General features: G+C 40.7%; 1 protein-coding gene across 7 annotated transcripts; it reads right to left on the bottom strand.

The window, feature by feature from the left end:
* Window positions 1-23,178: 23,178 nt before the first annotated feature.
* Window positions 23,179-134,628, bottom strand: USP12 (ubiquitin specific peptidase 12). 7 transcript variants are annotated; one of them, XR_009213204.1, is made up of 11 exons: window positions 134,364-134,628; window positions 73,355-73,435; window positions 63,438-63,651; window positions 52,809-53,038; window positions 47,293-47,369; window positions 47,092-47,175; window positions 32,227-32,424; window positions 27,782-27,860; window positions 26,122-26,395; window positions 25,435-25,496; window positions 23,179-25,174 (listed from the first exon to the last, which is right to left on the bottom strand). XR_009213204.1 is itself a non-coding variant. In XM_032150598.3 (9 exons), the coding sequence occupies exons 1-9, from the start codon at window positions 134,409-134,411 to the stop codon at window positions 26,294-26,296; spliced, it is 1,113 nt and encodes a 370-aa protein (XP_032006489.1). In that variant the 5' UTR covers window positions 134,412-134,628; the 3' UTR covers window positions 23,179-26,293. The 7 variants fall into 7 exon arrangements, 3 of the variants coding, with proteins under 3 accessions (XP_032006489.1, XP_032006491.1, XP_032006490.1); XR_009213203.1 differs by having other exon boundaries at window positions 25,435-26,395; XR_009213202.1 differs by having other exon boundaries at window positions 23,179-25,496.
* Window positions 134,629-144,179: the final 9,551 nt, after the last annotated feature.

Below are 144,179 nucleotides of genomic sequence, written 5' to 3'. Positions count from 1 at the left end.
GCCTGATGATAGCAGCCTGCAAGGAGCAGAACCACAAAACCAAGAGTGAAGGGATCAGCGGAGAGCGTCAATCACTCTAAGGGGGAAAAGGTTTTCCAGGCTTGAGAGTTGTGGCTGACTTGAGTGAAGCTCCGGACATGACATAACGTGACTGTGGTGGGCAGAAAGAGGGATGGACAGGGAGACCCAGAGCACATGGAAAGGGTTGTCCTAGCAGCAAACCCTGGATCTGCCCATGTGGACTCCGTTCATGGGTGAGAAGGGGACCCCCGTGGGAGCAAAGGAGCACCCAGCCTGCCTGAAGGGCACATCCCCTTTACGGGCCATCAAACCAGATGCCAGATAACATGCAAACCATACAACCACTTCCTCTGCTCTGTCGTTGTGATCATCTGTCTTCCTTTGGAGTCTGCTTTAGGAGAGAATATGCTGTTCAGGCCAAAGCAAATACTTAGTCTGTGGGACAGCTATATTTTTCATGATAAATTACAAAGATGACATTCACTCTCAGCATGAATTACCTCGAGGGCTCTGATGAGATGCTTTCTGGACAGGAAGTGCAAAAGCCAGATCCCAGACCTTTGTAACCCCCACCCCCAGGGTAAATACCTCTGCGAGACTTCACGAAGGCTGGCCAGCTAGTCTCAGCTGAGGATCCGCGGCAGTGCTGCTCAGCCCTGGCTGTGCACAACATCTGTTCATAAGAGGATGTGGACACCCAGCCTCACCCCAGCCCAGTTAAAGTCAGAATCTTTAAGAAGTGAGCCGGAACAACAGCTTTTCTTAAAAGCTTGCCAGGAGATTCTAGTGAGCAGCAAAAGTCGAGAACCACGGGCTTAGTGTACCTAACTGATGGAGCCCTCAGATGCTGGAACCTATGTGAACAGTCTTCGGTTTTGTATTAGGCTAAGCACTTGTAACATTACTGGTTACCATATACTGAGGGCCTAATATGTGCTAAGCACTGTTATATACTTCCACATTCAGTATGTGAAGACATAAAAACAACCCTGTACAGTGGCTATTGTTACCCCATTTCAAAATGTTTTATTTTAAGAAAACAGGCTCAGAAAGATTAAGTAACTTGAAACAAAATTTGCACAGCTGATTAAGCAGAGAAACTAGTATCTAAATCCAGCCTCTGATTCCAAAAGTCTAAGCTTTTCGATTATGTGTGTTATCTTTTAGCCTTTAATAATTGCAGAAACTATGAGTGAGATGTTGGGATCAGTACTACATCTTCCTAAACTTTCATCTGTAGGAAATCCAGATTGGGAAGCCTGCTCCTCCAGAGGCTGTCAGCGCGCGGACACCTGCCTGTGCTCAAGAGGTCCAATCATTTATTATCGTAATCTAATTTTGTAGAACACCAAACTAGAGAATAATTTCGGGCTAAATAGCATTTGTGTTTTAATCAAGAGGCCAACGTTATTGATTATGTAATAACCCATTCTGTTTATTTTCGTCCTTAAGAAAACAATAACTTCTTCATTAAACTCACTCTGACCCTGATTTTGGAGACTTATTGCTGTGCCTGAATCCGACAAGACTCATGCATAGAAAAGCGGAATTAGATGCATAAAATACCGAGAAAGAGAGAGAGAACCTCTAATTGCAAAAGTAACTCCTGAGGTACAAAGAATCTATGGCTCACCCCAAAAGCATTTGTGGGGCGAAGCCTCCCTTCTCTCCTCACACCCCCAAGTGGATGTCCCTGTGACTGAGTCATTAGAGGGCTGGCCAAGCGAGCTCCTGATTCCATCACTGCTGGAGACTGAAGAGCTTGGCTGAATTATCCAGACACGCCTCGCGTGGAACCCTGTGAAAGTCCTACATTGCTTATGAAGTTACCATCCTGTTATAAACTGAAGAAGGAGCCCTCAGCAGTCAGTGGTGAACAGTGTTGAGGGAAGGTGTCATCCGTCATATCAGTGCAGTGAGAGTCCTCATAAAAACACAGCTGGACATTTTCCTCAGCTTTACAAATCATCCTTCCATTTTGGTGCTCTTGGGGTTCTCCTCGACTGAACCTTGAAATGCTATTCCCTAGGAGCAATTGAGAAATCCAATGTTCAGCACTGTTTTTCAAGCGTCATAGGAGGTTCATAAAGATGTGCTGAGTTAAAGAGATGGGGAAGGAAGTGCTATAACCCCAGCACCTCGGTAGGGACTTTTTATACCTTCAGTGCATTCATCTTACATAAATCTCACAATTCCCAAACGAGGAAATTGAGCTCCAGAGAGTACACAGCTAATAAGTGATGTGGCCGATTTTCAATTCAGCTCTAACCTCAGCCTCATATGATTTCTCTGTACCACTTAAGAGTATCCCAAGAGAGGGCCTCTTGTCTCTCCATAATGACAGGCCCAACCTTCGACCACTCCTCTCCCCGTGTAAGGTCTTGGGTTTGGCTGCTCCAGAGTCAATCTGACATTCAGCAAATATCTGTTCTGTTTTAGGGCACTGTGCCACATATCTCTGGGGCTGCCAGATCATGGGAGAGGGAAGAAAACAACAGCTGCATCTCTGGCATGCCAGAGAGGCCTCGAAGTATGCATAGAACCCTAATACATGGAAACGAGGGCAGGGAAATGGCACGCTCTAAGGCTCGGCAAGCAGAAGAGCTTGGGCAGTCTGTGCAGGCTCTACACTCCAAGCCTGGGTTCTCCTGGGTCCAGATCCTAGCTTCACCACTTTGTTAACAAGTAAGTTAACCCCTCCACACCGCTATGGCCTCACCCATAAAATAAGAACCGATTCTGTCTAACTGCAAGGTGCAGGCCCTTTCCTCTATACCACTTACGAAAGCCTGGAGTTAAGGTGTACCCGCAAGAGTGCGCACTGTTGTTGTGAGGGTAAGACGAGATCATTCATGTTCAGTGACAAGCCTGATTCCTGGCACTCAGAAAGCTCTCCATCAATATGCTATTATTTTGCGTATTTTGGGGTACATCAAGCAGTCCAATTTGACTGGAGGATAGAACATGTGTAGAAGTAACTGCCCAACTCCAGCACGTAGCATGTCACTTGGTACATGTTGGACACTCGCTGTAACACAGTCCCTTAACCTCTGGAGGAAGGGTTAAGTGAGATGATGCACTCGAAAGCATCTGGTATGATGCCTGGTACGTGGTGTGGTCAGTAAATGCTCTGTGAATCTGAGTTCCTCTAGGGTCAACCCCAGGCCTTCTAGTCTTTTGGAAGCAAGACGGTACAAGTTTAGTGTTTCCCAAACTGGAATCTAACAAACATGTATGTTCCCTGGGATGCTACTAGTGTTCCATAACAACAACAACAAAAATCAGTGCCTAAATATACTCCCTTCTGAAACATAATACCAGTAATCCAAGAAAACACTCAACATGGCTACATAGTCATCTTTATTACTTTTCAATAAGGTGTAGTTAAGCTGATTAGCAACTTCAGCAAAGTCTCAGGATACAAAATCAATGTACAAAAATCATAAGCATTCTTGTACACCAATCACAGACAAACAGAGAGCCAAATCATGAGTGAACTCCCATTCACAATTGCTTCAAAGAGAATAAAATACCTAGGAATCCAACTTACAAGGGATGTGAAGGACCTCTTCAAGGAGAACTACAAACCACTGCTCAATGAAATAAAAGAGGATACAAACAAACGGAAGAACATTCCATGCTCATGGGTTGGAAGAATCAATATCATGAAAATGGCCATACTGCCCAAGGTAATTTATAGATTCAATGCCATCCCCATCAAGCTACCAATGACTTTCTTCACAGAATTGGAAAAAACTACTTTAAAGTTCATATGGAACCAAAAAAGAGCCCGCATCGCCAAGTCAATCCTAAGCCAAAAGAACAAAGCTGGAGGCATCACGCTACCTGACTTCAAACTATACTACAAGGCTACAGTAACCAAAACAGCATGGTACTGGTACCACAACAGAGACATAGATCAATGGAACAGAACAGAGCCCTCAGAAATGATGCCACATATCTACAACTATCTGATCTTTGACAAACCTGACAAAAACAAGAAATGGGGAAAGGATTCCCTATTTAATAAATGGTGCTGGGAAAACTGGCTAGCCATATGTAGAAAGCTGCAACTGGATCCTTTCCTTACACCTTATACAAAAATTAATTCAAGATGGATTAAAGACTTAAATGTTAGACCTAAAACCATTAAAATCCTACAAGAAAACCTAGGCAATACCATTCAGGACATAGGCGTGGGCAAGGACTTCATGTCTAAAACACCAAAAGCAATGGCAATAAAAGCCAAAATTGACAAATGGGATCTAATTAAACTAAAGAGCTTCTGCAAAGCAAAAGAAACTACCATCAGAGTGAACAGGCAACCTACAGAATGGGAGAAAGTTTTTGCAACATACTCATCTGACAAAGGGCTAATATCCAGAATCTACAATGAACTCAAACAAATTTACAAGAAAAAAACAAACAACCCCATCAAAAAGTGGGCAAAGGACATGAACAGACACTTCTCAGAAGAAGACATTTATGCAGCCAAAAAACACATGAAAAAATGCTCATCATCACTGGCCATCAGAGAAATGCAAATCAAAACCACAGTGAGATACCATCTCACACCAGTTAGAATGGCCATCATTAAAAAGTCAGGAAACAACAGGTGCTGGAGAGGATGTGGAGAAATAGGAACACTTTTACACTGTTGGTGGGACTGTAAACTAGTTCAACCATTGTGGAAGTCAGTGTGGCGATTCCTCAGGGATCTAGAACTGGAAATACCATTTGACCCAGCCATCCCATTACTGGGTATATACCCAAAGGACTATAAATCATGCTGCTATAAAGACACATGCACACGTATGTTTATTGCGTCACTATTCACAATAGCAAAGAGTTGGAACCAACCAAATGTCCAACAACGATAGACTGGATTAAGAAAATGTGGCACATATACACCATGGAACACTATGCAGCCATAAAAAATGATGAGTTCATGTCCTTTGTAGGGACATGGCTGAAACTGGAAAACATCATTCTCAGTAAACTATCACAAGGACAAAAAACCAAACACCGCATGTTCTCACTCATAGGTGGGAATTGAACAATGAGAACTCGTGGACACAGGAAGGGGAACATCACACTCCGGGGACTGTTGTGGGGTGGGGGGAGGGGGGAGGGACAGCATTAGGAGATACACCTAATGCTAAATGACGAGTTAATGGGTGCAGCAAAACAACATGGCACATGGATACATATGTAACAAACCTGCACATTGGGCACATGTACCCTAAAACCTAAAGTATAATAATTTTAAAAAAAAAAAAAGACATGAAAGATCATAGTGGATAAAATAGTATGGTCCCAAGAACAGAATCGGACAGACCGATAAAACTGAAGAGAGGGCTGGGTGCGGTGGCTCACGCCTGTAATCCCCAGCACCTTGGGAGGCCGAGGTGGGCAGATCACCTAAGGTTGGGAGTTCGAGGCCAGCCTGACCAACATGGAGAAACCCTGTCTCTACTAAAAAAATACAAAATTAGCCGGGCGTGGTGGCACATGCCTGTAATCTCAGCTACTCAGGAGGCTGAGGCAGGAGAATCACTTGAACCCGGGAGGCAAAAGTTGCGGTGAGCTGAGATCACACCACTGCACTCCAGCCTGAGCAACAAGAGCGAAACTCCATCTAAAAAAAAACAAAAACAAACAAAACAAACAAACTGAAGAGAGAGCCCCGTTGTTACAAATCATATGGGATTTCAGTACATGACAGAGATGGCATTTCACACCAGTGGGGGAGAGGTTTTATTTGATGAATGACATTGGAACAACTGGCTAGCTGTTTGATTTCCTCTTTCACTCCTTTCATCAAATTTTCTGTGATGTGCACACAAAACAGATGTAATAATTTTTAAGTCACTTAAAAACCAAACCCAATGACTATTCAATTTTGCATTCAACAAAAAACTCGCGATGTTGAAGTCACAGAAATAAAGCGACTCGTGTTTTACGAATCGCAGCCACTGCCTGATTCTCCACCTCCAACTCATTCCCACTTCAGGGCTTCTCTACCTCCAACTCATTCCCACTTCAGGGCTTCTCCACCTCCAACTCATTCCCACTTCAGGGCTTGTGCATTTGTACCCCTGTGCCCAGGACAATCCCCGCCTAGCTCCTGCATGCTCACACTTTCTCATTTTGCAAGTCCCACCCAAGGGTTGCCTCTTCAGAGAGGCCTTCCCTGGTCACCCAGTCTATAGCAGGCCTCCCCAGCATGGCTATCCTAGCATGTGGCCTTGTTTGTTCCCTTCATACCTACCATGCCACCTAGTAAATTTGTCATTTGCCCCAGTAGGTCAGTTCCACGAGGGCAGGTGTCTCATTCCCTTCCTTATTGCCTGCAATAATGCTGAGCACAAATTAGGTGCCCAACAAATATTTATTCAATTAATCAATGAATGAATGGCCTTCTTATTTTAAATATCTGCCCTGAATATGACACTCTTTTTCAAGGAAGCTGACATTTTTTTCTTTTAACCACAATAGAAGGCTCACAGATAATTCTGTTTTATTTTCAAATATCTACCCACCTCTGCTTTGTTTCTCTCTTTTATATCTTTTTTTTTTTTTTTTTTTGAGACGAAGTCTATCTAGCTCTGTCTCCCAGGCTGGAGCGCAGTGGTGCAATCTTGGCTCACTGCAACCTCCGCCTCCCAGGTTCAAGCAATTCTCCTGCTTCAGCCTCCCGAGTAGCTGGGATTACAGGCACCTGCCACTACACCTGGCTAATTTTTGTATTTTTCATAGAGATGGGGTTTCACTGTGTTGTCCAGGCTGGTCTCAAACTCCTGACCTCGTGATCTGCCCACCTCAGCCTCCCAAAGTGCTGAGATTACAAGCGTGAGCCACCACACCCGGCCTTTTATATCTTAAGTTAAAAAAATTTTGCTGGAGCACTACATTCATGTCTCTCTGGTAATGCACTGATTTGTAACTTCAGCAACTAATATGTTGGCTGATTCTATTTAATACTTTGACACCAAAAGATGACAGAGGTTGCTTCCAAACCGCACTTTCTTTACTGACTCTCATGCATCCCTAACCTGCCGGTCCCACATTCAGGAGTTCATGGTGAAAGCCACAGGCAAGGGAGCCTCCCAACCAGTGTTCTGTCTAGAAAAGTTGCAGTGCTCATGTGTGCATGCGTGCACGTGTGTGTGTGTGTGTGTGTATTGCTTACTATATGCAAGGTAATGCACCCTCTCCCTGCTTCTATTTTCTGTGCCCATTGCAGCATCAGACCCAAAGACACTTACCTGCAGGTAGAATAATGGCATATGACTGTGAAGCATCCTTACACAATGTGACCAAGGCCAGCATCTAAACCTGCTCCCAACACCTTTGACTGGTGGCACCGCCACAGCCTGGAATCCCCTCCCCGGTCTTTACTTCTTTCCTCAGTGCATTCTGTCCTGGCCCTTTTTATAACAGATATGCCTGAAAAGCTTTTACTAAATAAATATCCTCATGTGCTCTTTAGATGACAGGTCTCCTCCATGAGGTCCACTAGAGAAGAAATGTGGCATTGAGTGTGGCAGCAGCAATCTTTCCAAAGATGGCAGCAGCAATCTTTCTTCCAGGCCACCTGTTCTTGCAGTGACCCTGACATCCCTTCCACCATGTCATGGCATACATGTCCACTTCCCTTGGGTCTGGGCAGACCTTTGGGGCTGCCTTGACCAACCTACTGTGACAGATGTGACTTTGGAGGGGAGATCATAAAAGTGCCTTGCACTTCTGCCTTGCTCATGCAGGATTCCAGCCGCCATACTGTGAGGAAGCCCAAGTTATCCCATGTGGACAGATCACATGGAGAGGTATGTGTGAGACCACAGGTATAGGTAGCCTAGCCAATAGCTCAGACAAGATCCCAGCTGACAACCCACATCAACCTTCAGATGACTTGGACCCTAGCTATCGGGCTGTTCCCAGCCTTTGAGTCTTCTTACTTGGGGCCGTGGATATTGAGGAGCAGAGACAAGCTGCTCCTGCTGTGTCCTGAATGAGAAAATTTATGAACATAGTAAAATGGTTATCATACACCATTAAATTTTAGTTTTTTAGGCAGCAATATTATGTGGAAAAATTATTTCAGTTCACAATCCCAGTTCCTAATTTCAAGATGCAGTCTAGATGTCCTATGAAACATCATGCTTTTTTCTTTTAAATATTTATTTTTATTTTTCATAAGTTATTGGGGTACAGGTGGTATTTGGTTATATAAGTCCTTCAGTGGTGATTTGTGAGATTTTGGTGTACCCATCACCCAAGCAGTATACACTGCATCATATTTGTAGTCTTTTATCCCTTGCCCCCTCCCACTCTTCCCCACAAGTCCGCAAAGTCCATTGTATCATCCTTATGCCTTTACGTCCTCATAGCTTAGCTCCCACATATCGGTGAGAACACAGGACATTTGGTTTTCCATTCCTGAGTTACTTCACTTAGAATAATAGTCTCCAATCTCACCCAGGTCACTGCAAATGCTGTTAATTCATTCCTTTTTATGGCTGAGTAATATTCCATCATATATATGGATATATACGGATGAGATTGGAGACTATTATTCTAAGTGAAGTAACTCAGGAATGGAAAACCAAATGACCTATATTCTCACCAATATGTGGGAGCTAAGCTATGAGGACATAAAGGCATAAGAATGATACAATGGACTTTGGGGACTTGTGGGGAAGAGTGAGAGGGAGCAAGGGATAAAAGACTACAAATATGGTGCAATGTATACTGCTTGGGTGATGGGCACACCAAAATATATATATATATATGATGGATATATATGTGTATATATATGATGGATTATATGTGTATATATATGATGGATTATATATGTATATATATGATGGATATATATATATGGAGATATATATACACACACATATATGGATGTATATATATACACACACATATATATATGGATATATATATGGAATAAACCATAGCCCATGGCTATGGTTTATACATTTTCCCCTCCAAAATTAAGGTTGCAAGTTAATCCCCAATGTGGTAGTATTGAGAGGTGGGGCATTTTAAGAGGTGATCAGATCATGAGAGCTCTGCCCTCATGAAAGGGTTAATCCATTCATAGGTTAATGGGTTATCACAGGAGTGGGACTGGTGGCTTAATAAGAAGAGGAAGAGCGACCTGAGCTAGCATGTGAACACCCACAGCCCCCCACAAAGTAAGTGCCTCTCACCAGGTGGTGCCCTTTGCCTCCTCAGGACCTCAGAGTCCCTGCCAGCAAGAAGGCTCTCACCAGAGGTACCCCCTTGACCTTGGACTTCCCAGCCTCCGGCCCCACAAGAAACAAATTTCATTTCTTACAAATTACCCCTTTCAGGTATTCTATTATAAGGAATAGAAAATGGACTCATATGTTCACCAAATAACCAATGTATGGAAAATTTTACACCCATTAAGATGGATTCTAATGACATGGGGATGTAGTCCTGCATTTACTTAATGTATTTTCCCCGAGCAACCCTCCATGTATGAGGAGAAAAAGCACAGTGGCTTTGGGAGTCAGAGGGCTTCCTGGGGCTGATTAAGAGGGAGCGGCTCACTGCTACGTGGCTGGAACACACAGGACAGATGGAGGGAACGCAAATAAGAAGGCTCGCGTTTCCTCCACCCACAAAGTGATTTTTAAAAGGCAGCAAATTTAGAACATCTGAAAAAGAAAAAAAAAAAAGTGATTAGGAGGAAACCTCATCACCTCCCCAACCAGCAAGAATCCCCAGAGATAATGTGTGTGGAAGAAAGAGGTGCTGGCAGTGGGGCCAGACTTCCCACCTGAGTGGGATGGGTGTGAGCCCTTTCTACGCGTATGTCACAGGCCTGGTGCTTTCATCAGGACGGAGGGCTGGGGACACCTGGACACACACACTCGAGGGAAATTTACCAACATGTCAGCACTGGCTGTCTGAGTTAATTCGGTTGCATTTTTTTTCTTTACATCTTGTGTGTTCTAAATTATCTCTAATGAGATGTTTCTACCACACCAGGGAGAAAAAGCAATGAGAGGCACTGTAAAATAAAATTTAAATACCAGACCCTACAAACATGGAATGTGCAAAGGGCTGCAACTCCCTGCCTTCCCTCCCTTCACTTGCTCCCTGCTCCCCTTCCCAGGCAGCTCCTGGAAGGAGTGGTCAGCCCAGCCCTCCATTTCCGCTTGCCCACGCAGTCACATCTCTGCAATCTAGCTTGCGCTTTGCACCCCCACCCCCAGATCAACTGTGACCTCATTGTCAAATCCAAGGGACATGTTTTTATCATTATCCTGCATGGCTGTCCAGCATCTGACCCTGTGGGCTGCCCTCTCTTCCGGGTCTCTCCCTGCTGCCTTTTCTGTCTGCCTTGTGGGTTTCCTACTTGCACCTCCTCCGTGTTCCCCAGGACACCATCAGGGCCCGCTGTACACCTTAATCTACACACACTTCCTCTTCTAAATTAATGGTTTCAAATAGCAATGCCAGACTAATGACTCCCAAGCCCATGGTTAGCGCTGCCCTCCCTGAACTCTTGTTCCACGTGTCTAACCACCTGCTGGGCATCTCCAGCAGGAGATAAGCTGAAGCTTGAGACATAAGCTGAAACCTGAAGGATGGCTGGGTTTTGAAACTAAGAAGTTGGGGTGGGGTAGGAGTGCTCCAGGCAGGAGAAATGACACGTGCACATGTTTAGTGGGGAGAGGGCTCATGCACATTGCCTTCCAGGGACTCGATCCAGCAGGAGCTCACCAAGTTCAAGATCGAACGTTACCATTCCCCAATAGGAATTCATCCTCCCCTGTTCTCTAGGTGTAGGTGCTATTAACTAGTCACCCAAGCCAGAAATGAGGAAGTCCAGTTACCCACTCGTTCATGTATTCATTTGCTATTCCTTAGGCACATGCAGACAAGATGCACACATTGCTCACAGCCCTGCCCTCACAATGGGGAATGCACTGAGGTAGGGAGGCTGTCTGCTGGTGGTGGTGTGGGGTCATGAGCTGGCAGCTGGGTCAACAGGCAGTCACATCTCAGTGTGGAGGTGCTGTGACGGAGGAAGTGCTGGGGCTGTGGAAACACTCAGGAGGGAATCAGGAAAGACTTCCTGAGGTGGCGACGTAAGCTGAAACCTGAAGGATGGCTGGGTTTTCAAAGTAAGAAGTTGGGGTGGGGTGGGAGCGTTTCAGGCAGGAGAAATGACACGTGCACATGGTTTAGCAGGGAGAGGACTCACGCACAAGGCATTCCAGGGATTGAGTCAGTATGGCAGATGCCCAGATTGTGGAGAGGGTGAGGGTGTGTGTGCGTGAGAGAGACTGAGAGACAGAGAGACTGAGAGACAGAGCGACAGAGGTGTTTAGGAGCTGAGCTCTCAGGGACCTGGTTAAAGAAAATGGATTTTGTTCAGAGGAACATGGAGTCACCGTAGTGTCTTAAGCCAGAGAGTTCTTTCAGCATCTATTCAATAAATGTGTACACTTTAAAAGAGCCCTCAAATTTCACTGTGAGAATGTGTTTGCACAGGCTAAGCCTGCAGGCAGAAAGGCTGAGCAGGAGGCCCAGGTGACTAGCCTCACCAGGGCAATGGACGAGAGGTAAGACAGGTTCAGTAGTTTGCAGAGCCAGTCCTACTAACAGAACGTGCTGAATGTCTGAATGTCTGTGGAGGAAGATGAAGGACTGGAGGAAGCTTTCCAGCCAATGACAGGTGCACATGGGTGGATGATGGTACCGTGCAGGGTGAGGGAAGCTGCAGGAAGGTCAGTGTTGGGCAGGAAGTGGGTAGAGCTTCTGGGGTGTCTGTGTCATAACTGGGTAAAACTGCACAGGGGACACAGCTGGAGACACAGGCCTGGGACCTGGGAGATCTGGGCTAGAGATAAATGTTTGGTAGGCACTGTCATCCGATGATAACTGAAGCCATGGGAGTGGATATGGTTGTTTCAGAAGACTCTAAGGAAAGCAAACTGCCTAGAACAGAGCCCTGCAGAACATCAACTTTTGTGGTTAAGAGCAGACTCCCTCCTGCTTACTTCCATGGCAAACTCTCCACCATGCCCTAGATTGCCCTCAGTACCTGGAGTCCGGAGCCCCCACCTCCATCCCCAGTGCCTTCACCTTGTCTAGGCTCCTGTCCCTTCTCAGTGGGATTCCTACTACCTTCTCAGGGGTCTTTCTCTTCCAGTCAGGCTCTCCTCTCCAATCTACCTCCTCCGCTGCCACTGAAATGACCTTACCAAAATGTCATTCTGAGAAATCAGTCATTAACATTCCTCAAAAGTCCCCTATGTCCATTTTAGGAAAATCCAGACTCCTTACCTGGATGAAAAGGGCCCTTGGGGATTAGAATCCTCCTTTTCTCGCCGCATATTGCCAAGTGTACTGTGGCCACATGAAACCTGTACTTCCCAGACGTGTGATGCTTGTGTGTGCCACCATGCCTTCTCATGGACTGTTTTCTTGAAACCCAGAATGCCGCCCGCCTCCACCCTCTCTTTGATCTAAATAACCCTGACTTCTTGGAAGCTCAGTTCATATGCTATTTCCCTTGAGGCTTTTCTGCTCAGCAATCTGATTTAGATGCCTTTTCCCGGTGTTCCTGCATCATCTTATTTATGCTCCCATTATGGCTCTCAACACTTTGTATCCCTGCAACCCATTACTGATTTGTGTTTCCTTCACCAAACTGCACATACAAAATCTCACTCAACTTGCTGTTCTTGGTAACTGAATGCAGTAGGCACTCAATAAATATGTGCTGAATAAACAGATAATTACTAACATTTATGGAGCACTTTCAATTAAATGCTCACTCCTGGAATCCTCCTAACACTGAGCTAAGCAGACATCCATAACGCTGTTTCACAGATAAGGACACTGAGGTGTGGATGCTCAGGGTAACACCCGGAGTGGGGCTGGGGCGTGAAAGTAGTCTGCCTCTAGAACCTGCACTCCTAAACACAGCAGGCTTCCTCTGGTAACTCCTTTCTCTGCACCCAAAGGACATTTTACATAGATTTTGTCTAGCCTTTAACAACAAAAACTCCTCTTCTACATTGGAAGGCTCTATGAGAATGGAAATTGCCTTAGGCAGCTTTACATTCCTTGCAACAACTGATATTCACATAACACATGTTCAATAAATATCTGGGAAATTAGCATTGAGCTTTGGCATGTTTCTAGATGACACTATTTGGGGAATTATTGCCACGAACTGTGTGAGGTTAAGTTTCTCAGTTGAGTTTCACATCTTACAAGATGGTATTACTTTAGCCATTTTACAAATGGGAAATGCGGGCTTAGGAGGGCTATACAACTTGTTCAAGGTCATGAGGCTGTGAAGAGCTGGCTCACTGCCTACTTAAAGTGTGTATGCTTAGCTCAACATACAAAGGGGAAGGCACGGCCCGGCACAGTGGCTCACACCTGTAATCCCAGCGCTTTGGGAGGCTGAGGCCGAAGGATCACTTGAGGCCAGGAGTTTGAGACCCGTCTGGGCAACATAGCAAGACCTCATCTCTACGAAAAATTTAAAAATTAGCTGGGCATCGTGGCATGTCTGTAGTTCCAGCTACTCAGGAGGCTGAGAGGCAGGACGATCACATGAGCTTAGGAATTTGAGGTTGCAGTGAACCATGATCACACCACTGCACTGCAGCCTGGGCGACAGAGCAAGTCCCTGTCTCTAAGGAAAAAATAAAAAAATTAAAAATTAAATCAAATATAACAAAAGGAATGGCAATAAACATGATCAACCAGGTGCAGCAGCTCAATGCCTGTAATCCCAGCACTTTGGGAGGCGAAGGCAGGCAAATCGCTTGAGCCCAGGAGTTCAAGACCAGCCTGGGCAACAAAGTGAGACCCCGTCTCTACAAAAAAATAAAATAATTAGCCAGGTATGGTGGCAGTTGCCTGTAGTCCTAGCTACTCAGGAGGCTAAGGTGGGAGAATTGCTTAAGCCCCGAAGGTCAAGGCTGCAGTAAGCCATGATTGCACCACTGCAGTCCAGCCTGGGTGACAGAGTGAGACTCTGCCTCAAAAACAGTAATAATAATAATAATAATAATAATAAAAATAATAATAATAATAATAAACACCTTATGGTCAACAAGTGATTACCAGTCCAGATCTAGATTGGTGCTGGGAAGGATGCCAATAGACCTGTGTCAGAGAAAGTGACACTGCCACAGATAACTCTGACGACAGAATTTCCTTAGAGAGCCTGGTAGCAAACCTAACCCCAAGGGGCTATTGCACCAGATGAGGCTGAAAGGCTGCACTCAAGTCATCTTACCTCCTGTTTGCCTGAAACATATGCATCTATCACAGATAGCAACATCCAGGTCAATTCCATTTGCTATTAGGCTGGCTTTAACCTATCTAGCAGTCAGTTCACTTCACAAAACTCTCCAAACATGTGCAAATTGCCCAGCAAATGAATTTTTTTTCTTGTCCTAAACCCTTTCAAGGGTTTTTAAGATGTGTCTTTCCATAGGTGAAAAGGAAATGTTTTATGCTAGATCAAATGATACAGATGCAATTAGTTTCTGGCAGAAATTTTCAATAGCCACTCACCAGCACTCTTCAACGTGAGGCTGTTAGTTTGGTTTTACCAGTGTGTCCTCAATTGTCAAATGCCTCAGAATCACTGCAGACTTTATAACACAGTTTGTGAGCACACCAAAAACAGAGTCTAATTAAGAATCCTAATAGCCATTTCAACTCTACCTAATCTCAAATCCTAATAACTAAGTTTTGCACATGTGGGATGTGGGATAGACTAATAGGTATACCCTGGGCATGTGAATTCCAATTATTCTCATTCCATTACAGCTCCCAAAACTGCTGAGCAAGGTCAGTTTATTAAAAGAGAATGCTGGTAAACTGTGATACATCCATACCATGAAACACTGATGCCCCCAAAGCTGGCTCTCTTCCTAGATTCTCAGCAACAGCCTTCTCCATCTATCTAGCTGTGCAAGCTAGGGAAGTGCAGGCATCCTCCCCTAGGATTCCCTCCCATGGCTAAGGCTTGTCACCTTCTAAACCCTGCTCCACACCCAGGAGTATCTTCTACGAGGACACATCTCCCAACCCCTGCACACTGTGGCACAGGATCCTAAACCTCATCTCAATTTGCAACTTCACATGCGGTAAGGTAAATTAATGGAATTTCAAATCAGTTCTAATCAATAGTTTAACAGGTAGTAAAATACAGAGTACAAATAATGTGTAGAAATCCAGACACTTCGATGCCCCTACTTTGTGTTCATCATAGGAATTTGTTTTTTGCAGAAAATTTAAAAATACATGTGTTCAACAAACCAATTTAATCAAAATGCAACAACTGATGATTTAGGGAATGATAAACATATGTAATATTGGGAAAATAAGTTAGATACTTACCTGCAGCTGTTTTCTGAGGTTTCCATTACATCTAATGGAATAATCTATTATATCTAATGGAATAAGTCTATTCCATTGACATGAAATTTTGTGTCTACTTTCCTCATCATTCTATCATTTTTCCTTCTTAAATGTAAAACTTCAATAGGTTATAGGTAACTAGCATCCAGTAAAAGTCCACCCACAAAAACATTCATTTTTGTAGCCTAAGAATATTGTTTAGAAAATGGTTTCTAACTGAAGGAAAAAGCTACCAGAAAAAAAAAAAAAAGGTTCCAGCAACTAGTTTAAAAACAACACAATCACTGCATTTATCATCTCAAAATGTGCAGACAGTATATTACTGTCTTGTTTCTGGGCCTGACAGTGGATAAAGACTTTGTAATGACACGGCGAATACAGTGGTATCAAAATTCTATTTTATTCTCTGTAATCTTGCTTACGAATGACCCGGTGTGCACTTCGGGGATTGATGATTAAAGATAGCACAGTCATGCAAGGTGAATAGACCATCTCTCAGTTACTTTTTAATGTAAGTCTTCTATCAAGCTAGTCACGATTCAGAGGTTCCTCAATCTGAAGAACCTGAATCTTCAAAGGAAGGTGTTTTGAGAGATGGTGGGAAGTGTTTTATTAATGCAACATAGACTTACCCAACACCAGTAATGTCACTTTGATACCACCCTGCCTGCTCAAACTGAAGGTGATATAAACTTGACTGCCACTCTAAAACCTTCAGACTGGTGTTTTGTTCAACCCACCTCTGTTCTAGTCGGGAACTGGTGATGGGATAGTTCCCATCCTAATGACCAGTGGCAATGTAAATTCTCCCTATGGTGTGTTACAGCACTCTAGGTCCAGCTATTTTAAAGGACAAAGGACAGCATGATGCAGAACTAAATATGAGCCCTGGAATAGAAAATATGGGCCCAGGCCGGGCACGGTGGCTCACGCCAGCGTTTTGGGAGGCCCAGGCAGGTGGATCACGTGGTCAGGAGTCTGAGACCAGCCTGGCCAACATGGTGAAACCCTGTCTCTACTAAAAATACAAAAATGAGCCAGGCGCCTGTAATCCCAGCTACTTGGGAGGCTGAGACAGAATTTCTTGAACCCGGGAGGCAGAGGTTGCAGTAAGCCAAGATCATGCCACTGTAGTCCAATCTGGGTGACACAGAGCAAGACTCCATCTCGAAAAAAAAAAAAAATATATGGGCTCAGGCACTAGCTTGGCCATTTACCAGTGACCATGGGTAAGTTCCCCAGTCTTAGCTGCCTCACCTGGGAAGAAGCTTAAGGTTATCCTGCACAACCTTCTAGCCCAGGGGTGTCCAGTATTTTGGCGTTCCTGGGCCACACTGGAAGGATTGTCTTGGGCCACACATAAAATACACTAACAATAGCTGATGAGCTAAATTTTTTTTTAAAAAAGGTTCATGTATAAATCTCACAATGTTTTCAGAAAGTTGATGAATTTGTGTTGGGCCACATGCAGCCTACAGTCCATGGGCTGCGGATTGCACAAGCTTGTTCCAGCCAGTGTTAAGAACCCCACCTACAAACAGCCTAATGACGTACGTTTGACAGTTTATTTCTTAATATGTCAGCTCCTCTCCCTGCTGAACAACCAGAAAGCTCTTCCTTGTATTCAGAATGTGGCTCTCTGTGCTTTTCAATGCAGTCCCAATTCAACCCTAGAAGCAAAACATCCCCTAGAGAGCAGCCCTTCAAACGCTGTATGAGAAGACAAGTGCTACATCCCATGTAAGTTTTCCCTGAGCCATCCTGAAATGATTTGGTTTTCTGACAGCTCTCCCCATGTCAGATCAACTCTGGCTTGGCAGAGACCTTACAGAAACACACTAGAGAACTCCAGACGAATTGCATCCCAGGGAATTCTAATCACCCAAACCCGGCTGATCAGAATCACCAGGGAACTTCTGAAAACTAATTTTCTCATCTGCAGTGGATCAAATCTTCAGGGATCGATCTCAGGAATCAAAACATTCTACTAATCATCCACATTTGATCAAATCAATATAGCAGGACTACTTAAGACAGTTTGGCTAATGGAAAACAAGCAGGAGGTATGAGCTTTCCTCAGTTATGTTTTATATCACAGTTTAATTATATGGCAAATTGCTGAGAACAGGTTTTTGTTTTTCTTTTTGGAAATAGGGTCTCACTCTGTCACCCAAGCTGGGTTGCAGTGGTGTGATAATAGCTCACTACAGTCTCAACCTCCTGGGCTCAAGCCTCCAAGTAGCTGAGACTACGGGCACACACCACCACACCTGGCTAATTTTTTGTATTTTTGTAGAGACAAGGTCTCCCTATGTTGCCCAGGCTGGTCTCGAACTCCTGGGCTTAAGCAATCCTCTTGCCTTGGCCTCCCAAAGTGCTGGGAATACAGGCATGGGCCACCACGCCTGGCCAGAACAGGTGATTTTTAAAGGATCCAGTTAGTTAGATGCATTATAACAAATGTATATGATACAAAATAGAGTAAAATCTTTTTCTCAGGAGTCAGGGAGTTTGATGCAGTCTTAGAAATTCTATTACCCAACAGTATCATAAGTTAATATTCTTAAATTCCTATTATACTTAGTATTTCCAGTCCCTTTGACTGCTGTTGATTTCCAGATTCCCATTTTGGGCTGGACAATCTGACTGCATCCCTGCGATTTCACCAATACTTTCCTACTCTGCATTCCTCCACCTACCCTGTAGAGTTGTATAAATGTCCATTTATACAGCTGATTTTCCTAGGTTTCCTTTGATTCATTCTCAGATGACAAATTCCTCAAGAGCAAAAACTAGGCCTTCAACTTTCTTAATAATGACTTACAGTAAGGATGGAAGTACTGGTTATTGCTAAAAAATCTTTTGATAGTCTCGAACTCTTTCAAAAAGTTGAAGAGGGTGGAACATTTCCTAACTCATTCTATGACAGCAGCATTACCGACACCAAAGCCGGACAAAGACACTACAAGAAATAAAAATTACAAACCAAAGTCTCTGATCAATATTGATGGAAAAACTGTCAACAAAATACTAGCAAGCTGAATTCAGCAGCATACTAAAAGTATGATGCACAATAACCGAGTGGATTTATCCCTGGAATACAAGGATAGTTTCACATATGAAAAACACTATATCACATTGATACAATAAAAAAAACATGTGATCTGCCGGGCGCAGTGGCTCTTACCTGTAATCCCAGCACTTTGGGAGGCTGAGGCGGGTGGATCACGAGGTCAGGAGATCGAGACCATCCTGGCTAACATGGTGAAACCCCATCTCTACTAAAAATACAAAAAATTAGCCAGGCATGGTGGCAGGCACCTATAGTCCCAGCTACTCAGGAGGCTGAGGCAGGAGAACGGCATGAACCCGGAAGGTGGAGCTTGCAGTGAACCAAGAGCGTGCCACTGCACTCCAGCCTGGGCGACAGAGCGAGACTCCGTCTCAAAACAAACAAACAAACAAACAAAAAAGTGATCAACCATCTCAATTGATACAGAAAATTTGACAAAATTCAATTCCCCTGATTTAAAAAAAAAGCCACACCCAAATTGAAATAGAAACATGATAAAGGCCATACATTAAATACCCACAGATAGTATCGTACTATGATAAAAGACTAAAAGCTTCTCCTCTAAAACATGAACAAGACAAGAATGCCTACTTCCACCACTTCTATTCAATGTAGTATTGAAAGTTCTAGCTAGAGCAATTAGGCAAAACAAGTAAATAAAAGTCATCCAAATTTTAAAACAGGCCAGGCGCGACGGCTCACATCTGTAATCCCAGCACTTTGGGAGGCTGAGGCGGGTGGATCACCTGAGGTCAGGAGTTTGAGACCAGCCTGGGCAACATGGTGAAACCCCATCTCTACCAAAAATACAAAAATTAGACGGGCGTGGTGGCGGGCATCTGTAGTCCCAGCTACTAGGGAGGCTGAGGCAGGAGAATCGCTTGAACCTGGGAGGTGGAGGTTGCAGTGAGCTGAGATCATGCCACTGCACTCCAGCCTGGGCAACAGAGTGAGGCTCCGTCTCAAAAAAAAAAAAAAAAAAATTAAAAAAAAATTTTTGAAAACAAAGAATTATCTGTTAGCAAATGGCATGATCTTATGTGTAGAAAACCTTAAAGATTCCATACCAAAAAAAAATTAATAAAGCTAATAATTCAGCGAAGTTGCAGGACACAAAACCAACAAGCATCAGTTGCATTTCTATATACAATGAACAATCCTAAGAGGAAATTAAGAAAATAATCCCATTTATAATAGATCAAAAATAAAATACTTAAAAAGACCTGTACGATAAAAACAACAAAACGTTGTTCAAAGAACTTAAAGACCTAAATAAATGGAAAGACATCAGTGTTCACAGATTAGACTTAAAATTGTTAAGTCAATTTAATCTTTGAAAATCTCATTGACAATTTTTGCATAAACAGAAAAACCTAAGATTCACATGAAACTTTGAGGGGCCTTAAGTAGCCAAAATGATCTTGAAAAAGAACAAAGCTGGAAGACTCATACTTCCTTACTTCAAAACTTACTACAAAGCTACATTAATCAAAACAGTGTGGTACTGACTAAGGTCAGATATACAGACAAATGGGACAAAAGAGAGTCCTAAAATAAACCCTAGCATACATGGCCAACTGATTTTGGCACCTCATTCAGTGGGAAAAGGACAGTCTTTTCAGTAAGTGCTGCTGGGAACACTGGGTATCTGCATGCAAAAGAATGAAGTTGACCCTTACATCACATACTAAAATTAACTCAAAATGGATCAAAGACCTAAATGTAAGAGCTAAAATAATACTCTTAGAAGAAAACACAGGGCGAAAGTTTCATGACATTGGATTTGGTGATGCTTTCTTAGATATACCAAAAGCAAAGACAACAAAAGAAAAATTAGGCCAGGTGAGGAGGCTCACACCTGTAATCCCAGCACTTTGGGAGGCCGAAATGGGAGGATTGCTTGAGCCCAGGAGGTGAGAGCAGCCTGGGTAACACAGTGAGACCCCCACCTCTACAAAATATTTAAAAATTAGCTAGGTGTGGTGGCCTGTAATCCCAGGTGCTTGAGAGGCTGAGGCAGGAGGAGCATCTGAGCCCAGAAATTTGAGATTGTAGTGAAGCACTGTGATTGTGCTACTGCACTCCAGCCTGGGTGGGAGTGGGACCCTGGGAGGAAGGGAGGGAGGAAGAGAGGAAGGGAGGAAGGGAGGAAGGGAGGGAGGAAGAGAGGAAGAGAGGAAGGGAGGAAGGGAAGGAGGGAAGGAGGAAGGAAGGAAGGGGGAGGGGAGGGAAGGGAGGAAGGGAGGGGAGGGAGGAAAGGGAGGGAGAGGAAAGAAGGAAGGAAGGAAGGAGGGGAGGGGAGGGGATGGAGGAAGGGAGTAAAGGAGAAAGGAAGGGAGGGTGAAAGAGAGAGGGAGGGAGAGAGGAAGGAGGGAGGGGAGGGAGGGAGGAAGGAGGGAGAGGAGGAAGGGAAGGAAGGGGAGGAAGGGAAGAAAGGGAAGGAAGGGAAGGAGAAAGTAAAAAGAGAGAGACCGGACTGCACCAAAATTTAAAATTTAAAACTGTGTATCAAAGGATACTACCTATAAGACAGTGAAGAAACAACCCACAGAAAGGGAGAAAATATTTGCAAACTGTACATATAAGGGGATATCCAGAATTTATAAAGAACTCCTACTACTCAACAGAAAAAAAAACAAACAACTGGACAAAGAACTTGAACAGCCATTTCCTCAAAGATACACAAATGGCCAATAAGCACATGAAAATATACTTAACATGACAAGGCATTAGGGAAATGCAAATCAAATCACAAAGAGATGCCACTTACATACTTATTAGCATAGCTATTATAAAAAAAACTCAGAAAATAATAAGCATTGGCAAGAATGTAAAAAAACTGGAACACTGGTACATTGCTAGTGGGAATGCGTAATGGTACAGCCACTGTGTAAAACAATATGGCTGTTCCTCAAAAAGTTCAACATAGAATTCCACATGATTCAGTAGTTCCTAGATCTATACCCAGAAAACCCGAAATCTGGGGCTCAAACAGATACTTGCACACCAATGTTCACAGCAGTGTTAGTCACAACTGCCAAAAGGTGGAAAAAACCCAAATGTCCGTTAATGGATGAATGTATAAACAAAATGTGGTATATACATAAATGAAGTCTTATTCAGCTTTACAAAGGAAATGATGGCACATGCCACAACATGGATGCACCTTGAAAATAAGTGAAATGACACAAGAGGACAAACAGTGATTATTCCACCTCTATGAGGCACCTAGAGCAAGTTCATCAAGATAAAAAGCAGAATGCAGGTTCACAGAGGCCGGGCGGAAGGGAAGTATGGGGAGTGACTATTTAATGGGTACAGAGTTCTTGTTTGGGACAATGAAAAGAATTCTGGGAATGGACGGCAGTGGTATTTGCACATTGCGAATGTACTCAGTGTCAACTGGACACTTAAAAATGGCTAAAATAGTAATTTTCAGGTTTTTTTTTGTTTGTTTTTTGTTTTTTGTTTTTTTACAACAACAACAAAAATCTTTTGGTAAGGATAGCCATGGTTAGGAGCTTGGACACTGGAGTTATACCTACTTGAAACCTGGACCTGCTACTTTCCAGCTGACTGGCTCTAAGAAAGTGACTTAACCTCTAAAGAACCTTAGATTCTTCTTTTATAAAATGAGGATGTCACTGTCTCACAGATGTGGTTAAGATTAACATTAAAAGAAGTAAAATATCGAGTACAGGGGCCATCACATAGCAGGTATCACCCAAAAGCGATGGGTTGTTACTTCAGTAGCTCTGCAGACAGAAAACAGACGCAGTTATTATAGAAAACACATGAATGAAGAGAGATGGGAAAAGCCTTGATACGTTAACAGGCACAGGTACCGCTAACAGGGAATCATGAAAAAAGGTGTGTGGCAAGGGACTCTCAGCTTTTCAATAGTTCACGAAAAACTTTTAGGTATAGAGGATTTCATTTACTACAAGTTCAATATCAAGTGTGTGATACAGATGCTTAGAAAAGAGAATGTGATCGTAGGTCCCAACTGACAGTATAGTTCACCTGTTACTGTGCTTGTTCTAGGAACACTGTTTCAGAGACATGAATGAAAAAGAGTTCTTCCAGAATAGGGCTCCCAGGAAGGATGAAGTCTCCGAAAACCATCTAATACAAAGATCAGCCTTGAGATCAGAAGCACACCGGGAGAATGAATGATGGACTGAAAATAATGGCAACATAAATAACAATTCAATTTACTCAATAATGGAACAGGCTTCCAGCACTCAAGTGCAGGTTGACTGACCACTTGTGAAACAGATTTTACAGGAGCAATTACTATACAGGAAAGGAGGAGGAGCAGGAGAAACAGTGACCTTTAAGGTATTTTACCTATTTTACCCTCTAAGATTCTATGACTCTCAATTTTCAAATTTAAACTTTGAACTTTTCAAAGACATGCTATCACAGAAAGGTGACACAAGCTACTATGTGCTAAATAAATGCAGGCACATGTAGAATGTTGTTTTACACACATGCAATTCTGTTCTAGGGAAAATCTCTTTGGATACAGAAGTAGGAGCTTGGGCAAAAGCAGTAACACAATTTCCAAAGTGTCTACTTCTAATCTGTAAATACATTTTAGGCAAAAAGGAAAAAACACACTTAAAACCCACAGGCACAAATAAACCAACTTTAATAGATATTATTTTGTATTTATATAGTGCCTTCTTCAAGAACCTTAAATGCTTTACAGACATTATCTCTAATTAATCCCCACAACAACCCTGTGAGGTAGGTATTACTCCCATTTTACAAGACAGGGAGACTGAAGCACAGAGAGGTTAAGTGACTTGCCCAACGTCACACAGTTAAATTCACTGAAGAGCCAGGACATGAGCGCTTTAGCCTCCCAGCTCCCAGCCAAACACCTCATGATAGAATCTTTAATAAAAAGTGTTTTTAAAGAAAGTATCAAGAGTAGTTATGTTATGAAAATGAGGTCTTTCTACTGCCATCAAGGAAAGAAAAAACCCTATACTGATGGTTAGAGGCCCCAAGACCCACATAATACAACATTTCCTTCTTTCCCTGTTCCCAAGCCTCCTGGTTCCTGTCTTAAATCTTTTAAAGGTAAAATTTCCAAGACAGAAGCCATGTGACTTAAGAAGTGGGACTTAATTTAGAATATTTACTTTTAGTTACAATAATTTATAGAAATTTTTATTCCAATATACAAAATATGGGACAGCCATCCCAACAATCATGTACATAGTTACACGGCAATCAGCCACCACTTACAACTTACACCAGCCCCGCATTTTAATCACAGTCAACCAACACACAACCTCACAATGCTTTCTTCATGGGTCACTTTTCTTACTTACTATACCTGTATCTTTCCCCCAACTCTGACCCTATGTTTTAAAAGTATATTGAGTTTCTGATAAACTTCAAAACATTTTACTTAGATCCAGCTGCATTAAGAAGAAAAAGTAAATGTAAAACTGTCATCCCACAGTCCCTCCCCTGACAAATCATACTATGAAGTATGGTGTAGATGTGAACAAGTATGTGATTACCAGGAACTCAACACATATACTAGAACTTGCTTTAATATGAAATTTAACTTGGCTTTTACTGCATTTTTTTAATGCAAAAATGTAAAAACAAACACAACATAGTATTTCAATGCTGTACCTTTATGCAAATGACTTCATCTATCTTTCTTAAACATGTTGTGATATAGCTAATGTTAAAACTGACACAGCTTCACTTTCCTCTTTTTCTCTGTACCGAAAGCTGCAGAAATACAGCTTTAATTCCAAGACAATTTGGTTTAAGCCTTCAAAATAAAAAGAGTGCATCACTTCCACTGCCCTGACTTTCCCCACACTGTTGATTGTGATTCTCTGTGGCATGTTGGTAGATCAGGCTGGCTATATATAATTTGTACAAAACATCTCTAGCCAGGGTAAGGCTTTAGGAACTATCTTAAAAAGAAACTTGTCAAAATACTTTTGATATTTTGTACAAATACTAAATATTGTAATTTTTTCCCAGAACATCTGTTTAAGCAGCCCAATTAAGTGACTCTGTTAAAGGTCTGCTTATGGAAAAAATAGGTGAAGTCATTTCCTGAGCCAAAAGATACAGATAATAAATGTTAATAATAGCAGCAGACTAAAAAATTCCTTTTTGTTGTTTTCCATAGTCAACAGTTTTAGCAAAAGAACTTTAGAAAATGACAATTTTTTTTTAAATTTACTGCCTGAAAAAGAGTTTAATAAAGAACATCCAAGGCCTGATTGCTATTCTTCTGAATATAATTTTCAGTAATTTTCTTCAAGTTACATTTGGCTACTGTCAGACAACTTACTGATGCATGGAAAAACGTCCAAAAAAACTGCAATGGTTTACATACATTTTATGTTACATATATTCCTTCTTAAAACCCCCAACAGAATGAAGTCTTAGCAAACACAGATTTTAATTTCTGAACACCCTTCCAGTAAGATTTGTAAAGGTGGGGGGAAGGGAAGGAAGGACTTGTTTTTTTGTATTCCCGGTCTACTTGATTAAAATTTAATCTTCAAAGGGTTTGTTTAGCTCGATATCCAGGCTGCTAGGATTATGATGAACATTATTACTTCTTTCCAGGGTAAAAAATGACATCTGAAAATAACATAAATGCTATGATATGATTTTCCCAAGCATGATCTCAACTTGAAACATTAGAATACTTAAGAATTCTAAAGATTGGTATACCACCACTGCACCAGAATTTTAAATTATTCCAACAACTACAGGAATTTTTTTAATAGTTTTTTAATTTTATGAAATTAAAGCTGAAGAAAATAACTGATTTAGAAACCATAATAAAAGGACAAATACTTAGCCAGAGATATCAGTTCCTCCTGAAAAAGGATATTTACCTCCTCTCACTGCAGTTTTTCTCAAGGTATCTTACTGATTTCAGATAGAACTTAAAATTCACCTTAAAAATAGAAACAAACAAAAGGACTACTTAAACTGACATTAATAAAAATATGTTCAAATTTACTGACAGAATCATGGGCACTTCATATAATACTTAGACTCTACCAGTTTTAAGTAAAATAAATAAGGAAAAAATTATAATTACAAAGCCAGTCTTTCCCCTTGGGGAAACAAAAAGCCACTTTTGACCAATTGCTCCCTACATATATATATACTGTATATTATTATAAGCTTCTTCAGAGAAGCAAAACATCTTTGTCTTCCCGACACTGGATTATCTAGCATGTTAGTTTTTACATCAGGAAGGCAACTGCAAGTGTTGGGCCCAAAAGTATTTCTGGTTTACTCTCGAAAAGACCACTGAATATGCTTCTATACATACTGAACCAGGCAAATTTATGCAGTGTGTTCAACATCATCTCCTTATCAATACAGCACAGATTCCTATTCTTTCTACTGCACCCCCAAGGAATTCAAAGCATTATTGGTGCAATTAATAAAGAGAAAATGCGTGCCAATGACTGGAAGGCTGTTTTACAAGAGGAGCTGGTATCTCTGATTTCACCTCCTTGTTGTATGGAACTGTACAGACAGCATGATACCTGAGCAAATAAATCAACTACCATGATCGGAAGGGCTTGTCAATCCATCGTCTTTGCTTTATCGTGTGCAAAGTATGCTACTGCCCCCTGAGCTTCCTGCATTTCTCTTTTCTTGAAAAATCAGTGCTTGATCCTTTCCAAAATAACCAGAGAAGAAATGAGGCAGAAAGTATCTCTTCATCACGGTTCCCCCTCAGTCCCGAGACTGATAGAAAAGGATGTAACCAGACTCAGAGTTCTTTGAGATATCTGATGTCAACCCGTAGAATTCTTCAATAGCTTGTGCATCTATTTTCTGTGAGGTAAAATGTAAACATTAGTACATAAATGAGCTCTGTACAGCCAGAATGGCTTAAATTTAATAGACTGACAATACCAAGTATTTGGTGAAAATGTGGGGAAAATGGAACTCTCATACATAGCTGGCAGGGCACACCGAAAAAATGTTTATAAATACCTATCTTCTAAAGCTGAACATACAACTACCCTTTGATCCAGCAATTCTACTTCTAGGTACAGGATGAATTATATGAAACCACTAGTAACTATTTTGGACTTACAAAATGGTAACTTCTAGGCCGGGCACAGTGACTCACGCCTGTAATCCCAGTACTGTGGGAGGCTAAGGCGGGCAGACCACCTGGGGTCAGGAGTTCGAGACCAACCCGACCAACATGGAGAAACCCCATCTCTATTAAAAATACAAAATTAGCTAGGCGTGGTGGCGCATGCCTGTAATCCCAGCTACTCGGGAGGCTGAGGCAGGAGAATCACTTGAACTGAGGAGGTGGAGGTGGCGGTGGCGGTGAGCCGAGATCGCACCCTTGCACTCCAGCCTAGGTAACAAGACTCTGTCTCCCAAAACAACAAAAAGGCAACTTCTGGTGGTCCAACCTAAAATATATCCAAGAAAAATGAGTGTATACATCCAGCAAAAGGCTTGTAAAAGATGACCAATGCATTTTAATTCACAATAGTCACTAACCGACAAAAAGTCAAATTTCTAACTTGGTATATTCGTACAGTAGAAAATGACAAAGCAGTGAAAAAGAACTGCTATTACCGCAGGCAACAAGAATGCATCTCACAAATATATTAATGAGTGAATAAAGTCTGACATAAAAGAAAGCATGCTGTTGTGAGTCCATTTATATTCAAGCCTAGGCAAAATTAATCATAATGATAGAAGTCCAAATAGCAGGCTCCAGGAGGGTAGAGGTGAGGAAAGCTGTAAGTTCTGACCAGAAGGAGGAACAAGGGGGCCTGCTGTGGTGTTGAAAATGAATTGTATCTTGACCTGGATGGTAGTTACAAATGTGTGTGTGTGTATGGCTGTGTGTGTGTGATATGGGGGGGACACATGTATAAAAATTCATCAAATTCAGATTTTTATACTTTACTGTATGTATGTTACATGGGTTAATTTTTTTTTTTTTTTTAAAGCCAGGTCTGTTGTTGAAAGCTTTCCCTTGTTTCACTCTACGTGTGTAAAGGTTAGATGACCACTCAACTGCTGGGCTTGGACGTTGCAGAGTAAGAAGTAGGAATTAGACTATAATTCTATAGACCCAGACATTTGTCTCATATTCATCACCAGTCATAAATAAGAAACTATGAGAAAAAAGTGAAAAGCAACAAATGCATACAACTTTCAAAAATAAGAGATTAAGAAACTACTTACTTCTACAATGTCGTCATCAAACAACAACCAAAAATCATGACTCTTAACTATTGCAATATAATGGCCTCGATTGGGACCACTAAAACAAACAAAAAAGAAGTTAATTTAATATATTTATTAATATTACTCTTTCATGCTCTAAATTTTATGTTTTATAAAGAAACTGAAACAGATAAATAGCAGTAAAAAAGAATTGCTTCTTTTTTATACCCCTTACCTAGTTTTGCCAAAAAAGATAAAGCTACACTGAGTTGAACTGGTAATCAATTTTAAAATCAAATAATGAGTACTCTAAGAGATATATCAGTATTCTTTTCACATACAGCTATATTATTGAAATTTTTTACTGTCTTTGTAATAATTTTCAATTTTGCTTCTATAATAAAAGACAAATTTTTCTATCATTTTTTATAAGGGAGGGGATCACAGCAGAACATGCTGAGTTGGACTATAAAACAATGTATACAGAATTATTTCTAAGTCTCACTCCCTTGGTAATGGTTTTTTTCTTGAGGAAAGATCCAACATGATGCTTGAAACAGGCAAGGATATCAAATCCTTGGTTCCAAAATCAAGCCTGAACTTCATAAAATGTCTTCAAAAGCAAATGACTTTTGCTCAACGGTAAGTCATTATTAAGTACCTAATTCTTAATACCATTATAACTATGACTATGATTGCCCCTGCATCTCATTTCAAACAAATCCGGAATACATAAATGTAGATATGCATAAAAACAAAGGAGGCATAATTCCTTTTAAAAGCAATTCTTTACTTTATAAAAGGATATGACAAAGGTTTTAACCTCTTCCAGTTTAAGTATGGTTCATTATAAAGGCTTATATAATTATATTTATTAAATTGTAATTTTATAATTAATATAGAAGTTAAAATCCTTTTCAACACAAATTATTGTTTATGGTGAACACTATTTTTTTTTTTTTTTTTTTTGAGACGGAGTCTCGCTCTTTCACCCAGGCTGGAGTGCAGTGGCGCAATCTCGGCTCACTGCAAGCTCTCCGCCTCCCGGGTTCACGCCATTCTCCTGCCTCAGCCTCTCCGAATAGCTGGGACTACAGGCGCCCGCCACTACGCCCGGCTAATTTTTTGTATTTTTAGTAGAGACGGGGTTTCACCGTGGTCTCGATCTCCTGACCTTGTGATCCGCCCGCCTCGGCCTCCCAAAGTGCTGGGATTACAAGCGTGAGCCACCGCGCCCGGCCTGTGAACACTATTTTAAAAGTAGTGACCAGATATTAGAATAAGCCACCTACTATAATATCTTATGTTTCTCAGATCATTTGATCCTGTAGGTGAGATAAATATCTTAGGTGACAGAATGACACCAACAAAAATTCTTTTTTTTAACTATGGAGGATGACACATCAAAACTTTTTCTTAAAAAAGCATTTAATGCTTTAAGTCTATTTCTGTATTTCTTTAGGACTCATCTAAAGGGTCTTGTGTGTTATGGGGAGAGAAATGAAAACAAAATTATAAAAGGTGAAATAAAGAAAAATCAAAGAAAGGTTGCAGAACACAGGGTGGAAGGAAAGGAGGTGGGTGGGGTGAGGACTAGTAAATTGAGAAAAGTTAGGCAGCTTTTTCCTTTGGCAAAGAACTAGTTTGAAGAACAGTAGACAAAAGTCAATTTCATAAACTAAAAATGAAATGAGAGATGAAGGGCTGAACTTCCACCTAAGGAAGTTGTTTCTTAGGCATCTGATTTCTGGACACTAAACACACTCAGTTGAGTAGATACAAATGCGTAAGGTATGCAAGTAACTATTGATTGCTGTGGAGGTTAAAGAGATATCAACAACTGCTTGCCCAAATACCCCTTCAGTACAATAGATAACTACTCCAAAAACATAATCCAAGGCAGAATATGATATAAAAGTAGAGCTACAGGAGAGACCTCATCCAGCAAGACAGGAGGTAGAAGGGAGAGAGGGATGGGAAATCAAGAAATGAAGCCCAGTTTTGACATGGGCTTGAAGGGTAATACTTAGTCAACAAACATTTGCTAGAAGTCTCTTCTAGGCTGGGCACTGGGGATAGAGAAGGAGCAAGCTGAATTGGAACTGACATGCTGATAATGAGGCTGCACACACCCTCCACACTTTCATATGAAGCAAATCTACAAATAAGTCTGATAAATAAGATACACAATGGAAAAAGATTCTAAAATATGATTAGTCTTTTATTAGTGAGCGAATTATTTCCTGTTTTAAAAAGCACCTGTTCTCATAAGGGAAGTAGACATACATCCTAAGAGAGTACATAAAGCACTAAGACAGGGCTAGCAATGCACGTCTACTATTTATGTGAAGACAACGGAGCAGCACCACATAGAGACTGAGGCTGGGCAGAAGAGCATCAAGGAAGACTTCCAGAGAGGAGGGGCAGGAAGGCATGAGGCAATGAGAGTGAGACAGGAGAAAGAGCGAGACAGGAGAAAGAGTAAGACCCTGGGGTAGGGGCGGGATCCCAAAGACCTGCTGTGCAGAATTCCACCAGGAGTGACTTCCCAGTGAAGGCAGACCACCAGGGCTGTGGGGAAAGTCAATAAACATCTCTCTGTAATTTTCTGCAACAATTCTGACAGTAGGGATTCAGAAAGCTGGCAAGAGGATTTTACAGTGCTTGTGAGAACATGCTTTAAATAACTGACTGTGGAGTTCAAGTTGGGAGAAGCAAGTGAGGCCAAAGAAAAGGTTAAAAAGGGAAAGGGTCAAGAGACTCAAGGATTTAAGGGTGGGGAAAGGGCTGGGTTAATTTTAAAAGGAGAGAGTGGGAGGGGACCCCTCCCCAATAAGTCAGACATCTCAGCTCAGTATATTGTGAGTAGAGCAATTCTAAAAATCTAGCATGATTTAAGTACAGTAGGACTGTCACTAAATTTGAAGAGGCTAATGGGTGTGAGAAAGTAAATATTATAAAGCTAAGATGTGATAAGGTAATATTATATTTTTGTTAATAAAACAGTAGCAGTAGCTAAGCGATTTACATCTCCCTTTGAATCCTAACAAAGCAATGTGGTAATTAGTATTATTTACATTTTCTAGAAGAGAAAACTGAAGCCTTTTCAGGAAGCTATGCATAACTTTACACTGCCCACAACTGGCAGAAATGGTACTGAGATCCAAGTTTCTCTCACTCTGAAAACGTGGTCTGAATCACTACACCAAGGTTCTTTAAGTAATCTTGACACTGCTTCACTCCTTTAAGATGTGATCGCTCTTAATTTAGAAGTAGAAGAAAGATTCTTGCTGAGGATAAAAGACGGGACCCAAGGCTGACCCAGACAATGGAGGTAGAAGACGATTATTAAAGAGCATTTGCTCCCTCCGGATTGTCTTTAAAAATTCTCATCAGAGGCCGGGCGCGGTGGCTCATGCCTGTAATCCCAGCACTTTGGGAGGCCGAGGCGGGCAGATCACGAGGTCAGGAGATTGAGACCAACCTGGCTAACACGGTGAAACCCGGTCTCTACTAAAAATACAAAAAATAAGCTGGGCGTGGTGGCGGGCACCTGTAGTCCCAGCTACTTGGGAGGCTGAGGCAGGAGTATGGCTTGAACTTGGGAGGCGGAGCTTGCAGTGAGCCGAGATGGCGCCACTGCACTCCAGCCTGAGCAACAGAGCAAGACTCCATCTCAAAAAGAAAAAAAAAAAATTCTAATCAGAGAGCTGGGAGGAGGGCTGAAGATGAGAAAGCTGGAACTTTTTTTATTTGGATAAAACATGCTGTTAGCACAAGTTTCCCAAAACCAAGGGGAAAATGATGAGTGCCTGCTTTAAAATTATTAAAGGAAATTCTAAGCAGTCAATGAAGACAGTTATATTCCAAATACAAGTTTTGATTATGTGATGCTCTTGCAGTTTGAGAATTTTCTGAGGTATTTAATAAGGTCAATTATAGCTATGTACGTTCATGCAGAGAAGATGTGTATACCATGTTGGAAAAGAAGACGAGAAGAAGACAGAAAGCAAAATTGGCTAATAGGAAATGATAAATACACACACAGGTAAAATCAAAAAATGAATCTTTGAAGATTATTTCCAGTGCCATTTTAAAATGCTTTTTACAACCATTGATATGCTGAACATATGCAATTAAACTCAGAGGTGATTTATTTTAACCAACAACCCTCTATACACACACCCCAAAAAAGGAAAACTAACAGATCTCAAAGTTCTAGGAAATCAGATATAGTACTTGTAGAGTAATAAATAATAAAAATAAAAACAATATATTTTAACGTATAAAATTTTTAAGAAATGATAAAACATAAAGCTAAAACTCTATTTTGAAATAAAATTATCTTGAGAGAATACAGAATTTCTAAAAGTTCTATATTTGAATAATTCATGAACATCTTGAATGTACACTGCTCTTCTAACCTAGAAATTCCACTACTATGTCCCCGGAGTTGCAGTTACCTTCCACAGTGAACCACAACAGCAACAAGGTCGTACATTCTGTCTGGATTGGTGGCATCACCTGAAGTGTTAAATAGGCGAAGTTCTAAAGGAAAAACCACCCGGTAAGAGAGTTTTGTATATCGATGAAGTTGATCCATATATTTAAATCTCTTCAGGTGTAGAGCTAGAATCATGGGCAGTTTCTTAACTTTCATCCTATTAAAAATAAAAATGAAAACAAAATTTCATAAAAGATATCCACCATGTCCTTGAATTATCAAACTTTACGATATCCAATGAACAGATAGTCAATGGTCAGTTTTAATAGCCCAGCAATGCCCAGTTTTGCACATTTCTACCAATTATTTTTATACTGACAAAACAATATTCTGAACATCTTAATACGACCCCACCCTACCCATCATCGTCACACCACATAATTTGACAAAGCACTCAATATGGCTCCAAAATAGATGGAATCGCATTAGTCCTTGGTTAAGGAATCTGTATTTTTCAAACACACATCTCTTATAAGGCTAAATGCACAGGGTGCTCAAGAGTGGTAGCGGGAAGGCCGGGCGTGGTGGCTCACGCCTGTAATCCCAGCACTTTGGGAGGTTGAGGCGGGTAGATCACCTGAGGTCATGAGTTCAAGACCAGCCTAGCTAACATGGTGAAACCCTGTCTCTACTAAAAATACAAAAAATAGCCAGGCGTGGTGGCGGGCGCCCATAGTCCCAGCTACTCGGGAGGCTGGGGCAGGAGAATCGCTTGAACCCAGGAGGCGGAGGTTGCAGTGAGCTGAGATCACGCCACTGCACTCCAGCCTGGGTGACAGAGCGAGGCGCCATCTCAAAAAAAAAAAAAAAAAAAGAGTGGTAGAGGGAAAACAAGTTTCTTGAAACTGACAATTCCTTTGGACTTGGGTAGACTGAAATCTATTTTTTCTATCAATCTATATGATGCAGGTACAGACTGACAATAGGAGACTAAAACAACATAAAAGCACTAAAGACCATTCAAGGTGCTTGTCAGAGACAAGAAATAACTCCATATTAAGAAAAATGACAATGTATATCCTAGAAAGGGAGTAAAGTAACCTGGAAACTTAGGAGTTAAGTTTTTAATTGTGAAACACAGGCTGTTCTTCATGTTCTAAATAATCTTTATTATGCCTTTAAATGCCATTTCTCCCTGAGAGTGCCTTTGTACTCCTATTTCACCTAAAAATCTATTCTCCTTTTAATGGCTCAGCTCAAATGTCACATCCTCTGGCACAAATACACCTGCTCTCTTCAATCCTCCATCAGCACCTTACAGGTTCACTTTATATATGTCAAGCTTATTACATGGTTACAATTTTAGGTGATTATGGTTCTTTTCTTCTAGGCCCTGAACTCTTGGCAGCTAGAAAGCATTCCCTTCATTTTTATTTCCCCACTATCTAGCAACATGCCTGACATATGATAGATGCCAAATGTTGCAGAACGGAATTTTAAATGGGTCTGGTGAAGCAAAATACTCCTCACAATTTAAAGAAGTGATATATGGTAAGCCACTGCCTCTAATAAGTGAAAAAAAAAATCATTTTATAACATTATACTAAATCTGCATTCTACACATCTTACATATGGTGGATAGCTTATTATTCCTAAATTACTTACTATTCAACAAACTTGACCTTTTGGAAACATTAGCCAAAGTAAAGGTAAACACCTAGTCACTCCTAGAAAGCAATCCAGCAATATGAATTAGGAGCCTTTATGGCCTTTGTCTCAGTAATCCTATTTCTGGAAATACAAATTAAATATATAATCTCAAAAATATCCCTTATGAGAATAATCTCCTATTAGAGTTCTTTCACATTGTAAAAAATCCCAACTATTCAGCAACAGGAAATGTGGAAATAAATTAGAATTCAAACATAACAGAGTGTTGTACAACTTAAATAAAACAATGCTGATGAAAGTTTCTGGGTGACATGAGAAAATACTTAAGAAGTCAGGATATAAAATTATACATAAAATATAATTCAACTATGAAACATCAGACCTTTGATTAAACCCATGTAGAGTTACTGAAACGAAATCTTTACAAAACAACAAGTTATCCTTTGAGAATTTCCAATGGATGGTAGATGCAAAAGAAGAATTTTCTCAGCATAAAATGAGTGTCAGTGCACTATTAATAAATGGCAGTCAGGTAAGATTAGGAAGAGGAAAGAGAATGAACATGGCCCAATGGTTAGGGAAAATGTGCTTTTAGAAATTACACAAGGGGAGGAGTCCAAATGCAGAAAAGAGAAAATATCTCAATAATAGCAGATACAATATGTTTAATAAGATAACACATGAAGAATATGAATCCTATTTGCCAAAGATCCTCCCAGAGGAGAAGTGCTGGCTACCACAAAGATACCAACTACCCACGGAATTGTCAAGCAAAAATACGTGTGGAGCCATATTTTAAAGATGATGAGAGACTGGCTTACAAAATTTCCCTCATATTGAAATGGCTCCAGAAAAAAAGCAGAAAACTGCTTGAACATACATGTAAGGAGTGTGAAACTCATTATGTAGATTTTGCAGCAGAAGGAAGAAAAAAGAAGTTGATTTCCTGCTCAAAATACTAAGATCACCAGAACACCGAAGAATTTATAGGATTCTGGCTTTCCTTCCATTCAAACTTGTGGGGAGGGAGGTTACATTAGGGAGGTCTTGATCACTGTCATTGTTTTTTAAAAAAAAAAGTGGGGTCTTATAATGTTTTCTACAAAAGACAAACATTTTCAAGGAAAAACAGGAGGACAGAGAACATTTTTTTCCTTTTAAGTTTGAATAAACACTGATTTTTAAAAATCTTCTGTAAACAGATATAAATGAATTTTCTATTTAAATTTATTTTTTTAATGACATTTACTGACCACATAACCAACTACTTAAAATTTGGATATCTATTATTCAGTTGGCCCTCCATACTGGGAGTTCCACATCCACAGATTCAACCAGCCATGAATTGAAAATATTCAAAAAATAAGTAAAAAAAAAAAAAAAAAAGACAAAAATAATACCATTTAAAAAAATACAGTGTAACAACTATTTGTATACCATTTACATTGTATTAGGTATCAAAGTACATAGGGGGATGTGCACAGGTTATATGCAAATGCTATGCCATTTTATATCAGGGACCTGAACAACCATGCATTTTGCTATATGTGAGGGCCCTGGAAACAACTGATACTGAGGCACAACTCTATGCATTTTCTTGCTTTTACATCTTTAAAATGACAAATTGCATCCATGTTGTATTCTAACATAACAGGGGGTTGCCTTTCTTGATAATGTCTAGTTATAATTTAAAACTATTCAAAAAAGAAAGTAGAAGGATGGGAAAAGACATACCATGTAAACGTTAATCCTAAGTAAGCTGGCTATACTAATGTCAGACAAAGCATACAAGATAAGGAATCTTACCAGAAATAAAGAATACTTCATAATAATGAAGGTCAATTAACTAAGAGAACATAACAATCTTAAAAGTAAAATTTGAAAGAATTATAGAAATAGACAAGTGCATAATCAGAATCAGAATCTTTAACAGACTTCTCTCACTAACAAAAAAAATCAGTAAGGATAGGAAAATATGAACACCCTAGCTTATGGACTTAATTGACATTTATGGAATACTCAACCTCAAACTGCACTATACACATTCTTCTCAAGTTCAACCAAAACATTCACTAATGTACTGGACAATAAAGAAGCCTCAATAAATTTCAAAGATGAAATCAGAGTATGTCCTCTGATAAAAAAAAATCTAGAAAATCCCCCCAGATATGGAAACTAAGCAATACATTTCTAAATAAGCCACAGGACAAACAGAACATCACAAGGGAAATTAGAATATTATTTTTAAATGGATGATTATTTTAAGACTACAACATCCTCTCATTTTAAGTCCTGTTCCCTAGAGCAGACCCTGAGACAGAAAGTCCCGGGCCTGTGATTTAATGTTGTGCTCCCTGTGTGTGGGGTGGGAGGGCGGGGGGAGAGGGAAGGAAACCAGGTAAGGATTCAATCTCAAGCAAAATCCCAGAAAGAGTGGCTTCAGCTCAGGGTCAGAGAAACACTGGAGTCTAAATTTCACCTCAGATTTCTCTTGACCACAAGGTAGCTGGGGTTTCATATGCTCTTTAGCACCCGTCAGGGACTGGTCGAAGACTTGGAATTTGAACCAAATTCCAGAAACTCCCTTCTCCAGTAGCCCAAGGGGGAGTCCTTCCCAGAGCCATCAGGTGCTAAGTATTCCAAAGGACTAGGGGAGGAGCTGCAGGAAGGACTGACATTGCCTGCAACCACCCTCAACCGGAATACCAACTACACTGCCGCAGGCAAGCAACACGACTACGGGATGGAATGCAGACCCTGGAATCGAGTGGAATCTGATCTTTGAGCTGTTTTTCTCAACAGTCAGAAACGCTTTTTAAAGTAAATTTCCTGTTTTTATAAATTGTGTGAGCCCAACAGAGTTCTATAGATGGAATCTGATCCAGAGGACACTATTTGCAAGCTCTGCCACAGATGAATGTAATACCCCACCCACAGGCACTTAAGAACTTACCAACATCCTGTCAGCAGAGAAGTCCTGACCACACAGAAAAGCTTAATAATTGTACAGACGTTCAGTTCCAAGGACTGAATTCCATGCCCTTTTAAAATGTACCATCACCAAGGATTAATTGTGACACATTACAATGAGGGGGTCAGGGTAAATAGAATGCTTTATGTGAGAAAGACACTAAGGTGACTCAGTGAGATATAAGCAATGAGAGGACATTTAGGCAGCAGAACCTAACTCCAGCATGTGTTAAAATGGGGGATGGGTCACGGGCACAAATGAGGCTCATGACATACCCCAACATGTATATAAAACATAGTATTGAGTGACAGACATCTGGAGATCCAGGTAGGCACGTAGGCAGGGAGCCAGCCAGGAAGCACCAACTTCTCAACAGATGGAAAGACCCACCCAACTCAGATTCCAGAAGACTTGCATGGGGGTGTGTGTGCCAACAGGTGGTTGCAGATGTTGACTACGGCAAAGCAAATCCCTACTGCTGATATGATTTTGACATGATACTACACAAGTTACCATTACTGGGACTGGCTACAGGGGAATAAGATATGGATCTAGTTAGGAAAATGAAGCAAAAGGTAGGGCCTTCATCTCACAAACAGGAAGCAATTCAATCATTAAATCTAGGGCAGATACTCAGAGATGGACTGTGGCCATGACACTGTGATGCTGAGTCACCTGGCCATGCATGGATCTTCTTCAATACCTGATAAGAACAGGACTGGTCCCAGAAGTGGGGTCAGGCACATACGGAATAAAGGGAGAGTAAAGAGACTTGAGAGAGGAAAGCTGAGAAGGCAAGGAGCTTAGCTCCCAGCACACTGTCACTAATCATTGGATCCCACAGAGTAGTGACAGAAATACAGGCATACCTTGGAAACACAGCAAGTTCAGTTCCAGGCCATCGCAATAAAGCGAGGACCGCAATAAAGCAAGTCATACACATTTTTGGTTTCCCAGTGCATATAAAGGCTATGCTTATACTATACTGTAGTGTATTATGTAATAGCATTATGTCTGAAAAAAGTCCATATCTTAATTTAAAAATAGTTTATTGCTTAAAAAATGATCATCTGAGCCTTCAGTGAATCATAATCTTTCGTGGAGGGTCTTGCCTCAAGGAAGATGAATGCTGACTGATCAGGATGGTGTGCTGAAGGTCGGGGTGGCTGAGGCAATTTCTTTTCTTTTTTTTTTTGAGACGGAGTCTTGCTCTGTCGCCCAGGCTGGGTGCAGTGGCGTGATCTTGGCTCACTGCAAGCTCCAGGCTGAGGCAATTTCTCAAAATAAGACAAGAATGTCTGCCACATCAACTGGCTTTTCCTTTCACAGATTTCTCTGTAGCATGTGATGCTGTCTGATAGCATTTTATCCACAGAACTTCTTTCAAAATTGGGTCAATCCTCTCAAACCCTGACGCTGCTATCAACTAAGGTTATGTAATATTCCAAATCCTTTGTTGCCATTTCAACAACGTTCACAGCATGTTAACCAGGAGTAGATTCCATCTCAACAAACCACATTCTTTGATCATACATAAGAAGCAACTTCTCATTCATTCAAGTTTGATCATGAGATTGCAGCAATTCAGTCAGATCTTCAGGATCCTCTTTTAATTCTTGTTCTCTTCCTGTTTTCACCACATCTACAGTGACTTCCTCCACTGAAGTTTGAATCCCTCAAAGTCATCAATGAGGGTTGGAATGAACTTCTTCCAAACTCCTGTTAATGTTAATATTTTGACCTCCTCCCATGAATCACAAATATTCTAATGGCACCTAGAATGGTGAATCCTTTCCAGAAGGGTTTCAATTTACTTTGCTCAGATCCATCAGAGGAATCCCAATCTATGGCAGTTATAGACTTAAAAAATATTAAATAATAAGAATTGAAAGTCAAAATAACTCATTGATTCATGGGCCGCAGAATGGATCTTATGTTAGCAGGCATGAAAACAACATTAATCTCTTTGTGCGTCTCCATCAGAGCTCTTGGGTGATCACATGTATTGTCAATAAGCAGTAATATTTTGAAAGAAATCTTTGTTTCTGAGTGATAGGTCTCAACAGTGAGCTTAAAATATTCAGTAAATTATGTTATAAACAGATGTGCTGTCATCCAGGCTTTGTTTTTTTTCTACAGCACAGGCAGGGTAGATTCAGCGTAATGCTTAAGAACTCAAGGATTTTAGGGATGGTAAATGAATACTGGCTTCAACTTAAAAGTCACCAGCTGCATTAACCGCTAACCAGAGAATCAGCCTGTCCTTTGAAGCTGGGCACTGACTTCTGTCTAGCTATGACAGTCCTAAACACCCTCTTTTTCCAATAGAAGACTGTTTACTCTATATTGAAAATCTGTTGTTTAGTGTAGCCACCTTCAGCAACTATTTTAGCTAGACAATCTAGATAACTTACTGCAGCTTCTAGATTAGCATTTGCTGCTTCATCTTGTACTTTTATCTCATGGAGACGGCTTCTTTCCTTAAAACCTCATGAACCCACCCCTGCTAGCTTCAAAATTTTCTTCTGCAGCTTCCTTACCTCTCTCAGCCTTCACAGAATTGAAGACAGGCCCTTATTTTGGATTAGGCTTTGGCTTAAGAGAATGTTGTGGCTAGTTTGATCTTCTAACCAGGCCACTCAAATTTCTCCATATTGGCAATAAGGCTGTTTTGCTTTCTTATCATTTGTGGGTTCACTAGAGTAGCTCTTTTAATTCTCTTCAAAAACTTTTTCTTTGCACTCATATCTTGGCTGTTTGGTGCAAGAGGCCTAGCTTTCAGCCTATCTTGGCTTTCAACGTGCCCTATTCATTAAGCTTAATCATTTCTAGCTTTTCACTTAAAGTGAGAGACATGCAAATATTTCTTTTCACTTGAACCCTTAGAAGTCACTGTAAGGTTATTAATTGGCCTAATTTCAACATTGTTGTGTCTCAGGGAATAAAGAGGCCCGAGAGAGAGGTAGGAGGGTGGAAAGCTCAGGTTGGTGGAGCAGTCAGAACGCACAACATTTAAGGTCATCATCTTTTTCTTTTTGAGACAGAGTTTCACTCTTGTTGCCCAGGCTGGAGTGCAATGGCGTGATCAAGGCTCACCGCAACCTCCACCTCCCAAGTTCAAGTGATCCTCCTGCCTCAGCCTCCCGAGTTGCTGGGATTATAGGCATGCGCCACCACGCCCAGCTAATTTTGTATTTTTAGTAGAGATGGAGTTTCACCATGTTGGTCAGGCTGGTCTCGAACTCCTGACCTCAGGTGATCTGCCCACCTTGGCCTCCCAAAGTGCTGGGATTACAGGTGTGAGCCACCGCACCTGGCTAAGTTCACCATCTTAAATGGGTGCAGTTCATGGTGCTCCCAAGACAATTACCATAGCAACATCAACGATAACTGATCATGTATCACCATAACAATATAATAATGAAAAAGTTTGAAATAGTGCAAGAATTACCAAAAATGTGACAGAGACAGGGAATGTGCACACATGCTGTTGGAAAAATGGCACTGATAGACTTGCTCAACACACGGTTGCCACAAACCTTCAATCTGTAAAAACCGCAGGATCTGCAAGATGCTGTAAAGTGAAATGCAATGTGCTGTTCTCTAAGACCTCAGCCTCAGCCTCCCCCTCACCCCCATGCCAGCAGCCAGGGACAGGAGAACAACACCTGAAACAGCCATCAATCCTTTCTCATTACAGTTCCCCAGGGCGATCACTCTCCTCTCACCTATATGCTTTAACCTCCCATGGGATAAACGTATATGACCATTAGAGTGACATTTCCCAAACTGCTATCTTTCCTGAACTGTGCTATTTACAGAGTTCAATAGGCATGCTATATAAACGGAGTCTATGTGCAAGTAAATTCTGGAAAAAGCTGGATAAAGTTTCCTTTATTTTGTGAGTCTTCAGAAGCATGAATATCTAAGATAAAATATTATACAGCAAATTCATTTGATCATAAAATACTAATTTTGTGGCACACCATTAACATTCCCAAAAATCATTCTTCAGTGTTCTCGGGATGAACCTTTTTGGAAGAATTTTTTTTTTTTTGAGATGAAGTCTCACTCTTGTCACCCAGGCTGGAGTGCAATGGCGCGATCTCGGCTCACTGCAACCTCTGCCTCCCAGGTTCAAGTGATTCTCCCGCCTCAGCCTCCCAAGTAGCTGGGATTACAGGCGCCTGCCACCATGCCTGGCTAAATTTTGTATTTTTAGTAGAGACGGGGTTTCACCATGTTGGCCAGGCTGGTCTCAAACTAGGTTATACATTTTGTTATCTTTTTAACTACAAAAAAAATATGCACTTGAAGTTTGTCACTCATAAATCCATGTTTGCATACACACACACACACACACACACACACACACACACACACATAAATTCTTGTCTGGGTGTGGTGGCTCATGCCTGTAATCCCAGCACTTTGGGAGGCCAAGGTGGGCAGATCACAAGGTCAAAAGATTGAGACCATCCTGGCCAACATGGTGTAACCCCGTCTCTACTAAAATTACAAAAATTAGCTGGGCTAAAAAGGTGTGGTGGCACACACCTGTGGTCCCAGCTACTCAGGAGGCTGAGGCAGGAGAATCGCTTGAACCTGGGAGGCAGAGGTTGCAGTGAGCCAAGATCATACCACTGCACTCCAGCCTGGAGACACAGTGAGATGGGGAAAAAAAAAAAAAAAAGAGTTCTATAGTTTTAGGTCTTAAATCCATTTTGAGCTAATTTTTTGTAGATGATATAAGGTAAGGCTTCAACTTTATTCTTTTTCATGTGGATATTCAGTTTTCCCAACACCATTTGCTGAAGACATTATCCTTCTCCCACTATGTATTCTTAGCACCCTTGTTGAAGATCAGTTGCCTGTATATGTATGGTTTTATTTCTGGGCCATTTTGTTCCACTGGTCTATATGTCTTTAGGCCAGTACCATACTATTTTAATTACTTTAGCTTTGTAATATATTTTGAAATCAGAAGTTTAATGCCTCCAGCTTTGTTCTTTTCTCTCAAGATTATTCAACTATTTAGGGTCTTCTGTGATTCCATGTGGATTTTTGGATGTTTTTTTCTATTTCTGCAGAAAATGCCATAGGAATTTTGATAGGGACTGCACTGAATCTGTAGGTTGCTTTGGGTAGTATGGACATTTTAACAATATTAAGTCTTCCATCCATGAATACGGGATGTGTTTCTATTTATTTGTATCTTAATTTCTTTCAGTAACATCTTACAATTTTCAATATACAAGTCTTCTGCCATGTAAGTTTATTCCTAAGTATTTTATTGTTTCTAATACTATTATAAATGGAATGTTTTCTTTTTCTTTCTTTTTTTTTGAGATGGAGTCTCACTCTGTTGCCCAGGCTGGAGTGCAGTGGCGCCATCTCGGCTCACTGCAACCTCTGCCTCTCAGGTTCAAGCAATTCTCTTGCCTCAGCCTCCAGAGTAGCTGGGAATACAGACGTGTGCCACCACGCCTGGCTAATTTTTGTATTTTCAGTAGAGACGGGGTTTTACCATATTGGCCAGGCTGGTCTTGAACTCCTGACCTCAGGAGATCCGCCCACCTTGGCCTCCCAAAGTGCTGAATTACAGGCATGAGCCACCGCGTCTGGCCGTCAAATTGATTTTTGGTTTTCTACTAAGAACTATGGTCTGTATACTCAACACAAGCTTATCCTATTATTCCAAGACTGAGAACTATAAACTTTCAGAAGTGAATTCATCCAAGTAAAGGTCAAAAATATTAAATGAATTGCTCAATGTCACACCATAAATTATCAGAAAGGTTTATACTAGATCCTAATGAGAAATATGTAACTTCTGTAAAGTTGTCTTTCCAGAAACTTATACATAATTTATGCTACAAAGTGTCCAAATATATGTGGGGAATATGTGTATATACACACAGAACTGTTCATCAAAGCACTGTTTATAACAGTGTAAAAAATCTAAATTGTTAGATTTAGACAACTGGTAGATACATGGTACTATGGTATGTTCATACAAAAAAAAGATACTATGCAGCAGGCATGGTATCTAGCTCCTGTAATTCCAGCTACACCAGAGGCTGAGGCAGGAGGATTACGTGAGGCCAGGAGATCAAGATGAGCCTAGGCGACATAGCAAGAGCCCGCCTATAAAAAATAAAATTCAATAAATTACTCAGGCATGGTGGCACACATCTGTAGTCCCAGCTACACAGAAGGCTGAGGTAGGAGGATCATTTAAGCCCAGGAGTCTAAAGTTACAGTGAGCTAAGATCGTACCACTGGACTCCAGCCTGGGTGACAGAGAAATCTTTTGTCTCTTAAAAAATATATATATTACATATATGCACATATATTATATATTTATATATGTGCACATATATATTTTATGTATGCACATATATATCATATATGCGCATATATATTTTATATATATGCACATATACATACACATACACACATATATATAAAATTACACACACACACACACACACACACAATGCAGCACCTCCTAAGAAGGATATGAAAATATTTTTTCATTAACATGGTTGCAATTTTTTAAGTGAAAAAGTTTCAAACTTATACATAAAGTTTGATAGCATTTTAGGGACTATGTGTGTATATACATACACACTTTAAAAATCTAAGATATACACAAAAATGTTAACATTTTATAGCTTTTACAGTGATTCTTGATTTACATTTATCTGTATTTTCTAATTTTTTTTTTGTATTTTCTAATTTATTTACAAAGAATATACATTCTTCATGTATTTTCTAATACATTAAAATTTCATGTCTTTAAAACAAAGAGCTCGATTTTACAGACAATTCTCAATTACTCACATGTGATTACTTGTATAACCATCATTGTAGGGAAAGGGTGTCTTTTGCTCAGAGATGGGCCTTCCTCCCTATGGTCAGTAAAGTCTGAAAGTTGTATTTCTCTTAGCTACATTTAGTCCCTGACTCTTACTTATCCAACAGTCTTAGGTACTTTCTAAGGCATTTTCAGGATGAATGTAATGCTTCAGCCCCTATCCCTCTGATTAAACTTCTTTGAGGTGCTCCCCATCATATGCACTAATGGACAGAAACAGTGAGTAATCTGTTTTGATTCTGTGGTCCATTACCAAAAACACTTTCCTTCCTAGGAAATGTCTGTGTCCAAAACAAAAACATAATCACTTAAAAATCTGAGATCTTCCCCTCCCTTAATGAACAACTCAGTTCAACTATTTGATGGGGCCAAATAACACAGACATCTGTACAGGCAGGAGAGGGGGAAGCCAAAGCAGAGGGGAAGAGTGCGTGTGTGTGGTGTGTGTGTGTGTGTGTGTGCGTGCGTGTGTGTTTATGCATGTGTGTGCATGCAGGGAGCGGGGGCAGGAAGGCAGAGAGAATAAGCTGGGTTACCTAAAGGTGCAATGACCAAATAAGTAAACCTAGTAAGGATAATAGCAGCCAACTGCACTGTCGAAGAAAGGAATTACAAATATTATGGTGGTGGCTACAAGATTATCACTGTGTATTCATGGTTTTCAATACAGATAAAGAGATCAATAGATGTAGAAGAGAAATAAATACAGATGTGAAAAGTGTGTGCATATTTATAAATACTCATCCATCCTCTAGCTCTGCTCACTAAGCGGGCTCAGGAACAATGACATCCCAATAGCAATGAGCACAACTATACAAGATCCTAGTTTATTGTTTTCCCCTAAGAGAAACCAGGGCTTGGAGAAATGGCTTGTTCCAGAGTAGGGGCAAAGAAAGAGCAAAATGAGCCTGAACAGCTTGAGTCAGAAAGGAAAGAAATACTGGAGAATGACTGGGCACATCAAGAAGAGAGGAGCCAGCTTGGAGGAGCTCCCCCTGGCCAGACTGGAGATAATGTGAGCACGGAAGTAAGAATGCTAATGGATAACAATCCACTGAATAAAACAGGAACCTTTGGGTCCACTGTAAGATTTTAAAAGTGAATAAAATGAAAGTTCAATGAAAAATGAAATATTGGCCGGGCGCAGTGGCTCACGCTTGTAATCCCAGCACTTTGGGAGGCCGAGGCAGGCGGATCATAAGGTCAGGAGATCGAGACCACGGTGAAACCCCGTCTCTACTAAAAAAAAAAAATACAAAAAAATTAGCTGGGAGTGGTGGCGGGCGCCCGTAGTCCCAGCTACTCGGAGAGGCTGAGGCAGGAGAATGGCGTGAACCCGGGAGGCGGAACTTGCAGTGAGCCGAGATTGCGCCACTGCACTCCAGCCTGGGCGACACAGCGAGACTCCGTCTCAAAAAAAAAAAAGAAAAATGAAATATTTACAATCTCAAAATACTTCTACATAAAATACTTCTAAATTACAATGAGAAAAAGTAAAGATTAACAGTGAAGAACTCTGTAAAACATCCGGGGAACATTCACTCAAACGTTCAATAACAGCCAAGAACAGTAATGGGAGGTTCAGAAAGGGATTCACATGGCCTCAAACTATCCTTAGAAAGGCCTGCTTGAGGCTGGACGCAGTGGCTCATGCCTGTAATCCCAGCACTTTGGGAGGCCGAAGTGGGCGGATCACGACGTCAGGAGATCAAGACCATCCTAACACAGTGAAACCCCGTCTCTACTAAAAATACAAAAAATTAGCCGGGCGTGGTAGCGGGCACCTGTAGTCCCAGCTACTCGAGAGGCTGAGGCAGGAGAATGGCGTGAACCCGGGGGGCGGAGCTTGCAGTGAGCCAAGATCACACCACTGCACTCCAGCCTGGGTGACAGAGCAAGACTCCATCTCCAAAAAAAAAAGGCCTGCTTGCATGGATGGTCCTTTTTAGCACCTGGAAACTTGGATTTCAGACATGTTCCCACCATTAGCCAAATAATAAGAGTGTCTCGCTGTGCCTAAATTGTTTGAACAAACAAGACAGTTTATGCTGAACTCTTGCTTTCTTTCTGGGAGTCTGGAATTTGGGGGCATGGTAGGCAGAGGGTACCTACATGACTAGCCCCAAATAAAAACTCAGGGCACTGAGTCTGTAGTGAGCTTCCTGTGTTGTCACAATTCAGTGTGGGAAGAATTAAGTGTCTTTTGTGACTCCACTGGGGCAGTGACTTCTGGGTGCTTTCCTGGCTTTCTCTTTGTTGACTGTGTTTTATATCCTGTCCCTGTAATAAATCTTAGCTGTGAGCATGCTTGGATGTTGAGCACTGTGAGTCCTTCTAGGAAACCACCTGTCCTAGAAGTGATCTTGGGGATACTCCAACACATGGCACAAATCAAGTCACATATGCTACCTAACAGGACATGATGAGAAAAACACAGTAAGATTCCTGTCCAAGATACATAACCTGTATCTAATCACAGGAAAACATGAGACAAACTCCACTGAGGGACATTCTACAAAATAACTAACTTATGATTATCAAAAGTCAGTATCATTAATGTCAAGAAAGGACTGAGAAACTGTTGCAAATTGAAACAGACTAAAGAGACCGAATGCTAAATGTAATGTGGGATTCTGGACAGAATCCTTCTTCTATAAAGGACATTACTGGTACATCCTGATACCAAAATAAGGTTTGCAGTAACAGTAGCATGTCAATGTTACTTTCTGGATTTGGATGGATGTGCGCACATAGGAAAACGTCCCTGTTGCTGGGAAATACCTATTAAAGTGCCAGGGGCCAGGAGGTACATATCAGTTAACTTACTTTCAAATGGCTTAGGGTAAAAAAGTTTTCTTGGTCTATTCATGCAACTTTTCTCTGAGTTTGAGACTATTTCAAAATAAGAAATGATGATGATGATGTTTATTATTCCATTTATTGATACCAAACCAGTCTTACAATAACATGTTAAGAGAATGTACAACATCCTATGTAGGAAAAGCAGAAACTGGGGGTGTGGGGGACAGGCAATGGGGAGTACTATCTCCCTCAACCCTCTTCACCAAGAAAAAAGTTTACATCATCAGGAAAGCCTCAAAGCCAAATATTTTAACTGTGCTGGTTTATGATGATTAAATAATCGCTAGACATAGGAAATCACTTCAGGGTACACAGTTTTTGTAAAAGAAACATCGAGTAGAATATCATTTACCTAGTAATACTTAATGAACATTAACTGTTAGTAATAGAATTAAGAATTTTTACTCAATGTAAATTTTCCTAGATTTTTTTCTAAGCCCACCGCCAACATCAATTACAAAAAAAAAAATCACTTAAAAATCCATAAAGCACTAAATTACCGTTTGTGTGCTTCCTGTTTGCTGCGACACTCTTCACAGTAATACTTGTATTCACTGCACAGAGTTTCTGTGTTGCTGAAACCCCTGTGTGAAATTCAAAACAAATTTATTTTGTAGATACCAGGAAATCATGTATCCATTAAAAAATATTCCAGACTAAAAATAATTATTAAATTTTAAACTAAATAATTCTACATATACCTTAAGCAGTGAGTAATTGATGTATTTTGTTCCACATCAACAGAAAGGTCTAAAAAATCTTCATCTTTGCTGCTTATCTGTAAAAATAGTGAATTGTCTTTGATTTTCAAATACTAGTAAACCACCATTCCCAATTAACAGAATTAAATGCATTCTATTATTATTAGTAAGTAAACAATTCTTTTCCCTCAAGTTCAAAAGAAAACTACTTAATTTGGATTATCCAAAAGGACACTGAATAAATAACCCCTACTAGATGTATAAATAAAACACCAAAGTACACTTTTGACTGACTCTCACTGGCAAAGGCTAGTATGATGTGAAAGTTCATGACTTTCCAAAGTCTTTGTTATTTTAAAGCATGAAATAAACTGTACCGTATACACTGATTCTTAAAAAAACATAGGCCAAGACTGAATAAAAATGCTTCACACAGGACAGGATATCTGTATTGTTTTGTCATTAAAAAAAAAATTTAGCCCAAAATGTTAAATTACATTCTTCATTTGTGACTGACTTTATTTCTCCTAAAAATTTAATATAAAGTTTTGTTTGATTTATGGGTAAATAATCTTATAAAGTTATCACTTGCTCATGTGAATTGGAACAGGACAGAACTTTAGACATAAATCTTCCTAGCTATTTCTTTCAGCAAGTCCATCCTGAAGGTACGTGTGCAACAGGAGATACGTCTGACTCAGCAACCTGTGCCTCTCCACTCAGTTAAGCAAACGCTTTCTCATTTTAATACTACATCAAGATTATTATTAGTACGTAGAGTTCTTCATAGAACAACTCAGTAAGTTGTCACAGAACGTGTGACTGTACAAAGTATGTATTTATGCAAATATAAATAAACCAGGGTACTGTGCATAGCGTATTTTATAGACAGTTGAAGGGAGTTCCAATGGTGATTGACTTTCCTTGACTTCAACATTAAGCTAACCGTAGGACCTAAACCCCTTCTCTAAGATGCCATTCCACTGTACAATGGAAGATACAGCAACACTACAAGATAACTGACCTGAGTCTCAAAAAGTCTGGTGAAAAAGAAGGGGGGAACACAGACAACTCAGAGAGAAAAAAAGAGGACATGCTACGTTTAAGGAAAACACATCAACTTTGTAGAAAAGTGGGTAGGGTGACAAGAGATAGTATGGCAGAGGTAGGCTAAAGCCAGATCAGGCCGGAATTTACATGTAAGCTATAGAGAAGTAAAAGTTACACAGTCTGGTGTTTCTCAAAATCAATTTTGTATTCCTCAAAATGAAGTCCTCAGACACTGCCTCAGGGGTCTTCATTTGAAATGTTCCTTTTATGATCATGTAAAAACCTAGACACAAGGATGCTCTAGATGACCTGGGTGCATGAGTTACTACGTTTATATTTGCGATTGAGTTGGTGCCAAGTGGTCACCAAGTAGGGCAGTATTTCACTTTTCAGAGTGGTTGAAAAGACATCTGGCTGCTATTGGACTAATGTGTCCTAATGTCATGTCATGCACAATATGGGGAGATCCCAGTCTAAAACTCAGGGAAGAAGTCTAGGGTGGAGATCTGGAGTTGAGACTCATCAGCACATGTGATAATAAAATGGAACATGATCATGATCCTCCCAATTCAAAGTGAGATGCAACCGACAATGAAACCCTGGGGAACACCCACATTTAAAGAATGGAAAAAGAGAAGCCAAGGAATGAGACTGAAAAGGAACCCTCATAGAGAACACCAGAAAAGGGTGTTATAGACACCAGCTTCCTACCACCTGAGACATTACCAATTGTATTTCTAAAATACAAGCATGAGCTCCTCTAGGAAGCCCGTCCCTCACCTGTCCAAATCCTTCCCACTCCCACCTGGATTAGGTCTACTATTCTCTGGCTGGCATGGCATCCTGTGCATACACATACGATAACACACTGTACTGGAATTGCCTGAACACTGGTTTGCCAGTCTTCATTACCATAGGAGTATCTTGTGATCAGAGGCTTATGTCTTACTCATCTTCTACCCAGCATAGTTGGTGCTAGCACCCCTAAAATGAATACTTAAATATAAATCTAACAAAACACGCATGGCATTGATATGAGGAAGAACTACCAAACTCCAATGAAAGATAGCAAAAAAAGTGGTAAATAAGTGGAGACAGTGCATGTACTTGGATAAGAAGACTCAACTTTGTCAAGACATCATTTTTTTCCCAACTTGATCTATAGGTTCAGCAAAATCCTTATCAAAATCCCAGCAAGTTATTTTGTGGGTATTGACAAATTTGATTCTAAAGTTTACATGGAGAGGCAAAAGACCCAGAATAGCCAACAAAATATTGAAGAAGAACAAAGTAAGAGGACTGAGACTACCTGACTTTAAGACTTACTCTAAAGCTACGGTAATCAACACAGCATGGTAGTGGGGAAAGAACAGATATACAGACCAACAGGACAGAAAAGAGCGACCAGAAACACACTCACACAAATAAAAGTCAACTCATCTTTGACAAAGGAGCAAAGACAATTCAATAGAGAAAGAACTGTCTTTTCAACAAATGACGCTGGAGCAGATGGACATCCACATGCAAAAAAATTAACCCAGAATAAACCTTATAATACCTTATACAGAAATTAACTCAAAAAGGATCACAGACTTAAATATAAAATGAAAAACTATATAATTCCTAGATAACATAGGAGAAATTCTAAGGGACCTTTAGTTTATTGATGACTTTTTAGATACAACACCAAAAGTATAATGCATGAAAGAAAAAGTTGGACTTTATTAAAATTAAAAACTGATAATTAAAACATTAAAAACTTCTGCTCTGCCAGCCAGGCCCGGTGGCTCACGCCTGTAATTCCAGCACTTTGGGAGGCCAAGGTGGGTGGATCACTTGAGGTTGGGAGTTCAAGACCAGCCTGACCAAAACAGAGAAACCCTGTCTCTACTAAAATTACAAAATTAGCCGGGCATGGTGGCGCATGCCTGTAATCCCAGCTACTAGGGAGGCTGATGCAAGAGAATCACTTGAACCCGGGAGGCAGAGGTTGCGGGGAGCCACTGCACTCCAGCCTGGGCAACAAGAGCGAAACTCCATCTCAAAAAAAAAAACTTCCGCTTTGCCAAAAACAGTGTTAAAAGAATGAAAAACAAGTCACGGACTGGGAGAAAATATTTGCCAAAGACCCGCCTGATTATGAACTAGTATCCAAAATTATACCCGAAAGAAAACCCCACTTAAAATTCGACAATACTCAAAGAAAAACAGCCTGATTAAAAAATGGACAAAAGATCTGGACACATCACTAAAGAGATATAGTTGATAAATAAGCAGACAAAAAGATGATCAACATCATATGTCATTAGGGCCTTGCACATTAACATGAGACAACACTACACGCTTATTAGAACGGCCAAAATCCAACTGACAACACCAAATGTCAGCAAGGATGTGGAGAAACAAGAACTCTCATTCACTGCTGGTAAGAAGGAAAAATGGTACAGCCACTGTGGAAGACAGAATGTTGGTTTCTTATCAAACTAAATATACTCTTACCATACAATCCAGTGATCATGCTCCTTGATATTTACACAAAGTAAAAACTCACATCCACACAAAAACCTGCACACAAATGTTTATAGCACCTTTATTCATAATTGGCAAAACCTGGAAGCAACCAAGACGTCCTTCAGTAAGTGAATGAACTTTAAAAACTGCAGCACATCCATACAGTGGAAATGTTGCTCAGCCAAAAATAAAGGAAATAAGTTATCAAGCCTTAAAAAGACATGGACGAACCTTAAATGCATATTGCTAAGTGGAAGAAGCTAATCCAAACAGGCTGTATACCATGCACCAACTACACAATATTCTGGAAAAGGCAAAACTATGGAGACTTTACAGGACTCTTAGCTTTCTTGCTTGTGGACCCTCTTTTCCAATGTTATTAAAAACTAGCAGCGCAACTGCCACAGTAAAGATGAGATCAGGCAAAATCATAAATGCATGCTAAATCTTAGGTGAGATTTTGATGAGGAGGGAGGTATTTGTCTCTCCCCACAGACTGCCTCCTAATTGCAAGGGGATTTTAAAAAAAAAAAAAAAAAAAAAAAGTCATCATAAAGTGGAGAAACTGGCCCAGCACGGTGGATCATGTCTGTAATCCCAACACTCTGGGAGGCTGAGGCAGATGGGTTACTTGAGGGCAGGAGTTCAAGACCAGCCTGGGTAACACAGCAAGACTCTCTCTACAAAAAGTTTAAAAACTAGCTGGGGGTGATGGCATGCACTGTAGTCCTAGTTACTCAGAAGGCTGAGGCAGGAGGATCACTTGAGCCCAGGAGTCTTGAGGCTATAATGATCTATAACAGTGTCACTGCACTAAAGCCTGGGTGACAGAGCAAGAACCTGTCTCCAAATAAATAAATCAAATGGAGAAACACCACCACCTTGACTGGGTGATCAAAAATTAACTTCACCACCGAGAGGCAGATGGATATTGTGTGCCTACAGACGTGATGCCCCGAGAAAGACACAACATGAATGATGTATTATTATTAGCCATGAATGCATAACCTGCATCTAATTAGGAAGAAACATCAGAGACACTAAATATGAGAACATCTGATTTTAAAAAGGTGAGGGAGGCATATTCTCAAAAAAAAAAAAAAAAAAAAGACCATGTAAATGTTTCAGGTTAAAGAAGCCTGAAGAAACAACTAAATGCAATGTCCCCCTCTAAACTGGATTCTGTACTGAATAGGGAAAATGCTATAAAGAACATGACTGGCTGGGCATAATGGCTCACACCTGTAATCCCAGAACTTTCAGAGGCCAAGGTGGAAAGGCTGCTTGAGCCCAGGAGTTCAAGACCAGCCTGAGCAACACAGTAAGACCCCTGTCTCTACAAAAAATAAAAATTTAAAAATTAGCTGGGCGTGGTGGCACGTGCTGGTGGTCCTTGCTACTTATGAGGCTTAGATGGAAGGACTGCTTGAGCCCAGGAAGTCGAGGCTACAGTGAGCTGAGATTGGGCCACTGCGCTCCAGCCTGGGTGTAACAATTTTCAAGCTTCATCTTTACAAAGTGTCCAGCAAGTGGGATATTTTCCCCTCCTTGAGGGTACACTGTATGCTTTAGTTTTTATCCCAACAATGGATACTAAAGGTAATCGTAGAAAAAGGAAAAACAAATTAATATGCCTCCCTGATCTGTATGATCCTATGAGATTATGTCCTAAGACATAATTTCCACAACATGGTTTTATGGCCTCCTAAACCGAGAGAAAATCAAACAGTTCAAGCTACAGTAAGTATCTTTCTATCACCTCAGGTATTCATTGTCAATAAGCAACATTACATTAAGAATACAGACAGATTCCTTTTAAATGAAAAATACACCTTTAACCCCTATACCTAAGAATTACAACTTTCAAGTTCATCTTCCATTCTGTCTTTCTCAAAGAACAACCTTTAACGTAGTAATTCAATTTTTCTCTATACAAAATCGTATGATATACTTACAGTTTCACAAGTAAGACATCTGGTTTCATTAGTTAATGTTCCCTGAAAAATCTCATGAACCCACGTTGGGTCTGGTGTGCTGTTATTATTTTCATTATCAATATTACCATTAGGTAAGCGACCATTTTGTTTTTCCTGCTTTCTCTCTTCTTGTAAAATATCAGCAATTGTATTTAGTAGGTAATTTAAGAATTCATGGGCATCTTGTTGCATGTAGTTGTCAAAAAGCTCTAAAAATAAAAACATAATATTAGAGAATTATTTCAGAATTCATAACTTCATAAAAAACCAATTTATAAAAGAATATCTAGTATTGGATCAGAACTAAAATATAAATGCACAATGTTTTTGTAATGTATAACAAATAACTTTCACATCTAAAACTTTTATCTGTATTTGGGGAAAATGTAAAATTAATTAAAATCTTGTTTAAAAATACTACTAATTGATCCTGAGAAAAGGGCAAAACCTATCCTTATACATTAGCATAACAGATACTGAGAATTTAAGAAATTGCTTATTAGCTTACCTAACTTATTATTCCACAAATATTTCAACATGGCAAGCTTTAAAGCAGAAGTTGGACAACCATTTGCCAATGCCAAGCCAATTGCTTTAGACCCACAAAGTTTATCAAAAATAAATTACTGAACCATACATCCCAGGGATTCTGATTTAGTTGATAAGGGTAAGGCCAGAACGTGGGGCTTTTCAAAGCTCCTCCAACTAACTCTGATGTACAGTCAGGTTTAAGAATCATGTTGTCAAGATTTATCTATATAATCCAGATAATCTCAAGTCCCTTCCAAATGTGAGACTTTATAATTCCACAAAACGTTCCCTGCAGTTACACAAATGAGTAAATATAATTGAAATATTGGTGGTGCTAACATCAAGCGTGCTTTGCCCTGTGCTTGGCAATATACAACTCTACCATAGAACAGTAAGGACTTTAGAGGCAGTATCTCATTTGATCACCAACAACCATGTAATATTAACTTTATTTGTAAACATGAAAATGGGACGAGAGAGAGTACAGTCACACTGCCAAGAAATGGCAGAGCCAGGATTCAAACTGGGCAGCCTGACTCCACCATGCCACACACAAAGTAATGCCCAGTGTGAGCCCACACACAAGAACATACATGAATTGGTCAATAAAATGCATTGAGAAAAATTACCTATTTAGGACATTTTATTTTTAGATCCTCAATATACATTTAATACGTTCCAGAAAGATTTTACATTTTAAAAATGAATGCACACAAATTTAGAAAAAAATTTAGGGAAAGTCTAAGATAAAAGGAATTAACAATTACATTTTAGGATACAGATATGACTACATAAAATTAAGTTCTATGTATTAGAAATCTTTAAAAAAGTTTTAAAAAAGTGAAACCTGAAAATTATTAACATTTTCAACATATAAAAGCAAATCTCATATAAAAGAAAACCAAAGTGGGCAATCTTATAAATGGCAATCAATTTATAAGAAAAAAATAATCAAAAGGCTAAGAAACATGAGAAAATGTTCAATCCCATGGTAAGTTTAAAAAAAAAAAAAAAAAAAAGCAGACCAAGCGCAGTGGCTCATGCCTATAATCCAGCACTCTGGGAGGCCAAGGCAGGTGGATCACCTGAGGTAAAGAGTTTGAGACCAGCCTGGCCAACACGGTGAAACTGCGTCTCTACTAAATACAAAAAATTCACCGGGCATGGTGGCACACGCCTGTAATCCCAGCTGCTTGGGAAGCTGAGGCAGAAGAATCGCTTGAACCCGGGAGGTGGAGGTTGCAGTGAGCCAAGATTGCACCACTGCACTCCAGCCTGGGCAACAAGAGCAAAATTCCGTCTCAAAAACAACAACAAAACAGAATACCATCTTTCTTTGCAAAGTTATTGTAAAAACAGAAAGGGAATGAGTGAAGCTATTTATGGGGGTTGGGGGGGGCACAGCTGCTAGAGCAAGGCTGTCTGGGTTGATGCTATGGTTCTACCTCTAACTGCACGTGTGGCATAGGCAACTTATTCAACCTCCCTGTTCCATAATTCCTCATCTGAAAAAGGGGGCTCACAGCAGTACCTATACCTCACAAGGCTGGTAGGAAGATTAAAAGTGCCTAGAATACAACAATAGGTTTTGTATTCTGTTCAACAACAACCACAGTAACAATACTGGCAATATCACTACATGTTGAATATCCTTTATCCAAAATGCTTGGGACCAGCAGTGGTTGGGACTTCAGACTGCTTCAGATTTGAGAATATTTTCATACACATAATGAGGTATTTTGGGGATGGGACTCAAATCTAAACATGAAATTCATTTGTTTCATATACACCTTATATCCTGGAGGTAACTTTATATATATAGTACTTTCTTTTTTTTTTTTTTGAGATGGAGTTTTGCTCTTGTTGCCCAAGATGGAGTGCAACTTCATATAGTATTTTTAAAAACTTTGTGCAGGGAACTAAATTTGTGTACACTGAACCATCAGAAAGTAAAGTTGTTACCACCTCAGCCACCCATGTGGCATCATGCAGCTCAAAAAGTTTCATATTTCTAGATTACGGATGCTCAACCTATATAATTGTTGCTGCTACTGAACAGAATACAAAACACATCAAAGACTATGTAAAAATTATGAACTTCTGTATGGCAAAGTCAACATAAATGAAGACAAGTGACAAACAAGGATAATTATTTGCATATTAATATCCAGACTATGTAAAGGTTTAATATACAGAATATTTTTTTTTAAAAACCCTTTACAAAACAAGAAAAAAAATTTTTTTAACTGGCAAAGGAAAATAATAGCCAATTCAGAGTAGAAATACAAATGCCTAAATAATACATGACAAGGGACTGGGAAATAACAATTAAAACAATGACAAAATATCATTTTGCCCATCACTTTGGCAAAATAAAAACTGACTTCGTGTCCATCCAGTGTTAGCTTGAGTATGGAGAAATGGACATTCTCAACTGTTGCTGCTGGGAGTATAAACTGGCATGGCACGTTGTAAAGGCAATTTTGGTAACAGATTTAAAATAATGCAACCTAGTTCTCCCAGGTATCAATGCCAGGTAAGTATCTGTGCATGTACCGAAACAAGCATAAATACGGCTGCTTATTTATAACAGCAGAAGTCTGAAAATATCCTAAATGTTTATCAACAGGAGAATGATTTATTTAAATTATGCTATAATTTTGTTAGGGAATGCTGGGCAACGGTTAAAATGGAAGCAGTTCCATTGAATTAACATGGCAAAATTTCCAAGACAGAAAGCCAAACAAGGATGCTGAACACATGTGGATCCCACTCATGAAAAACAAACAACCGGCTGGGAGCAGTGGCTCACGTCTGTAATCCCAGCACTTTGTGAGTCTGAGGTGGGCAGATCACCTGAGGTCAGGAGTTCGAGACCAGTCTGACCAACACGGTGAAACCCCATCTCTACTAAAAATACAAAAATTAGCCAGGCACGGTGGCAGGCGCCCATAATTCCAGCTACTCGGGAAGCTGAGGCACAAAAATCACTTCAGCCCGGGAGGCAGAGGTTGCAGTGAGCCGAGATCGCATCACTGCACTATAGCCTGGGCGACAGAGTGAGACTGTCTAACAAAAAAAAAAAAAAAGAAAAAAAGAAACCACCACTGTTTAAGTTCCCATAAAATGTAACTGTGGCTTCCTATTTGGACATATATATTTAAATGCATAGAAAAGGGTTTGGTAGGATCAAGGTATTTCAAAGGAAGACGAGATTGAGGAGCTGGGGAGGAAGCAGAACACTCAGGGAAACTTCTAGGTTTGTTTGGTACTAAAATGTTATTGTAAGAATCTATGCATATATTATTTGTACGCTTAAAAATAAAATAGAGCTTTCCATACAAAAAGTCCACTTCCTCGCTCCCCGTCACTGCGTGTTACACATTCCTTTTTTTTTAAGAGATAGGGGTCTCGCTATGTTGTCCAGGCTGATCTCGAACTCCTAGGCTCAAGCAATCTGCCTGTCTGTTGCATATTCTTCATATACAATTACTTCCCAAACCCTTTCAATTTTTAAAGTTCATTTCCTGCATGTCTAGTCTGTTCCATTTCCATTTAAATCTACCTAGTTCAAGTCAGCTCCCTTCACTTAACCCACTAAGTCTCCTTTCCTTCAGTTTCACACTGCAAATAGACAAGTTTAATTTATAGACCCTGAATCTTTCTCCCTAGGAATTTTCCCTGGCATCTCTTGCATTACATGGTAAAATTCACAATAATTTTTTTCATGTTATTATTTAATTATTTTCATATACCCAAATCCATTCGACAAATTTGGGTCTCAAATCAAATACAATAATATTAAGAATGCAACTGAAGCCACAGTTCACTTCTCTGCTGTAAGTTTAGCCTGAGGGACCCATTAGCCTTTAACAAAATCCCCATGTTATATTTAAAAACAATAAAAGTCATGAGTTCTAAGAGCTCCGTACTAGCCTACATGGACTTAACAACTAATCTTGAATTTGGTACACTGTGTGTGGGTTTTTGTCCACAAGAGATAGTAGATCTAAAGCACTGGGACACCATTCCCCTCTCCCTGCTCAGAGCAGAAGTCTATGCAACCTCTCCCAACACTGAGACAGCCTGCAACTCAAAAATCTTCTCAGCAGTCCACTCCATCCCTCCGAGGCCGGGCCAAGTCATGCATAGAACCTCGCGTGGTTCCACCAGTTGGAAAAGTCTAGACCACAGCTGAGCTAACTGAAGCAAATTATCTAACCTTGCCCCTCAATGCAATAATCCTCCGTCCCTGAAAATAATAAACACTTCCCCTCTCAACCTCAATCTCCTATCCTCTACTACTTTCATTTGCTTATTGTACCTTATTTCCTTTCTCATCCTTGGGATTTTCTTTGTTCCCAACCCTTTCTAAGTTGCTCCCTCTAGGTCCTGCATTCTGTTCTAAACAAACTCCCTCGCCTTATCAACCTTTGGCATTTTCTAGTTCTGCTACTTGCTCTCAATCACAAAAGTGTCCAAGATACAGCCACACTATGACCCTCAACCCTCCTCTCTCTGAGGTCATCTTCCAACCTCCCCCTCATCCACTGATGGCCTGATTCACAGTTTCTCTCTCCACTTTGCCTCCTGCACCAACCCTGACATGTCAGTGTCTAGGCAGCTTCCCGACGTGCATGCACCTCAATCCCTTACAATTCAAGAACCTTTATCTCTCACTCACTCACCCATTTCCGGGTCACAAATCTGGAACCACCCACCTCAAACAGGTCCACTAAGACAAGGATTGGAAGATAATTATGCTAAAGTTGAGCTGAGGGGCTTAAGAAAAGTTGGAAACCAACTGGAAAAGTCCTAGAGGAATCTAAAAAGAAGAATAATCAGGGAGAACTAGTGAAAAGATTTTATAAACACTGCTGAGGACCTAGTTAAGGTTAGAGATGATTAATTCCCTACAGTGGCTAACTACATATTGGCTTGATGCCACAATCTGAAGTAGCCTAATTTCTCCCTGTTGAAAAGAATTTTAGCATATACATGTTTTTCAAAATAATTATTTTTTAAGTAAAAATGTGCAAATGTTTTTGTTTTAAAATGTACATCTTTTTTTGGATGCTCTTTTAACATAGAGCAATGATTTCATATTCACAAAAATACCTCCAATGACTTGAATGCTCTGAAAACGAGATGCAAAGTAAACCAAAAAATAATCTTTAAACTTTTGTTGAAATATTTCTAAGATTATTTATAGTCCATTTTCCTTAGAGTATACTGAATATGCCAGAATTTTGCTGTACGTGAAAGCAGCCACTATAGTTTTAAAAGCATCAACCAGGACTGCATAAACATCAAAATAACACTGATGAATGACCTCAGGACAATCCCTGTGAACTGAATTATATTTAATTTTTAAAACCCTGGTTTTCTTATGGTTTGCTTTCTTCTTTGCTAAGTAGCATAATGGGAAAGGTGGACTTCAAACTTGCTTTGGAAGTTTAACAATTTCATTCATTCATTCACTCATTCAATAAATATTTAGTAAGCACCTACTATGTGCCAGGAACTGGATTATGTGCTGGGAATACAATGGTGAGCAAAAACAAATAGGTTCCCTCCGTCATGGAACTGACAGTCTAGTGGGAGAGACAGACAATTTCATTATTAAATAAATGTATGATTATAAACTACTATAGTCCTGATATAGATGCAACAATAATGCAAAAAAAAATGAAAAACACTGCTTAAAAATAGGTTATGTTCTCCTCATAATTCAGAAATAGCTATAAGCTCTCATTACACAAAATACCATTTATGCTCTTTTGGAGAAAAAGAATTGTTTGAAATAAACATAAGAAATTATTTACTCAAATATATTTAACAGGTATTATTTGTGAACAACTAAAATTTCCTCACTTGAGGGAGACCAAGACTTAAATTTATCTGTTTTTTTAATCTCTCCACGGCACATGAAACGCTGCTATGTCCATGCAGGTTCCTTAAGAACAAGGACCCTTTCTATCTCATCCCTAGGACTGACAACAGTGCCTGCCACATAATGAGATGTATTTCCCATTTTTTTAATGAATGAATGAATGAATGAATGAATGAATGAATGAATGAATGGACAATAGGGATTGAAACAACTAAGATGATGACAGAAAAGTAGATCTGCCCCCAAACAATAACTTAAATGACCGACACTGCTAAGGTTCAGTGAGTCAGAGCACACAGCTACAGATGCCAGCTGATGTGGCCTTCAGGCCCACCTAAAATGATCCCAGACAGTCCAGTCGAGGGTCAACTCTAGCTAACACAATCAGATCACCAACCTATGTTGTATTTCTTCCAAAATAATAGTAGATCACCCACAGGCAGTACTTGTAAAGAGATGACTCCATTTCCTACCTGGGTACTGCAACAGCCTCCAGGCTGGTCTCCTGCCTCTACTCTCATGCTGCCTAGGCCCACCCAGCAGCCAAAGGGTCTTCTCAAACAAATCAGAATGTATCACCCACCTGCTCAGAACCCTCTCGTGGCTTCCCATGGCTTTCCAAATAAAACCCAAGCTTTAGGCCCCTGCTCTTCTGACTTTATCTTCATCCTATTCCACTCTTGCCATGCTAATTTTCTTGCCATCCTTCAAGCACTCAGGCAACCTGCACTTTCTTCTTACTGATGGTAACATTTTTGCCTCAGATCTTCAAATGATGTCTTCAACTTTCTGATCTAACATTACCTAATCAAGGACATTCCCCAACGACTGACATATGAACTAGCAACTCCCTCATCCTCTGTCCCCTTTCCCAGTCTTCTTTTTTTCATGACAGTGACACATTGCATCACACAATTGATGACTGTCTGCTTCCCCACGAGGGTGTCAGGTACCTGAAGGCATATTTCTGTATCATCAGTTCCTAGACAGTGTCTGGCACACAACAGGAAATATATCTATCATAATTAGTCTACTCAAACACTCTGCTAGCATCCATCCCATCAGCAGGTAACATGCATGGAGCCAGTGTTGCTGTACTCTATGCAGGAGCACTGTGCAACAGTCCTCTTATGCTATGATTAGGTAACATGAGTTAAAACTGTAAAAACAAAAATTCATTAATAAATAGAAATTAAAATCAGTTCTTTCCAGGGACATCAAAAAGATTAGTAACATAAAGCAATGGTGGTTAAAACAATACGGGGCTAATATCTATTGAGAATAAAATTTTTAACATAGTATGGCAGGAAATTAATTTAGTGAGAACCATCTACCAGTGAAAATCAGTGGAAATACTGAAATGAGTAACATACTTTCCAAAGATTTAAAACAAACAAAATCTCAGAAGGAAAGATATGCAATGAATAATATATTAAATCCTCTTTGATTTGTATATTCTTCTCTACACAATTCTCAAGGGAAAATTCAAAAGCCAAAAATATATTTCAAAACATATTTGCAAATGTCAGCAACATCAAATAATAAAAATGCTTTTCTATTAAAAAATGGCTTTTCTATTAAGCATTATTTCTGAAGTTTAGAAAAATGAAGCAAAACTTTTGAGAAGATGGGCTTAGAATAAATATTTATTCTAGAATCAGTCTCTTTCAAAGAAGTATTTAAGAACTCTATTGTGTTACCAATTCAATCTGCCTAAATACAAAAAAATTAGTAACTATTGAACTATTAAAAAATAATAATAAATAATAATAATAAGGCCAGACACAGTGGCTCATGCCTGTAATCCAACACTTTGAGAGGCTGAGGTGGGTCATTTGAGGCCAGGATTTCAAGACCAGTCTGGGCAACATAATGAGACCCCATCTCTACCAAAAAAAAAAAAAAAAAAGAAAGAGAAAGAGAAGAAAAAAGAAAAAAAGCCCATTTGGAAAAAATAACGAACACTGTAAAAATACCCCAAGTTTGACAAACAAACATATAAAGCCATAAGTATGTAACTGTATTTTACCTCTATTCAGCATGAGGGTCAACCTAACTAAAATAAAATCATTGTATAAAGAGCCCATGTGATAGGTTAATAAGGCCAAGAGAAATGTACTATTAAATGAAAAGGGAAATAATGTATGCTCTGTATGAGCTGCATACTTTTGAACTTTTTTTTTTTTTTAGAGACAGGGTCTTGCTCTGTTACCCAAGCTGGAGAGTGGCACAATCAGGGATCACTGCAGCTTCAACCTCCTGGGCTCAAGCGATCCTCCCACCTCAGCCTTCCAAGTAGCTGGGACTACAGATGTGCACCACCACATCCGATTAATTTTTAAAATTTTTTGTGAGACAAGGTCTTGCTTTGCTGCCGAGGCTAGTCTCAAACTCTTGGGCTCAAGCAATCCTCCTACCTTGGCCTCCCAAAGTGCTGGGATTACAGGTGTGAGCCACCATGTCCAGGCACTGAACATTTAAAAAATACTAATAAAGTCACTGAGAAAGGGTGCCATGTTCAATTACCAAGTACATAAATTTTCCACAAGGACAAAACTTTTAAAGTTTCATACAGACACACACAAAAAGACTGAGAAGACTTAATTGCTCAATCCACATTTGAGCATTAAGGTTATATTTGATTTTCTAAAAAACAAGATAAACAGATCTGTAATCTAATAAAGTATATATGTTTAGCTTTCATTAGGGGAAACAAGATGTATTTTTGAGAGCAATTAATTATTCTACATGTGTATGGTGGGGAAAACGAACAAATCTTCAACAAATGTATCAAATTCAAGAATAACAGCCTATAGCCTATTTCTGGGTCATCTTATATTTCAGGGAACTAGATATGATCCAGGCTTACCTCAATTCACTGTGTACAGTGTCAACTGACTAATTTAAGGGCAGGATTACACATTAGGGTATTTAATAATCAATCTTAAAGACTTCTTAAATCCTGCCTGTGAGCCTCTATTTAATAGGTAACAAATCAACTAAAAATGCCATTCAATTTTGTTTCTACATGATTAAAATGCCTACATTAAACAAAAGCCAGAAGTCTACACGGTATCTAAATTCCATTTGAATTTTTGAGGCAGTGTCCCACATTAAATAGAACACTGGGCTGGGCTGCCGGGCGCGGTGGCTCATGCCTGTAATCCCAGCACTTTGGGAGGCCGAGGTGGGAGGATCACGAGGTCAGGAGATCGAGACCATCTTGGCCAACATGGTGAAAACCCCGTCTCTACTAAAAATGCAAAAAATTAGGTGGGCGTGGTGGTGGGCGCCTGTAGTCCCAGCTACTCGGGAGGCTGAGGCGGGAGAATGGTGTGAACCCGGGAGGCGGAGGAGCTTGCAGTGAGCCAAGATCGCACCACTGTACTCCAGCCTAGGAGACAGAGCGAGACTCCGTCTCAAAAAAAAAAAAAAAAAAAAAGAACACTGGGCTTACGTGTCAGGGAGAAGTAAATTTGTATACCAGCTCCACCACTTAGTAACTCTGTGGGACCTTGGACGAATTAACCTCTCTGAGCCTCAGTTATTTCATAGGGTGATAATGTCTAACTTACTGGCATGTGAAAATTAAATGAACAATTATTTCAAAAGAGAAAAGGGAGGTGGGGCTTACTCAGTAACTATTTTTAAAAGGGGATGGGGGATTAAAACTTATCTACCCTAAGCCAAAAGGTCTTTTCTAGCTCTTTCCCCGGAGTGTGGCTCCTGGCAAGCCTTTTTTAGGTTTTGATTTTTCATGGCTAAAATGGGGGAAATGACATGCTCTCTATCTAAGGCTACTGCAAGGATCCAATGAGTTAACACACACGAAAGCATTATGAAAACAACAAATGCATAAGCATGCAAAAAAAAAAAAATACCCTTCATTCTTGACAGAAAAGCTAAGCAAGCAAAAAGAGAAACTGTGATTTCTCATTTGCTGCCACACAGAATTTTATCACTGTATAACGCAATGCAAACATTAATTGTATCTTGTATTAATTACTGTGAGACTATCTCCTTCAGTAAATGAGTGCCTCCTTGAAGAAAGGAGTGTCGTCCTTGTTTCTTCAACAGCTAACATGTTATCAGGCATACAGATGATGCTCAGTAAGTGCTGGAATTATGGCACGCTATATTTAACCTTCCTAGTATGTCATTAATACAGTGGGAAGTAGAATTACCATTTTCTTTCCGTAATCTTGTGATGAACTTCTTAGGGGGTATTACTCCAACCTTTTTCTTCTGAGTGGCTATGCTATGGAAGAGATCTGCTAAGCATGTAAGAAGGCTCTCCTTTTTCCTAGGTTGACTCTTATATGCAAGAACTTTTTCCCGAAATGGACGACAAAAATAAAGTGCTTGAAGAACTGAATTGCAGTAGCAGGTATTCCCAAACTGCAACAGAAAAAAAAAGTTTTGTTAAATTTAGGGCAACACATTTTCAAGAGAGAAATTCCCGGTGTATGGTTGAGAGAACAGAAAGAGATGACAATCGCTTACTACTGTTACTATAACACTGACTGCATTTTATTATACATTTTAAAATACAACTCTCAAAAATTCTTTAGAAATCACAAAAGTAAAGTTTTCTATCAGGTTCTTAGGTACATCCAAATTAAAACACACAAAAACAAAAAATAAAAAAACAAGATCCCCTGAAATGTTACATGAAAAAGTCACCAGTATGACAGTCTAACAATCACTGAAATGCCAAGTCACAGTATTCATGATGTATTGGAAAGACATCAAATCCTTAACTATGAATTTCTCTCTTACCAGCCATGTCATTGGGAGCATGTCACTACATCTTACTGAACTCTACTTCTCTCCACTCTAGTAATTGGGGCGGGTCGGGGGGAATAACCCTACTTTATAAAGTAAATGACACACAGTTTGATAAATATGTATTGCCTTCCTTTTCCCTTCCATTAATAAACACTGGCTCTAAAAGCTAGCTAATAAAACACTTAAAAGTCAGTCATGAAGATTTGGGGAGCACTATGAAACTATAAAAAAGGAATGAGGATAATTCTCATATTTCTACTATGGGGTGAGATCAAGTATATACAGTATTAGGTTAAAAAGGCTAGGCAGAGAAAAATGTTTAAGATTGGGTGACATCAAATGTATGTCCATAGACCATTTGTTTATATTTTTTAAAAATCAATGAGGAAGGATAAACAAAAAGCTAACAAAAATGGTTATTTATAGAAGAGGGAAAATAATAGAGAGATGGATGAAAATGAGACTTCTCTGAAAGAATGTTGTTATAAAACATTACTTTGTACCCCCTATCTTTTCTAAAATAAAAAAAGAAATTTCTAAAATTAAAAACAAAAATAAAACCTAAATGTGTATGGATTCAATGGTAGAAATACAGAGAAATGAATTACTTCAGGTAACTTAAAGAATGTTTACCATACATGCCTAATGAGATATAGTCTAATCATTTTAAACAACAACAACAAAAATCTACTGGTCGGACGCAGTGGCTCACACCTATAATCCCAGCACTTTGGGAGGCCAAGGCAGGCAGATCACTTGAGGTTAGAAGTTCGAGACCAACTTGGTCAACATGGTGAAACCCCATCTCTACTAAAAATACAAAAATTAGCCAGGCATGATGACACATGCCTGTGATTCCAACTACTCAGGAGGCTGAGGTATGAGAATCGCTTGAACCCGGGAGGTGGAGGTTGCAGTGAGCCAAGATAGCACCACTGCATTCTGGCTTGGGTGACAAAGTAAGACTCTGTCTCAAAAACAAACAAAAAAACAAATTTATTGATATTGTTATTTTGAAACTATTGTAGCTATATCATAGGACAAAGCAAACAAGGAATTATGTTAATACTCTTAGGAACCAAAATTTTTAATGTAAAGAAAAAAAGATGCTATAATAAAAATAGAAAGCCTTGTAAACTTAAGTTGGAAATATCAATATAAACTTATGTCTTTTTATAACTCTGAAAGTGTTATGCCTGTGTGCATGCATGCATGTTTGTGTGTACGTGTTTTCAAACTCTGTCCACTGAAAAGGTGTGGCAGCAACAAGTTTCTCCTATACCCAGATTGTGTTCTCTAAACACCCTTTTCCCATCCAAAGAACTCGGACACCTTGAAGATATGGCTGATACAAGATCTGCGATAAGAAATGTACAATGTGCAAGATTAGCCTGGGATATCTTAAATATAAGTGTCAACTTTAATAGAAAAGGATTACTGCAAATTCATAAATTTAAAATGACATTTTAGGCCGGGCACAATGGCTCATGCCTATAATCCCAGCACTTTGGGAGGCCAAGGCAGGTGGATCAGTTGAGGTCAGGAGTTTGAGACTAGCCTGGCCAACATGGTGAAACCCCGTCTCTAACTAAAATTACAAAAATTAGCCGGGTGTGGTGGCACGCACCTGTAATCCCAGCTACTCAGGAAGCTGAGGCAGTAGAATCACTTGAACCTGGAGGCAGAGGTTGCAGTGAGCCAAGATGGTGCCACTGTACTCAGGCTTGGGTGACAGAATGAGACTTTCTCCACAAAAAAAGATACGTGTGTGTGTATGTGTGTGTGTGTGTATACATAATGACATTTTTTTAAAAAGCAGCCCTCATTAGTCTCCAATGACAGTTCAAACTAATATATAAAAGGAAAAACATCAAAGATTCATCTTGCCTTTCTTATAAGAACCATATTTCAGGGGCACTAAACAGCTGATGAAGGAAGTTTTTAAAGTCCAGTGAATAAAATCAGAAGAAATGGTTGTAAATAACGGATTAAGCAATAATTATCAATGGATGCTCAAAGCATTCGGTTAAAAGTTGATACGGATCTTTAAAACAGAGTGAACAGACCTAAACCCCCTAGCCATTTCAGCATTGCTGAAAGTGAACAACTGAATATTGTGTGTCTTTTAATATATCTTACCTCCTATGAAGTATTCTTGCCTTAAGCAAAACCACTAAACTTTAATCATGTCTCTACGTGTAACTACTAATTTACAAGACAGTCAACAGTCAGGCAATGAAAGAGACAATACCACAAAGAAGGAAAAGGCCAAGTTTGAAATGGGAATAGTCTCTAGACAGATGACCTAGTTTCTCCACAAATTGATGACTTGAACAAAGGTTTAAAAGGACTCAAGAGATACAACAATCAAACTGCAAATGTAAATGCTGGAGTTTACTTAGATCCTGATTTACAAACCAACTATAAAAAGTCATCTTTGGCTGGGCGCAGTGGCTCAAGCCTATAATCCCAGCACTTTGGGAAGCCGAGGTGGGTGGATTAAGGTCAGGAGTTTGCAACCAGCCCAGCCAACATGGTGAAACCCCGTCTCTACTAAAAATACAAAAACTAGCCGGGTGTTTTACTCCTGTAATCCTAGCTACTCGGGAGGCTGAGACAGGAGAATCGCTGGAACGTGGGAGGCTGAGGTTGCAGTGAGCCGAGATGGCGCCGCCACTGCACTCCAGCCTGGACGACAGAGTGAGATTCTGTCTCCAAAAAAAAAAATCATCTTTGAGACAAAAGAAGATACTTGAATGTATACCACAGTATTGGATGATATTAAGAAATTGTTGACTTTGTTAGGTGTGATCATTAGATGATCGTATTTTTAAAAACGTTCCTGCCACTTTGAGACATGTAATTAAATGTGTCCCATTTATGGCCAAAATGCCATGATGACTAGGATTTCCTTTTCCAGGAAAAAAAAAAAAAAGGGTAAGTGGAAGAGAAGGAAAATATTGCTAATTGTTCAAGCTAGGTTGATGGGTTCATAGTGATTCATTATATTTACCTCTCCTACTCTAGCTTTTCAAAGGAGGCGTGTTTTAATCTTTGAGGTAAATTGTATCATCATGTCATTATGTGTCAAAATCATTGCAAATAAAGGACCTAACCAGATAAATTCATAGGGAAGACAGACACTAGGCAGAGCCAATAATTTGAGGGGAAAAACTTAAAAGCTCTGCTATGTTCAATCTCCTAATTGTCTGAATACGTTTCTTTTTTTCCACAGAGATTAAACAAATAAGATCCCCCTGCCCCACTGAAACAGGAGTTACCAACTTTTTGAAGAGGCTTGGGAGATCCAAGCCCCTCTCCAGCTGAGGACCTGAGACCTAGTGAGGACAATGACTTCTCACATCTACACTGCTAGTAGGAGACAAGCCCCGGTTTCAGAAAAAGAGGTGCTTAAGCTTAAGAGGTATATGATTAAAGCGTACTGATATCAATGATCATAATGTAACTATAGATACACTTCAATGAACCCTACCCAGGGGTTAAGTACACCTGAATGTTACTAAGATTAATTTACACAGTATCCAGTATAAATTTGTCTTAAAAATACCTGTATTTGTACTACAATGTAATCAAGCTAACGACCAACAAATCTGGTTATATCAATTGAAGAGAAGATACAATCTCCATATTTTGGAATAGGCAACAGGGGAATTGAACAACTTCCACCGAATAGGGAGATGAAAGCAAAAGAGATCATCTCCGAGTATACCAGAAATATTATGATAATGAGGATTGACCTATCTATAAAAAAACACAAGAAGCAAATAGGATAGGCTAAAAAACTAGAGGGAGTCTCTATTTTGTAGACTACTGGAAGTCAGGCTCACACTTTTGTCCAACATGACTTGCTCATCTTCTGAATATAAAGCAACAGTAACATTATAATCAATTCTCTGAGGCCTGCTATTAGTCTTCTTTTATTTAGTTTCATCAATCCCATTAAAGAAAAATTAAAAGGTTGAAAATACTACTCTTTCTCCAGAATAAGCTGACTTTCAATCTTTTTAATAATTTTGAAACTTTTCCTTCAATTTTCTTGATTTTTAATATTAACTTTCATTCAAGGTCCTAAGACCTAAAAATTATCTTTCAAGAGTAGAGCCTTCATGCAAAAGGTTTTCTGGGACTCTATACTCTTGTTTGTGAATGCCAATTTCTTAAAAAACCAAAAAACATTTGCTTTAGTGCTGAAAGCTATGCTGTGTTATCTCAGCTGGTTTTGAAGATCAAAGGTAGGTTTAAATCAGGGAGAAGAAATTTTAAAAGTTGCCACCCTACTCGAGGTCTGATCATTGATTTTTTTATTGCTTAGTGAATACAATCTCATTCTTGCTTTCAAAGTGCTTTCTCTAATGCCTTTTTCTCCAAACCTTAACAAACATCCCACCGCAAATATTTTTTATATACTTAATACTAAGACCATTTTGAGCGCACATCCCTTACACATATTTATAAATTATATGTACTATATTATGTATGTTAAAAATGTAAAGGAACGCAATTAAGAAAATGCACATTTTAGATTTTTGTCTTATTACACACTATTATTTTCATGAAAAATTATTAGTCTTAAGTGAGAGCAGTAAGAATGAGTATATATTTTTGTGAGGGTTTTAGATTTTAAAACAGCAATTTGATAGTCTGTGATGTTCAGTTATTTGGATATGTGGTTTTAATGGCTATCAAAACTGAAAAAGATACGTTCGTAAAGATACATAGGTGCAAGGGAAGGAGAGTCTCACTACCTACCTTTAACTTTTTAAATCATGGCATCCAATTTGCAGTCCTATCTACCAAATTAGTTTGAATACATTTAGGAAATGCCTGCCTTGAGAGCCCCACAGCACAGTAACGAAGAACATAGGATCTGAGACCAAACTGTCTAGGTTCAAGTCTGGTTCCACTGTCTGACCTTGGGAAATTACTAAACTGTTCTGTTTATCAGTTTCTTCATCTGCAAAAGGGGGTAATACAGCACCTACCTCTTAGAATTTCTTAAAGAATTAAATGAATCATCACAAAAAACACTCAGAACAGTTCCTGGCCCTTCATCATTTCATAGCTACTTTTTTTTTTTTTTTTTTTTTTTTCCTGAGACAGGGTCTTACTGTCACCCAGGCTGGAGTGCAGTGGTATGATCATGGCTCACTGCAGCCTCAACCTCCTGGGCTCAAGATCCTCCCACCTCAGTCTGTGGAGCAACTGGGACCTCAGGCACTCAGGTATGCAAAATGCCCCCAGCATTTTTTTTTTTTTTTTTTTAAGAGACAGGGTCTCACACTGTTGCCCAGGCTGGTCTCAGATTTCTGGGTTCAAAGCGATCCTCTCGTCTTGCCCTCCCAAAGCGCTGGGATTAAAGGCATGAGCCACTGTGGCCAGCCAATAGTAACTTTTAAAACAACCTTTTAAGTTAACTAAAATTCAATCATAAAATTCTCTAAAACTACATTTAAATTATAATAGATCTGCCACAGCAGAAATAAATGAGAGAGATGATGCCATCAACCCTTTAATATCATGGAACTTGAAGTAACATACAATCATATCATATACAGATAGAGTATAGGCACCAGTCTTATCCATATGTTAGGAATAATGCTTAGTCTATCATTTTCAGATAAAAATAAACATCAGAAATGCTAATATTTTCTTCCTATTCTCAATGGATCATCTTACACACTTCATTTGGAGACTACTAGTTTTAACCACCATAATGTCAATAGCATTACTTTGCTTAAATACTGAGGCTGGGCACAATGGCTCATGCCTGTAATCCCAGCACTTTGGGAGGGTGAGGCAGGAGGATCGCTTGAGACCAGGGATTCAGCACCAGCATGGGCGATATAGTGAGACCCCGTCTCTACAAAAACCTTAAAAAATTAGCTGAGCATGGTGGTGTGCACCTGTAGTCCCAGCTACTCAGGAGGTAAACGCAGGAGGACAGCTTAAGCCAGGGAGGTGAAGCTGCAGTGAGCCAGGGAGGTGAAACTGCAGTGAGCCATGATCACTCACTGCACTCCAGCCTGGGTGACAGAGCAAGACCCTTTCTCAAAACAAAAACAAAAACAAACAAACAACCAAAAAAACCCAGATAAATAAAAAATAAAAATGTTGAAAAGGAACCATTTTTGAAGAAGCACAACTTCTTCCCTGTCCCCGATGCTGGGCCTGATTGATGGTGCCTGTTCTGTGAACATGCTAAGATGTCCTAAGCGAATGCTCTCTTCCACCAACCAGTTCTTGTTTAGGTGACCGTATTTTAGAACATTGTATTTCCACATCCCCCTACCCACCACTCTTCTTACTCCAGCAGAGTAGACCAGACGTTGAGTACCTAACCTAGAAGTCATCTTTTCATACTCCAATGGATGTCAGTTCCTCACCCTACGTTCTTACTCCACTGTCCCATGCTTCCTTGTAGGAACTGCTTTCTCTTCTCTATGCAAATTACTGTTGTGTTATCAATCAAAGCCCTTTTACAGCCCCTAAAACAGGGTTGGACACTTGGTACAGTCTAGCCAGACAACCTGGGCCAGAGCTCTTTTCCCAGGTTTGATATGGATATTTTCTGGACTCTCCAACAACGTAAACCTCAAGTAACCTATGGCCATCAGATGAGGAGAAACTGAATGAGAATGAAATCAATGCAAAAGAAAAGAGAACCAAGAGACATTTGCCTAATGAATTTTATAACCCAAAAATGGAAAGTTTCATTTTTATTTATTTCTATAATGGACCCTGCTCCAACTAATGACTAGTAGCAATTCAGGTTAAATAGCCTTTTATATGATAGACTAGAAATACAATCATAATTTTATAATAAAGATTCTGAAGGGAAAGCACATTTCTTTTTTTATTATTTTTAAAACAAACAACCTAAAACCTTAGAAGGCAGGAAAAGCATATTTCACAGTACCCTCACAACTGGACTTACTGAGGCCAGCCTACTTGTGTGTTGAGGCCTACCTGTATTAGAAAATTAATAAAGAACCATACAATAAAACGACGAAAAAAAAGCTATTCAAAAAAAATGCACAGACTATATTACAAGTAGGAAAGATACACTAAATTGTGGTTTAAATCACTCTCTATCAGCTCTACTAAAATAAGTACTAACCAGCTACAATATAAAAAGAAAAAAGGCAATTTATCAGGTTAAAACAACTTGTTTTCTAAGAATTTAGCTAACTATGTAAACAGCTGGCCTCTAAGTGGGATACTTTACAGCAAAAGAAAGCTTCCAAAGGCTCCTTTCCCCATCCAAAGGTCCTCAAGCCACACTAGTATTTCTCCTCTCTACTTCCAATAATATCAGGAATAGCATTGTATCTACAGGAGATAAGCTAAGAGGAAATCCTCATTCTATGTATTATACAAATTATAGTGACAGGTAATTAAGAGTAAGCTGCCATAAGAGATATTATCTGTGACAATATTATTCTGAGACAAAAATATCTGCAACTGAAAATAACAGAAAACAGGTTCTCATTAAAGCACTAAGAGCAACCACTCTGTTTAATTTTCTGCTAGGTTAATCTGTGGGTATTTTCCTTCTCTCCATTAAAAAAAAAAAGCTTGAGCAGTATAGCAAGACCCCATCTCTACAAATAATTGTTTAAAAAATTAGACAGGCATGGTGGTGTGTGCCTGTGGTCCCAGCTACTTGGGAGGCTAAGGTGGGATTGCCTGAGCCCAGGAGGTGGAGGCTGCAGTGAGCTGTGATCGCACCACCACACTCTAGCCTGCTGCATGGAATTAACCACTCTACTAGCTCTGCTGCATCTACTCTGACCACAGTTTTATTTCTGAGTATAATTCACAATGTTCACCAACCTTTAATAGTTGGAGCTGTGGCCCCTGTAGATATGTTAATTTTATATATAATAATGAGACACAGAGACCAGAAGCTTATATTTCTACTCATCAAATGAATCTCTCCAGGGGATAAAGACAAAGTGTCCTCTGATGGTCTCTTAGTAAGTTTATTCTCTCCTGCTTGTCTTAATTTTATTGTTAAGAATTCTAATTGAAATGCTGTTTTTTTCATTAGAATATAAGGCTAAATTCCAGAAAAAAATAAGTGAGAGGAGTAATGAGTAGCCTGTTCTGGACAGAGAGAAAGGTAGGGTGCTGATTCTTTGTTATAGGTTTTATGCATAGTGCACAGAGACAATTCCCAAAGCACAGGGAATCACACACATCACTTCAACTGCTTTCCTCAAATCCATGAGAAACCCATCTCATATGTCCTATGTATGGACTAATATTTAGAGTCCACCAATCTGTTCAATATAACTTACTCTGTTACCTATTTCATAAATATATGCATTTTAAAACACCTGCTATGGATTCACCTGATAGTACAGTACAACAGTATAAAATAAACTACCACAACAACTATATAACACAAATTTGTCATACTCCCCAGTGACTCAGAACAGATAACACTCAAGTAAAACTTCTCAAATTTTCCCAGTTTTAAAAATGTGTAATTACTGGAATTACCTCCATAAGAACTGGGATGTGCTTTTTCCCGACATTTCACACTTTTATATCTCTAGCACTGGTAAAATGACAGAAGTAAATTGTCAAATACCCCATAGATAGATGGAGGTATTTGCACAGCTAAATATATACTTGTACATTTGTACCACTTAGTCAAGTAAATCATTCTCAAAGAATCAAGAGATCACTTGGTCTAGGCTATATATTAATACTAAATTTTGGCTATGAGACATTTCTGACAAAATAGGGACAATCAGATTGACAAGTTAGAAACTATCTATCTCTAAGATTTTAAGATGTCAGGCAACTGGCTGGGTGTGGTGGCTCACGCCTCTAATCCCAACACCTTGGGAGGCCGAGGCAGGCAGATCACGAGGTCAGGAGATTGAGACCATCCCAACTAACACGGTGAAACCCCGTCTCTACTAAAAATAGAAAAAATTAGTTGGGCATGGTGGCAGTTGCCTGTAGTCCCAGCTACTCGGGAGGCTGAGGCAGGAGAATGGCGTGAACCCGGGAGGCAGAGGTTGCAGTGAGCCGAGATCGCGCCACTGCACTCCAGCCTGGGTGACAGAGCAAAACTCTGTCTGAAAAAAAACAAAAAAGATGTCAGGCAACTTTGTTTCCCTTCCCTTAAAGATCATTTCAAAATTCCCAATCACGTCTCTTGGCATTTAACTCTATTAATACAAAAGAACAATTTTTCTTTAATAACTTATGAAATGCATTCATCGTTTTTAAAACTGCTTCCAAACATGATTCTAAAAGCGTATCAATGGATACTTACATTGACTAATCCAAAATAGTGCTCATTGACCGGAAACTGTTCTGGACCAATCTCTTTCTCTAATGCCGAAGCATTGGCGCCCTATAAAATGAAAAAGAAAAATCTTAGTATTTATAGTAGTCATGCACCACATAACGACACTTCAGTCAATGACAGGCCGCAACATGCTGGTCCTATCAGATTACAATGGAGCTGCCCTACACAGGTGCGTCCTTATCCTTTACACTGTATTTTTAGCTGTACCTTTCTTATGTTTAGATATGTTCAGATGCACACTTAACTCCTGTGTTACAATTGCCCAGAAAATACAGGAACATGCTGTATAGGTTTGTGGCCTTCGAGCAATAGGCTCTACCATCTATCCTAGGTGTGCAGTAGGCTCTACCACCTAGGTTTGTGTAAGAACGCTCTGATGTGCGCATGCACAACGACGAAATGGCCTAACGATACGTTTCTCACATCATATCCCCATCGTTACACATGATCGTATTTTCATAATACTGTCACAATTACACAGGTGTTACAGAGACACCCCGTAAAAAAAACTATCTGTGATCCCTATTGCTACCTAACACAAAGAAAAGAAAAAGCAGAAAAGAAAGAATGATATTGAAGAGTAAAGGCTTTTGATAATGACTAAAAATTGGTTTATAGGAACTTTCTTCTCACAGAACCAAAGCCTGGATCAAGGAATTACATTCATAACATGTTCTTTTTTTCTAAGTAATGAATGAAATTTCCTGCTGTATCATGTACTCTAACAGGAGTGTAATCTGATAGCACACATCTCTGAGAGCTGAACTTCTGTGAAACGAAATATAAATATGCACATGCTCAGTGGCCTAGGAATTCTGAAGTATAAACCTGAAATTCTTACAGAGAACTGAAGTTGACAAGAATGTTTACTGCAGTATCATTTACGATTGCAGCTGACAGCAGTCTAGCTGCAGCTGACAGCAGTCTAGATGGTCCATCGTTGGGGAAATAGATACGTAAAATGTGACAGCATACTACATAGTAGAGCCAGAATAAATAAACTAGGTTTACACACAGAAACATGAGTATCTCAAAAACACAATGTTAAATGAAAAAAAGAAAAATTAGATTAACATAAAACACCAAGGGGGGTGTGTGTGTGTGTGTGTGTGTGTGTGTGTGTGTGTGTGTGTATTTAATAGCACATGGAAAGCAGACTGAAGAATGTATATTAAATATACTATATACCGAGTGAGTGCTGGAAGAGGGATGGGCCATGGAATTGGGAATGGGGCAAAGGAGAAAAAACAAAATTCAAGAAACAAGGACCTCGCACAGACAATCATAGTGTGTCACGGTTTCAAGAATGTGATCAACTCAATTCTGTGCACCTGTGGTCCCCGAAGACCATGTGAAAGGGAGGGGGAGAAATGTGGCCCTGAGCACCACGGTGGGTGATGACACACAAGCAGATACAACTAAATAGATTCTAAAATGTAGTTTGAAAGGGAAATAAAAGCAATTCTGTTACTATAACTCTGAATATGTTTACCTTGAAAATTCCCAGGAAAACATACTAGATAAATATAACTGATAGGATATTGCTCAAAAAATACCAAAATGTCACAGTGAAGAGCTGCAGAGACAACATGCCTCTTCAGCTACACTGGGCATATGGTCAACAACGCACCAGTACTCAGAATCCCACACCTGCTGCTTCCTTTCCGCACGAGACTCCTAAACCTGGGAAGCCCAGAACCTTTGTTAGACATGCGTCTTCAATTTCCTGACAGCTCTAGGCTGAAAAGGAGGACTGATAAAGGCACATGGTGAGTTGGCAGTCAAGTTCCACCAAAACGAGACGTTTCTTCTATTATCTTCCAGCCAACCAGCACTTCTATATAAATGATACTGTCTTTATTTTTTTGACTTGGGAATCAACTTTAAGTTTTATATAAAACCTTGATACCATTACTAGTTAATAGATATCATTTATTTCTAAATTTGGATAGCAATATGTCAGAACAATACCAAATTCAATTATTACAGCAACTTCACAATCCACTAAAAATTGATGGGAATATTGCAAGCCCTACTACCTCTCACCCTGCCAGCTCAAGTACTTCATCACAAAAGTCCCTGACATATGTTGAAAATAACCAACAAACCCAGGTTTTTACCACCTGTTGTAAAAATTCAAACTGATACTGGCTTATTCAAATGAGTATAATCCTTTCCCCCCACCAAAACAGAAGAAAATGTGTCATCAACCAAAATACAACCTCAAATACTTACCCATCTACAACAATAAAATACCAGTGCATACACCTTAGGAAGGCATTTCTGGCCTTTAAGATGCACTAAGAACAAGGTAACAGGTGAAGGTTATCTCTCTACTGTTAGCCGAATCACATGCCACTCGTCTTGTATTCTAACCACCCCACATGTCCACCTGTCACCATATGTACCACGTACTTTCATGCCTGCTTAGTAAGCTCTCCTCCCACTCCCTTGTCCTCACAGTAGTTTCAACTATGGGTCAGGTATTGTCTCTCTGTGCCTCAGTTTCCCAACTGTTAAAAATGTTAGCAACTACTTTATAGGGTGACTATAACAGAATTTTAACTTTTCTAATGCAGCTGGTGGCGCCTGGCACACAAGCAGGTGCGCAATAAATGTTGGTCCTCTTCTTACCCTTCCCTTCAAACAAAAAGAAAATAAACTAGTCACAGTAATACATCTTTTCTGCTCCGTGCAAAAGCTAAGAAATGACAAGAGAAAAATCAGAAGACAAAACAAGACAGCTATAATACAAAAAAAATAGATACTCTCTTTAGTTTGGCAGACAAGAGCCAATTCCATGAAGCGGCCCCCAGAGGTATCATCACTGTACTCCCCCCCACATAGCCTAACAACAAAGCAGAACCATAATCCAATTCAGAAGTCTGAGGACAGAAGGCCAAGAGGGGTAAGGTGGAAAGAGCTGTAGATCATCATCATTTAACCTTTCTGGATTTAAGAATCTTCATTTGCAAAATAAAAGGGTCAGAATCCTCAGTGATTTTCAAAACTCCCAGTTCCAAATTTATCTGTTGGGTTTTCAAGTAAGCCTTTACATGAACTAAGATTTTCATGGCTAAAACTATTCAGAAAATTAAAAGATTATGTGATTTCTAAAATCCCTTCTCACTCAACATTCTATCATTTCTGATCACTTTCATCAACGCTTCTGAAGACATTACAGTTTTAACACAAAACTCCAGGGAAGTCTAAGACAACCAATATATGCCAAGCCCACAATTCAACAGCTTGAAGAATGATGGTTAGGACAGACTGACGGTAGCAGATCGAAATGAAAAGTACAAAGAAAGAAGAGCACTCACCTTATTACAGTTCTAAAGTAAGGCATAGCACCATAAACTATGCCTTCCTGTGGTAATGACACTATGCAGCAGATTCCGCAGATGCAGGAGAAGCATGCTTATTGCATACATTCAAGGTTTTCCTCAACAGAAATGATCAGGGTACACTCCTCTCTCTAGCCTAACGCTAACTAAAAAGGCAAAAGATTATACTAAGCAATTGGTTTCTGCTAAGTTGTTTTTAAATTTAACAATGTCTTCAACACCAAAGTCAGATATAACTGGTGAAAACCAACTGGAAAGTCAAAATTTTACTGTACGATTGTTACCATCTTTAAGACCTTCCTGAAGGATTTTAAGGCTGACAAATTCTATTACATCACATAATGGTCACACAATCACCCAAAAATTTAAAGTGAGCCTAGAAAAAGCAAACATTCAATAATAATAGCTCCATTCCCACATTTGAGAAGTACGACCCTATCAAAACTAACAATAGCTTTCATGAAATCAGTGATTCTTTACTGGGATAAAGAGCAGGCGTGATGGTGAGTTAAGTTCTGCTCCAGGCCAGGCACGGTGGCTCACGCCTGTAATCCCAACACTTTGAGAGGATGAGGCGGGTGGATCTCCTGAGATCAGGAGTTCGAGACCAGCCTGGCCAACATGGTGAAACCCCGTCTCTATTAAAAATACAAAAAATTAGTCAGGCGTGGTGGTGGGCGCCTGTAATTCCAGCTATTCGGAAGGCTGAGGCTGGAGTGAGTCAAGATCGCGCCATCGTACTCCAGCCTAGGCAACAAGAGCAAAACTCCATCAAAAAAAAAAAAAAAAAAGTTCTGCTGTAGAGCCTTCATAGGTATCAGAATTTATTTATTTTTGTCTGAGCACATGACATACACAAATGGAAGAAGAGTTTTTTTCTGACTTCTGTCCCCATTTTTGTAACTTAGGCAAAAGATTAGACTTAGTACCCTTACTATAGAACTTATCATGAAGAAGTAATTAGATACTCAGGCCCTTCTGATGAAAGCAACCAAAAGATGGGTGAAATTTAAAAAATAATAATTAACTGAGCTAGTGATAAAACAATCTGCAGAAATCAGAAAACAAAGTGATGGGGGAATTACAAGAGATAAGCAAACACCAAAGACTTCACACTGCTGATATTTCCTGACCCTAGTGACCTTTAAATTCTCTTCTAACAGCTGAATGGAATGGTATGCAGGAAACAGATGCTAAAACTTAGGGTCCACTCAAGACAGGGAGGACAACAGGAGATATGAGCATGAAGCCAAGATCTCTAAAGGGTTTCTCTTCAATGAATAAGGGAACCAGTAATAATCCCATACCAAAAGAAACAGCAAGAAAACTTGCTTGACTTGTCCTTGGCACTTAGGAGTAGAGACAGGAAGAAAGAAGAAACATATTCCAAAATTCATAACCACAACTAGGCCCTCGTAAAAGTCTGTGACCCAAATTTCCACAAACTATGTGATCTTAAAAAAACAAAACAAAATCCTCGGTAGAGAATTCAAAGAAATCCTAAATTGAGAGTGCCCTCCTTCCACCTCTTCCACTCCACAACAGGCAGAATTACAAATTCACTCTGGAATGAGATAAATTCAATCCACCCACAAAGAATTCCTACAAATACAATGCCAAGATATTTGAGTTCATAAGTCAAAAATTACAAAAACACACAGGAAAAGAAAGCCCCATGAATAAGAGCCCCATGAAGAAATGCAGACAGCAGAATGAAACTCAAGAAGATACTAAGCCGGGCGTGGTGGCTCATGCCTGTAATCTCAGCACTTTGGGAGGCCGAGGCAGGCAGATCACGAGGTCAGGAGATCGAGACCATACTGGCTAACACGGTGAAACCCTGTCTCTACTAAAAATACAAAAAATTAGGTGGGCGTGGTGGCGAGCACTTGTAGTCCCAGCTACTCGGGAGGCTGAAGCAGGAGAATGGCGTGAACCCGGGAGGCGGAGCTTGCAGTGAGCCAAGATCATGCCACTGCACTCCAGCCTGGGCGACAGAGTGAGACTATGTCTCAAAAAAAATAAATAAAAATAAAAATAAATTAAATACCAGAATTAACAGACACAGGATATAAAACAAATGTCTCATATGTGTCAAGAAATGACAATGAATTGATTATAAGAACAAAGATGAGACTCTAAGCAGACTTTTAAAAAGAACTAAATACAATTTCAAAATATAAAAGTTGGAAAAGCTGAAGTAAAAACTCAATGGCGTGGCCAGGCATGGTGGCTCGTGCCTGTAATCCCAGCACTTTGGGGAGGCTACGGCAGGTGGACTCAGGAGTTCAAGACCAACCTGGGCAACATGGCAAAACCCCGTGATATGGTTTGGCTCTGTGTCCCCACCCAAATCTCATCTTGAATTGTACTTCCATAGGAACCTGGTAAGAAATAATTTGAATCATCAGGGTGGTTCCCCCATACTGTTCTCGTGGTAGTGAATACATTTCATGAGATCTGGTTTTATCAGGGGTTTCTGTTTTTGCATCTTTCTCTTTTTCTCTTGCCGCCGCCCTGTAAGAAGTGCCTTTCGCCTCCTCCCATGATTTTGAGCCCTCCCCAGCCATGTGGAACTGTAAGTCCAACTAAAACTCTTTTTCTTCACGGTCTTGGGTACGTCTTTATTGGAAGTGTGGAAACAGACTAATACACCCCATCTTTATCAAAAACACAAAAAACTAGCCAGGCATGGTGGCACACACCTGTAGTCCCAACTACTCGGGAGACTGAGATGCAAGGATCACATAAGCCTGGGAAGTGGAAGCTGCAGCGAGCCGTGAGTGCGCCACTACACCCCAGCTTGGATGACAGAGTGAGACCCCATCTAAAAATAATAAATAAATAAATAAATTTTTTAATGGGTATGCTTAAGAACTAAACAAGGCTAATATCAGACAGTATTTTTTAGCTAATATTCCTGTCAATGTAAGGTTATTAATGAAAACTCAAGTTTTGTTAAAAACAGGACATGTGGCCAGACGCGGTGGCTCATGTCTGTAATCCCAGCACTTTGGGAGGCCGAGGTGGGCAGATCAAGAGGTCAGGAGATTGAGACCATCCTGGCTAACACGGTGAAACCCCATCTCTACTAAAAATAAAAAAAAAATTAGCCAGGCATGGTGGTGGGCACCTGTAGTCCCTGCTACTTGGGAGGCTGAGGCAGGGGAATGGCGTGAACATGGGAGGCGGAGCTTGCAGTGAGCCGAGATTGCACCACTGCACTCCAGCCTGGATGACAGAGCGAGAGTCCATCTCAAACAGAAAAAAAAAAAAAAAAAAGAAAAAAGAAATATAAAGAAATATTTTACAGAGAAGATTTCATGGGAGAATGGGTCCATTACAGAACTGCTGTAGAGAGAACCATGGTATACTTCAAGTATCATTGAACTAGCAAAGCTACAGACTTGAGTCTGGTCTTGGCCATGACATTAAATTATAAATGACCTGTGACAAATCATTCTCTCCAGACCTCAGTTTCCTCAGATGTAAAACTTCTGTCTATAGTACCTTCCATCCCCACATTTTTAGCAACATATGAATTTATCAGCTCTTCCAATTTCATTAAAACATTAAATATACAATGTTGGATAGTCTATTAAAAGTCAAACATTAACAAAGTCCTGAATGAGTTAGGAAATAGCATCATATCCTCAACAATAGCCATTCAATACTAAGAATTTGTAGGCTGATATAGTTTGGCTGTGTCCCCACCCGAATCTCATCTTGAATTGCAGCTCTCATAGTTCCCATGTGTCGTGGCAGAGACCCAGTAGGAGGTAACCGAATCATAGGCATGGGTTTTCCCATGCTGTACTTGTGATAGTGAATAGGTCTCATGAGATCTGATGGTTTTACAAAGGACAGTTCCCCTGCACACGCTCTCTTGCCTGCCACCATGTAAGACATGCCTTTGCTGATCTTCTGCATTCCACTATGATTTTGAGGCCTCCCCAGCCATGTGGAACTGAGAGTCCATTAAACCTCTTTTTCTTTATAAATTACCCAGTCTCAGGTATTTCTTCACAACAGTATGAAAATGGACTAATACATATGCAATGGGGCAAGTATCTCCTTTAACTTACCTTGTATGAATTCTTGAAAAGATGAGGACTTGTCCTTTTCACACCCAGAAATCACCATCCAAGTGAAATAATAATAGGTTGAAATTACAAAGATACCTTTGACCTATTATTTTGATAATATAAAAGTAACTATATATTAAATGTTGTGAGCAACCCAAAAATATCTGCAAATACGAAAAAAATAATCTGGGAGATGGCTATCCTGCAATTAAATAAATTTTACATAGTCAATCATGGAAAACATACAACTAACTACGATTCACTCCTTTCACTCTGCCATTATGAAAAAGATAAAAATTACACAAAAGTAAACTGATAACCAGGAATGTTTTCAACAAAACAATTCAATCTGGAATTAATGTAATTCTTTAATTTAAAAATCTCCTGGCCCACAACATCTACATCTAAAACTAGATTATAGCTAAAAAATGGTGTCTATGAGGATACATCATTTTGAAAAGTTATATTCAGTATATACTGTTTTATAAAGTAGAGAACAATACACCTTACCAAGAAATTTAAAATGATGAAAACATGAAAGAATGTGCATCTATCATTTGGAAAATGTATTTAAATAGCCAAACTATTAGTTTCCAAACAACTTTAATATAAATAAAGAGAAAATTCAATACACTGTTCCAGTTTCATGTTTCAAGGCATATTTTAGAATGCAGCGTGTATCATTTTAAGTTAGATCAGGTCAGTACACAAAGGAGAACTGCCAAATCAGGCAGGAAAAGCTTCCCGGAGGTGGGAAAAGCACGTGACCTGGTAAAATAAGAAAAGTTCTGGAGGCACAGGAAGCAGCCCATGTGAGGGTGTGAGGGTATAAACACAATAAAGAAGTGAATGTGAGCTGTAAAAAGATGAATCCAAAGTATAAAGGTGAAACAAGTTAATCTCATAAATGAGAAAGGGCAAAGAGTCAAAGAGAAGGCTTAACCCTCATAGCTGTTCTAGAAAACACCATGTGCCCTGAAACCGAATCAAAGGCAATGAAAATATTTATGACGAAACACATTATACAATGAGTTTGAGGAATCATAAAAAGAGTATCAAAGCAGTAGACCTCGGGATATGTGAAATTCAGTATCTGACTAGCTGTGTTCTCTCTAGCCCTGTGCTAGTAACTGGAGAACATGACTTTTAAAGTGTGGCACCCATTACTGAGTGGTGAGATCTTTGCAGTGGACCACTACCATCTTCTTTTTCAGTAAAACAGATCAGATACACATTTTTATTAGGAGTAAACAAAGGCTTCTGAAACTTTTGTTTCAATATATAAGTATGTATGTATGTATTGGGTCTCATATTATTTCTCACACTAAGTTGAAATTTTTTAAATTTTATATACAAAAGCATAAGAAAAATTTCAAAATCATAATTCAACTGGGGAGTAGAGACTGAATAAAAATCAGCTTTTCATGATCACATATAAATAAAAATCCATTTAAAAATAAATTTAAAGATGTAGAGATAAGAGAATAAGTGTCAAGCCGGGCGCGGTGGCTCACGCTTGTAATCCCAGCACTTTGGGAGGCCGAGGCGGGAGGATCATGAGGTCAAGAGATTGAGACCACGGTGAAACCCCGTCTCTACTAAAAATACAAAAAATTAGCCAGGCGTGGTGGCGGGCGCCTGTAGTCCCAGCTACTCGGAGAGGCTGAGGCAGGAGAATGGCGTGAACCCGGGAGGCGGAGCTTGCAGTGAGCCGAGATTGCGCCACTGCACTCCAGCCTGGGCGACAGAGCGAGACTCCGTCTCAAAAAAAATAAATTAATTAATTTAAAAAAAGAGAGAGAGAATAAGTGTCAAAACTATGTCACAACACAGGATGTACTATAGCAAGTCTGGACAGGAACAACACTGAGTGCTAGAGAACTTGGAAAAGCTTCACAAACAGATGGAACCGAGAGTCGCTTCCAAGATGGCCGAATAGGAATAGCTCCGGTCTACAGCTCCCTGCGAGATCGATGCAGAAGGCGGGTGATTTCTGCATTTCCAACTGAGGTACCTGGTTCATCTCACTGGGACTGGCTGGACAGCGGAGACAGTCCACGGAGGGTGAGCGGAAGCAGGGCGGGGTGTCGTCTCACCCGAGAATCGCGAGGGGTCAGGGGATTTCCTTTTCCTAGCCAAGTGAAGCTGTGAGTCACTGTACCTGGAGGAAGGGTACACTCCTGCCCAAATACTGTGCGTTTCCGACAGTCTTTGCAATCGGCAGACCAGGAGACTCCCTCCCGTGCCTGGCTTGGCGGGTCCCACGCCCAGGGAGCCTTGCTCGCTGCTAGCACAGCAGTCTGAGATTGACCTGGGACGCTGGAGCTTGGCATGGGGAGGGGCGTCTGCCATTGCTGAGGCTTGAGTAGGTGGTTCTATGCTTACAGCATAAAGCGGCAGGGAAGCTTGAACTAGGCGGAGCCCACCGCAGCTCGGCAAGGCCTACTGCCTCTCTAGATTCCACCTCTGGAGGCAGGGCATATCTGAACAAAAGCCAGCAGACAGCTTGTGCAGACTTAAACGTCCCTGCCTGACAGCTCTAAGAGAGCAGTGGTTCTCCCAGCTGGGGGTTTCGAGCTCTGATAACAGACAGACTGCCTCCTCAAGTGGGTCCCTGACTGGGAGTGCAGCCTGACTGGGAGACATCTCCCAGTAGGGGCCGACAGGCACCTCATACAGGCGGGTGCCCCTCTGGGACAAAGCTTCCAGAGGAAGGATCAGGCAGCAATATTTGCTGTTCTGCAGCCTCTGCTGGTGATACTCAGGCAAACAGGCTCTGGAGTGGACCTCCAGCAAACTCCAACAGGCCTGCAACTGAGGGGCCTGTGAGAAGGAAAACTAACAAACAGAAAGGAATAGCACAAACAGATGGAACTAAACGAGCCAGGCTTTGACTCTTTCTTCAGGGGTATTTTCATTATAGCTTTTCATGTTGGTACAATGAAAGCCCTGAACTACAAAGAGTAGGCATTTAAACGTTCCAACTGCAGGCTGGGCAGGGGACTGAGTGACAGGCTTCAAACCAGGAGGGTGCGTTCCTGTCCCCATTCTAATATAAACTAAACTACTGAGCCACTGCAATAAAACGCTGCCTCAGTTTTCTCATCAGCAAGACGGGAGAACAGATTTATAGCACCTATTGCAAACCCAAAATGCTACAATTCTAAAATAGCAGCACTACTGTAGAGTTACCAAAGTTTAAATTTAGAACAAATATTTGTTCTAAACATTTGAGCTCCAAATTACTAATCTGCAAAAAAGGGCAAACAAGACTTGCAACACGGCCTGTTTCTGTGAAAAATGTATAGAAGATGTTCAGAACAATGCCTGGCACAACAGGCACAAAGCAAACTTCCTTTGCCCATCTTCCTCCATCCCAACTACAATGCCATCTATTACTCCTTCCTTCAGATGAGTCTTTCAAAAAACAGTCCTGACACAATTTCTGTGGCTGGGAGGGAAAGTATCTGGGGGTTCTGCACTGATCTGCAGTCATCCTAAGAATCTTGATCTATACTTCCTCTAGTGGCCTCCTCTATGTTAAAACAAAAAACAAGCTTTTGATCTGTAAATGTTCAAAATGAGACAATGAGCTACTGAAAGAAATCTCATAGTTTTTAACTATCCCATCAAAGTTAAAATGTGCACTATAAAAAGTAGAAGGGTCTAGACCTGAAACTGGCATTGCACCATTGCGGTACACATGGCAGAAGCTTGCAAAAGCTTAAAATCAGAAATCGGCACAAAGCAAAGTGACCCTCAGTAAGATATGATATGGTACCAATGACACAAAAGGGAACAGAGAGGTTCAGCTGCCAACACTAATGGAGAAGTTAGAACATGTTGCTAACTCTGAGAGAAATGAAATATTGTACAACCAATTATCAAGCTCTAATAATCACATGATCAAAGGGCCTTTGCCTCTATTCCTCTCTATCACAGGTCTTCTGAAAACCATTTGTTCCACTGCAGGAAGAAAGAGAAACAATATAATTTTGCCGTCCAGTAGTGTTTATGTTTGTGTATACATTCTCCCACCTACCCTCCATATCACTCCTAAAAATCTTCAACCTGATAGGGAAGATTTCTGGCAAGTTTTCAAAAACTGAATTTCTTCCCAGAAGAAATTAAAAGTAGTTTACTTTCTCCTTCAACTGCCATCACAGAAGTACATATGTAACATATTAAACATGTAAATTTCTCATCTAATCAGTTCAGAAAAAATCCAATTCTATGATTAATCACTGGGCAAAAAACTGCAAATTTAAATTTACTCAGAGGACTCCACTTATGTAATAAAAAACAAGTTACATATCTGAATCAATATTATAATTCATTGCTAAATAACTAAGCCAATACCAACAGGCATGTAATTTTAACTTTCAAAAGTTCAAATGTCCACTAGAAACTCAATGTTCCTGTTAGACATGTCAAAAAGCACAGTATTCCAATTATTTTATTCAGTATTTTCAATGAAAAGTTTCACCACATAATTCATGGCTAATGTGTTATAGAGAATATTTAGAGAGAATAAAAGAAGATTCGGATTTACCTTAAGTCTTTTAACTCAGTCAAGACATGGAAACATAAGATCACTGGATGCCAAAAAAACAAACAAAAAACAAGCTTTTGATCTGTAAATGTTCACAATGAGACAATGAGCTACTGAAAGAAATCTCATTACTTCATCTCTGTTAGAAGTAACAGTAGTAATAATACTGGCTTTTCCAAGAACCACTCTGTCAAGCCTTCACATTTGGCTTAACAATAACATCAAAAGGAAAATTCTCAAATATGACCAAACTCAGCATAACAACATACTTGAGTGCATGATGAAACTTTACAGATCCTACTTTCCTAACAATACAAAAAACTTTCAAAAAATTAATAAGATACTCTCATGGATAGCTAACATTTAAAACATAACTATGTCTGAACTCCGTAACTGGCACCTTACCTAAGGCAAAAAGGGTGGACAAGATGTGTTTTTTCGGCATCTTCACATTGTCTTCAATGCAGGGATTCACCCACTTTGGTGAACAAATTACAAGAATGTTTCGTCAAGCTCTTTCTACCATATTCTTGATAATTTCTACATCTATTCCACCAAATAATGTTTCAGCTCTATAAAAAGCAAGGATCCCTGGATTGCCACCCTGTGTACCCTTCAGACACCTGACTTGGATAACAGATTTCTGTGATTCTGCTCAATGAGAAAACCTGTGTTGATGCTTTTCCACTTATAAAAACATGAACACTTCTATTTTCCCCAACACCTGTTATAGTATAATAAAGTCTCTGTAAAGTACCTACCACTCCTGAGAAGAAAATCACTATATAAATACAAGGTATTATTAAGTTCAAGTGAACCCAAAATCAACAAATTACATTATGGACTGACTTAGTTTATAGTAACAGAGTTCATACTCCAGATTCCATATGCGGACTCCGACTCACCCTAATAAAAAGCAAATTATCATCAAACTTACATAGTTTTATCAAATACTCGGAATATTCCATACACTTCAAAGAAAAAAAGGTATTCATATTGTGAACTGCCTCAGAAAGAGTTCTTCATTCTTACCACAATAAGAAAGTGACCTGTAGCTCTTTCTGTGTCACTGAGACAACAGGAGTATTATATTAAACCAGAGTTAAGTGGAAAGAACAAAGCAGCATCTCTGTCAGTCCTGTTTTCTAGACCTCGATTCCCCTGACCTATAAAATGTGGTTCTCTCTTACCATTTTCCAGCTATAAAACTGTGGAAGAACTGAAAACAACTTTTAAGTTCTGCAAAAATAAAAACCATTCTTAGTAACCACACCATCAACAGCTCATAAAATGACAGTGTCACTCTAAAGATATGCGTAGGCCAGGTGCAGTGGTTCACGCCCATAATACCAGCACTTTGGGAAGTCAGAGCAGGAGGACTGCTTAAGGCCAGGAGTTCTAGAGAAGGCTGGGTAACATGGCAAGACCCTGTCTCTACAGAGTATGTTGTGGAGCACGCCTATAGTCCCAGCTGCTCGGGAGGCCGAGGCAGGAGGAGCTATTAAGCCCAGGAGATCGAGGCTGCAGTGAACTATGACCTGGGCGACAGAGTGAGACCCTATCTCTTAATAGTAATAATAGAAAATAAAAATAAATGTATGCATAATTTTTGTGAAGGATGTTAGAGAAATGCTGCAAAGAACTTTATTCCATTAATGTAGTTTCAGTGTCTTCAACAACAAGAAAGCACCACTGTTTGATAAATGGTGGGGAAGTAGAAAAGAACTGGCTGCAACTGGCATGAAGTATAGTCACATCCAAAACATACGAGTGGAGTGACCAACATGAAAAATGGCAGAAAGCTCCCAGGGTTAGTCCTTCCACCAAAACCATTAAGCTGAAAAATACATCAGAATCAACTATTCTGAACCTTAGAACCTAATCAGACATTAAACACCCAGGGCAGTGGTTGATGAAGGGAGAAGAGAGCACAGCATGCAAACCAGCTACTATTCCCTACTCCTCAGCATCCCCAGAGGCGGGCACAGGACCACCTCCTAGAGCAGCTGCCTAGTAACAGGGCTGGCAGCGGGAACCTTGCCCTCAACAATTTAGGATTGTGCATTTTGCTCAGTCTGGCAGTAGCCTGGGGAAACAGCACAGATGCTTGCTTTTGTTTCTGTCCCCTTAGGCTGCAACCTTTCTTGTTTTTTTCCCTTTATTGAGGGGGGATGGGGATCCAGACATTATACTAAATCTCTATCAAGTCATAGTTGTCCAGAGATAGTAAGACAGAAACTTCAGTGACCACACACAACAAGGAATACAGACTTTGTAAAACTGGTTTAGAAAAGTCATTATACAAATGGATGACTGCAAGCCTCAAAAAAGCAATCACTGAGGAGCTGGAGAATCTGATTTTCAGAGTCACCACATTACAACATTCAAACTGTTCAGTTCTCACACACATACACACACACACACAAAAATCACAAAACATGCCAAAAAAAAAAAGGAAAATATGGTGTATTTGCAGGAAAAAAGAATTTGACAGAAACCATCCCTGAGGAATTCCAGACACTGGAATGACTAGTCAAAGGTATTATTAAATCAATCGTATCAACAGTATTACACTGGGGTCCCAAACAAGAGCTGAGCACGCTTACTTCCCCATGACTAACATGGTTTTTTCAGTGAGTCACTTGTTGAAATCCCAAATTTGCTGGATGAGAACCATTTCTGCAGGGATCAAATGAGGCCAAATCACAAGTCCAAAAAGATCACACAAGTATCACAAGTCCAAAAGATTAGCTAATTCTTGAAGGCAACAACATTTAAATTCCACCACTTTGCTTCAGCAAGCCATGATGCTTAAAAACAAGGGTGTCAGAAAAATTCTGGATAAAAAGATCAGTTCATGAAAGTAAGGAAGGAATAGTGTTGTGCAGCTACAGAAATAACAAGAGCTGAATGACACTCAAAGTTTATGTGTGGCATTTTCAAAATGCAGTAAAATTCATTTTTTTAAAATAAACAGATTTACATATGTTAAACACAATTTGAATACAAATTCAGAATGCAGGAAGCAATCAATATGGGAACTTGAGTGTGGGTACATTACAAAGAAGAAAGGTAAAAACTGGTAAGAGACACTTTAGCCATAGCAGAAGTGGCTTTAGCCATCCAGAAGGCTGCACAGGTGTGAAACCCTCCTGGTGAGAGGGTGAGCAGTGAGCAGTGAGCTCCACCACCACTTCTCAAACCACGTGACTCTGGGTGAGTCACTTTCTCAGTCTTAGTTTCCTCACCATATCATACAGGAAAATACCTACTCTGCCTACCTCGGGGTTATGGAAATCAAATAGTGGATGTGAAAGTGCTGTAAAACGTAAAGCATTATGTAAAGGTATGACTAGAAACATGAGTCATTTGGATTTTTCTAAGTAATCATTTTACCAGTGAGCAACGTGATGGAAACTTGCAGCAGTAGAGTGAAGTACCTTGTTCAAGTACACTTGGTTTTGAAAGCTACTATGTAAATGGAAAAGAGACCACTCTTTAACCTATGTAAAAGTCTGAGGTTAGCTTCCTATGGACAGTTAAAATATCAGAACAAGCACCAAATCCCTTTCATATGCTTTGTATAAAACCTTTTATTTTATAAGTACTCTAAGTTCACAATCTAAAAATAATTCAAACTGTAAAGAGGGTATAAAACTCAAAGTATTATTCACCACTCCCTCTCTTAAGGTTCATTTCCCTGGAGACAATCCCCATTAACAGTTTTAGTTCTTCATGATGATTATCATAACTTTAAATAATATATTGCATGCCTCAGTCAACGGCTCTTAATTCTGTGCTTTTGCAAGAAGAGAAACTGACACACACACTACCTCCCAACTCTCCTTCCACAGGCCACCTCCTAATTTTTATTACGTGTCATTGGGTAGAGTATTGTTCTAGTGCTTCTACTGGTTCTACATCTAAATCTTTAGCTAGATTTACCAATTTTCATATAGCACGTAAGAAATCTGGGCTATGAAACAAAAGGAAATAAGCACATTCACCTTTCCTGCTATCCCTCATTTCCTCCACCTCCCAGCCACTTACTCATATATTCAGGGATTATAACATTTACATTTGCTCCTATAATTGTATCTTCCATGCTTTATCTTTGGTGTATTCAAAAAGCAATTAACTAGAAAGTAGATACTTGAAGGGTAGCTAATGTGTGCAAAGGAGATTGGCTTGTGGAGAGGGGCCAGTAGAAATCTTAGTAACTTCAAACATGAAAATTTTAGTTACATGTGTGTTAAAAAATGTATAGGTTACTAGCAAAACATAAAATATCATTCCAATAAAAAGCAGTACAGGAAGGCAAAAAAAAAAAAAAAAGGCAAAGGAACAGAAATATAGCCCTCACTCATTAAATTACTGCCCCTCGAAGGAGACTCTTCCATGTTTCAATCTCTTGGTTGTCCTCAAGTGTCTGGAAATCCCTGGTTGGCTGTTCCGCTTTGTGAATGAAAGATGGTTAGTCTAAGTATCTCATGAGGGTTTCCTCTGCATTTGCGTAGGTCTGGCTGTCCTAAAAGATCGTTGGTTTCAAGTTCTGTGTGTGTGAGGAGCTGGTGGGCACGTTAACAAGAAGAGCAGTACTCTGAGAATAGGAATGTCCTTGTCCTGTGTCTGCTGTAAAAACCACACTGCTATGAGCTCTTCTCTGCTCTCTCCACTCTCATGCTCTCCTCAGACAAAAGATCACCCACTTTCTGGCAAGACCTTATCCTAAAGGTGAAAGCCTGGCATACCAGCTACTCTGAAGGGGACAGAAAGGAGGCTCCATTGAGCCAGCTATTCTGAATGAACTTCTTTAATTACCATGGTGATGGCAACACAGCCATGCTCCTACTATGAACTGTTGATTCCAAACTCAAGCTTCCACCAGGGCTCTCTCAAGAAGCCCAGGGTCAGCTGTTAACTAACACTTATTAATTATTCTCTCTCCTGCTGTAACTTTTTCTACTAGCTGTTGTCTCTCTAATCCTATTTATTATCTTGCAATCCTCTAGGAATCCTCAAAAATATCTGATCCATTAATAACACAGTCTATCCTCTAGCTCTATTACAGTTCAATAAACTTAACGCAAACACCACACTTACCACACTCACATGACATCTTTCTGTTACTTCTATAAAATTTTTAGAAGAAATGGGTGTGCACAGGCTTAAACTGATCTCAGTATCCTTTATAACACAGTTTAACAAGAATAGTATTACTTCAAAGTAGTCTACTCTTCCCAGAATATAAATTATCATCTAAATTACGTAAAAAGCTTTGCTAATAAACATCTACAATACCATCCTGGCTAACACGGTGAAACCCTGTCTCTACTAAAAAATACAAAAAATCAGCCGGGCATGGTGGCAGGCACCTGTAGTTCCAGCTACTAGGGGGGCTGAGGTAGGAGAATGGCATGAACTCGGGAGGCGGAGCTTGCAGTGAGCCAATATCGTGCCACTGCAGTCCAGCCTGGGCGACAGAGCAAGACTCTGTCTCAAAAAAAAAAAACTACAATAATAGGAGAAATAACTGGAGCTAAAATCTGATCGGAAACTCTCAGCGCATACCAAAGCAGGTTTCATTCACACCACTGTTCCAATAATAATCACCAACAATGTTTTCTTAAATACTACATATAGAAATGTAAAAAAAAAAATTATATTCAGAAAAATGTCCTAATTTTATTCTAATTTATAAAGCAATATTTGGGGCTGGGAGTGGTGGCTCATGCCTGTAATCCCAACGCTTTGGGAGGTCAAGGCAATAGGATCACGTGAGCCCAGGAACTTGAGACCAGCCTGGGCAACATAGTGAAATCCCATCTCTAAATAAATAAAATAATAACATCAGCTGGGCGTGCCCATTAGGTGGTACATGCCTGTAGTCCTAACTACTTGAGAGCCTGAGGCAGGAGGATGGCTTGAGCCCAGGAGTTCAAGGCTGCAGTGAGCTATGATGATGCCACTGCACTCCAGCCTGGGTCACAGAGCCAGACCCTGTGAAAAATAAATGTTTAATTAGTCACACATTATGACTGAAATGTGTGACTGCCCTATAAATGAAAAAGACTAAAGAAGCTCTCTCTATAGGGTTACTAACAACTTATAGGACAGAATTTGGAGAAAGGTAGCATAAAAGAAAGTGTTTTGATCAAAAGCAGTTCAATTTCTAAAATTTCTCTATCACATTTGGCTTGCCAGATAAGCTCATTTTCCATTATATTCTGAAAAGAGACACAGAAAAAAAGGGGAGAATAAGTCAGCAACTGAGAGGGTGGAAAAATAAAATTTCAATGAATTTCAAGGTGAGAAAACATACTTTGCCATGCCCACATAAAAGGTAAGCTTTCTCCCAAATCTGTCAGAAAAGAGAAGTTACTTTCTAATCAGGTCCCCTAAAGTCTTCCATATTACAAAATATACTCTCTCAATTACTTCATTTTGAACAACAAAGGGTTGTCCAAGGAAGCCTCATGAGCCTAAAACAACCTCAAATAAACAATTATGAGTGCCATTAAAGAAGAACTTGAACACTTTATTAATTATGCCTAGAGATTTGATGTCATGATTGTACAAGATAGATGTCATAATAAATAAGCCATCTTCAATCAGTTTTATAAAAAGACTAGGTCAGTAATTAATGATCTATTAAGTGGGAATATTAGCAAACAAAAAAAAATTGTCAATATTATAGAAATAGAAATGCTATCCCAAGCCATACTCACTGACTGACACCATCAAAAATGAATTTTAAAGTGCTGTAAACAGATGTACACCTAAATGAAAGTAGACATGATCTAACTAAATGTTTCACAGATGCTGAAGATATCTATGAACAGTTCAAATAAAAATATATCCTAAAACGAGGCCAGGTGCCGTGGCTCATGTCTGTAATCCCAGCACTTTGGGAGGACGAGATGGGCAAATCCCTTGAGCCCAGAAGTTTGAGACCAGCCTGGGCAACATGGTGAAACCCCATTTCTACTAAAAAAAAAATACAAAAATTAGCTGGCATGGTGGAGTGCATCTATAGTCCCAGCTACTCAGGAAGCTGAGGTGGAAAAAATCAATACCTGAAGGCAGAGATTGCAGTGAGCTGAGACCACAAAACCTGGGCAATAAAGCAAGACCCTGTCTCAGATAAATAATCATAAAATGAAAACATTTAGAATTTATTTTGTTTGATCTCAAATCTCTATCGTAACAACATTTATAAATTTTTTTAAGTAAACTTTTAATTATATCTAAATCCCTAAACATTTATATACTCAAACGTTTAAATATTGGGTCTATGGAGGCCGGGCATGCTGGCTCACGCCTATAATCCCAGCACTTTCGGAGGCTGAGGCAGATGGATTACTTGAGGCCAGGAGTTCGAGACCAGCCTGGCCAACATGGTGAAACTCCATCTCTGCTAAAAATCCAAAAAACTTAGCCGGGCATGGTAGCACACGCCTGTAATCCCAGCTACTAGGGAGGCTGAGGCATGAAAATTGTTTGAACCAGGGTGGCAGAGGTTGCAGTATGCCCAGATTGTGCCACTGCACTCCAGCCTGGGTGACAGAGTGAGACTCTGTCTCAAAAAATAAATTAAATAAATATTAGTCTAAAGAACATATAAATTACAAATCTGCTGCTATTATACATATGGGTATATAACTACATATAAACACTTACTGCCAGAAGCTAGCTAGGGAGGGGAGAAGGCAACAAAGAAGGAAAACATGCTTTTCTTTACTTCCCAAGTTGAATTTTAAAATATCCTGTCCCAAAACGTATGAACTTTGTTTTAACAGGACTCATTTTACATAGAATTCAGGCAGCACCATGGGTTCTGCTGTAGGATTCTCAAATGATTCCTGCCCTGAGATCAAAATATTATTTTAAACAGACCCTAATTATCTGTCACACTGCTAGGAGTGGGAGAGTTAGGTGATTACAATAAAGTAAACCACTTTCCATGTTCTGTTTAACCCACTGCCTTCCTTTCAAAACAAACTGTGACTGTTAGAGAAGCACCAAAACTTCAAGGCTCCTAAGTCCAAGTCTACAACAAGAAGAAAACAGACCTTATTAAAGACCCTTGGCCGGGCGTGGTGCTCACGCCTGTAATTACCCAGCACTTTGGGAGGCTGAGGCAGGTGGATCACCTGAGGTCAGGAATTCGAGACAAGCCTGGCCAGCATGGTGAAACCCCATCTCTACTAAAAATACAAAAATCAGCCGGGCATGGTGGTGCATGCCTGTAATCCCAGCTACTCAGGAGACTGAAGCAGGAGAATCGCTTGAACCAGGGAGGCGGAGGTTGCAGTGAACCAAGATCACGCCACTGCACTCCAGTCTGGGCAACAAGAATGAAACTCCGCCTCAAATAAATAAATACATACCTACATACATACATACATACATACCCTTTAGGTAATTCAAAAAAGTGAAATTTTTCTTCAGTGGAGAGAACAGATAGGTAACTTATCCTAGGTTAGTTTGTAGAGTCAACTCACATTAAATTAGAGAAGAGAGACTTTTCTGACTTCTAAGCGTATACTTATGTGTAGCTTTCCAAATATGTACTAACCACCCACAAGGCATCACTAAGCTAAAACTTGAAATATGCATTATATGGTCCATATGCTCAGGGAGCATTCAGTATAAAAAAAGGAGAACCTAGATCAAACATATTAAAAAGGTAAAAATACAATATTTAAGTAATAAAATGATATTTGGGATTTGCCCCTAAAGAATCTGGGAAGGTTTAAGTTAGAGGGAGTGAAAAAGACACAACATTGGTCAAGAGATGTTTTTTGCGTTAACTAAAGCATGATAGGTACTCGGGGGTACATAATACTATTTTGTCTACTTCAATATACATTTAAGTTTTCCCATAATAAAAAAAACACTAGATATGGTTAAAGCAAAATACATGATTAACTGCCAAATAAGTGACAAATATAACTACTGCATTTGTTCAGAAAGAGACACCCCTTCACATTAGCTGATGTGTGCCAGTAGTCTTCCATATTATAAAATATATTCCCTCAATTCCTTCATTTTGAACAAAGGGTTGTCCAAGGAAGCCTCATGAGCCTAAAACAACCTCAAGTAAACAATAATTCTAGGTGTCATTAAAGAAGAACCTGAACACTTTAATTACGTTTAGAGATAGGTCATGATTATACATGATAGAAGTCATAATAAATCAGCCATCTTCAATCCGCTTTATAAAAAGACTCAGTTATCAATGATCTATTAAGTGGGGGTATTAGCAAACAAAAAAAAAGTCAATATTATAGAAATGGATATGCTATCCCAAGCCACAGTACTTACTGTGCTCACCATCAAAAATGAATTTTAAAGTGCTGTAAATAGATAGATGTATACTTAAATGAAAGTAGACATGTTCTAACAAACTATACCAGATTTCACAAGAATAATCATAAGTAAGATACACTGATTAAACCTCAGTCAGAGACTTCTCACTGATAAGCTATTGTGAATGCAGTGCTGTGGTGGGCAGAAACTAAAGTGTTCCCCCGATCTCAACCCATGCCTTTGTATAATTGCCTCCCATGGAATATGGGCAGGACGTGTGAATTGCTTCTAACCAGTAGAAAATGATGGAGGAGATGGGATGTCACTTCTGTGACTATGTGACATTATATAAGACTCCATACTGCTGGCAGACTTGCTCCCTGATTCCCTCATTGGCTTGGAAGGAGCAAGCTGCTGTGCTGAGAGGGCTTATGGAGAGGGCCACATGGCAAGGAACCGTAGGCGGCCTCTCAGCACTGAGGGCAGCTGCCAACTGGCAACCGGAAAAAGCCTAGAGCCTTCACTTAGTCTTAACAGCTGCAAGAAAACATTCAGCCAGCACCCTAAGTGAGCTTGAAAGCAGATCCATTACCAGTTGCAACTGCAGATGTGACCTGAGCCCTGGCCAACACACTGAGTACAGCCTTGCAGAGGGCACGGCTTACCTACAACAGAAACTGTTATATAACATGAGTTCACTTAAGCTGCTAAATTTGTGATAATTTGTTACACAGCACAGAAGAATACTACTATCATCCATTTAACTATAAGCTTTTGCTCCTATATGGCAAACATACTCCGAAAGGCTCGGAGCTGAGAGGCCGAAGAAAGTGGCTAATAAATCCAGTTTCTCAGAAAGAAAAATTTAACAGGGACTTATCAACAAGTCTATTAAAGGCCTGAAAATTCCAGGAAAGGCTCAGATGGTAAATTTATGAACAGAAGCAATGTCTTGAGCAGCTGAGAGATGGTGTATCCCCTGTATCACCCTCCAGAAATCACCCTTTACAGAGCAAGCTTTTAGGGCAAACACATGTGCAGCTTGACATGCCTCACACTTTCTTAGGAAACCTGTGACCACTGGAGAGGTTAGATAAGCACCTCCATGAGGCATTATCAATGCTACAGGCATTGTTTTTGACCTTGCTGCAGGAAAGCCTTGGTATGCAGGAGTCAAACACTGGTCATTATGACTGGTTTCACTTCAAGATGGTGTCACTCTTCCCATGTGACAGGCTGTTTTCCTACAATTTTTTTCGTATTTTCAGTTTGAAAGCGCCACATTTGCTATGTTTCGGGTAGTGTTTGCCTTTTTAGTTATTCTACTATTACTCCCTTTGAGTTTAAAAGAAATATTAATTCTAGAATTCCAGGATACAACAGAGAAACCCATATTCACCCTATAACAGAGTGACCATGTGTCCCACTTTGCCAGAAACAGTTTGCACCAGTTGTCATGGCATAATTAATAGCACGCTTTTCCATTCCCAAAGTGTCCCAGTTTCAACAGTAAGGTGTATGATCATTCAGCCTTACAATCGCATCCTATATATTAACCAGTATCTTTCCAAGGAAGATTCTTATTCTTTTTAGTTTGTTACTATTGCATCCATTTCTAATATCAGTAACATTTTGCTGGACTTTTCCCAGATTTATCATTTCTTTGGGAAACCAGTTCAACATACAGATCAAAGTACAATACCTAACACGCAGACACACTTAACAGAGCTTTCTATGTATCGATTCATACCTTACTCTTCATCTGAGTAATTCATTTCTATAATGCTGATATACCCTATATTCCTACAACTGTAATTTTCCTACAGCTTATGCTACATACTAGCATCAAATTGTTTTTTAAAATAGTCACTCTTGGCTGGGTGTGGTGGCTTATGCCTGTAATCCCAGCACTTTGGAAGGCGGAGGCGGGAGGATCACCTGAGGTCAGGAGTTTGAGACCAGCCTGGGCAACATGGTGAAACCCCATCTCTACTAAAAATACAAAAATCAGCTGGGCATGGCTCTGTGCGCCTGTGGTCCCAGCTACTCAGGAAGCTAAGGCAGGAGAATCGCTTGAACCTGGGAGGCTGAGGCTGCAGTGAGCCGAGATCGCGCCACTGCACTCCAGCCTGGGAGAAAGAGCAAGACTCCATCCCCCAAAAATGAAAATATAGTCACTCTTGTATAAACTGATAATGAAAATAGAGCTCTCCTACAGCAATTTCATACATGCAAGTCCCACCCTAAATTCTTTCATGTACAAATAAATGCAGGTAAAGTCACATACAAGTGCTAACATGTACTTGCCTAGACTGATTCACATATTTATTTTAAAAACATTTTCTTATACGGCTTATGTGTGCCAGGAACTATGCTAAGGACAGGTGATACAGTTATGACTTACCCTTACAGAAAAGGAAACAGAGGTTCTGCCTTTGTTGCTCATAGGCAATAAACAAGTGATAGTAAAAAAGGTGTTCTAACATACTTGTTTCTCAAAAAGGTTCTACTAATTACCCTCTAACAGAGTAAAATAAAAATTAAAACTGTACTCCCTACCTGCAAAATACATTACTATTGTACTTACATTAAAAATTACACTATGCAATATAAAAAGCTATTGACAAAGCTCATTTCAAGTTTCTCATCTAATGCAATTCTAATCCCCAAAATAGTTTTTTTTCTACATGTTTTGAGTGGGGCATAATAAACAAAAAGACATAAAACTCATGCAATGTCCCCTGAAAGCACAGATGTTGTGTAGTGACTGGAGGGAGCGGAACAGTGGTTTCAGAAGTACTGATGACATTCTATTTCTTAATATTGGAGCTAGCTGCCTAGGTGTAGTTCGTCTGAAAACCCATTGAGGTTTACATTTATGTGAAATTTTTATTTTCAATTCAGCACAGTTATGAAAACACAGTCAAAACTTTTAGAATATGAAATCTTAAATCTACATCAATAAGGAATATTAAGCAAAGAAGTATTTTTTCATGCTTCTATGCCTACAGACACTATAGGGCACAATAACAATAGTGTAATAGTCTAGGTACCATTTATTAAGTGCCTAGGTTGGGCCAAGGACTCTACTAGGAACTTTATATACATCATGTACTCTCAAAATAACCTTATAAGATACTATCCTAATTTTATAAGTAACAAAACTGAAGTCTTCTCTGTAAGTCAGCACTTCGACTCCTAAACAGAGCAGAAATTTGATTAATGCTATTCTTTCTTCATATATAAAGCAATTTTAGATATAATAAATTCAAAGATTTTAACTTAAAATTCCAATTTTTCAAATTGCAAAATGTTCATTTGCTCTAACAAGAGATTAGAGTTGACAATTATGTCCAAGTCAGCTGACAATGATTCTCCAGCCAAAATGACACACTAAAACTAGAGTATTACTGAACTTCAGAAACATCACACAAGAATCTCTCTAAAGCCTTTTGTAGCTATTCCAATTAAAAAGATAGAAGATTCAAAGAAGAAAAAAAAAACACTGAGGTTAATGTGATTTAAAATTTTCAGTGTGAAGTCACTTTTTTTTTTTTTTTTTTTGAGATGGAGTCTTGCTCTGTCACCAGGCTGGAGTGCAGTGGCATAATCTCAGTTCATTGCAACTACCACCTCCCGGGTTCAAGCAATTCTCCTGCCCCAGCCTCCCAAGTAGCTGGGACTACAGATGCGCACCATCATGCCTGGCTAATCTTTGTATTTTTAGCGGAGACAGGTTTCACCATATTGACCAGGCTGGTCTTGAACTCCTGACCTCAGGTGATCCGCCCACCTCAGCCTCCCAAAATGTTGGGATTATAGGCGTGAGCCACCACGCCTGGCCGTGAAGTCACTTTTTAAAACATTTCCTTGCTATGTCCACTAAGAGGAACGTATGATTAAAAACCGTGACACCTCTGCAGTAATGAGCACACATAGAGTCGGCATCTTGGTTTCTAAATACCATTCTCCACTAAAAGAAATCAAGACACTTTAGAATGTAAGGCTGGAGAAAGGAAGATACAAGATGATTCTATCTTATACCAAGAAGTTAGAAAGTGCTCAAAGAATGATAAAAACATGACAAACAAACACAGGAGCCAGCTTGAAGCTATTGGTCCCATCAGGAACAATTTGGGTATCAAAATCAGTAATAATGAGTCACATGAACAAAACAAAAGTCCATGCTACTCTAAAAAATACATGAATAGACAGAAAAGAAATATTTTTCTTGCAGCAGAATGCCAACTAAAACACAGAGAAGGAATGACAGTCCTACTACTAGTAGAGGTTGAGCATCCCTAATTTGAAAATCGGAACTCCAAAATGTTCCAAAATCTGACTTTTTGAGTGCTAACATAACACCACAACTGGAAAATTCCACACCTGATCTCAACTGATGAGGTGAAGTCAAAACACAATGAAAGAGGCTGGGCGTGGTAGCTCACGCCTGTAATCATGCACTTTGGGAGGCCAACAAAAATTAGTTGGGCATGGTACATGATGGCGTGTGCCTGTAGTCCCGGCCACTTGCGAGGCTGAAGCAGGAGAATTGCTTGAACCCAGGAGGCAGAGGTTGCACTGAGCTGAGATCGTGCCACTACACTCCAGCCTGGGTGACAGAGCGAGACTCTGTCTCAAAAACACAGAGACACACACACACGCAATGACAGTGAAGACAGTGAAAAGCCTGGCAGGCCAGTAAAAATGGTCTGCTAAAAAATGTATAACCTGAATCTAATCATGAAGAAACAGCAGCCAAACCCAAACTGAGGAACGGTATACCAAACAATTGACTTGTACTTCTCAAAAATGTCCAAGTCGATAAAGATGAAAAAAGGCTGAAGAATAATGATGAAAAGACACTAAAAATGTATGACAAATATAATGCACGATAATCTTTGATACTGGGCATTACTGAGATAACTGATTAAATTTTAAAAATACGCTGTGCATTAGATGACAGTGTTGATTTTTTAAATTATACCATGTTTATGAAAGAGAATGTCCCTGTTATTGGGAAATGTGCACTTAAGTTTTTATGAATGTACACACAAATATACATTTGTCAAGCAAATTTAGCAAAATATAAACAATCAGTGGATTTGGGTAAAAGGTATTTGGGAACTTCTTGCATTATTCTTGCAATTTTTCTGTAAATTCAAGATATATCAAAAAAATTACAGTAGTCAGTTTGGAGGGGCTTCCACTAGCAAAATCGAGACTAATTTGAACATCACCAAAAAGAATGATTGTAATTTATTATCAAAAAACTGTAACACTGAATAAATAAAAATCTATCGTGACACAAAAAAGAAGTGGAAGAGGCCAGGTGCAGTGGCTGTTGCCTGTAATCCAAGCACTTTGGGAGGCCGCGGCAGGCTGATCACGAGGTCAGGAGATTGAGACCATCCTGACCAACATGGTGAAACCCCACCCTACTAAAAATACAAAAATTAACTGGGCGTGGTGCCACATGCCTGTAGTCCCAGCTACTTGTGAGGCTGAGGCAGGAGAATCGCTTGAACTGGGGAGGCAGAGGTTGCCGTGAGCCAAGATCACATCATTGCACTCTAGCCTGGCAACAGTGAGACTCTGTCTCAAAAAAAAAAAAAAAAAAAAAGTGGAAGAACAATAAAGGAGTAGTCAGCTTGGAGGGTTTCCACTGGCAAAATCGAGAATAATTTGAACATCATCAAAAAGAATGATTGTAATTGATTATCAAACAACTATAACACTGAATAAATAAAAATCTATCATGACACAAAAAAGTAGAAGAACAATAAAGGGGAAAAACTCATTCACAGCATGGGTAGGGAGCAACACATTGATTCCTTGTTCTAAAAACTTGGCAACTGAAGACTTCATTACCTACTTTGTCTTTTCTGAAGAAATAATAGTTCAACGCCAGTTAATGAGAAAAAGTTCTTTACAGAGGAATGCCTACCAATTAACATGAAAAAAACAACAGAATTAGAAAAATACCATTTTGCAAGACCCAATAAAGTAACTGTAAGTGCTCTAATAACCAATGGGTGTGCTGGAGAACAAGCTATTGGTCAACTGCCAAATGCCTCGGATTACATGGTAATTGCAAAGTGAAATATTTCCCTTATGATGAAGACATTGGTCGTCTCCACTTGAATCAAATTATCAAATTCAGCATCACAGAGTAATACAACTGCCATCATGTTCCACGATAACCTGCAATATGAAGAACACAGTATCACTTACAAATTATTCTTCCCCAAAAATGTTTACTCTCAGTCTAATCAAGCCTTTAGACCTAATTCCCACTTTATAGAAAATATAACGGATAGAAGAGCAAATTAAAAGACACTATGAAGAAATGTTCAGACAAATCCAGATAGTGTCATTCTGTGAGACAATCAGTCTTATCTGTTCAAAAAGTCAGAGGCAGCCCAGGTGCGGTGGCTCATGCCTATAATCCCAGCACTTTGGAAGGCCAAGTTGGGCAGATCACCTGAGCTCAGGAGTTCGAGACTAGCCTGGGCAACATGGTGAAACCCTGTCTCTACTAAGAACACGAAAATTAGCCAGGTGTGGTGGCACATGACTATAGTCCCAGCTACTCAGGAGGCTGAGGTGGGAGGATCACTTCAGCCCAGGAGGCTGAAGTTGGAGCCAAGATTGCACCACTGCACTCCAGCCTGGGTAACAGAGTGAGACTCTGTCTCTCCAAAAAAAGTGTCAGACAAGTGTGTGGCTCACACCTGTAACCCCACTGCTTTGGGAGACCAAGGTGGAAGCATCACTTCAGCCCAGTTTGAGACCACCTGGGCAACACAGTGAGACCCCTACCTCTACAAAAAAATAAAGTATTAGCCAGGCATGGTGGTGCATACCTGTAATATTAGCTACTCAAGAGGCTGAGGCAGGATGATCACTTGAGCCCAGGAGGTCAAGACTGCAGTGAGCTATTAGTATTATCACACCACTGCACTCCAACCTAGGCAACAGGGCAAGACGCTCTTTAAAAAAAAAAAAAAAGAGGTGGTGGGTCAACTTGAGACTGCTATATATTAAAAGAGACTAAAGACTAAGTATGAGAAATGTAAATACATTTAACAAAGTAGATAAATTAAAATTTAAAAAGTAATAAAAGAGACTAAAGAGACATAACAATCAAAAGCATGAACCTAGATGGAATGACTGTGGTTCAAAAAAACAAAACAGAAAGACCACAGAAAACTTTTTTTTGGAAGTTTTCTTTTTTTTTAGAAATCGGTAGGAGCTGGGCACGGTGGTTCCTGCCTGTAATCCCAACACTTTGGGAGGTCTAGACAGGCAGATCCCTTAAGCCCAGGAGTTCGAGACCAGCCCGGGTAATAGGGCAAAATCCTGTCTCTACAAGAAAAAAAAAAAAAAAAAAATCAGCCAGGCATGGTGGCATGTGCCTGTAATCCCAGCTACTCAGGAGGCGGAGGTGGAAGAATCACCTAAACCCAGGATGTTGAGGCTGCAGTGAACTAGGATCGCACCACTGCATTCCAGTCTGGGCGACAGAGTGAGACCCTGCAGCAGAGGGGACTTGAACACAAGTCTTGGGCTCTGTATCAAATGCAGCCATCCCACTCTTCACTGAACCTCCTCCTTTCCTTCCAAATCCCAGGTCTCCTCAACTATAGAAGTGTAAGGTATTTCCCAGTGAGTTTCCTTCTTGAAGAATGACAGGTGGCAAAAAACATGAAATTCTGGACCACATTTTTCTCCAAATGGCAATGGTAGCTCCTAAGAATCAACTTTTCTCCATAATGTTGAACTATAGTAACAACAGTGCTAAAACACACCTTACCCATTTGGCCAAGAAATTAAACATTGTTTCCATGGAACATGAATAACAAGCTCCCAACAACTGGCTTTAAAAAATCATCTTTAGAAACCAATCAGTTAGGCTTCCTGCATAACGATTTTCTTCAAATGCCTGTTATTCCAGTTTAGTAGCTTTTCAGTTAGAAAGACATTTAATAATAACCTAAACTCAAACTAGCTCCCACATTAACTTCGATCTAAATTACTGTGCTGAAGGAGTTCATTTAGAATCTGCTCATCACTGTGAAATATCATGATCTCAGATTTAGTTCCCCTGCAATACTCATTTGTCACTTTTATAAAGGTCTAGTTGTCCCAAAGTCCCTTCTTTATCAACAAAAGTCTGTAATTCTATACCACAAAATTTTGTTATCAATAGAGAAAATGAGAAACAATGAAAAGAAATGTGTCTTGGTCCCCAAGAGGTTACAAAATGGAAGAAAAGCAAAAACAATCTTGAGAGTACTAGCCCTTATAATTAATGAAATTGTCTACAGAATAATGTTAAGAAAATATTTAATAATGATCCAGATTTTGTTTTAAAAATCACGTTTGCCATAAACAAACTGAGGGCACACTCACAACAATACCAGTTACAAGTAATTATTAATGGTTATAGGTGACTTTCAGTTTCTTCTTTACACCTTTTTACACATCACATTACACACTGACTATACTTTTTATAATCAATAAAACAATAAAATTTTTTTAAAAGTACCTATGTAACTAGGCCAGGCACAATGGCTCATCCCTGTAATCCCCACACTTTGGGAGGACAAGGCGGGTGGATCACTTAAGGTCAGGAGCTCGAAACCAGCCTGGCCAACATGGTGAAACCCTGTCTCTACTAAAAATACAAAAATTAGCCAGGTGTGGTGGTGGGCACCTATAGTCCCAGCTACTCGGGAGGCTGAGGCAGGAGAATTACTTGAACCCGTGAGGCAGAGGTTGCAGTGAGCCAAGATCACGCCACTGCACTACAGTCTGGGCAATAGAGCCAGACTCTATCTCAAAAAAAGCACCTATGTGATAATGCACAGGGTTAAAGGCTAGGGGTGTAAGGTAGGCAGGGGAGTGAGCAGTTATGGAGAGGATAGAATCAAGCAATTAGTTAACTACACCCACTTCTAGGAAATGTCAGCCATTATAGGATTAATGCAAAATTAACTTGTAAGTTCCACCACTGCAGAGCTCCAATGCTGGCTTATAAGTAGGTTTAGAGTTAGTTAAAAAGATACCTAAAATGAACCAATTGCTACTTTCCTTGAAAAAGTATGATTCCCTAATTTCCTACCTTGTTTCAGAAGGCACTTAAGATGGTAATATTCCTTTAATTCATCCGTTATGCGTTGAACTATGCACCCCCTCCTCTAAATAAAGATAAATTGAACTCCTAATCTTCAGTACTTCATAATGTAACCTTATTTAGAAATAGTCTTTACAAAGGTAATCAAGTTAAAATGAGGTCATGAAGGTGAGCCCTAATCCAGTATGACTGGCATCCTGCTATTATGAAAAGGAGAAATTTGGACACAGACACACAGGGAAGACGTGAAGAGACACAGGGTAAAAAGGACCATCTACAAGCCAAGGATGCCTGAGGCTGCAGGAAGCAAGGAGCGAAGCCTGGGGCAGATGCTTCTCCAGCACCTTCAGAGAAGGCATCCTCCTGGTGAGACGCTGATTTTGGACTTCTGGAATCCAGAATTGTAAGATGATCAATTTCTGCTGTTTAAGCCATTCAGTTTACGGTATCTGTTAGGAAAGACCCTAGGAAACCAATACATCATGGTATAAACTCCACGCAGCCTACATCCTCAGAGCCACTGCCTTTTTAAAGAGCTAGCACTGCACAATTTTACATGTAGAATAATACCTAATCTAAGCAAAACACAACTCAGGAAAGGAATGCATATCACCATTTTATTTTAGTTTGTTTCCAATTTAGTTACAAATGTCTTCTATGAGAATGCTTGTAATATTTTATATTATCAGCTGAGACATAACAATTCTGGATTAATCTAAACATTCTAGCTAACAAAATTGGTACATTATAACTGAGGTGTCCAATTTTTTAAAAAGTACTTAACTGAAAAATATAGGCAGTTAGCATAAACTAGAATTTAAGAATATATGTCATTTAAAAAAGAAAAAAAGTGTATGTCATAAACACAAAAACATCAGCAAACAAGACACTTGATAATAAAAATGCCTAAAAGTCAAAGACAAAAAGATGCAGCAAGAAAAGAGGATGCATCACTTATAAGGGAAACTCCAGTTAAGACGCAAGGCTGACTTCTAAGAGAAACCCTGGTAGCTATGAGTCAGTGGGGTAACATATTCAAAGCGCTCAAAGAAAGGAAAAAAATATCAACCAAGAATGCTAAATCTGCCAATGCTTCCATCTAAATGTGAAATAAAGACTTTCCCATAAGGGCATGGTGGTTCACACCTGTAACCCCAGCACTTTGGGAGGCTGAGGACGGAGGGTCACTGGAGCCCAGTAGTTCAAGACCAGCTTAGGCAACACAAGGGGACACCATCTCTACAAAAAATTTAAAAATTAGCCAGGCCTGGTGGTGTGCACCTGTAGTCCCAAGCTGCTCAGGAGACTGAGGTGGGAGAATCACTTGGGCCCAAGAGGTTGAAGCTGTCATGAGCTGTGACCGCACTACTGCACTCCAGACTGGGCAACAGAGAGAGACCGATCTCAAAAAAAAAAAAAAAAAAAAAGGCTTTTCTAAAACAAAAACCTAACAGAAGTTGTTCCTATGCTAATAGACATAGCTTACAAGAAGTACTAAAGAAAGTTGGCCGGGCACAGTGGCTCACGCTTGTAATCCCAGCACTTTGGGAGGCCGAGGCGGGCGGATCACGAGGTCAGGAGATAGAGACCACGGTGAAACCCTGTCTCTACTAAAAATACAAAAAAATTAGCCGGGCGTGGTGGCGGGCGCCTGTAGTCCCAGCTACTCGGAGAGGCTGAGGCAAGAGAATGGCGTGAACCCGGGAGGCGGAGCTTGCAGTGAGCCAAGATTGCACCACTGCACTCCAGCCTGGGCGACAGAGCGAGACTCCGTCTCAAAAAATAAATAAATAAATAAATAAAATAAAGAAAGTTGTTCAGGCTAGAAGCAAGTGTTCTCAAACAGCAAGTAAAGTCCACATGAAAAAACATACAAGAGTACCTGTAACAGCAATTGTTAATTATAAAGAACACTATAAATGTATATTTTTCTTTCTTCTCTTAATTGATTTAAAAAGCAACTGTATAAAACTATATATATATATATATATATATATTATAGGCCAGGCATGGTGACTCACACCTGTAATGCCAGCACTTTGGGAGGCCGAGGCGGGCAGATCATGAGGTCAGCAGTTCGAGACCAGCCTGACCAACATAGTGAAACCCCGTCTCTACTAAAAATACAAAAACTAGCCAGGAGTGGTGGCAGGCACCTGTAATCCTAGCTACTTGGGAGGCTGAGGCAGGAGAATTGCTTGAACCCGGGAAGTGGAGGTTGCAGTGAGCCAAGATCATACCACTGCGCCCCAGCCAGGGTGACAGAGACTCCATCTCAAAAAAAAAAAAAAAAAAAATATATATATATATATATATAATATAAATAATAATAACAGCACAAAAGAGGTAGGTTGAAATGGGTTAACATAAAATAGCATATCAACTGAATAAAAAAACCAGAATCACAGAATCATCTTAATACACACACACACACACACACACACACACAAAATCAGGTGACAAAAATCCAACACCTTGTCATGATAAAAACACTCAACAGGACAAAAATAGAAAAGAATTCCTCTCTGAATACAATAAAAATTGTATTTACGGGCCGGATACAATGGCTCATGTCTGTAATCCCAATGCTTTGGGACACTGAGGAAGGCAGATCATTTGAGCTCAGGAGTTCAAGACCAGCCTGGGCAACATGGCGAGACCCCATCTCCACCAAAAATACAAAACATTAGCCGGGCGTCGTGGCACATGCCTGTAGTCCCATCTACTCAGGGGACTGAAATGGAAGAATCGCTTTCACCCGGAAGGCAGGGGTTGTGGTAAGACAAGATCACAGCAGTGCACTTCAGCCTGGGCAACAGAGCAATACCCTGTCTTAACAAAAGAAAAGGTTGATTTACAGAATTGAGAAAATAAAAGAGGAAAAGAGCTCCTCAATCTGACAAAAGGCATCTATAAAAAACTCACAGCTAATATCTTACTTAATAGCGAAAACACTGGATGCTTTTCCCCTAAGATTAGGAAAAAGACAAGAAAATTCCCTCTTAACTTCTATTCAATACTGTACCATAGGTTCTAGCCAGCAGTTAGAAAAACAGGCATCCAAATTTGAAAGGAAGAAGTAAACCTATCTTTATTTGTATGTAACATGATCTTATATATAGAAAACCCTAAAGAATCCACTAAAAAATTACTGCTAGAATAAATGAGTTCAGCAAGGTTGCAGGTTCTAAAATTAATACATAGCAATCAATTGTATTGATCTCATAAAACTGGAGTAGAATAGTGGTTACTAGAGTAGAGGCTGCAGATGTGGGGGGTGGGAGGAGCAGCCAAGGGGTGGTTAATGAATACGAAATGACAGCTCGATAGGAGGAATAAGTTCTAGTGTTCTACAGCAACAGTTCCCAACCTTTTTGGCATCAGGAACCAGTTTTGTGGAAGACAATGTTTCCATGGACTAGTGGGGGATGGTTTCAGGATGAAACTGTTCTCAGATCACCAGGCATTAGATTCTCATAAGGAATGTGCAACTTAGATCCCTCACATGCGCGGTTCATAACAGGGTTCATGCTCCTGAGAATCTAATGCCACCTACTGATCTGACAGGAGACAAAGCTCAGGCAGTAATGCTGCTCGCTGGACACTCACCTTCTGCTGTACAGCCCAGTTCCTAACAGGCCACAGATCAGGGGTTGGAGATCCCTGTTCTACAGCACTGCAGGGTGACTATAATTAACAACAATTTATTGTATATTTTCAAATAGAGGAGCAGATTTTGAATATTCCCAACACAAAGAAATGATAAATGTTTGATGTGATGGATATGCTAATTCCCCAATTTGATCATTACACATTGTATACCTGTATCAAAATATCACACTGTACCCCACAAATATGTACAATTATATCAATTAAAATAAAGCAAAAAGTTAATTGTATTTATATATGCTTGTCCTGAACAATCTGAAAATGAAAATAAGACAACTCCATTCACAGTAGCATTCAAAATGATTTAAATAAGTAAGAATCAATTTAACAATAAAAAGAGAAAGACATATAAAACAGAAAAACATTTCAGAGTTTCAAAACTCTGAAAACTACAAAATATTACTAAAAGAAATTAGAGGAAATCTAAACACAGAGAAAAACATACCATGTTCACAGACTGGAAGACTTTAACACTTAAAATGACAATACTCCACAAACTGATCTACAGGCTCAATGAGATCTCCATCAAAATCCCAGCTAATTTTATGGAAACTGATGAGCTGATTCTAAATTCATATGGAGGTCGGACCCAGTGGCTCACCTGTGTAATGATCACTTGAGTCCAGGAGAACCAGACTGCAATGAGCTATGACTGCAATCATGACAGTGGTACTGGCAGAGAGGCAAACACACAAATCAATGAATTAAAATTGAAGATCCAGAAACTCATACATCTCTGATCAACTGATTTTCAACAAGGGTGCCAACTCCAAACGACAGAGAAAGAATAGTCTTTTTAACAACTGGCACTGGGACAAATGGATAGTCACGTGCAAAAGAATGAAGTTACCTTTACCTCAAACCATGTACAAAAGACTAACTCCAAACAAATCAAAGTAGTATATAAAAGAGCAACACCCAGAAAACTCTTAAAAGAAAACACTGGATTTGGCAAAGGATTGACATGGGATTTGGCAAAGGATTATAAAATATGACACCAAAAGCATGAACAACAAAAGAAGAAAATCAGGCCAGACGCTGTGGCTCACACCTGTAATCCCAGCACTTTGGGAGGCCGAGGTGGGCAGATCACTTGAGGCCAAGAGTTCAAGACCAGCCTGGACAACATGGCGAAACCTCACCTCTACTAAAAATACGAAAAAATTAGCTGGACGTGGTAGCGCGCAACTGTAATCCCAGCTACTTGGGAGCCTGAGGCACAAGAATCGTTTGAACACAGGAGGTGGAGGTTGCCATAAGCCAAGATCCAGCGACAAAGCAAGACTCTGTCTCCAAAAAAAAAAAAAAGGAAAAGAGAAAAAAAATTAGAGAAGTTAGACTTCATCAAAATCAAAATTAAATTTTGTGCTTCAAATGGCACCATCAAGAAAATGAATAGACAACCCATAGCATGGGAGGAAATATTAGCAAATAACGTAACTAACAAGAAACTTGTATCCAGAATATATAAAGAACTCTTACAACAGGGCCAGGCAGGGTGGCTAATGCCTGTAATCCCAGTGCTTTGGGAGGACTAGGCAAGAGGATCCCGAGGGCCAGGAGTTCAAGACCAGCCTGGGCAAAACACAGCAAGAACCCATCTCTGCGAAAAGTAAAAAATTAGCCAGGGATAGGGGCATGCACCTGTACTCCCAGCTACTCCGGAGGCTGAGGTGGGAGGATGACTTGAGACCAGGAGTTAGTTGCAAGGGATGATCATGTCACTACACTCCAGCCTGAATAACACAGCAAGATCCTGTCTTGAAAAAACAAAAACAAAACAACAACAAAAAACTCTTACAACAATTAAAAGACAACTCAAAGAACAGCCAAAGAATGTGAATGGATATTTTTCCACAGAAGATACACAAATGGCCAATAAGTACATAAAGAGGTGCTCAACATCATTACTCATCAGGGAAATGCAAATCAAAACCACAATGAGATGAGATACCACCTCACACCCAAAATGGAATGGCTACAATCAGAAAAGTCAGATAACAAGTACCAATGGGGATGCAGAGAAATGGAAACAGCCATACACTGTTGGCAGGAACATAAAATGGTGCATCTCCGGAAAACAGTCTGGTAGATCCTCAAAAGATTAAACAGCAATTCCACTCCAAAGTACATACACATGGGAAAACAAAACATATGTCCATAAAAAGCTTGCCCCCACAATGTTTACAATAGTATTATTCATAACAGCCATAAGGTAGAAATGGCCCAAATGTCCATCAACAAACAAATAAAATGTAGTATATCCACACAATGGAACAATATTTGTCCATTAAAAGCAATGCAGTACTGATACATGTTACAACATAAATGAACCTTGAAAACATGCTAAGTAAAAGCAGCCAGTCCTAAAGACCATATACTCTCTGATTCCACATACTAAAGTCCAAAGCAGATAATTATATAAACACATAAAGTAAATCAGTGGTTGCCTGGGGAGGGAAAGGAAAGGAGGAGGAGAAAGATAATAGCTAAAGGGTAAAAAGTATCTTTCAAGGTGATTAAAACTGACTGTGGTGATAAATGCAAAACTCTATCAATATACTAAAAGCCACTAAATTGCACACTTTAAATGAGTGAATTGTATGGTATGTGAATTATATCTCAATAAGGCTGTTTTAAGAAAAAAGAATATGTGCTGGGTGCGGTGGCTCACACCTGTAATCCCAGCACTTTGGGAGGCTGAGGCGGGCGGATCACAAGGTCAGGAGATAGAGACCATCCTGGCTAACACGGTGAAACCCCGTCTCTACTAAAAATACAAAAAATTATCTGGGCATGGTGGCAGGCACCGGTAGTCCCAGCTTACTCAGGAGGCTGAGGCAGAGCAACAGCGTGAACCCGGGAGGTGGAGCTTGCAGTGAGTGGAGATCGCACCACTGCACTCCAGCCTGGGTGACAGACAAAAAAACAAAAAAAAAAAAAAAAGAAAAGAAAATAGAATATGTATGTTAACTTGGAGTCTTTTTGATGAATTGTTTATATTCAACATTTAAAGCTTAGTGTCCTGGCCGGGCATGGTGGCTCACACCTGTAATCCCAGTACTCTGAGAGGCTGAGGCAGGCTGATCACCTGAGGTCAGGAGTTCGAGACTAGCCTGGCCAACATGGCGAAACCCTGTCTCTATTAAAAAATACAAAAATTAGCCAGGCGTGGTGGCAGGTGCCTGTAATCCCAGCTACTTGGGAGGCTGAGGCAGGAGAGTCACTTGAACCCAGGAGGCAGAGCTTGCAGTAAGCCAAGATCGTGCCACTGCACTCCAGCCTAGGCAACAGAGTGAGACTCCATCTCAGAAAAAAATAAGTAAATAAATAAAGCTTAGTGTCCAAAACTCAAATTCACTTTTAAAGTCTTCAATATAAATTTTCTTTTTTAGATAAAACATATATAATATGCATACAAAAACATATAAAGTAATGAAATAGAAATATTTTCTAGTTTCAAATAAATATTTGAAATCTAGCAACAATAAGCATGAAATCTATGAAATCTAGTAACAATCTAGTAACAATGAAATCTAGTAACAATAAACTCCAAAAATGGGAATGACAAGAGTGGATACGTCACTTCCATAACAATAAAAAGCTGTGCTATCGTCCATTAATCAGTACATTAGAGTTACAGATCCTGTTAGTACTTGAGAATGAAATGTTCAATATTTTCCCTTCCACAAGTCACCCTCATGGAGCTCATACACCCACTGATACTGTTCTGCTGGATGTGAATTTAAGTCTCATTTCCCCAAAAAGACATAACTTCCTTAAAAGTAAGAACCACTCATACCTAGCAGTTCACCTAGCATAGCCCATACACCAATATTTACTGGGTATTCTTTCCTGTCTTCCTTATCATGTCTCTTTTCTTAGCCTCTCTTGCTCTGTTGGTTTTCTTCAGACTTACAAGCAAAATGAGAAAAATGAAGTCTCTACAAGTCCAGGTTCTATGTTTCAACCTATTTCTCGTAAGTTTACTGAGGTATCAAATCTAAGTATGGCAGTCGTTTAATAACTGCAAAACAAAAATATTTTGAGATCTGGCAATCCTCAAATTAGAGCTTCTTCTGATACTATCTTTAACCATTAAAAATCTATTTCACATCCCACAGAAATATCCGCATCTTTCCACTTTGCCTAAGAAAACGTGACAGTTGCCCTTTTCTGCCCTTTCTTCCTTAGGAAGCACACAGCCTGAGGCCTTCTCTCTAAACCTTCAAGATTCTCTTTTAATGAAGCCAAACCATCATTTAAATTACTATGCTATAAATATAAAAGGTTTGGATGTAATCTTAACATCCTAAAATATATTTTACATATGCTCTGTTGAGCAAGGGCATATAGCATAGGTTTTATTCATTTCATCCATTTTTGTAACCTCTCATGCTACCAAGCCTGTATTTACTTACTTATCAAAAGTTGTAAAAGTATTGGTAGCTAATTTTCCTAAATGTTCCACTGCATCTTTACTTTTCTCCTGCTGAGACTGGTAGGTGTGCTAACAGTACCTGAAGTAAAAATTCTCCTTCTGTTACTTCCAAAACTAGAACAGATAACCACGTCTTAATGTTCACTTAGTACAAAAGGTGTATGTTTACAAATCCACTCAACTTCTTCCCATTATTTCACCACAACCCAAAATTCATTAAAGGCGTATCAGGAATTGATTTTCACCTCTAATACATTTTTTAAAGTTAAAAAAAAATGTGCATGCATTGTGGTAGTAGAAAAACAACTGCCACCCTCAAAATGTCCACATCCTAATCCCCAGAACCTGTGAATTCAAGTTGCAGAAGGAATTAAGGTTGCTAAAAATCAAACGACCTTGAGAGATTAGCTCGGATTACCCAGGTGAGCCCTATGTAATCACAACGGTCTCGTAAGTGAAAGAGGGAAGCAGGACAGTCCCTGTCCGAGGGAGGTAATGAAAGAAAGACCGGCCAGTCATGGCTGGCTTTGAAGATGCTACAGGGGCCAGGAGCCAAAAGGCAAGGGCAGCCTCCAGGTGGCAAAGGCAAAGAAACAGTCCCTTCTGCAGCTCCAGGAAAGAACACAGCCCAGCCAGACCCACTTAAACCTCTGACCTCCACATTTTTATTTTCTGATGTCCACAACTTTTTTTTTTTTTTGAGATGGAGTCTCCCTCTGTCGCCCAGGCTGGAATGCAGTGGCACGATCTCCACTCACCGCAAGCTCTGCCTCCTGGGTTCACACCACTGTCCTGCCTCAGCCTCCTGAGTAGCTGGGACTACAGGCGCGTGCCACCACGCCCGGCTAATTTTTTGTATTGTTAGTAGAGACGGGGTTTCACCATGTTGGCCAAGATGGTCTCGATCTCCTGACCTCGTGATCCGCCCGCCTTGGCCTCCCAAGGTGCTGGGATTACAGGCATGAGCCACTGCACCCGGCGACCTCCACAACTTTAGAATAATAAATTTGTGTGATTTTAAGCTGCTAAACTTGTGGTAATATGTTACAGCCTCATTGGAAACTAATGCACACACAAACTGGTCCATTTTAAACATTACAAATAGAAATACAAATAGAAATAAATGCACTCTAATATCCCTAAAAATCTGAAAATTAAAACTGTATCTGGTTAGTTCATCTAATTTTCAGAATCCTGTGCTTAAGAATTTGAAGTTGCTTTTTTTAAAGCACAGGAGTAGTAAATATATAACCCTGAGGTGGAACATATTAAAAAATGGAAAATAAGAGAACTACTTTGTCAAGTTTTAGTGTATAATCAGGTAAATCTTATTAATTATAGTTCAGATGCAAAAATCTGTTAGAACTTCATGTGCTCATTCACTTGTAATATCACAAAATTAAGTCTAGGTGCGCAAAAGGTTCAACTTAATTTGTAAACTTTAGCCTGCCTAAATGTATGACTTTGGGAATACAACTATGAACTTATTTTGTAAACTTTAGCCTGCCTAAATGTATGACTTTGGGAATACAACTATGAAAATATTCTGAAAATGTAAGTTTATTTCTATGTAGCTTCAAATATAACATAGAATAGATGTACATTCTCTTTCAATGTCTTTAAAAATATTTCTTAAAAAACCCTATAGAAGCAGTTAAAACTCTATTCTGAAGCCCTAATGAAACACTGGATCTAGGCAATGATTATCAACAGTTGCTAAAAACGATGAGGTAAAAAGCTGCCAGCAGCTCCATAACAGAAGGAGTCATTCTGACAATGCCAGCCTCATCATTATAAAGAGCCATGACATTCCACTGCAAACCGGAAGTACACATCACCTAAGTTTTTCCACCATCACTTGTACCCTGACTCCTGCAAGGAGAAAAAAAAAAAAAAAAAAAAAAATCAATGAATCTGGTTCAGGCCTCTTAATCTACCAGATTACAGAAAACACACAGGATGGAAGAACATGTTAAACATCACAAAGGCGATGCAACTGGCAAAGTGCAGAAAATGAAAAAAGCTATGGGACAATCTGATTTCCTCAAAAGATAAACTAATACAAAAGAAACAGGGATCCACATTTAAGAGATATAGTGATAAAATGCAACAAACATTATGGATCCAACTATAATCATTTGAGACAATCAGGTAATTTCAACAATGATTGGATATTTGAGTATTAAGAAAGAGAGGCTGGGGGGCAGTGGCTCACGCTTGTAATCCCAGCACTTTGGGAAGCCGAGACAGGCAGATCACCTGAGATCAGAAGTTTGAGACCAGCCTGGCCACCATGGTGAAACCCCATCTCTACTAAAAAAAATACAAAAATTAGCCAGGCATGGTAGCAGGCACCTGTAATCCCAGCTACTCAGGAGGCTAAAGCAGGAAGAATTGCTTGAACCTGGGAGGTGGAGGTTGCAGTGAGCCGAGATCACACCACTGCACTCCAGCCTGGGTGGCAGAGCAAGATTCCGTCTCAAAAAACAAAAGAGAGAGAGAAAAAATGATTTTGTGGTTGTCTTTAGGGGGAAGAAGCATCTACACCCACACTGGTAACAGCATGATCTGGCAGCAAAAGCACTAGACTAAATATGGAGAGGTCTCAGGCAGAATCCTAAAATCAAATCACTGGAGTCTGAAATAATCTATTTGTTAATTTCCTTAACTGTAAAACAGACTACTCCTCCCTATGGGTCCATCTCATAGATTTCAGTTTTTGTTTGGAAAAAATGAACTAATAATAACAAAGTAATCTGAAATGTAAATACTGACATTGGTGAGGTTTCTTCACAGCAGGTATGTTACAAAAATATATTCTGCGTAATAGTTATTTTCATTAATGTGGTAATCATGTTTTGTTGGTTTTTTATTTTCAATAAATTTTCTAGAAAACCACTTCTGATCCCTTTTTGCTTGATAAGTTTTATATACATTAAGCTAAAAAACAGAATGCTGTAGTTGAAATGGACCTAAGATCACACAGAGGTGTATATAATCCCGTCATTATATAGTGGTGTACATAATTCCCCGTATTTACTTTGGGAAAAAGAGAAGTGGATGTTCTAGGTATGATCTCTCACACTTTCCTTTACCCGCTGTATCAGAAGTACTTTTCATTAGCTCATTTTTAGCAAAAATGAGTTCTGTAAGCTACAAATGTGATTTTTAACAACATATACATGCCTTTTAAAAAAAAAAAAAAACCTACCACAAGTTTATAGAAGATTTCTGCCTAAACCAATATAAACCCAATCAATTTAACAAGTTTGAGGACAAAATTACTGAAACATTAAATCTTGTAAGTAATTTTAATCACTTAACCTTATTTCTCTCTTTCTTGTTATTTTAATTCTCACTTCCTCGCCAGGCCCTTTGTCCTCTTCATTTTTCTCCAAGTTACCTTTCAAATTCCACCACGCTTCCCTCCCCACCACTCCCAAAAGCCTTCCTTCTCCAGCTGATGCAGGCCTCACTCCAAATACCAGTCTGTCTTCCCTGTACACATCAAAATACAGCTTATCAAGTCTGTATCAGTTTACATTATTATACACAAAGCTGGTCTCCCCAACTAGACTGCAAGCCCTTTGAAGTTAAACAGCTTTGCATCTCTAGTGTCTAGCACATAACCCAACTTAATGAATATTCGCTGACACTGATTGCAATGGACCTGATTGCGCCATTAGTTTTATTGGGTGAATTGTGTTCCCTAATAAAGTACGTTTAAGTCTTAAGCCCCAATGTCTCAGAATATGACCTTATTTTGAAATAGGGTCTTTACAGAAGTAATCAAGTTACAACGAAGTCATTAGGGTGGACCCTAATCCAGTGTGACTGGTGTCTGTGTAGAAAGGGAAAATTTGGACACAGACAGGCATAGAAGGAAGACAAGGTGGAGACAGGGACACAGGGAGAATGCCATGTGAAAAGATTGGAATGATGCATCCACTGCCAACAAACCACCAGTAGCTAGGATAGACAATGGAAGAGTCTCCTCACAGCCCTCAGAAGGAACCAACCCTGTCGACATCCTGATTCTGGACTTCTAGCCTACAGAATTGTAAGACGATAAATTTCTGTTACAGGCGTGCATCACTTAATGACAGGGATACATTCTGAGAAATTGATTGTTAGGCAATTTTATCACGGTGTGTATGTCATAGAGTGTACTCACGTAAACCTAGATGGTATAGCCCACTACACACTTAGGCTATGTGGTTCTAGTCTCTTGCTCCTAGGCCACAAACCTGTACAGCACATGACTGTACTGGATCCTGTAGGTAACTGTAACACAATGGTAAGTATTTGTGTCTCTAAACACATCTAAACATAGAAAAGGTACAGTAACAATACAGTATTATAATACACACACAGTTTCTGGTACTTTGTTATGGCAGCCCTAGGAAACTAATAAAATTATTGTTTAATAAAATGAAAATGTGCAAACAGTATTATATAACCAAAACTTTCAATATGATAGACATTGAAGATCATGGGAAATTAAAATGCACACAAGAGTTTTGACATGGAATGAAACATGATGACAACCAAAAATATACACTATATGTTAAGTGAAAAAGCAAATAAACCTCCAGTTTTAAATTTTGGGGGGAGTGGGGGGTGACATACACACAATACCTCATGTTTGTATATGCACAGATAATGTCTGGCAATAAACACACACACATATCCCAACTCTTTCTAGCAATTACTTCTTGGGAAAGGGTGGCCCCTCCTCCTTGTAAGAAATGAATTTTTTAAACTCACACAATTTTGCACTTTTAAAAATAGTAAGTGGTTTGGTTTTTCTTAAACTTCTAAAATTGCAAAATTAAAAGAAACCACCATTTCTAAGGTAATCGGATATCACATTTTTCTTTAAGAGTAGTACAGTTAAACCTGAATAACATAATTCTTTTAAAATCTTCACTCTGGTAGTTCAAACAATGTATCAATTACTAAATTACAAGTGCATATCTACCATCCCATTTTTTTTTTTTTTTTTTGAGATGGAGTCTCGCTCTGTCACCCAGGCTGGAGTGCAGTGGCGCGATCTCGGCTCACTGCAAGCTCCGCCTCCCGGGTTCACGCCATTCTCCTGCCTCAGCCTCTCCGAGTAGCTGGGACTACAGGCGCCCGCCACCATGCCTGGCTAATTTTTTTTTTTGTATTTTCAGTAGAGACGGGGTTTCACCGTGGTCTCGATCTCCTGACCTCGTGATCCGCCTGCCTCGGCCTCCCAAAGTGCTGGGATTACAAGCGTGAGCCACCGCGCCCGGCCTTACCATCCCATTTCTAAAAGTTACCATGACATTATATTTCAGAGTCCCTATTAAACACGGGCTGTTCCCAAAAACGTCAGGAAGAAAATAAGATTTTTCAAACACCATTCCATTTGCATCAGGCATATAATTCTGGTGTTTTACAAGTGTTCTATCATTCAATTTCATTTCTCAACTAGGCCACACCTATTCAATCCAGCCTTCTCTATCAATATCCAGTAACATTTGCAGAGGGCCTTGTTAACTTTGATGTCAACCAAAAATGTACCCAAATATCCTAACTCTCTTTAACAATCTGTTCTAGATTTATCATCTATACATTTATCTAAACTCAAACTTTCCTACACCTTTATTTTTTATCATTGTGAGATCTGAATCTGTGAAATGCCTAGCAATAGCATCACCAAGTAGCCACTCAATAAATGTCATACTCATATAAGTTCCTTGGGAAAGCTAAAATTACAGAAGTCACATTCAACTTTACAAGTCGGGGAAGATGACCTAAGTCATCATTAACATAAAACGACAAGAACATCACAGTAGGCTATTAGCACTGAAATGGTATACTACAACCCAGTTTCAGAGATGAAAAGGAAAGACAGTAGACTATTAAAGCAACTAACATCTGGGATGAAAATGTGTGACACAAGAGAAGCTTTAAGGACACAAGGAAGTAAAAACCTGAAAGAGCGGAACTGCGGAACACTTGGCAGGAGCAGTAACCTGAGCAAAGGCAACTGTGCAGTCTTTAAAGAACGAAAATACCCCCTTAAATACATACCATGTGTCAATTATACCTCAGTAAAGCTGGAAAAACTCAATAAAGAAAGAAACTAAAGAGAGAACAAAAAAGGTGACAGATTTCACTTGTATCTTTTTAGTTAAAAAGGGCAACATAATGTCTCCAGTTAAGACAATGATACAAATGTCCAAGCATTTTTATCTGGCTAAGGTTTGATCTGTATAATGAGAAAACAACCAGAGTACAAGCTGCTTCCTTTTAGTTTTTCATTTGCCAAGTAAGTGAAGGCCTCTGCTTTAACCAGTCACATGACAATGGCAGGTCCTTATTCAGCAGGGTCCCCTGTGGAGGAGATATAAGCCTCCTCAAATTGGAAAAGAAATGCAATAAAAACAAGTGAAACTAACCAGTAAACTTAAAAAAAGTCAACTGTCTTTAAAAAAAAAATGCAACAACAGACAACGAAAAGATTCTAATTTGCCTAGCAGAACCAAAAGCACAATATTTTTGGTTTTGTTTTTGGTGTGTTATATCTAGTTTTTGAGCCTCTGATGTTTCAAATTTGTTCCAAATTTTGTCCACCTTTACATAAAAACCCTGAGCACATCAGTCTGAAAAAATTATCAGCTTTAAACCTCTAGGTTCATCAAATAACAAACAGTGAAACCATTTGATTCCTATTCCTCACCTGTTCTTGAAAGAACCAAAGCATCGTGTTTCTGCTTTTTTTTTTTTTTTCCTTCAACCTTAAGTTACAGGGTACATGTGCAGGATGTGCAGGTTTGTGACACAGGTAAACGTGTGTCATGGTGGTTTGCTGCACAGCTCAACCCATCTCCCCGGTTTAAGCCCAGCATCCATCAGCTCTTCTTCCTGATGCTCTCCCTCCCGCCATCCTCCCCAGAGGCCCCAGTGTGTGGTGTTCCCCTCCACAAACATCATCTTTCCAGGCCATTAAGTCTGAAACCTTCTAAACATTATATCCCGTTTTGTGGAAAAGAGAATCCCCCTGCTCTATTAAGATATACCTCCTAACGCAAACTTCAAAGTCCCAGCTACCACCCCCAAGGTACCACCTTAATCATCCTGCATATGAGTCTCTTCATTAAGCAAATTAAACAAACGGAACCTTTGCAACATCAGCAAAGAAAAACTGTGAAACAATATGCCAGAGAAACAGCAGAAATAATTTCTTCAAAGTTATAACTGCTAGATTTTGACTAAGATAATCACATACAAAGCAGAATAAATGTTCATCTACAGAATCTCAAATTATAAATGTATTTTCCATTCCAAAGAACAAAAGCTGTGTATTTTATTGTCTCCTTACCCCTACAACTTAAGTACTTTATGGCTTATTTTACTTGTGCCCAGATGGGCTCTTTCTAATTTTGAAAGTCTCTTTTCAAGGATCCCTGAAAAACCCAGGTAGATCAATACTGTAGAAATAAAGGCAATTTACTCGCTATAATTTTATAGCTTTAAAAAAAATGTTACTAGTAGGGAATTACAGTGTTTACTGACATCAGAAGTTAACTACAGGCCAGGTGCAGTGGTTCACGCCTGTAATTGCAGCATTTTGGGAGGCCAGCTACATCGCTTGAGTTTGAGACCAGCCTGGGCAACATGGTGAAACCCTGTCTCTACAAAAAAATTAATTTAAAAGAAAAAATAGCTGGGCATGGTAGTGTGTGCCTGTAGTCCCAGATACTTGGGAGGCTCAGGCAGGAGGATAGCTTGAGCCCAGGGGGCAGAGGTTTCAATGAGGCGAGACTGCACCACTGCACTCCAGCCTGGGCAACAGAGCAAGCCTCTGTCTCAAAAAAAAAAAGACAGCCACTCATAAACTGTACATTCTTAACATAGTAAAGATTTTAAGGGTAATCTAAAACTTTGCTTCATGGATCATTAAAATACTCATTTTCAAACTTTGAAATGACTACACTTTGTCAAAGGTAACTTGTGAGCTCCGTTACAACTCCTATAGTCCACAGGATCTTAACGTGCTTTCCATCCCTTCCTCTTTAAGAGGGCATGGAGTCTTACCAACAATGACCATGTATGGGTGATGTTGATATGTATTTATAGTACAAAGGACGTTCACATGTGTCATCTCATCTGATCTAATGGGGAAATTATTATTCCACTTCATAACTGAAACCAGTTAAACGGCCTACCCAAGTGAAAATAATTAGTGAGGACTCAAAGTCACACACACAGAGATACGCAGCGGAGAAGTCAGGAATAAAAATTCCCCAATTTCTTGTTTGAAAAGGAGTAATTTTGTCTCAACCATCAAACCTGCAACACATTGCCCTGTAGATGTCATAACGAGTTTGCATGTCTAGAAATTTGGACCCCATCCCTAGCTGCTGCAGGGTTGACTTTAAGCTTTCTTTTCCATTTTGTGAAAATGGGGCTAATACTACCTAACCTTTCCTAATTCTGAATGGATCTTCAAGATGACAGATACAGAACAACAACAACAACAACAAAATAAAATTAATGCTTTTGAAATATCTCAAAAAAATCTATTGTTGATTTTCTTAGGTGTGACAATACTATCGTGTTACTGTTAAAGAGACTGCCCTTTCATTTTAGGTAGGTTTCTTATTGAGCAATATTTTGTTTTTTGTCCATTCTGATAGTTCCTTTAATACAATGAAGATAAGTCTGATCCATTTGTATTATTATGATTAATGAACTAGAAGAGCTTATTTCTTCCACCTGTGTTTTCTATCATTCTTTTTCGTTTTGTTTTTCCTATTTTCCTTCCCTCAGTTTGAATGGTAACGTTTAAATGTCTGCTGCTATGGAAGCAAGAAAATTCACTCCCTGTGTGGGTGTGTATTTATCATTAATTTTTTAACATGTATATACAATCCAAAATTTTCCAATAGTGGTTCTTTAGTTGGTTCTTAAACAAGGAGGCCCTTAACAAGTTTTAACAACTCACCAAATTGTCCTTGTACCCCACCCATCTTGTTTTGTTGTCATTTTATCTTCTTAAAAAAAACACAAGCAAATTTTGAAAAATCAACGTAATTCAATTTACCAGCATATTTTTACCAACTCCATTGTTTCTTATATCCTCATGACTGTCCTCTGGACTTACATTTCCTCAGGCTAAACACACACTTTAATAATCATTTTAATGTGAATCAATACTTGGTAAACTCTTGGTACTTCTTTAAATATGCCCCCTTCCTACTCTCCAGCCTTATTGTTCACAAGACCCGCTTTCACGCCAAACCACCTACAGAGCCTAAGAGTAACACATTATCTATTTACATCTGGTATCCCATCCCTCCATGTCCACATAATAAAGGCCATTTATTTTGCAAAGTTCGACTCTCTTCTAAGAGGCTTTTTCCTGAAGCCCTCTTCTCTCTCCCAAAACCACCTTCTCTTTCACATATAATTACCATTGCTTATACCAGTAAGAAAAACATCTCATTGTATGCATTTGTTTTATACATCCATCCTCTTCTACAATACTGTAAGTAGAGCTGGTTTTCAATCTTGTTCTCATCAGGACACACAGAAAAAATAGTGTATGTAGAGCCCACAAGAATACAGACATAGCCAGGTGCAGTGGCTCACACCTGTAATCCCAGCAGCTTGGGAGGCCAAGGCAGGAGGATAGTTTAAATGTAGGAGACAGCCTGAGCAATAGAGCAAGACCTGTCTTAAAAAAAAAAAAAAAAGAAAAAGAAAAAAAAAGAAAAGAAGCTACAGGTAAGACAGGTAAGTCTGCTCTTACCAGAAAGGGACTGGCTAAGGGTCTCCTACCAACCCAGATACCTCCAGGCTTCCCAGGGGTCAAGAGGATTACTTCCTCAGCACAACTATAACCCACTCAGGACACACTGAATGGGAAGTTCCATAAGACCAGAGTTTATCACAGTCATCTTCATGTTCTCAGAACCCACATGCAGCATGATATAATGTAGGTCTCCATGAATCCTTCCTCAAAGTACTTAAGAAAAAGCACTCTTTACCCCCACAAAAAGGAAAAAGAATAAATCACTAGCATCAGGTAGAGGCTTAGTAGGTCACTAAAATAAAATCAAAGGTAACAGTACTCTAACTCTACTGAAAGATATGATTTAAACCACCCTTTACAAGTAGAGAACGCGTGGATGGTTCCTCTACCCATGAAGCATTTCAATTAAGAACACCTGTCCATTATCACTGAACTAAACATCTACTTCTTGTTTTCAGTTGGAAATAAATTTTTATGGGTACGTAGCTTTGGACATGTGGCTCACTACAGATAAATAAAGCAAGCTTACACATCTCTTCTTTAGACATAACATACTGTTTAGAAGCAGCTAATGGTCCTTCTGAAAGAGAAGCAGCAGCAAAGCATAAGCCAAGGAACAGAGAGGGCTACAGCACCTCACACAGTGGAGCTCTATATTAAATTTCTTATACTTTACACTATCACAAAAGTCTTGAGTTTTGCTGTGAGAAAGCAAAGACTTACTAGTTTTTCTTCCTAAATAAATGTATATGAACTGCCACTCTAACCTCCTAAAGCAAATTCTGCACATAAGATAGCAAGTGGTCGAATGTTGTATGTATTTTCAACAATACTGGGCCTCCAATTGAGAGTTTTCAGTTCAGCAAGCATAACTCTTCACAATACAACTCTTCACTTACTACTTTCTCCCAACACCTTTAAAGTATGGTGTAGATATGTAAATATCCCTCTTCTAGACTAGGAGATAGGGACTGTATGTTTTAGACAAGATATCTAAGAGCAAGGTGGGTAAGTTCAATGTAAGCTAACAAGAGATGTTATTCCCTTGTTATGCTTCCTAAAGGATAGAGCATAAGGAAATTAAATATAATAATATGGCCTCAGTAAAGAGAAAAATCTGAAAGAAAATAAGTCCTGAAGCTAACTTGAATACACACACCTTGTTCCAGTAATGACAAAAAGCTGGTGTGCTTTTTTTTTTAAGTATAAAATAAGGTAAGATAGATTTTTCTTCTAAAAGTATTAGATTGGTGCAAAAAGTAATTGCGGTTTTTGCCACTCTCAATTTATCTAAACTTGTAAAATATGTTTGAGAATGTCACAAATTAGACCAGTTATTTTTGTTCCCAGACAAAAGAAATAAATTTTATTCTATAAACTATTCAAAATAGACAAAGAAGACAATCTACATTCTCAGCTTTCATATTATGAATTAATCCACTCAATTTCAAAATAAATTAGTGCTTTCTCAGGGGTATATACTACTAATAAACTAACGTTTCTTATAATGAAAAGGAACTGATGATTGTATTTCACAAAACAAATTTCCATTTTGGTTAGTATATGTTGAGCTAACAGATTAATTAGTAGTGCCAATGAATACTTTTTACCACAGGGAGGGGAGAAAATCATGTTAAAGGGTAGTAACAGCCAACATGACACAGTGATTACCATGGACCAGGTACTAGTCAACAACCCTATGAACTAGATGTTATTTTACTCTCACTTTACAGGTACAGAGAAGTAACTTGTCCAAGGTCATACTCATAACTAAAGAAGTAAACGTGGAACCTCAAAAAAATTCAAATCCCTTAATGGTACTGGCAAAGAAAAGTGTCAAAAATTAGCAAATAGCTTTGTGAATTATTAGCCTGTTGGTGACTAAAATGGTGGTATCAGTAACCTCCAGTTTTAAAGAAAGAAAAATATATTTAGACTGTAAAACTAGGAAACTAAGTGAAATTCATGCTTAACTATGTCTGATTCTATGCTTTTTATATTATCTAAAACATAATTAGAACTCCCAAGATGTTCTAGAAATGGGCCACAGAGCAAAAAAAAAAATAGCAATTTTTTTTAAAAAAGAGCTCCTAAAATGATGAAAATGATACCAATAATCATTTATCAACTATTAAAGGATCAGAATTTTAGATCTAGAAAGAGACAAGCATATAAGGAATATCTATTAAAGAGTGTCTAGTCCAATCCCTTTATTTCACAGATGAGAAAAATTAACTCGAAGTTTTAAGAAACTTTCCCATGTATACACATCTAAATGTCAAAATCTGGACTAGAATTTACCTTCTGGTCCAACTGCTCTTTTTATTATACCATGCTGTCAAATACATAATAAAATACCATATTAAGTTTCTGGAATAGGGCTGCTAAAAGAGAAACCGAAACAAAATTAGATTATTTAAATCTAAAAAGGTTTCTGGAAAGGAATTATACAAAGTATACAAATGCTTAAAAGATACTTCATGAGATAATAAAAGTTTCAGAAGAGCTAGAATAAGTATGAGTTTAAAGGCAGGAAGAAAGGAATTTGGTAAATGACAAAAAGGAGGCAGACTCAATTTGGGGGGACTTGATCAAAAGTCTAGCAACAAATAAGGCAACAAGAAATGTGACATCATCTCGCTGAAACTGGCCAGCGTGGATCGTGGGAGGGCAGATAATTAACCTACTTTGAGACCTACTAGCCACTTATTAGCAAAAGGTGGAAGGAGAAAGTCACCAGAAGGTAAGCAAAGCCATATGATATAAAATAAGACCGTAATATTTATACACATGCCACATAATTGAATACGGTATTTAAAACTAGAGTTTTCAAGCATATTAAAAATTTCAGATCATAAAAAGTCTTATATTTGTGATAACTAAGTGCCTAAGATTAGAATAAACCACCTCTTATAAAATTCCATTTCTGCTAACTATATCACTTTACCCTCTAATAATCATTAAACATATAACCTGTCAACGCCCTAGTACCCTACCACTATGCTTTATTGGGCTAATCTCACCACCTCATCATTTTATAACATTAAACTCGTGTTCATCCTAAAATTGGACAAATTTTAGGATGGGCATGAATGATGATAATGATAACATGATAATCATTCATGGGAAAACAGTGTAAAATTATATCTAGGGAATACAACTCAAGTTTTTTAAAAAGTTAAAATATGCTCTGGCCAGCCTGACCAACATGGAGAAACCCCATCTCTACTAAAAATACAAAAATTAGCTGCGCATGGTGGCACATGCCTGTAATCCCAGCTACTCAGGAGGCTGAGGCAGGAGAATCGCTTGAACCTGGGAGGCGGAGGTTGCAGTGAGCCGAGATTGCACCATTGCACTCCAGCCTGGGCAACAAGAGTGAAACTCCGTCTCAAAAAATAAATAAATAAATAAATAAAATATCCTCTGGAAGGTAAAAATTGACCTTCCTTTGCTTTCTTGGATTTTTTATATTTTCCAGATTTTCTATGAAAATGTATCATTTTTAATGTCCAAAATGTATTTTAGACAAATTCAAAAGATGAGTGGGCTTAAATAAAACTTCTATTAATACTTCTTCTAAATGTTCTCTCTCCACCAAGCTCAAACATTCCTTTGACCAAATATTTATGTAATAGAAGATTCCTTATTTTTGAGGTTTTATTTTTTTAAAGGCTTAAGAAGTTTAAGTTTTGTTCCCTTCTTAAATTAACAGAGCAAAAATTAGATAAGTAAAACAATGGCAACTCACATTTGAATGCTCCTATCATAGAAACCTATTTTACTAATAAAATATTCATTTACAAATAAGAAATATTTTATTAATAAAAGAACTACATCCACCCTATTTCTTGAGAAGGAAAAAGAAATTTCACTATTTAATATAATACTCGTTATATGAAGAGGTGACTTTCACACACACACACACACACACACACACACACACATTCCCAACAAAGCATGGGCTTTGTGGCTTGCCCCAGCTTTCCTTTTTTTCAGTAGTAAGGATAAATTGCACTGACCACACATATCCTTACCTGGATCCCAGTGAGACTCGAGCAGTAAGAAAAGGCAAACATTTTCCATGTATGTCCTTTCTAATGTTTTTTAAAATCGTGTTATTAAAACAGAGCAAACAAAAAAGAAAAGACAGCCAGCTTCACCTGTGCCTTTCTTCAGCAAGTAAAGTTTACCATGCTCAGAGAGCTGTGCTAGGCACAGGCTTTCTCAGAAGTAAGCCCGTCGGACTCTCCTAGCACCTACCTTTACCAGCTTTGGCCTCATTACCACCATGTTCTAAAGGATCTAATCTCATGCCTTTGTAACCGAGGGTGGGCAAGCAGCCAGGCCAGTGCCACCCCACGATCTAACTCTACCCACCTCCTGCACCAACAACTTCTCCGTTGTCCAGTCCCCCTCCCAACAGCGCCTTCCTAACCATGACTCCTACAACCCAAATAGGAAGAGACAATAATGATCAGAGGCAGAGCTAACATTTATGGAGCTAACAGTAAGTAGTGCCAGCCCCAAAAGCAGGGGCTGCCCTGACCACTACTGCATCCCCATGACGGACCACCCGGATTAGCCACCTCAACTGCAAAACAGAGCCCCTCTATGTGTATTCTGTCACTTTTCCCGTTATTTCACACTTATTAAGTATAATATTAAATATCAGGTAGGGAGGTACTCTGTGCCAGGCCCTGAAAGTCTGAAACTACTTCAAAGGCAAAATAAACACTATGTGATACTGAAAATGTATTATTTCATGGACAAATTAAAAACAGGTATTTCAAGAGGTACCCTTGAAAATGTACTCATTGCAATCTAAACATAATCACTCATTTGGTTCAGGCTATAATACTAACTTATGAAAAACAACTTTTACTAATTTTCACATGTAAGCAGAACACTAGTGATCTAAAATAAGACATAGCTGAAGAGAATTGTTTTTAACAGTTACTTAACCCAATTAAGGTATTGCAGATTTGGCCAGGTACCTTATTTTGACAAATGAAAAAATTATGTACACTCAGTATTTATAGAATAAAATTTCAACTCATCCTAAATGTTTTCACAGCTGCTAATTCTGATAAGTGTTCTGTTTAAGTCCAGCCCATCTTCTCTCCACCATTACACACACACACAGCCACATCATCCCTGCTTCACCCGGCATACCAGGAGACAGGAAAGACTTTGGAAAACTTTTATACTGAATGCAGAACTTGGTACTCCAGATCAAACTGCAGAATTAAATGATAATCCTTCCCCTTCAAGGCCCTCACAATTGAGTAAGAGTTCAAAGAAAAATTTACTACACAGTAAGTATGATAAGTGCTACTGAGATTACAAAAATGCCATGAAACTGTATGAAGGGGATGGAGGGTCCGGTTGGACAGGGGTAGGATTATTCAAGTAAGGCTCCCTGCTTAAGAGACAGGCACACACACTCGCCGGACAAGGAGGATAAGGGTGTGGCAGGGAAGAGCGTTCCAAGCCTAGCAAAACAGCACCTACAAAGCCAAAGAGGTATCTTTGCTTTTCAATTTTGTGATCCTCAGAGGACAGATGGCAATTTTCTTTAAAGAATAAGACTGCAAATTACTTTGAGATATTTAGCACTATTTGGGGGTACATTCGAATGTATTCAAATATGAATACAGACACACCCAATTTTAATAGTACCTTTGGAACAATCTCATTTGGCCAGACATTTTCTGTATTTGCCAACAATACACACGCCCCACATGTAATTAATTTATCTGGGTGGAAGCCCTAGAGCGAGCTTCTGAGTTTGACATCCTTGAGATCAGAATCCCACTTAGTAAGTGTGTGACCCTGGCAAATCCGTGTCTCACTGTCCTAATCTGATTACAGCATACATTTATTGTTTACCTGAATATTGTTTGTGTCCATGAGCAAGAATGTAAACACCAAGAAAACAGGGGCTGCCCTGACCAATACCGCATCCCCAGCACTCAGCCTCGCCTCCAGCACTTAGTGGCTAAATGTATACTTGATAGACAGTACTTGAGTGAATGAATAGTCGGTGAAGAGTATCACACCACTCCTGAAATCTTAGTGTTTGACAATGAACTATGACCCATACAATGTGTGTAGCTCAGCCATGTGGCAAACTTGTCACTGTAAAAGACCTAATTATCGCATTCCTTTTGAAATTGACTAAGATAATTGGCGTATCTAAAAATAATTAGCCCAATCCTCCAAAATCATTTTAATAGTCTATTTAATACCAATGCTTTCCTAAAATGTAAACTGTGAGAAAGAACAATCATCCAGTTGGGAAATGGAGTCTTTAATGATTCATCCTTCAATGATTTCTTAAAGAGTGGCTCTGTAGGCTCAGACTAAGACCACCCACGCCACACCGGTTGCAGTCAAGAGATCTTTATTGGAGGAGTCCGAGGGAGAGCCGAAGCGGAAGGGAAGACAGAGAGAGAGCTCTGCGGCCTCCGTCTTTCATGCCCGGGGACGTTATGTGGGGGTTGCTGGTTGGCTGAGGGGCTGGGCCTAGGCCGAGGCGGGAAGGCGTGACCTCTAGTTGGCTCCTTTTTGGCGGACCTGTGTTGGGGAGGAAGAACCTGGAACCAGCGCCATTAGGGTGCTCCTGTTACCTAACATTCCTCCCTTTTTTGTTTCTTAAGAAGTGGGGAGATGGGCGTTGCCGTTCATCTGGCTACTTCCTGCTGAACGGGGGTGTCGTGGGGAGGGGTATGGGAGGACTGCAGGGGCACAGCAGGAGCAGGAGGCTAAGTAGTAGGGCGCCGTATATGAAGACTTCTTCGGCCTTGAAATCCATGAAGGTTCCTTGAAGGTATAAGTCATCTAGGGCTGAGAGCCAACCGAAGGGTAGGGAGGGGTTAGGGATGAGCCAGGAGTTGTGACAGAGGGTCTGGAGAAGCTGCATGAAGCGGGTTGTCTGGGGTCTGCGTGGCGTGGCTGCTAAAGTATGTGACATCCTTTTGGTAGCTAATCCTCTTCGGTGGCTAAAAGCTGGTACTGTCTAATAAGAAGCTGGTTAAAAGTTTGGTTAGATATGGAGGAAATCTGCTGCCGCATGAATCTGACAAGAAGGTTACAAATGCAGGGCCCAAAGGCAAGTAACGGCAAGATGGCTGCCACGGGACCTAGAAAGGGAAGAAGCCATGTTGCCTAACTCCAGAGATAGGTGTAAGAATTTGAGATGCGTTGTCTGATCTCAGAAGCTTTTTACTGTAAACGCCAGGCAGCATCTCGTACTATCCCTGACTGGTTAGTGTAAAAACAACACTCTTCCCCTAAGAAGGTGCAGAGTCCTCCTTTCTCAGCAGTGAGGAGGTCTAGGCCTCGGCGGTTTTGGAGAGTCACTGCTGCTAAAGAGTCTAGTTGGGATTGTAAAGTAGGAATAGATTTCGTTATTTCTTGCAAACTGTCTGAGAAATCCTTTGAGAGTGTGTGGTAGTAGGATAATGAAGTTGATAAACCAGCTATTCGGGTTCCTGTAGCAGTGGCCATTCCTAACCCTGTAAGTAGGGGTATTAGTTGCACGGCTCTCCGCTGACCGACTTGAGCTTTGAGGGGTACTGATAAGGTCTGATTTCCTGGCGCAATGTTAATGTGGGGGCTTAGAAAGACTAAGGTGCAGGTGCCTGTCCAGTTAGTGGGGAGGCAGATACAGGTCGACATTCCACATAAGAAGAATATGCCTTGGCTGGGTAGACAGAACTCGTTATGTATGTTAAAAAGGTGTGTGAGTTTGTTGTTTTCATTTTCCCATACTCCTAGAGTACTTGCTAAGGTAGCTCCAGTGAGCGGCTGGAAAGGGGTGTTGGGAGCAAACTGAGTGGCTCCCTGTGTTTTATTTTCCCATTGGAGAAAAAAACGTTTTGTATCTACTAGGAGCCATTCGAGAGCGCGATTGAAAGAGGTGATGAGAAGGCACTCACTAGTGGTGGGGGCGCTGCTGCAGGGAGTCCAGGGGTGAATGGTCACGCGAGTATGTCTGCCATCACAGAACCTGGACTGTTTGTTGAGCAGGGAGGAGGTGATGATTTTGGGGGGGCCCAGAGAAGCGGACAAGCTGTTTGAATGGAGCTGTTTGGGTGACTCGAAAGTTACTATGATCAATTGGAACTTGAAGTTGTAGGGTGTAATTACACTGATGCGGTGGTAGGTGCCCTAGAGGCAGGCCAGATGACAGCTTGCGTTGTATGCATAAAGGGGCTTGGAAAGTTAAAATAGTATTTGTGGTTACAGGGCCGTGTATGGGCTTTTCATTGCTTGTGTAATAGGTGAGGTTGGAAATGTAAGAACGTAAAAGTTGGGTTGCACGTCCTGTTATGGTATCTTTGGTCCTATCAGATATGGGGAAGTCGGCTAATGACTGCATGTTTAGAAGTTGGAAAAGGTCTTTTCTTTCATAACGAGGGTGGTAGGTCAAGTTGGTGAAGACCCAGTTTTTTGCGGGAATGGGAGTGGCAACATAGCCAGAGGTTGATAGAGAGATACACAGCCAACAGTCATTTGCCAGGGAAGGATTGGACTGGTTTAACAGAGTGTGAGTTGAGAGTCTTGTAGAGGTAATTAGGAGCTAGTGAAAGGCGAGGGGTGGTTGTATGAGGTATCCAAGGAAGTAGGAGGGATCCATAGGCAAAGAGCAAATAGGAAGGTAAAGAGGGTGCTCTGGAAAACGAGATCATTTTATCTAGTCTGAGTTCTTTCACTTAAGGAGGAAGTGGTCGTTCCTCAGGATCAGTGGTAGGAGCCTTTTTAGTCTGGGATGTTTCTTTCCAAAATAGGAGGTGCAAGGCCTCCAATTGCTCACAGGTGTCTTGGGATTCCTGAGCTGATGATCCTGCAGGTTCCTCAGGGGATGTCCAAAGTTTAACTCAGGTGTGGTGAATAACTTATGGGAAAAGAGGTGGCCTGAGAAAGAACATGATAAAGGCGGGGTAGTCATTGGACATATGGTCTGGCCTTCTACCCCGACTATGGGAGGGCCAGAGGTGGAGACAGCGCCCCAAAATTCCCGCGAAACCGAGAAGGTAGCTCTGGTGTCAAGAAGGAAAGTTACGAGGCGCCCATCTACCGTGAGAGGCACCCTGGGCTCCTGTGCAGGGATAGTGTGCGTCGGGGGAAGAGTCCCAGGGCCCCGTCAATCGTCAATGGCCAGTCCCAAGAGATCGGGGACAGGGTTGGGGTCTGGCCCAACCCCCCTCCGGGAGGTTGGGGCAGTCGACGGCCCAGTGACCGAGCTGGGGGCATTTTGAACATGGCTTGTGTGGAGGCCTGGGATTAGGGCACTCACGAACCCAATGCCCTTCTTTGCCGCACTTGAAGCAGGGTCCAGGGGGCTGACGGTGGGCAAACAGTGGCTTACGGTCGCCAGTGTCTATAGCTGGCCGAGCAGGGGCTCGGAGAGCTTGAGCCAGCATTTGACACTTTTGCCTCCTCGCCTGCTCATCGCGGTTATGGTACACCTTGAACGCGGTGGCCAAAATCTCGGTCTGCAGGGTGAAGGGGCCTCTGTCTAGCTTCTTTAATTTGGCTCTAACGTCTGGGAAGCTTTGCACAAAAAAATGGAACATGAGAAGCTGCCTGCCATCGGGGGCTGCTGGGTCTATGTTAGCGTATTGTTCAAGGGCCCGTGTAAGGCGGTCGAGAAAGGCGGAGGGGTTTTCATGTTTCTCTTGTACGATTTCGTGAAGTTTTTCAAAGTTGACTGCCTTTTGGGCTGCCCTGCGGAGGCCAGTTGCTAGGCAGGTGGCAAAGTGGTCTCGAGCAGCGACGCCATTTGGGGAGTTGTAATCCCAGTTGGGGTCTTGCTCAGGGACGGCCTGCGCCGCTATGGGTAGGGCTGGGGTAGTCTGGTGAACTTGGTCTGCATAAGTGCAGGTTTGCTCCTAGACCTGCCTGCGCTTCTTGAGAAGGAGGATGTTACAGAAATTTTGATATAAGAGGTGGAGTTAGAAGTGTAAGAGCCTAAGCGTTTATAAGTTAGCCATAGAGAAGGGAACATGGACACGAACAATGCGTTCTGCCCCTGCAACTTCTCTAAGAGGGGCGAGGACGGAAAGGTGTGATCTGGAACGAGTAGTGGGAGGGCTGAGCGGCGGAGGGGAGGGAGCTGGAGAGGTTGCGGAGGAAGGGTAAAGAAGAGAGAGGTTGGGGGAAGTGGTAAGGGGCAGGGCCGCCGCTGGCCGGAAGGTGGCCGGAGGGTGGGGCTGAGGGTGGTGATATGGAGTCAGGATCGGAGGGAGAGGTTAGCAGTTTGAGGGCAGATGTTGAGGTTTACACGGGGGGCCGTGGGCACAGGGGATCTCTTCCCATTTTCCTGTTCGCTCACAATATCCAGAGGCCTATAAGTGGGCCATTTATTTTGGTTATTTAAGGGGTATGTAGGCGTTTTGGTTTGAGGTCGATTGCTAGGTCTAGGGCTGACAGATTAACAGGCACTGTAGGGGAGAGTCGGCCGGCAGGGATGCGGAGCCTCCTATGGTGGGGCTACGAGAGGATATGCAGTGAGGGCTAAGTAGGGCGTCCCCTAATAGCCGAACACTGCGACGTGACTCAGCTTCCGGTTCCGTCACCAAAGCGGAAGGACTGAGGGGCCAACTATGGCCGAGGACCGTGGGCCACCTGGTACCAGGATTTTCGGAGCGAGAAAGGGAAGGGACCCAGGCCGGAGACGCGAGGAGAAGGAGAAAACTCCGTTCCCTGCAGGCCGAGGCGGAAGTGAATGATAGGGGCCTACCACTGCCATAGGGGCGTCGGGCAAAGTGTTTGTCACGGGAGCAGCTACGGTCTGGCGATTTGCCCGAGAGGTAGGCCTGGGAGGGGAAAACTTACCGAGATGAGGCCGGTGGTGGGCGGAGAGCTCGGCGAACAGGAAAATGGGCGAAGACTGACCAGGGCCTGGTCTGCGCCTGAGAGGGACTGGGGTCCCACCAAAGGCGGGGAGTCCCAATCCGAGTCACGGCACCAATGAAAGAGTGGCTCTGTAGGCTCAGACTAAGACCACGCCACACCGGTTGCAGTCAAGAGATCTTTATTGGAGGAGTCCGAGGGAGAGCCGAAGCGGAAGGGAAGACAGAGAGAGAGCTCTGCGGCCTCCGTCTTTCATGCCCGGGGACGTTACGTGGGGGTTGCTGGTTGGCTGAGGGGCTGGGCCTAGGCCGAGGCGGGAAGGCGTGACCTCTGGTTGGCTCCTTTTTGGCGGGCCTGTGTTGGGGAGGAAGAAGAACCCGGAACCAGCGCCATTAGGGTGCTCCTGTTACCTAACAATTTCTTTAATACTGTCGATTTTATGTCCACCTGATTTCAGCCATTTTTTGTACTGTTCCTCATCGTGCAGTAGAGAATCTGCTTTTCAAGGCATCTTTCAGATCTGATTCACCACTCCTTAAAGAAAAATATATACAATGTACCACCCTGTAGATGGAAAATTTCTTGGGGATCTCCTATATGAAATCAGTTGCATAAATAGGGCCAGTGAGATATGAAACACAAGATTCCAGAAGTCTCTAATAACAACCACTAGGCCCACGTTGCAAAGAAAAACTTTTTTCGGTGATGACTCATAAATTATGATCCCTACATATAAGCTCATGAGGAGCTAATGAAACGAATTTGTCTCGTCATGTGGAAAACTGGTCCTTCTGGCCACGCACAAAACACCAAGTTTTAAACACGCCCACGTTTTGCTTAATTCGGGACTTCCAGCGGGCATTAGCACTTTTCCCTTAGTCTATTTAAACGCCCTAGGAAAACAAATACCATCGCCTTGGCAGGCAGTCCCCGCACAGACAGACCTAGCTCCAGCGACATACAGATGTGTCTGGTGGGCTGAAGTAAACAAATAACAGGAAAGCTAATGCTGCTTTTCAAGATTAACGTGCATTCCCAGAGACAAGACTGCCACCTGAACACACGGCTGCAAACGGGAGAGCTCGTGCTTCTCAGAGGAGAAAATGGAGAGAATTTCAACAGTACTTATTTAAAGTTTCCACCTTCACACACGCCCCTTTCCCCCAGCGCGGGGTCAGGGACTCCGCCCAGCCAGCGGCGCGAGGAAATCTGCACTTGACTTCCGTCCTCTCCCAGGCGGGAATAAGCGCTGCCCGCCCCGGCCGAGACCCGTCCTTCCTGCCCGCCGACCCCCACCCCTCCCGGGGACCCCTCCCGCTCGGCGCGCGACCAGAAGGAAATGGAGCCCGCGCGGCTCCGCCCCCCCTCCCCGGCGACCCCGGCCCGGGGCCGCGCTCCGGCTCGCGCGCGCGCCCACCCCTCACCCCGCCATAGGCCGAGCGCGCCTCGGCCCTCGTCCCCGCGTCCCGAGCGGACCCCAGCAGTTCAGCCGGGGGCTCCCGGAGGCCGGTGCCCGCCCCACGCTGCGTCTGGCACGGTCGCCCCCTCACCGCTACCCTCGCGCCGCCCTGGCCCACCAGGCGGCGCCCCCTACCCAGCCGCCTGGGCCGCTCACCCCCGCTCTCCCCGCCTGCGCGCCGTCCAACCGCCCCCACCCGGGCCGCCCAGCCCGCCCGCCCCGGGGCCGCGGGCGGCCACTGGGAGAGGCGGGTCCAGCGCCGCCCGCCTGCCCCAGAGGTCCCGGCTGCACCCGCCGCCCGCTCGTCGCCACCTACCATGGTACAGATGGAGGCGAATTTGGAGACTGTCATTAGGATTTCCATCCGGCCAGCGCCATCTTCCACCCAATCACGGCGGCGGCGGGCGGGGGAGGAGGGGAGCCGGGCCGCCCGCTCGCACCGCAGCCCGCGGGCGGACCCCGAGCCGCCGCGGACCCACGCACCGAGCCCGCTGGGCCGCCGCTGCCGTCGTCGCCGCCGGCGCTCAGGCACTCCCGGCCTCGGGCCCCAGCCCCCGCCTGCCGGCCGCCGGCCCGCCCCCGGCTCCGCCCCGGCGCAGGGCGCAGCCGCTGCCTCCCGGCTCGCGCCTGCACGAGAAGCCGCCCACCGCCCACCCCGCCCAGCGCACAGGGGAGTGGGCTCCGCCGAGGCCCTAATGCCCGGCCTGCCAGGCAGCAGCGCGGCCCAGCGGCGCAGCCCCGCCCACCCCTCGGCGCCCCCTCCGCGGCTCGCGAGCGCGAGCCGGGGAACTCCGGTCCGGCCCCACCCCGCGCGCAGCAGAGGGCAGGATCGAAGGCGGGCACCGCCTCCTGCCCGCGTCCCTGCGGTCCTAGAGCCGGGCGCCCACAGACCCCGCGCAGGAAGGGGCGCGGTGGGGTGGCGGCGGCGATCCGGGAGAACCCTGGAGGGGACCCGCTGCGACACCCACCGCGGGCGAGGGGACGGCGAGCCCCCGCTGCCCAAACAGAAAACGGAGGTCGTGATCTGGGTGACTGCGGGCGGAGTGGGAGGAAACCTGCTCTGCACAGTTAAGATAACCCGGGTATGCGTCCCAAGCACTTGGTTTGTTTCTTTTTACGTATATTGGATGAATCACCGGAGTCAAACACAACTTAGAAAAAGGCAAAATAATTAAACAAAAATGAAGAGGCAAAGAACAAATTACACATGTTTAACTCTTTGAATTAAGAAGAAAGATAAGTAATGGGGGAAGGAGAGGAGCGAATCCTGCTGGCCTGTTGGCGATAAATTTATAATAGGCTTCTAAATATCTGCATATTGAGCTGCAAAATAGAGAGGATCTCAAGCCAGCAGTGATGATGATATTACCAGAGACAGGAAGCCCGCAAGCAAAAAAAATGCCCTGTGAGGAATCCTTAGGCAGTGCTGGCTACTGGCATGGGTAGTTCCTCTTTTCTCCTTTTATAAAATTCATATTTGCACCCTGTTCTTCATGCCTGGCAGCTCAGCTTTATTTTTTCCTATTTGAGAAAGTAGTTCAAGTGAGTAGAATAACTTCATAAATTATTATGTTAGAAAGCTTGTGATATTTTCTGATTGGTGAACTCGTGCTGGTGTACTTTTCTGGGTTCCTCTAATTCAGTGGAGTTGAGGATCTGAATTCAGGCAGAGCTGTAAAATCAGAGAAGTGCTTCACCTCACGGGTTCAAAGCACTCAAAAACAAAACAAAGCATTCAAACAAAATTTAAGTGAAAAATAGACTTCTGGTACATGAATACTGTTTCCATAGTGATTCCATTATAAGCTTGCTTGGCGGGGAATGCAGATTGAATATAGCCAAGTCCCATGGTAGCCGGCCTGGTTCTCCAAGCGCCTGCCTCCATGGAAGCCAAGAGCCCTGATACCCCAGCCAGGGGCTTCCCTCTCTAGACTTGCAAGCATCACCCACCAGAATTATTTCTTGCTCTTATCTACCCCCTGTTTGGACAAGGGTTTCTACATCTTAGACTTCTAGGGCCTACCTGGGCCTTGTCCAAATGTCACCATGCCCATCTGTGTGCCCATCCTGATAAATAGCTGTGGTCATCCTGTCCTTCCCACTTGCTGTTCTATTCCAGCAAACAGATCTGATGTGCCAGAATTTTAGACCTGCCTCCATCCCGCTAACCACCCATATGCCTTCTTGTCCATTAATCCGAACATGTCACGGGAACAAAAGCCACTGGCTTTACATATAAGTTTATGTAAGAACAAGACTTTGCTAAAATGAATTTCTAGGCTGGGTATGGTGGCTCACACCTGTAATTCCAGCACTTTGGGAGGCCGAGGCAGGTGGATCACCTGAGGTCAGGAGTTGGAGACCAGCCTGGCCAACATGGTGAAATCCCGTCTCTACTAAAATACAAAAATTAGCCGGGTGTAGCAGTGCACGCCTGTAATCCCAGCTACTCAGGAGGCTGAGGCACGAGAATAGATTGGATCCTGGAGGTGGAGATTGTAGTGAACTGGGATTGTGCCACTGCACCCCAGCCTGGGTGACAGACTGAGACTCTCTCAAAAATAAATAAATTTCTAGGCTGGGCACGGTGGCTCAGGCCTGTAATCCCAGCACTTTGGGAGGCTGAGGCAGGAGGATTGCTTCCAACTTCCTTGAGACCAGGGAGTTCAAGACCAGCCTGGGCAACATAGTGAGACCTTGTCTCTACTAAAAATAAAAATAAGTGGTGCATGGTGGCGCATACCTATAGTCCCAGCTACTTGAGAGGTGAAGTAGGAGGATCACTTAAGCCCGAGATATCCAGGTTGCAGTGAGCCATGATTGAACCACTGCACTGTAGCCTGAGCAACAGACCAAAACTGTGTCTCAAAAATACAGCACAGTGGCTTTCACCTGTTGTAATCCCAGCACTTTGGGGGGCCAAGGCAGGTGGATCACTTGAGGTCAGGAGTTTGAGACCAGCCTGGCCAACATGGAGAAACCCTGTCTCTACTAAAACTACAAAAATTAGTTGGGCATGGTGGCAAGCACCTGTAATCCAAGCTACTAGGGAGGCTGAGGCAGGAGAATCGCATGAACCTGGGAAAAACCAGTGAGCCGAGATGGTGCTACTGCACTCCAGCTTGGGCGACAGAGCAAGATTCCCTCTCAAAAATTAAATTAAATTAAATTTTAAAAAGTAAAATGGATTTCTGATAGAATTATCTGGAGTCGTGTCTAGTTGATGTTGGAGCCATCTACATTCACAGGTAAAGTCATGAAACCTAATCACAGAGCCTCACAATGCCTTGTCTCCACAGCCTATGGTCGATTGGAGAGGCACAAACTTAAAAGAGGCATTCTTGAATCTATGTGCTAGGTGTTGTACTGAGTGTTCTTTACCATATATAATGCAGTTGGAGAATAAGTTTGGCTGAAACTCCACACTTTTGCACCCTGAGCTTAGAAAGGGTAATCTGGCTTTAGAACACAGCTTTACAAAGAGCTTCCCTGTGCCTAGCAAAAGATGAGTTTGTGTACAACTGACTCCTTTTCGGCCTTCTTGAATATGCAAACTACAAAATATGCCCAGATGCCTCAGAGACCAGGCAAGTAAATGAACTATGTCCAACCTTAATCCATTTAGTCAGCACAGCACTTTATAATTTTTTCATCTGCATACTCTTACACAATCCTACACTCTCCAGTTCCTTACAGTCTGCCTCAAATTTTCCTTTACTCATTCTGTTCAACAGTTTAACATAAGTCACTTTATTATATAGTTCTGCTGCCTCTTTTCTCCCTGAAGGCATGTGGGTTTATACCAGCTCACATAAATGAGTAAAGCTTTGCTTGTGATGGGTTGGGAAAGAAAGTGGTGGGGAGTGGTCCAAGAAGGAGTGTAAACATTTTATCTAATCCTCACAACAACCTAATGAAGCATGTGTTACGATTATCCCCACATTTAGATAAGGAAACCAAGGCACAGAGATAACTTTTCCAGGATTGTACAACTAGTAAGCAATGGAACCAAGGTCTGAACCTAGCTCCAGGAGCCACACCCGTGTCCACTCTACTACACCAGCTTTGTAAAAGTATTTTATTTTGATTCTGACAGGATGAGGTTGAGAGGCACGACTCCTTTTGGACTTGCATGAAGGTTTGAGCTACAAAAAAAAAAAAAATACTCAAATAGATATTTGTTTCACTTTCCTCATCTGGAAAATACGGGTAATAATTATGTTACAACGATAAAACATGTTTCAAATAGTGCCTGGCACTCAACACAAAATGGAGAGCTTAGAATGGACAAAGTCAACATTTTTTTTTTTTTTTTTTTTTTTGAGACGGAGTCTCGCTCTGTCGCCCAGGCTGGAGTGCAGTGGCGCAATCTCCGCTCACTGCAAGCTCCGCCTCCCGGGTTCACGCCATTCTCCTGCCTCAGCCTCTCCGAGTAGCTGGGACTACAGGCGCCCGCCACCACGCCCGGCTAATTTTTTTTGTATTTTTAGTAGAGACGGGGTTTCACCGTGGTCTCGATCTCCTGACCTCGTGATCCGCCCGCCTCGGCCTCCCAAAGTGCTGGGATTACAAGCGTGAGCCACCGCGCCCGGCCTTCAAAGTCAACATTTTAAAAGTTGGGGGGCCAGGCACAGTGGCTCACGCCTGTAATCCCAGCACTTTGGGAGGCCGAGGCAGGCAGATCATGAGGTCAGGAGATCAAGACCATCCTGGCTAACCCGGTGAAACCCCCTTTCTACTAAAAAATACAAAAAATTAGCCGGGCATGGTGGCGGGCGCCTGTAGTCCCAGCTACTCGGGAGGCTGAGGCAGGAGAATGGCGTGAACCCGGGAGGCGGAGCTTGCAGTGAGCCAAGATCGCGCCACTGCACTCCAGCCTGGGCGACAGAGCGAGACTCCATCTCAAAAAAAAATAAAAAGTTGGGGTGGGCAAATACAGCGCTCGGGCTGCCAGCTTGCTCCTCCAGATTTAATGAGCCTCTGCTATGTGCCAACCACCTGCTTAGTACTTCAGATACATATTCCAATATAACCCTTATGATGACCTTACAGATCCATCATTTCATACTTATTTTACACACAGGGGAATATGACATTCATCATTGCACTGACCAGCCCATACAGGGCCAGGATCCACACAAAGGCTCTGACTCTAAAACCTGTGGTCTCTCCAATTCTTTACCCAACCTCTTAATAGCTGAAGGAATCAATCGTCTTGGTGGCATTCATTAATATCATCCAGCCATCAAGCAGTAGATGACAATCAAAACAGTAATTTTTTTATTGGCTTGAATCAACAAATCAGTGACTTTTCAGGCCTTTCTTTTCTTTTTCTTTTTTTCTTTTTTTTTTTTTTTTTTTTGAGACGGATTAATTTTGGGATTACAGGCATGAGCCACCACACCCCGCTAATTTTGTATTTTTAATAGAGGCAGGGTTTCACCATGTTGGCCAGGCTGGTCTCGAACTGCTGACCTCCAAGCAACACGGTACATTTCAAGGCTCCTCAAGCACTAATAGATATTCTGCCTGCTTCTCTGAATCTCTTCTTTGGGTTGGAGTTTCCCATTTTCTTTTCAGCATTTGCTCAGCTCTAATGAGAAAGTTTATCAGGGAAAAAAAAATAGCACAAGAAAATGAAACATCCTTTGGACTCCGAGAAGCCTCCGGCATCTAGGTCTAACTTCCCCATTCCCAACTCTTGATTTTCTTGATTTGTGCCCTTAGAGTTTTTCCTATGGATAAGTCTTCCTTCATCTTGCCTTCTCTCTACTACCTACTTCTCAAATTTTTCAGAGTAGTTTTTCTATATGTTTTACCAGAGTTTAACCATTTATTGGAGTTTGTATGGGAAACCTTTAGCTCTACCTTGTCATTTTGCTGTCACCTTCACATTCAGATTTGCATTTTAGCACCCACGGGGCTCCTTGCCACTTGACCTTCATCAGCCTACCTAGGGTACCTAGGGAGAGGTAATGTGCCACGTTGGGGTTTCCTGAAATGTTCAAGTTGAATCTTCAGCTGATGAAATACACACAATTTTTACTTCTTCTTTAAAAAAAAAAATACTCTATTAAGATAGCTAAGCACAGCAATGTTAAACCAAATAAAAAATTCCAAAATATATTTAGCATGAAGAAACTCCTGTCATATACACAAGAAACTGTTAACGGTGATTTCCTGGAATGAGGAAGTAGGAACTAGGGGAGAAGGTGGAGGAGGGAATTTTTACTGTATACTTTTTTAGTTACACATGCGAATGTACAACTATTTCAAAATTTCAGTAAATGGAGTATTTTTAAGACTTAAAAGACATATTTATGTGACACTATTTTTAAATTACTAGGGCACAGTTAACATTTTTTTTTCTTTTTAAAAGTAATGTATTGTCCAGACCCAGTGGTTCACACCTGTAATCCCAGCACTTTGGGAGGCCAAGGCTGGCAGATCACGAGGTCAGGAGTTCGAGACCAGCATGACCAATATGGTGAAACCCCATCTCTACTAAAAAATACAAAAATTAGCCGGGCGTGGTGGCGTGCACCTGTAATCCCAGCTACTCAGAAGGCTGAGGCAGGAGAATCACTTGAACCCGGAAGGTGGAGGTTGCAGCGAGCCAAGAGCACACCATTGCACTCCAGCCTGGGCAACAGAGCAAGACTCTGTCTCAAAAAAAAAAATGTATTTTGAGCCTAGTTTAACTCTGATTCCTCTCTGCCTAAGTAGACCATACACTTGAACCCCCACACTCCCTCCTTAGGGCTCTCTCAGGGTACTTATCTTCCACTTTCATTGGCTCTGACTCTCTTGGTGAAGAAAGAAAACAATCTCTTTATACATGAAGTAAAGGACAAGCATCTATTTGCCTGCTTCAAGAGGGCTGGGCTTGGGTTGTTTTTCCAGCACTATCAAAAGGAAGAGGTTATGGGGGAAGTGAGAGGTGGAAGAAGGGAAGTGAACCTCAAAATTTCTCACTGTTCTCATGTTCCTGCCACTCCATCCTCAAGACCCAAAGAGAGGCCGGGCGCGGTGGCTCACGCCTGTAATCCCAGCACTTTGGAAGGCCGAGGCGGGCGGATCACGAGGTCAGGAGATCGAGACCATCCTGGCTAACACAGTGAAACCCTGTCTCTACTAAAAATACAAAAAAATTAGCCGGGCGCGGTGGCGGGCGCCTGTAGTCCCAGCTATTCGGGAGGCTGAGGCAGGAGAATGGTGTGAACCCGGGAGGCGGAGCTTGCAGTGAGCAGACATCAAGCCACTGCACTCCAGCCTGGGCGACAGAGCCAGACTCCATCTCCAAAAAAACAAAAAACAAAAAAAAAAAAACAAAAAAAAAAAAAAAAAAAAAAGACCCAAAGAGAAAAGAGATGCAGTGGGCCCCAGTCCATCACGTGATCAGTGCCCTCACCTGCCCACTAGGCGGTCCTGTCGCTGCCTTTTCCCCAGCATGGGAAGAGCACTTGCTCCTCTAAGCTCCTCTCCATCTTAACCTTTTCTGGTTTGCTTGCTTATTTTTTAGAAGAATTTACTTTGGCCTTTCCCAATTCCCTCTGGTTAATTCTGCTAGGTATGTTGTGCACTTTTATTTCCTTCTTGTGTTTTTTAACAACAATTACACAGAGGAGCGGATATATCTGCTTTCTGGCACAAACTTTGAGGATACACAAATGACAGATTTACAAGAGTTTTTTTTAATAGGTCTTCTAGGTAACAAGTAAATGCACATGTGTCTCTCCAAAGCTCCAACCAGGGCTGCTTCTCTTATTTTTTTTTTTTTTTTTTTTTGAGACGGAATCTTGCTCTGTCGCCCAGGCTGGAGTGCAGTGGCGCGATCTCGGCTCACTGCAAGCTCCGCCTCCCAGGTTCACGCCATTCTCCTGCCTCAGCCTCCCCAGTAGCTAGGACTACAGGCCCCCACCACCACACCCAGCTAATTTTTTTTCTACTTTTAGTAGAGACGGAGTTTCACTGTGTTATCTAGGATGGTCTCGATCTCCTGACCTCGTGATCCACCCGCCTCGGCCTCCCAAATTGCTGCGATTACAGGCGTGAGCCACCACGTCCGGCCCCAGGGCTGCTTCTCTAGCCAACCTGCCGCAGACTGGCACGCAATGTCCCCAGAGCCACTTCTTCCTCTATTCTGTTGCTGGTAAACAGCAAGGAGTTTTGCGTCTTAAAGATTCTATTGTTAATTGTTCCTGGGAAACAGGAAATAGACAATAAAATAATGAATATGGGAAAGTCAAAGTTTATAAAGCTCTATAGTAGGAATAGTTGACCCTGAAATACTACAGGGTTTCAAGTTAAGACTTAGGGTGTCCGAAGGCTTGATTGACTCCCCCCGTACACACACACAAACACACATGCAAGATGATCAGTTTGTGATTCTTTTTTCTTTCTTTCTTTCTTTTTTTTTCTTCTTTTTTTTTTTTTTTCGAGACTTAGTCTCACTCTGTCACCCAGGCTGGAGTGCACTGGTGCGATCTTGGCTCACTGCAACCTTCACCTCCCGGGTTCAAGCAATTCTCCTGCCTTAGCCTCCCAAGTAGCTGGGATTACAGGCGTGCACCACCACAGCCAGCTAATTTTGTGTTTTTAGTAGAGATGGGGTTTCACCATGTTGGCCAGGCTGGTCTCGAACTCCAGACCTCAGGTGATCTGCCCGCCTCGGCCTCCAAAAGTGCTGGGATTACAGGCATGAGCCACCATGCCCAGCCAGTTTGTGATTCTGAACAAGCTCTTAACTTTCTCAACTCCAGTTTCCTCATATACAATGGTGAAGACCCCTACCTCATCATGTTGTTGAAAGGATTAAATATGATATTGTACATAAGTTCTCAGCACCAGACCAAGCCCACAAGGAGATAAAAAGAATGCATGGTTGTTCACCTGGAATCTTTCTTCACCTGTTCTTGACAGGACACTTCGGTCAAAATAGCTTGTGATTCCTTGACTCAAGAGGTAATGAATTTCCAACAGCCAAAAGGTGGAAACAACCCGCATGTCCATTGACAGAAGGAAAAACAAAATGTAATATAAACGTACAATGGATTATTATTCAGCCTTAACAATAAATGGTATTTCAACACATGCTACAACACGAATAAACCTTGAGGATGTTATGCTAAGTGAAATAAACCAGTCACAAAATGACAAATACTATGTGATTCCATACAGTATTCCATGTGTATGAGGTACCTAGAGTAGTCAAATCCATAGAACCAGAAAGGACAATGGCAGTTGCCAGGGACTTGGGGAGAAGGGCAGGGAGAGTTATGGTTTAATGGGCACAGTTTCAGTTTTCCAAGATGAAAAGAATTCTGGAGATGGATGGATGGTTGCACAACAGTGTAACTGTCCTTAATGTGGCTGGGCGTGGTGGCTCACGCCGGTAATCCCAGCACTTTGGGAGGACAAGGCAGGCGGATCACCTGAGGTCGGGAGTTCAAGACCAGCCTGACCAACATGAAGAAACCCCATCTCTACTAAAAACACAAAATTAGCTGGGTTTGGTGGCACATGCCTGTAATCCCAGCTACTTGGGAGGCTGAGGCAGGAGACTCACTTGAACCCGAGAGGTGGAGGTTGCGATGATCCGAGATCACGCCACTGCACTCCAGCCTGGGCAACGTGAGCGAAACTCCGTCTCAAAAAAAAAAAAAAAAAAATTCCTTAATGCCACTTAAGTGTGCACTTAAAATGGTTACATAATAATAAAGCCTATTATATGAGCCTTCAGAGGAAGATGAGAGGCAGTTTGGTACAGGGGTTAGAAAGTTAAACTTGGGAAAGACCCTGACCCTTTCAGTTTGTCAGTTACTTCTTAAATCAGAGGTCAGTGTCTTGTAACAGTGTTGCATAAACACCAAAGCACAGTCAAAATTCAGGCTGACTATCCCTTATCCGAAATGCTTGGGACCAGGAGTGTCCTGGGTTTATGATGTTTTTCAGATTTGGGGATATTTGCATTACACTCACCGGTTAAGCATCCTAAACCTGAAAAATCCCAAACCTGACATGCTCTGTGATCATTTCCTTTCAATGTCATGTCAGCACTCAAAAAGGTTTGGATTTTGGAGCATTTTAATTTTCAGATTTTCTGATTAGGGACACTCAACCTGCAGTAGGC

This window comes from Hylobates moloch, unplaced genomic scaffold (genome assembly GCF_009828535.3).
Source record: "Hylobates moloch isolate HMO894 unplaced genomic scaffold, HMol_V3 SCAFFOLD_4, whole genome shotgun sequence".
Classification (NCBI taxonomy): domain Eukaryota; kingdom Metazoa; phylum Chordata; class Mammalia; order Primates; family Hylobatidae; genus Hylobates; species Hylobates moloch.
This window is presented reverse-complemented; position numbering and strand designations above follow the sequence as displayed.

What these genes read in the sequence shown, in the direction of transcription:
- USP12 (XM_032150598.3), bottom strand. Translation starts at nt 134,411, where the DNA reads ATGGAAATCCTAATGACAGTCTCCAAATTCGCCTCCATCTGTACCATG. An exon ending in AAACAGGAAGCACACAAACG is followed by an intron (nt 32,425 to 47,091) that starts GTAATTTAGTGC and finishes TATTTTTAATAG; the next exon opens with GATGAAAGTTAAGAAACTGC. An exon ending in GTTGTGGTTCACTGTGGAAG is followed by an intron (nt 27,861 to 32,226) that starts GTAACTGCAACT and finishes TGTTTGTTTTAG; the next exon opens with TGGTCCCAATCGAGGCCATT.